Source organism: Urocampus carinirostris, chromosome 13, assembly GCF_059441175.1.
Source record: "Urocampus carinirostris isolate Australia breed hairy pipefish chromosome 13, RoL_Ucar_1.0, whole genome shotgun sequence".
In the NCBI taxonomy this organism is placed as follows: domain Eukaryota; kingdom Metazoa; phylum Chordata; class Actinopteri; order Syngnathiformes; family Syngnathidae; genus Urocampus; species Urocampus carinirostris.
In genome coordinates, this window is record NC_142361.1 from 38129899 (window position 1) to 38273112 (window position 143214).

Genomic DNA, 143214 nt, shown 5'->3' on the forward strand with positions numbered 1-143214 from the left:
CTTTGTCTCTTTGTCTCTCATCTTTGTCTCTGTCTCTCTCTCTTTCTCTCTCTCTCTATTTATCTCTCTTTCTCTCTCATCTTTGTCTCTCTCTCTCTCTCATCTTTGTCTCTCTCTCTCTCATCTTTGTCTCTCTCTCTTTCATCTTTGTCTCTCTCTCTCTCATCTTTGTCTCTCTCATCTTTGTCTCTCTCTCTCTCTCATCTTTGTCTCTTTGTCTCTCTCTCTCTCTCATCTTTGTCTCTTTGTCTCTCTCTCTCTCTCTCTCATCTTTGTCTCCCTCTCTCTCTCATCTTTGTCTCTTTGTCTCTCTCTCTCTCTCTCTCTCTCATCTTTGTCTCTCTCTCTCTCTCTTTCTCATCTTTGTCTCTCTCTCTCATCTTTGTCTCTTTGTCTCTCATCTTTGTCTCCGTCTCTCTCTCTCTCTTTGTCTCTTCTATATATCTCTCTTTCTCTCTCTCTCTCTCCCTTTTTTCCTTTTGTCTCTTTTCTCTTTCTCTCCTCATACCCTTTGCGCTTTTTCTCTTTTCTCTCCTTCCGTCTTTCTATTTTTCTTTGGATTTCTTTCTTCCTCTCCCTTTCTTTTCCCCCTCTCTCACGACTTATTATCTTTTATTTCTCATGCTCTCTCCCTCTCTCTCTTTTTCATTCTTTGTCCCGCCCTCTCTCCTTTTCCCTCCCTCTTTCTCTTATTCCTTTATCTGTTTTTCTTTCTCTTGAATCTAGTAGTCCGACCCCCGACAGAATGTTTGTTCTATGGTGTGGCCCCCGAGTTCAAATGAGTTGGACACCCCTGCCTTAAAGGAACGGTGGCGCTCTCGGGTACCGTGAAGAACATTGAAATTCCGCAACATCTGGCTGCGATTCCCGTCCAAGAGCCGAGACGCAGCAGCAGGATGTCTCGGAAGGGGAAGGGGAAGGGGAAGGGGAAGGGGAAGGGGGGCCCGCTTTGAATTTTGCGGCTAGCTTACCGAGCTCACTTGAGGAACCGCACCGTTCCGTCCCTGCTTGCCTGGAAAAAATGGACTCCGTTCCAGGGAAGAAAAAAAAAGAAAAAGTTGCTGCAAGAAATGAAGGACAGCGCGCTCCGCAAGTGTGGACCTGTTGCCGTCGTGCACAAAAGATCTGCCGGTCTGGTTTTTGCTCAGGGGCCACATATGTTAAAGAAAAAAAGAAGAAAAAAAATAGAGAAAAGTATGGGTAACAAAAAAGAAAAAGAAAAAGTAGAGAAAAGTAGAGAAAAGTAGGGGTAATTTAAAAAAAATGGAAAAAAACTGTAAAATAGAGAAATTTAGGGGGAAGAAAAAAGAGAAAAAAAGAAAGAAAGTTGAGAAAAGTAGGGGTAACGAAAAAAAAGACAAAAAGATAGATAAAGTAGAGAAAAGTAGGGATAACTAGAAATATAGAAAAAGATAAAGTAGAGAAAAGTAGGGGTAGTTTAAAAAAAATAGAACAAAAGATAAAGTAGAGAAAAAAAGGGGTAATGTAAAAAAGACACAAAAAAAAGAAAAAGTAGAAAAAAGTAGGGATAACTAAAAATAAAGAAAAAAAGATAAAGTAGAGAAAAGTAGGGGTAATTTAAAAAAAAATGGAAAAAAACTGTAAAATAGAGAAAATTAGGGGAAAGAAAAAAGAGAAAAAAAGAAAGAAAGTTGAGAAAAGTAGGGGTAACGAAAAAAAAGACAAAAAGAAAAATAAAGTAGAGAAAAGTAGGGATAACTAGAAATATAGAAAAAAGATAAAGTAGAGAAAAGTAGGGGTAATTTAAAAAAAATAGAACAAAAGATAAAGTAGAGAAAAAAAGGGGTAACGTAAAAAAGACAAAAAAAAAAGAAAAAGTAGAGGAAAAGTAGGGATAACTAAAAATATAGAAAAAAAGATAAAGTAGAGAAAAAAAGGGGTAACGTAAAAAAGACAAAAAAAAAGAAAAAGTAGAAAAAAGTAGGGATAACTGGAAGTGAAGATGACGGAGAAAAAGAAGAAAGAACTTGAATACATTTTTTTGCAACCGCAACAAGAAAGCTGCTCAGACGCGGGGCCCCAAAGTCCGTTTACTTAGCGGTGCAATGTTTATACTCTCGAAGTTGCCCCTTATCTGGGGCCCCGTGTCCCCCCCCCACTCGGCCCCCGGCCCGTCTGCTATCCTGCTAACAGGCCTGGCGCACACGTAAAAGGTAAGGCGCTAAAGAGAGAAGCAAATAAAGAAGTCCCGTGCCTGGGGGTCTCGGAAACACTCCGTCAAAAAGGGTAGGGGGGATAATGGAGGGCGAGGGTTAAAAGTCTGTCATGGTACCCCGGGGAGAAGTTGGCTTTGGCTTCGGAACGCCGGAATAAAAGCAGACTCCGGACCCTGCGGACACGCGGGGATCGAGCGGCTAATGCGCGGCTAGCTTAAAAGACTGAAGGGGGTCCGGGTTCCTGGAAAAACCAAAGACCGGATTTGATATCAGGAGGATCGAACGTGACCGTGGTTATTTCAAAGAGTTCCTGGTACCTAAGACAAATCCCATCCAGTTTTTGTGTTATCCTCCATTTTTGTAGTTCTATAGTCCGATATGGTTTACTTAAACCAACTCAATTGAAAAATGTGAGAACTCCTGTTTTCGACCCAGCTGGACAAACTAGTGTTATGGTAATAGCCAATCACTCAGCCTTCCACTTTCGTGTGATCTTTCTGCTCTCTCCATCACAAACACAAGCACTTGATGGATGAATGTTATGATAAGAGCTCATTTATCAGTCTCCACCTGAACGTACCTTTCTACAACTACACTTTTTTATCACGAACAAGTATGTTGGGGCATATTAAGGAGGAGAGGAGTAGGTGCAAGACAGAGAGAGTCTCGGCTGCATGGGACTTCATAATTGTCCACGGCGGAGAAGGCTGTCCAGAGTTGCGTCCTCGTTAGACCCGTGCGCTTAAGGCAGGGGTGATAAAGAAATAAGAGAAAGAGGGAGGGAAAGGAGAGAGAGCGGGACAAAGAAAGAAAAAGAGGGAGGGGGAGAGAGAGGGAGAAACAAAAGATAAAAAGTCGTGATGGAGGGGAAAAGAAAGGGAGAGGAAGAAAGAAATCCAAAGAGAAATAGAAAGACAGAAGGGGAGAAAAGAGAAAAAGCGCAAAGGGTATGATGAGAGAAAGAGAAAAGAGAGAGAAGGAAAAAAGGAAGTTAGAGCAAAAGAGGTTAAAAGACACAGAGAGAGAAAAAGACAAAGAGCAGAGGAACAAAGGAAGAGAAAATGAGAGACACAGAGAGTGAAAAGAGGCAGAGTGGGAGAAAAGGGGTGGAAAAGAAAAAAAGAGAGAGAGAGAGAGAGAGAGAGAGAGAGAGAGAGAGAGAGAGAGAGAGAGAGAGAGAGAGAAACTAATGCAAGTACAGTGTCTTTGTGAGAGGCACCTGGCTTCGGCAACATCAAGTTGACATATTTCAACCTGCAGCTTGTTTTTCTCTTGCGCTTCTCTGGTTGTTGTCTCGTGGGCCGGATTCAATCCCTTAGCGGGCCTGATCTGGCCCGCGGGCCGCCTGTTTGATCTCTCTTTCTCTCTCTCTCTCTCTCTTCCTCCATTTTTCCCTTGCTCTATCTCCCTCTTTCTCTCTCTGTCTCTTTCTCTTTCTTTGTTCCTTTTTGTCTCTTTCTGTCTTTTTACCTTCTTTTGCTCTCTCTTCATTATTTTCTTTTACTCTCTTTCTCTCTCTCTCTTGCTTTCCCCTTCTGTCTTTCCCCTTTCTCTCTCTCTCTCTCTCTTCTCTTTTTCTCTGTTTCTATTTCTCTTTGGATTTCATTCTTTCTCTTTCTTTGCCCCTCTCTCACTATTTCTGTTTTATCTCTCTCTCTCTCTCTCTCTCTCTCTCTCTCTCTCTCTCTCTCTTTTTCTCTGTTTCTATTTCTCTTTGGATTTCATTCTTTCTCTTTCTTCCCCCCTCTCTCACTATTTGTGTTTTTATCTCTCTCTCTCTCTCTCTCTCTCTCTCTCTCTCTCTCTCCTCTTTTTCTCTGTTTCTATTTCTCTTTGGATTTCATTCTTTCTCTTTCTTTCCCCCCCTCTCACTATTTCTGTTTTATCTCTCTCTCTCTCTCTCTCTCTCTCTCCTCTTTTTCTGTTTCTATTTCTCTTTGGATTTCATTCTTTCTCTTTCTTTCCCCCCCTCTCACTATTTCTGTTTTATCTCTCTCTCTCTCTCTCTCTCTCTCTCTCCTCTTTTTCTGTTTCTATTTCTCTTTGGATTTCATTCTTTCTCTTTCTTTCCCCCTCTCTCACTATTTCTGTTTTTATCTCTTGTTTCTCTCTCTCTCTCTCTCCCTCTCTCTCTCTCTCTTTTGTCCCACCCTCTCTACCTTTCTCTCCCTATCTTTCTCTCTCTTTTTTCCCCTTTAATCTACTAGTCCGGCCCCCAAGAGAATGTTTGTTCTATTGTGTGGCCCCCGAGCTTAAATGAGTTTGACACCCCTGATCTAGATCTATCTATCTAGATCTATCTATCTATCTAGATCTATCTATCAACCTAGTTCAAGAAATCAATATCAATCAATCCAGTTCTGGAACAGATTCCGGATCCAAAACAAAACTCAATATTTCCCCAGCACGATTAGCTTTGGCAACTTCAGGGAAAATCTTCCTCCAAAGCCGATTATTGCTCCAGCATCCGCAGGTCTCGGTTCCAACCCACAAAGACTTAAGACTTCCCCCCACGGTGACTCCGGTTTTCCCTGGAAAACCGAAATCAAAACAGGACGAAACCATAGAACGGAAACACGGACGGATTCATTGCTCGGTGTGGTCCCAAACGTCAAGAAGTTTGTTACATTTACGGTTGATGTGCCAGCAGGAAACAAGCGCATCCAGGTTTTGTTGCCATTCGACGTTTCAGGAGATATTCTCCCTGACATTGAGAGTCACTGACTGCTAGCCTGGAAGGATTTAAAAACAAAAAGTCTCTACACAAACATTTCAAATACTGAACCCCAAAGTAATCAGATTGGTTCATTCTGGACAGCAGTCAAGGGAGACAGGTCATCTAGTGTTTTTTAACCACTGTACCAAGGCACACTTGTGTCATGGGAACGGAAATTATCAAATGTGTATGCCTGTGGGGTCTAGCGCCTGACCGAGTAATCACGTAGCACTCTTCCATACCAGCCTCTGGCTCTCCTATCTGTGGGGTTGAAGTCACTGAGGTGGTCAAAGAGCTCCTCCGTGGCAAGGCTTCAGGGGGTTAGGAGATCCGTCTGGTGTTCATCAAGGCCCTGGATGTCTGCAACATCGCCTAGATACCGAGGTCAGTACCTCTGGACTGACAGACTAGGGTGGTGGTTCCCCTTTTCAAGATTGGAGGGTGTGTTCCTACCACAGGGGAACACACTTCTCAGACTCCCAGGTAAGGTCTATTTGGGGGTGTGGTTTTGGTCTGGGCCATGGAACAGCGGACCAGCTCTGCACATTATGTCCACAAGGGTGCAGGGGAGTTTGCCTATCCGGTCTATATGTGTTTTTGTGAACTTGGAGAAGGCATTCGATCGTCTTTCTCAGGGAGTTCTGCGGGGGGTGGTTCAGGAGTATTGGGTACCGCTGTGCGGTCCTTGTATGTCCTGTGCCAGTTTGGTCAGCATTGCCGGCAGTCAGTCAGACTCTTCCATACCAGCCTCTGAAGTTGGCTCTCCTATCTGTGGGGTTGAAGTCACTGAGGTGGTCAAAAAGCTCCTCCTTGGCAAGGCTCCAGGGGGTTAGGAGATCCGTCTGGTGTTCATTAAGGCCCTGGATGTCTGTAACATCGCCTGGACACCGAGGTCAGTACCTCTGGACCGACAGACTGGGGTGGTGGTTCCCCTTTTCAAGATTGGAGGGTGTGTTCCTACCACAGGGGAACACACCTCTCAGACTCCCAGGTAAGGTCTATTTGGGGGGTGGTTTTGGTCTGGGCCATGGAACAGCGGACCAGCTCTGCACACTATGTCCACAAGGGTGCAGGGGAGTTTGCCTATCCGGTCTATCTGTGTTTTGTGAACTTAGAGAAGGCATTCGATCGTCTTTCTCAGGGAGCCCTGTGGGGGGTGATTCGGGAGTATTGGGTACTGTGCGGTCCTTGTATGTCCTGTGCCAGTTTGGTCAGCATTGCCGGCAGTCAGTCCGATTCCTTTCCAGTTGGACTTCGCCAAGGCTGCCCTTTGTCACCGATTCTGTTCATAACTTTTATGGAAAGAATCTGTAGGCACAAACTTGGCAGGTTAGTGGTTCTGGTTTGGAAGCTTTAGCATTGCAACTCTGATTTTTGCAGATAATGTAGTGCTGTTCCTAACGCCGTAATCATTGCAGCATCTGCCGTCAAGCGGACCCTGTACCACTCCGTCATAGAGAAGAACGTGCTGAGCCAAAAGGCAAAGCTCTCAATTTACCGGTCTATGGACGTTCCAACCTTCACCAATGAGTCATGACCAAAAGAACAGGATCCCAGATACAAGCAGCTCAAAATGAGGTTCCTCCGCAGGGTGTCTGGGTTCTCCCGTAGAGATAAGGTGAGAAGCTCAGTCATCCGGAAGGGACTCAGTGTAGAACCGCTGCCCTTCTGCATTGAGAGAGTCAGTTGAGGTGGCTCAGGCATCTGATAAGGATGTCTTCTGGAGGTGTTCTGGGCATGTCCCACCAGCAGGATGCCCAGGACATGCTAGAGAGACCACGTCTCCATGTTGGCCAGGGAATGCCTCAGGATCCCGTCGGATGATCAGGATAAAGTGGCTGGGGATAGGGAGGTCTGGGCTTCCCTGCTGAGGCTGCTGCCCCTGCGACCTGACCCCGTGTAAGTGAAAGAAAGTTGATGGATGGTTCTTCCACACCATAAGCGAGGCGGCAGCAGCAGGTAGCCTTGTGTTGGAGACAAGAGAATCACATGGGTGAAGCCACAGGAGGATAGCAGTACGACGGTGAAAGTGATGGATCCGTTTTTAAAGAGAGACATTGGTGACTCTGAACTGGACCTTGGACCAAATATGGAGCCAGATGAAGGCTAAGAGGAAGTCATAAGAAAGCAAAGACGTCTGGCGTGAGGCAATACAAAGCGAGAGTGGTGATTTTTTTTGTTCTCCAACCATCTAAGTCTACCTATCTAGACGTATCTATCTGTTATCCCACTGTTTCTAGACCTATCTGGATCTATCAATCAAGATCTATCTATCTGTTATCCCATTGTTTCTAGACCTATCTGGATCTATATAGATCTATCAATCAATCAAGATCTATCTATCCGTTATCCCATTGTTTCTAGACCTATCTGGATCTATCTCTCAAGATCTATCTATCTGTTATCCCATTGTTTCTAGACCTATCTGGATCTATATAGATCTATCTATCAAGATCTCTCTATCTGTTATCCCATTGTTTCTAGACCTATATATTTTTCATCTTCAATGTGACCAGCATTTTTAGCAGGCAGGTTATCCTAGATGTGAAAAGTACAGAAAAAAGCTAACTCTGCACTCTAGTTTTGTTGACTCCGTATTGTTCCCCAGAAAGCATTCAGCTCTCCCAGGCTAGAACCAAATTTGAATATCAAAACCATCTTTTACAGGCGGTCAGGTAGGTTAGCCCAGAAGTGAAAACGTTGGGAAATTCACAGTTCCAGCAATATCCTTTTGTTGTTTATTAACAGATTAAAAGGATGGCCTCGGGGTGCTGTGTTTGTAGTTTAGCAACAGCGGAGTGGATGACGTCACACGCTAGGCCAAAAGTTTGACGTCCCTGCAGCAGATGGAAATCTTTGTGTCCAGGGTTACACCACCTCGTGTTCACATAGATAGCGAGTCCGCCTCTCCTCCGCTTCCTGCAGGCTTTTTTGTCTCTGTCTGACCTAACAGCACTGAAGCCGGTAGCCGGGTAGCTCCACGTTAGCGTCCAGGATGCTAGACGTGAGCCACGTTTCCGTAAAACACAGTGTTGTGAAGTCGGACACATTTGTTTAAAACAGGAAATTCCAGGCTTGTTTCTCCCGAGTTTAAATGCCAGTGAGTGTTATTAAACTGCACTCCCTGTACGCTTTGATGTTTTTCACCAGCACAGCCAGTTGCTGACTGCAATTTTGAAAGACATTCAACTCTCCCAGACCAAAAAAGGTTTAGTCTGAACTCAGTCTTACTCTTTGGGTTTTCCATTCTCGTGTGCCAATGAACATACAGAAGAGGGAAATACCACCCAATAATGCTTTAGCGTCTCAACTTAGGTGATGTTCCAGTGCTACAGTTTAAATTTCACGTTCTTGCTCTGATCACCAAATGATGAATAAGATCAAGTTTGTTTATTTGTTGATCTGACTGTGCCTCATGAGACACCGACCTCACTATAATATGACCGACATGGGAAAACAAAGGTCCGCTACACCAGTTAGCTAGGCTAAAGGTGACAGTAGCCCGCCAGAGCACCTGGAACTCTGCGAACTGCTATTGTTCTACCCAGAAAACACAGGACAGACGTCAAAAAAATCAAAATATTTCATGCTCACATTTGAGCCCTTCGGTAGTGGTGACACGATAATGGCGCTAACCGATCTGTGAAGTGGAGTCGAATGGGCGAATCTTCTCCCGAAGACGCTTTTGCCAAAAACCACGGCGAAAAAACACGACGGGAGCGGGAAAGTTCACAAGAAAGCGAGAGCGGAGCCCCTAAAGACTTTCAGATGGACGGAGCCGTGGTGTTTGATTTTTAGCGGTTGCGGTGCGGTTTTGGCTGCTTACCAGGCGTTTTCTCGGGTAGGCAAAAAATTGTGGGAAAAACTACAAAATCGGTCAAACATATGGAAGTCATTGTGACCGTCACATTTTTTTACTTATTGATCCGTATTTTCACTTTAAACTGGTATAACATGGTATGCTTTGGGCAGCAGACGAGAGAACCGTACAGAGGGTCATCGATACAGCCCAAAAAAATCATGGGCTGCTCTCTGCCTAGTCATGGCCAGCTGACGCTACCGCAGGCTAACATCCATCCATTATCTGTACCGCTTATGCTCAGTAGGGACCAGAAGTGGCAGAGGGACCTCCTCCTCACTGCCAGGAAACAGACCTGAATTAGCCGAGGGACCATTTCCCTTTTGGAAGAAGAACAGAACCAGCCAAGGGACCTCCTCTTCACTGCCAGGAAAGGGACCAGAAGTGGCAGAGGGACCTTCTCCTCACTGCCAGGAAAGGGACCTGAATTTGCGGAGGGACCATTGAACAGAACCAGCCAGGGGACCTTCTCCTTGCCGCAGTGAAAGGGAACAAAAGCAGCCAAAGGACCACCTCCTCAATCTGAACAGGGATAGCTGAGGCACCAGAAGCCACCGAGGGACCTTCTCCTCATTGCCACAAAAGGGACCATTTCCTTGCCGGAACAAGAACGGAACTAGATGAGGAACATTCTCCTCACTGCGGTACAGGGACAGAAGTGACCGAGGTATCTTCACCTCGCAGCTTGGACGAGGACGTTCTCCTTGCCGCAGTGAAAGGGAACAAAAGCAGCCAAAAGATCACCTCTTCAATCTGAACAGGGACAGCTGAGGCACCAGAAGCCACCGAGGGACCTTCTCCTCATTGCCACAAAAGGGACCACTTCCTTGCCGGAACAAGAACGGAACTAGATGAGGGACATTCTCCTCACTGCGGTACAGGGACAGAAGCGACCGAGGTACCTTCACCTCGCCGCTTGGACAAAGACGTTCTTCTAGCCGCAGTGAAAGGGAACAAAAGCAGCCAAAGGACCACCTCCTCAATCTGAACAGGGATAGCTGAGGCACCAGAAGCCACCGAGGGACCTTCTCCTCATTGCCACAAAAGGGACCACTTCCTTGCCGGAACAAGAACGGAACTAGATGAGGGACATTCTCCTCACTGCGGTACAGGGACAGAAGCGACTGAGGTACCTTCACCTCGCCGCTTGGACAAGGACGTTCTTCTAGCCGCAGTGAAAGGGAACAAAAGCAGCCAAAAGACCACCTCCTAATCCGAACAGGGATAGCTGAGGCACCAGAAGCCACCGAGGGACCTTCTCCTCATTGCCACAAAAGGGACCATTTCCTTGCGGGAACAAGAACGGAACTAGATGAGGGACATTCTCCTCACTGCGGTATAGGGACAGAAGCGACTGAGGTACCTTCACCTCGCTGCTTGGACAAGGACGTTCTTCTAGCCGCAGTGAAAGGGAACAAAAGCAGCCAAAGGACCACTTCCTAATCCGAACAGGGATAGCTGAGGCACCAGAAGCCACTGAGGGACCTTCTCCTCATTGCCACGAAAGGGACCATTTCCTTGCCGGAACAAGAACGGAACTAGATGAGGGACATTCTCCTCACTGCGGTACAGGGAAAGAAGCGACTGAGGTACCTTCATCTCGCTGCTTGGACAAGGACGTTCTTCTAGCCGCAGTGAAAGGGAACAAAAGCAGCCAAAAGATCATCTCTTCAATCTGAACAGGGATAGCTGAGGCACCAGAAGCCACCGAGGGACCTTCTCCTCATTGCCACAAAAGGGACCATTTCCTTGCGGGAACAAGAACGGAACTAGATGAGGGACATTCTCCTCACTGCGGTACAGGGACAGAAGTGACTGCGGTACCTTCACCTCGCCGCTTGAACAAGGATTTTCTCTATTCCTGCTCCCCTGCACTTGGGTCCACCAGCAAAATGTAAGCAAAGACAATTCTATTCAATTCAATGGACCATGGCAAAAATCTGCACTTAATAGCGTTTACCTAGGGCGTTCCAGGAGGGCCTCCTGAGCTCGCCCACCTGTTCACTGTTTGAATAGCGCCATCACGACACGGTCACGGGATCCGAGTATCGCCGAGGATCCGGAGAGCGATCCCGAGTTCCGATTGGCCGACGCCAGCGATTAAAAACGCGGCGTCCTGTCTGGACGCCGGACGGCTGCTGTAGTTCCTGGAAGGAGATGAATCCGACTTTTTAAGCAAACATGGCGGGACGTAAATCGGCCCGTAAAGACGTGTTTACTCAACGGGGGAGAAGGGCGTCGGTGAGCATCTCGTCAAATCCGCCCAGTGAAATGAAGAATTTCACGCATGGTTCGTCAGAGTCCCGGGTGAAAGGGTTCGTTCTCTCTTTACCATCAGAATCCCGGAATTAAAAAGCTGATTTCCACGATCTGGCGTTTCCTGTTTGCATTTTCCTTCAAAGTAAAAGCTGAAAAGATTTTAAGAAAAGACGATCGAAAGTGTGACCAAAACATTAGATACTTTGAGACAGTTCCACAGAAAAAGCCGGAGTTGGAGCGGGGGTCTCAAACTTGTGGCCTGCGGGGACAAAGGTTTTAGACCCCACCTTAATATGAAGGTTTAAAGCAGGGGTGTCAAACTCATTTGAACTCGGGGGCCACACCATAGAACAAACATTCTGTCGGGGGCCGGACTTGTAGATTCAAGAGAAAGAAAAAGAGAGATAAAGAAATAAGAGAAAGAGGGAAGGAAAAGGAGAGAGGGTTGGACAAAGAAAGAAAAAGAGAGAGAGAGAGGGAGAGAGCGTGAGAAACAAAAGATAAAAAGTCGTGAGAGAGGGGGAAAAGAAAGGGAGAGGAGGAAAGATATCCAAGGAGAAATAGAAAGACAGAAGGGGAGAAAAGAGAAAAGAAAGCGCAAAGCGTAGGAAGGGAGAAAGAGAAAAGAGACAAAAGGAAAAAAGGAAGTTAGAGCAGAAGAGGTTAAAAGACACAGAGAGAGAAAGAGACAAAGAGCAACAAAGGAGGAGAAAAAGAGGGACAGAGAGTGAAAGAGACGGAGAGTGGGAAAAAAGGGGTGGAAAAGAGAGAGAGAGAGAGAGAGAGAGAGAGAAATAAAAGTACAGTGTCTTTGTTCGAGGCACCTGGCTTTGGCAACATCAAGTTGACATATTTCAACCTGCAGCTTGTTTTTCTCTTGCGCTTCTCTGGTTGTTGTCTCGCGGGCCGGATTCAATCCCTTAGCGGGCCTGATCTGGCCCGCAGGCCGCCTCTTTGACACCTGTGATTTAAAGGGACAGTGTTTTCTATTTGACGACATGTTTGTTTCAATGTGAATTGTGAAACAAATCAAACTTTTTTTTCTTTTTTAACAAACATCACAAAGTGGAAAAATCACCTGAAAAGGAAATGACGGCCAAGTTGAGCTACTCTCTGGTGCCTTGTACTCATTATCAAGAGGTAGAGAGGAGACACAACCAAGTTGTTCTACTACTTCTATTGAAAGTATAAACATTCTTAAAAAATAGACAATCACAGCTGCTTGTATACAGTACATCTTGAGCCATGTGACTAATTATGGCCAAGCTCTCCAGTGCCTCGCTCACATTATAATGCGGTAGAGAGGAGACACAACCAAGATGTACTCCTTTTCAATGCCTTGAGCACATTATGAAGAGGTATAGGATAACACACGGCCAAGTTGAGCTACTCTCTGGTACCTTGTACTCATTATAAAGAGGTAGAGAGGAGACACAACCAAGTTGTTCTACTACTTTTATGGAAAATATAAACATTTTAACAAAATTAGACAATCACAGCTGCCCATATACAGCACATCTTGAGTCATGTGACTGATGATGGCCAAGCTCTCCGGTGCCTCGCTCACATTGTAAAGCGGTAGAGAGGAGACACGACCAAGTTGAGCTACTCTGCAGCACTTTGCACATATTATGAAAATGTAGAGAGGAGACACAACCAAGTTGTGTTACTCTCTGTCGCCTTGTACTCTTTATGAAGAGGTAGAGAGGAGACACAACCAAGTTGTTCTACTACTTCTATTGAAAGTATAAACATTCTTAAAAAATAGACAATCACAGCTGCTTGTATACAGTACATCTTGAGCCATGTGACTAATTATGGCCAAGCTCTCCGGTGCCTCGCTCACATTATAAAGCGGTAGAGAGGAGACACGACCAAAATGTGCTACTCTTCAATGCCTTGAGCACAGTATAAGGAGGTAGAGACAAGACCGGACCAAGTTGAGCTACTCTGTAGCACTTCGCACACATTATGAAGAGGTAGAGAGGAGACACAACCAAGTTGTTCTGATACTTTTATGGAAAAAATATAAATATTTTAAAAATGTGACGGACACAACGGCCTGTATACATCTTGAGCCATGTGACCGATTATGGCCAAGCTCTCCAGTGCCTCGCTCACATTATAAAGCGGTAGAGAGGAGACACGACCAAGATGTGCTACTCTGCAGCACTTCACCACACATTATGAAAATGTAGAGAGGAGACACAACCAAGTTGAGCTACCACTTCTATTTAAAGTATAAATATTCTTAAAAATGTGCATCTTGAGCCATGTGACTGATTATGACCAAGCTCTCCGGTGCCACGCTCACAATATAAAGCGGTAGAGAGGAGACACGACCAAAATGTGCTACTCTTCAATGCCTTGAGCACATTATAAGGAGGTAGAGACGAGACCGGACCAAGTTGAGCTACTCTGCAGCACTTCGCACACATTATGAAGAGGTCGAGAGGAGACACAACCAAGTTGTGCTACTCTCTGTTGCCTTGTACTCATTATAGAGGTAGAGAGGAGTAGTGTAGTGTTCTGCTACTTTTATGGAAAAAAATATAAATATTTTAAAAATGTGACAGACACAACAGCCTGTATACATCTTGAGCCATGTGACCGATGATGGCCAAGCTCTCCAGTGCCTCGCTCACATTATAAAGCGGTAAAGAGGAGAAACGACCAAGATGTGCTACCCTTCAATGCTTTAAGCACATTATGAAGAGGTATAGGACGAGACAGGACCAAGTTGAGCTACTGTGCAGCACTTAGCACACATTATGAAGAGGTAGGGAGGAGACACAACCAAGTTGTGCTACTCTCTAGTGCCTTGTACTCATTATAAAGAGGCAGAGAGGAGAAACGACCAAGATGTGCTACTCTCCAATGCCTTGAGCACATAATGAAGAGGTTGAGACGATACAGGACCAAGTTGTGCTACTCTCTAGTGCCTTGTACTTATTATAAAGAGGCAGAGAGGAGAAACGACCAAGTTGTGCTACTCTCTGTTGCCTTGTACTTATTATAAAGAGGCAGAGAGGAGAAACGACCAAGTTGTGCTACTCCCCAATGCCTAGAGCACATTATGAAGAGGTTGAGACGATACAGGACCAAGTTGTGCCACTCTCTGTTGCCTTGTACTTATTACAAAGACGCAGAGAGGAGACACGACCAAGTTATGCTACTCCCCAATGCCTTGAGCACATTATGAAGAGGTTGAGACGATACAGGAGAAAGTTGAGCTACTTTCTGGTGCCTTGTACTTATTATCAAGAGATAGAGAGGAGACACAACCAAGTTGTGCTACTCTCTGTTGCCTTGTACTTATTATAAAGAGGCAGAGAGGAGAAACGACCAAGTTGAACTACTCTCTGGTGCCTTATACTCATTATCAAGAGATAGAGAGGAGACACAACCAAGTTGTGCTACTCTCTGTTGCCTTGTACTTATTATAAAGAGGCAGAGAGGAGACACAACCAAGCTGTGCTACTCCCCAATGCCTTGAGCACATTATGAAGAGGTTGAGAGAATACAGGACCAAGTTGAGCTACTCTCTGGTGCCTTGTACTCATTAATAAGAGGTGGAGAGGAGACACGACCAAGTTGTGCTACTCTCTGTTGCCTTGAGCACATTATCAAGAGGTAGAGAGGAGTCACAACCAAGTTGTTCTTCCACTTAAATCTAGGTGCATAAAAACTACAATGTTTTCCCACAAGCTAAACTTTCCAGAATCAGAATTCGGTCTAATGAGGAACATAAATACTTGAAATCTTTACAACAAATCAGGGTCTCCGGTGCCTCGCTTACATTATGAGGTAGAGACGCCGGTAATTGTTTTTGGGTTACGACGACTTAAATCGTTCCACTTATCGTGAGATTTGATGAATCGGCGTCTATCGTTAAAAGTCGATTACCGCTTTAGGGACAAAGGACTTTTCTCCAGGAGCAGCGAAAAGGTTTTCTTTAGGTAAGTGGAGGAAAAGGGGGAGGAATAAGTCAAGGAAAGGGGGGAGCTGAAAGCGTGCGGAGACGGAATATTTAACTGCCGTTAATAAAAGTCTTCAGGCGGCGGTGTCAAACGTGCGCCCCGTGGGTCGGATTTGGCCCGCCAAGGGATCCAATCTGGCTCGTGAGACGATGAGAGAAGCGCAAGAGGAAAACGAGCTGCAGTTTGAGATAGGTCCACTCGTTGTCCCCAAAGCTGACTCGCAAAACAACTGTGGCAGGATTTCTTTCTCTCTGTTTTGATACTTTATTCCTCTCTCTTTGTGTCTCTCTTTTGCTTAAAATGTTCTCTCTTTATCATTTTCTCTTGATTTTCTTTTCACTGCTTTTCTTTTTTTTCTCTGTCCCTCACTCCTTTCTCCCTTTTTTTCACTGTCTGTCTCTTTGTCTATCTCTCTTTTGCTTAAAATGTTCTCTATCATTTTCTCTTGATTTTTTTTCTTTTGTCTCTCATTCTCTTCACTCCTCTCTCTTTTCTTCTCTTTTTCTCTGTCCCTCACTCCTTTCTCCCTTCTTTTTTTCCACAGTCTGTCTCTTTGTCTATCTCTCTTTTGCTTTAAATGTTCTCTATTATTTTCTCTTTTTTTTCTTTTGTCTCTCATTCTCTCCACTCCTTCTCTCTCTTTTCTTGTCTTTTTCTCTGTCCCTCACTCCTTTCTCCCTTCTTTTTTTCACTGTCTGTCTCTTTGTCTATTTTGGTTAAAATGTTCTCGCTCTATCACTTTCTCTTGATTTTTTTCTTTTGTCTCATTCTCTTCACTCCTTCTCTCTTTCCTTCTCTCATTTTCTCTGTCCCCCACTCTTTTCTCCCTTCTTTTTCTCACTGTGTCTTGTTTTCTCTCTGTTTCTCATCTTTCTTTTCTCTTTTTACCCTCTCTTTCCCTCTCTTCTTTTTCTCAGACACCCTTTTATCTTCTCTCTTTTATTCCCTTTCTCTCCTCTCTTTATCTTTCTCTTTTTTCTCTACTCTTTTTCTTGTTCTCTTTCTTGTCTCCATTTTCTTTCCATCTCACTATGCCTTTCTCTTTCTATCACTATTTTTCTATGTCATTCTCCCCATCTCCCTTTCACTTTATTCTCTCTTATCTCTCTTTTTTACCTCTCCCTTTCTCTTTCTCTTTCACTTCACTCTCTTGCTTTTTTTCTCTTTCGCCCCCTCATTTTCCTCTTTCTGTCCTGTTTCCCCTCTCACCCTCTCTTCTTTTTCTCAGACACCCTTTTATCTTCTCTCTTTTTATTCCTTTTCTCTCCTCTCTTTATCTTTCTCTTCTTTCTCTTTTCTCTCTCTGATCTCTATTTTCTTTCCATCTCACTATGTCTTTTCTTTCTATCACTATTTTTCTCTCATTCTCCCCATCCCTCTTTCACTTCGTGCTCTTCTCTCTCACTTCACTCTTACTCTCTTGTTTTTTTTCTCTTTCTTTCCCTTTATTCTCCTCTTTCTCTCCTCTCTTTCTAAATGACCACTCCGGCCCCCTCGATAGTTTTTTCCCCCTACCCTGTGGCCCCCGTGCTCAAATGAGTGTGACCCCCCCGTCCTAAACGATCGGGATCATTCGAGTCCTTGGAATTTTGTGTACGGGACCATATAAAATCCCGTCTACCGCAAAAACTCATTCCCGGTTACGTTGCACTTTTCGAGATGGAGCGCGTGGAACTTCTAAATTTTGGAGGTCTTTGAGGAAGTCATCCGTGAGGTTGGCAGCAGCTGCAAAATTCCAAATAACAAAGGCGCTAAACGACTTGGAGAAACTCTCGACCTACCTCGGCCATTTTAGTTTATAGGCGCCGCTCGGAACTCTCGATTTACTTTTTTCCTACATTTCTTTCTTTTCTTTTTTTCCGGCTTTTTTCTGAATTTTTCCTTCTTTTTTTCTCTTCCTTTTGTTTCTTTTTTCTCAGCTTTTCACTCCTTTTTCATTTTGGTATTTTTTTTCTTTTTTGTTCTATTCCCCCTTCCTTTAAGTCATTTTGTGCATCATTTTCCATCATATTTGGTCATTTTGGGATTAAAGAAGAAACACAACCTGAAGAGCCGTTTAGGACCCGAAAGAGCCGGTTCCTTTTAGTGAGCCGAGCCGAAGAAGCCGGTTCTCGAAAAACTCTACTGACTTGACTCAACTTCGTTCTCCTTCGACTCGACTTCAAAACACCGCATTTACAAAACGTCAAGGGAACCCGTGTATTTTGACCTTCATGCACTGTAACTTTGACTTAATTAGCTTCTTAATTAGCAATTTTGAGCCCTGATTTTTGTGAGCTGGCTAGATTTTCTTGTGCGCAGAAAAGCTCTGGGTAGTGCGCAATTGCGCACACACGCAGCTTAGAGGGAACATTGCCGGTAGGTGTGTATAGTTCAGGGGTACTCAGGAATCTATTCCAGGTCAATCTTCTTTCATTTTTTTACATGTATAGCTTGCAGTGGTTGGCCATCAGGGTCTGCAGGGCCTTCTCTGCTGGCCTAAAAAATATCGGAATCACGTGATGTTAATGTTAGATGATTAAAATGTGTTGTCGCTGTTGCATAAGCATAATTATTTTATCCGTCCATCCATCCATTATCTGCACCGCTTATCCTCAGCAGGGTCACGGGGGTGCTGGAGCCCATCCCAGCCATCTTCGGGCAGTGGGCAGGGGACACAGAGACGGACAACTCACTCACCCGTAGGGACAATTTGGAGAGTCCAATTAACCTGACATGCATGTTTTTGGAATGCAGGAGGAAACCAAGGAGAACATGCAAACTCTACACAGGAAGGTTGGTAGCTGGATTTGAACCCAAGACCTCAAAACTGTCGCACACGCGCTAACCACTGTGCCGCCGTGCTGCCCATATTATTTAATCCTTACATCAATATTTTGATAATTATTCATTTACTTGTTATAAATGCACATTGTATGAAGTATTTGCTAGCTGTATTCCTTTTATTCAGTACTTTCGAAACAAGGTTTTTAAGTGGTGTTCTGATGAGTCTGCCCTAATCTTGCTTGTCTGAGGAGGACTTTGTCCTGATACCCTGAGCCCAGAATATTCGGTTTATTTTGTTTTTTTTGTAATAAAAATCCTAAACTGAACTACTCTCTTCAGCGTTCGTTTTTGGGGTCAAATACTTAGTCGGAATCCCGGAACTGAAACGACAACATTTATTATATTCATTCCATAAATACTTAAATAATTCCAGATTGTCAGCAGAAGCAAAAGGACTTTAAATACCAGATCTACCCGCATATAAGCCTACATTGTATAAAGGGACCCCGTAATACTGCTTTAAATTAGACATGTACCAAAATAATTTCAAAATATCAATAAAGAGTATATAAACATCTTCTTTGGGACACAAATCATGTGAAAAAGGAAAGAAAACAGACAAAAACACAATAAAATGAGATGTGGTCCCTCTCAAACGCGTCGATTGAATGCATTATTTTGTCGAGGAAATGACCCGCCACTCACTAGAACGGGTCTGCGACCCACTTTTGGGTCCTGAACCACCGGTTGAGAAACACCGGGCCAGGGGACGGTAATCCACAAATTCGATCGCGCCAATAACCGTACAACTTGAAGAGAACGAGCAGCACTAGAAAAGGCTCTGTTTCAAGAAAATCTCCACATCGTTGAGAAAGGTCAGTAAATGGCCTTTTGTTTGCCACTTTCAGCCTAGAGCTAAGATTTTAAGCGACCTGAGCATTAAATGTCAATCATTATGTTCGGGTTGGGCCGATTCTCAAAAAATCTTTGTTCTTCTTCCGTTGCCAGGCTTTACGTTGGCATCTTCGAGATGTAACTTTCCATAAAAATCGGATTCTAGACCCTCGAGTGAGTCCCTGCATCCCGGGGGTCTATTCTCCAAGTTTCCCTTTTGAAAATATTCGAAGGAGGATAAAAGAAAACACGGCAGGAAATGCCTGACACGAATGCAAATAACGTTGATGTTTTCCTCTCTCCTATATTTCTTTTCCGCCTGGCTTCGCTCGTGGAATATCAAATATTTATCCGTCTTTTCTCACCGGTGTGGCTTTCCAAAGCACGCCATCTCGACAAGTTTATTTCTAACAAAACATTTTGAAGGGAGGATGTAGGGAGGGGGAATTATTACAAAAACACATTCGTCTTTGTATGTCAGCGCAGGCTTGACACGATGGGGATTTTCAAATGGCACAAAGCCTTAGGGTTTAAAACATATATACAACGTCTATAGACATCTATGGCAGCCTAGCTAAAATCAGTCTTTGTCGTCTATGGCGGCTTAGCTAAAATTAATCTTTGGCGAGTATTGCCATCTATGGCACCCTAACTAAAATAAATATTTGACATCGATGGCCGTCTTTGGCAGCCTAGCCAAAATGGATAGTTGATGTCTGTCGCTGTCTATGGCAGCCTAGCTAAAATGAGTCTGTCGTCTATGGCGACTTAGCTAAAATGAATCTTTGGTGAGTATTGTCATCTATGGCACCCTAACTAAAATAAATATTTGACATCGATAGCCGTCTTTGGCAGCCTAGCCAAAATGGATAGTTGATATCCGTCGCTGTCTATGGCAGCCTAGCTAAAATGAGTCTTTGTCGTCTATGGCGACTTAGCTAAAATTAATCTTTGGTGAGTATTGCCATCTATGGCACCTTAACTAAAATAAATATTTGACATCGATAGCCGTCTTTGGCAGCCTAGCCAAAATGGATAGTTGATGTCTGTCGCTGTCTATGGCAGCCTAGCTAAAATGAGTCTGTCGTCTATGGCGACTTAGCTAAAATGAATCTTTGGTGAGTATTGTCATCTATGGCACCTTAACTAAAATAAATACTTCACATCTATAGTAGTCTTTGGCAGCCTAGCCAAAATGGATACTTGATATCTGTCGCTGTCTATGGCAGCCAAGCTAAAATTGCTCTTTTTCGTCCATGGCAGCAGAGCTAAAATGGATCTTTGTCGTCTATGTCGGCCCAGTTCAAATGGATATTCAATGTCTTTAGCCGTCCACGACAGCCAAGCTAAAATGGATCTTTGTCATCCATGGCAGCCTAGCTCAAATAGATCTTTGTTATCTATGACTGCCTAGCTAAAATCAGTCTTTGTCGTCTATGGCGGCTTAGCTAAAATGAATCTTTGGCGAGTATAGTCATCTATGACACCCTAACTAAAATAAATATTTGACATCGATAGCCGTCTTTGGCAGCCTAGCCAAAATGGATAGTTGATGTCTGTCGCTGTCTATGGCAGCTTAGCTAAAATGAGTCTGTCGTCTATGGCGACTTAGCTAAAATGAATCTTTGGTGAGTATTGTCATCTATGGCACCCTAACTAAAATAAATATTTGACATCTATAGCCGTCTTTGGCAGCCTAGCCAAAATGGATAGTTGATGTCTGTCGCTGTCTATGGCAGCCAAGCTAAAATTGCTCTTTTTCGTCCATGGCAGCAGAGCTAAAATGGATGTTTGTCGTCTATGTTGGCCTAGTTCAAATGGATATTCAATGTCTTTAGCCGTCCACGACAGCCAAGCTAAAATGGATCTTTGTAGTCCATGGCAGGCTAGCTCAAATAGATCTTTGTTATCTATGACTTCCTAGCTAAAATGAATATTCAATGTCTGTAGCCATCAATGGTAGTCATCCTAAAATGGTTCTTCAACATCTGTAGCTGTCTATGGCAGCCAAGCTAAAAATGTATTTTGGTTGTCAATGACAGCTTAGCTAAAATTATTCTTTGTTGTCTATGGCAGACTAGCTAAAATGCATCTTTGACATTGTCGTTGGCAGCCTCACAAAAATTGATATTCAATGTCTGTAGCCGTCAATGGCAGCTTTGCTAAAATTTATCTTTATCTGCTATGGCGGCCTAGCTAAAATGAATCTTTGATGCGTGTTGCCATCTATGGCAGACATGCTAAAATAGATATTTGTTGTCTATGGCAGCCTAACTAAAATGCATCTTTGACATTGTCGTTGGCAGCCTCACAAAAATGGATATTCAATGTCTGTAGCCGTCTATGGCAGCCTAGCTAAAATGTATATTCGTCGTATATGGCAGCCAGGCAAAAAAATGGATCTTCAAAATATGTAATAGTCTATAGCAGCCTAGCTAAAATGGATCTTCAACATATATAATGATCTATAGTAGTCTATCTAAAATGTATATTTGTCGTATATGGCAGCCAAGCTAAAATGGATCTTCAACATATATTATAGTCTATAGTAGTCTAGCTAAAATGTATATTTGTCGTATATGGCAGCCAAGCTAAAATGAATCTTCAACATATATAATAGTCTAAAGTAGTCTAGCTAAAATGTATATTCGTCGCATATGGCAGCCAAGCTAAAATGGATCATCAACATATATGTATAATAGTCTATAGTAGTCTAGCTAAAATGTATATTCGTCGTATATGGCAGCCAAGCTAAAATGGATCTTCAACATATATAATAGTCTATAGTAGTCTAGCTAAAATGTATATTTGTCGTATACGGCAGCCAAGCTAAAATGGATCTTCAACATATATAATAGTCTATAGTAGTCTAGCTAAAATGTATATTTGTCGTATTTGGCAGCCAAGATAAAATAGGTCTTCAACATATATAATAGTCTATAGTAGTCTAGCTAAAATGTATATTCGTCGTATATGGCAGCCGAGCTAAAATGGATCTTCAACATATATAATAGTCTATGGTATCCAAGCTAAAATGTATATTCGTGGTATATGGCAGCCAGGCAAAAATGGATCTTCAAAATATGTAATAGTCTATGGCTAGTCTAGCTAAAATGTATATTTGTCGTATATGGCAGCCAAGCTAAAATGAATCTTCAACATATATAATAGTCTATAGTAGTCTAGCTATAATGTATATTTGTCGTATATGGCAGCCAAGCTAAAATGGATCTTCAACATATATAATAGTCTATAGTAGTCTAGCTAAAATGTATATTTGTCGTATATGGCAGCCGAGCTAAAATGGATCTTCAACATATATAATAGTCTATTGTAGTCTAGCTAAAATGTATATTCGTCGTATATGGCAGCCAAGCTAAAATTGGTCTTCAACATACATAATAGTCTATAGTAGTCTAGCTAAAATGTATATTCGTCGTATATGGCAGCCAAGCTAGAATGGATCTTCAACATATATAATAGTCTATAGTAGTCTAGCTAAAACGTATATTCGTCGTATATGGCAGCCAAGCTAGAATGGATCTTTGTCGTATATGATGGCCTAGCCAAAATGGATCTTGATGTGTGAGGCCATCTATGGCAGCCTAACTAAAATGGGTATTTGTTGTTTGTCAGCTTCGTTAAAATGATCTACAGTAAAATAAAAATTCGACGTCTATAACCGGCAGCCTAGCTAAACTTGATGTTTGAAGTGGAAAATGTAAAACATTTAAAGTCACAGAACAGTGAAAATAGGTTGATTAAGCATCTGAGAGCTGTTCAAAAATAATGAATTGGTTTAATTTGTTAGTTAATTTAATTATTACTATAATGATGATTGCTGGGATGGGCTCCAGCCCCCCGCGACCCTACTGAGGATAAGCGGTACGGCTAATGAGATGATTACATTATAACTTCCGTTTTCTCTTCCTTTGTTTTTGGTGAATGTAGCTTCTTCATTTTTTTCATTTTTACTTGTTTTTGTTTCGAGAAATTGTTTGACAACAATCAGGAAGTACTTATGATGCATATTTACAATAATAGTGTTAGTTTTTTTTAATTTGACTGTATTTTTTTAATTTTTATGGACATTTGAATACTTGAAGTCTCGCTCAAGCTGAATGAACACGAATCCTACTTATTTCCGGTATTCGAATGACTCAAAATGGTCTTTTTTTAAAATGTGATATTTTTAAAACAAATATTATTCAAACGTTTTTACACATTTCCTGAAGAAAAAAACTCTTCCGAAAAAATGTATTTTCGATTTCTTATTTCATTTTTAGACTACAGGAAGTTAAACGAACGTTTACGCTAGAAGACAATATTTTTTTTTCGACCACACTCCATTATCCCCTAAAACACTTTTAAGCTATTCTCCCCACAATTTAAACTTCCAGTATTTAACTTTACTCACCGAATAAATTGTTTTTCTCATTTATTGATAAAAAAAAAGTTAATTTGTTTCTCTTTGATTAATGGTCGCAACGGGGCGATAAATAGCTCAAGCGCGCCGCTTAGCGGTCACGCTTACAAGTACAACAACGAAGACGAAATGCAGCACGGGTAATATTCATTTTAATCGAATTCACGTCCTTTGTCTCTTAAAAGTTGTTTGATGTCACCATCCACAACAATAAACCACAAAAAAATCTCGTTTACTTCATAAAAACATCTCATGTATTATTTAAGAACAAAAGTTGTGATTGTACTCTTCTTCCACGTGACAAAATACATCGACGGTAATTGGACCAATTTAAGACTTGAAGCCATTTACATAGGCAACGACACACTTTGGAGATTTTTTTCCTAGACATTTGTTTGTGGGTTGTATTTCACACCATGACACGAGGGGAAATAACAAAAAACTTTTTTAAATGACAAAACTACAATTTTACAACAACTATCCATCTGCACCGCTTCTCCTCAGTAGGGTCCCGGGGGTGCCGGAGCTCATCCCAGCTATCTTCGGGCAGTGGGCAAGGGGACACCGATCGGACAAGTCACTCGTTTATTCCAACCTAGGGACAATTTGACATGATGTTTTTGGAACGTGGAAGGAAACCTACACTGGCACAGGGAGAACATGCAAACTCCACAAGGGGAGGCTGGACTTGAACCCTGAACCTCTGCACCACGGGGCTGCGGACTAACCACCCGGTCGACTTGCCGGGAGAGAGAGAGAGAGAGAGAGAGAGAAGGAGAGAGAAAGAGAGAGAAAAAAAGAGCGAAAGAGAAAGAAAAAAGAAAAAGAGAGAGAGAAATAGAGAAAGAAAGAAAGAGAGAGAAAGAAAGAGAACGAAATAAAGAAAGAGAGAAAAAGAGAAAGAAAGAGAAAAAAATAGAAAGAAAGAAAAAGAAAGAAATAGAAAGAAAGAAAGAGAAAGAAAGAAAAAAAGAAAGAGGAAGAAAGAAAGAAATAAGGAGGAAGAAAGAAAGAAAGACAGAGAAAGAAAGAGAGAGAAAGAAAGAGAGAAAGAAAGAAAGAAAGAGAGAGAAAGATATGTCTAGATAGATAGATCGATCGATACTTTATTCATCCCCAGCAGTATCCTTTGTGTTGAAAACAAAATAATAAAATAAAGATATAGAATACAAAAGTACCCAAAATAACTTTTTGCTATAGAGTATTTCAATAGTGCTACGGAAAATACACACTCTAAAAAAAATAAGGTAATAAGCAAATGTGGGGGTGGGGTTCAATATGGGCTTCTACTTCCCCCAGGTGGGGTTAAAGAGCCTCATGGCATGAGGAAGAAAAGATCTCCTCAGTCTGTCCGTGGAACAAGACTGTCACAGCAGTCTGTCGCTGAAGCTAACTTGTTTTCATGACCTTAAAATTAAACTAACATTTTTTTCCCATTTTTTGGGGAGGAATAGGAAAAACTGATCATTGAACTAAAGGTTCCCATTTTTTTGAAACAAATTAAAAGGGTTCATCCCAAAAAATGTGCGGCACAGTTCTGAGGTCAAGGGATCGAATCTTCCTGTGCGGAGGGAGTTTGCATGTTCTCCCTGTGGCTGTATGGGTTTCCTCCGGGCACTCTGGTTTCCTCCCACATTCTAAAAACAGGCATGCCTGGTTGATTGGCCGGTCCAAATTGTCCCTAGGTGTGAATGAGCGAGGGAGTTGTCTGAGATCGAACCTCCTGTGTGGAGTTTGCATGTTCTCCCTGTGGCTGTATGGGTTTCCTCCGGGCACTCTGGCTTTCTCCCACATTCTAAAAACAGGCATGTCTGGTTGATTGGCCGGTCAAAATTGTCCCTAGGTGTGAATGAGCGAGGGAGTTGTCTGAGATCGAAGCTCCTGTGTGGAGTTTGCATGTTCTCCCTGTGGCTGTATGGGTTTCCTCCGGGCACTCAGGTTTCCTCCCACATTCTAAAAACATGCATGTCAGGTTGATTGGCTGGTCCAAATTGTCCCTAGGTTTGAATGAGCGAGGGAGTTGTCCGAGATCGGACCTCCTGTGTGGAGTTTGCATGTTCTCCCCGTGCTTACGTGGGTTTCCTCCGGGCACTCTTGTTTCCTCCCCCATTCTAAAAACATGTGTGCCAGGTTGATTGGCTGGTCCAAATTGTCCCTAGGTGTGAATTAGCGAGCGAATTGTCCGTGTGTGTCCCCTGCCCACTGCCCGAAGATAGCTGGGATGGGCTCCGACACCCCCGAGACCCTACTGTGGATAAGCGGTGCAGGTTACGGATGGATGGATGAATGTTTCATTTCGGATGATGAAGGTCCTTTTAATAGACAAGACCAATCTTTAAATAAAAGGATACAAAGAAGGTTTTTCCTTTTCATTGGTTACTCAAACGTCTGCTCTACTAAAGAATGTTTCAAAAATATTTCTTAAAGTGACAGCGTGTCATAATTCACCACTAAAGGTCGATATAGCTTAGAATAGAGCCGAAGCAAGCGGATTTAGGGAAGATGCATTATGGAAGCCTGAAGAAGACCGCTCAGAAAAAATTAAGAAGCATGCTTCGATTTTCATAATTTCAGCCCGCTGAAAACACCCGAAGCAGCTGAAAAGAGCTAATGGTTGGAGTTGGTCGGAGCTGCTGGAAGTGGCTAACTTTAGCGCCTACCGAGAGTAGCTACTTAAGAGGCTGGTAAAAGATTGCATGCTTCATTTACAGGGAGCAGCTAACAATAGCGGCGAGCCTTTGCCAGCACCCGAGTGGCTAACGTGAGTGGCTAGAGAAAGAAACCGTGGAAGGAAAAAAAAAAATAGAAAATGCCTGAATCATGAGACACGGTGAGGTACGCTTCCGTGATAAGTTGTGAAAGGCGAGTGACGCTAAAGAACAAAGCAGGAGCAGTTGACAATAACGGCGAGTCGCACTTTGAGTGGCTAGAGAAGAAAACAGTGGAGAAAGAAGTTGAAGATGCCCTAAAAATGAAAAGTGAAGACCGTCTCAGGAATTTGAACCTGAAGCCATTTTTATTCTATATTTAACAATGAGCAGTAAATATTTTCTTCTTTTTTTTTTGGGAGTAAACCTTTGATTTTTCAACTTCTATTTTTGACATTTTCAGCATATATTTTTACATTTTATAAACTAGTCTTTTTAACATGAATCCAGTTCATTTTATTTCTTAGTGAATCTATATATATATATATATATATATCTTTATAAATGAACAAGCCTTTTATTTTTCAATTTCAAACCTCTTTTTTGTAATGGTGCAGTCCTTTGAGACTATTTGTGATTTGGGGCTTTACAAATAAACATGACTTAATATAATTACACATTTCTAAAGCTAGAATCATGTTTATGAGTTTGTGTGTGTGTGTTTTTGCTTACTATTTGAATCAATAGTCTTATTTAAATCAGGGATGTCCAAAGTTTGGCCCCGGGGCCCATGATCAAATTTCTACTGGCCCGCGGTCAGTGTCCTAATATTAAGATGTGACCTGTTTTAATTGTTGATTGCAGTATGAATTAAATATGCACAATTTCACCAGACGTTAGCAGTAGCCCTTTGGCCACCTTGCTCTTGGATTTCAGTGAGAATTCAGTAAGAAAAAAAGGAAAGTTGACTGTGAGGGCCGCCGCTTCCAGGACAAGTGGAAATTGGAGTATTTTTTCACCCCAGTCCGAAACAACTACATCTGCACAATTTTCCAATAGACTGTGGCTCTTTTCAGAAAGACGAAACATGCCGACTACAAAAGCTAAGCGGGAATAAACGCTGTGAAAAGGTAAAGCGACTGGAAGCTGTTTTCACGGCAAAGCAGCATTTTTTCACGAGACTCATTTGAAAATGCTACAAAGGCGAGCTATGAGGCTGCGACTTCAACCTTTTTTTTTAAGGAGCAGGCTGAATAGTTGGCCCTCACACATTTTCAGCTAACCAAATCTGGCCCCCTTTCTGAAATATTTGGACACCCCTGATTTAAACGGAGGTAGTATTATTACACCTCTAGGGGGCGCTACACAATACAAACTGGGGACTACAGGGCAAACGAAAAGTGCAAGAATTTGGAATTGGGTGACGGGAAAGCGTACAAAATAAACATAGCGACATCTAGCATAGCCACAACAAACAAACAAAATACATTTACCTTCAATGTATTCAAAAACCAGGGTTGGGTAGGGTTACTTTAACAGGATTACTTTCAATGACTTTTGGATTACTCCAATAGCAAATATGCTCATAAAAGACAAAAGAAGGGCAGCACGGCGGCGCAGTTCTAAGGTCTCGGGAACCTCCTGCGTGGGTTCAAATCCCGCTCCAGACTTCCTGTGCGGAGTTTGTATGTTCTCCCCGTGCTTGCGTGGGTTTCCTCCCACATTCCAAAGACATGCATTTCAGGTGGATTGGCCGGTCCAAATTGTCCCTAGGTGTGAATGAGCGAGTGAATAGTTGTCTGTCCCTGTGTGCCCTGCGATTGGCTGGCAAGCAGTCCAGGGTGTCCCCTGCCCACTGCCCGATGATTGCTGGGATGGGCTCCAGCACCCCCGCGATCCTACTGAGGATAAGCGGTGCAGCTGATGATGATGATGATGATGACAAAAGAAACTAAATAGGAATCAAATGATGACTCACAACACGTGGTAAGCTTTCTCTGCTGGCTTTGATCTCTTTGATCTCCGGCAAAACGAACATAAAATGCCACAGAAACAAAATGAAAATAAATCCACAGCTTTTTGCCGTTCCATGTATTCCGTTACTCCCCAAGCAACAACAAAATTGAGTCATTTCATTCATAATTAGTTTCTTTTGTCTTTTATTAGCATATTTGGTATTGGAGTAATCCAAAAGTAATTGAAAGTAATCCAGTTAAAGTAACCCTACCCAACTCTGTCAAAGACACACGAACGCACCGTCATATAAAAAAAAACAATTCAATCGACAACAACGTCAACATGCGATCACAGCCGTCACCATGACAACAAAAACACCACAACAACAGTCTCTCAAGTCCCTGCAAACGAGCGCCAGTCAACTCAAAGTTTCTCCCGTTTATCTAGCGCCCCCTTCAGTTCGTCTTCACGCGTCTGCCTGGCCGCCCTCCCCCTTGAACAGGTCCTCCATCAGAGCATGTCCTGCGGCACCGGCTCGTGACGCCCACAGGGCGGCGCCCTCGCGCAGGCCGAGCGAGCGCAGAAGACGGGCGTAGTCGGCAAAGGCCGTCTCTACCAGTGGATGTGGGCGGGGTTAAGGGAAACCGGATCCAGGAGAAATCGTGCAGTTACACTCCGGGCCACAGGGGGCAGTCACGAGTTGAAAGATTGCAACAGATACTGTTCGGTGACATGTACAGTGGAACCTCGGTTTTCGAACGCCTCTCGGTTCGAACAAATCAAAGTCCTTCGCTGTTCGGTCAAAAAATCTGAGTTCGAACGCCGGTAATGCGTGAGTGCGTACACTAGGGTGCGATGCTGAGCGGCGTACGGGTGTTTTAGCCCCTTATTATGCCTTCGAAGAAAGTCAGTGCAAGCAGCAAAGTTGCTACAGGTGAAAAAAGAAAAGTAGTGCGTACAACTATTGCATTTAAGAAAGAAATAATAGCAAAATATGAAGAAGGTGTGCGAGTGTCTGATCTTGCCTGCGCCTTCTGCTGACCACCACAAAGGTAAGAAATCCTATTCATAATTCTTTTCTTTATCCTTTTTTTTTTATTTTTACACTTTAATGTTAGCGTAATCTTTCGTACAGAAGATTAGGATAACGCGGACGTACGATTAGCCTGGGTTAGCTTTAGGTTTCTGTTAAACATTCAAGGTAAACATTCAGGGTGTTGGAACGGATTAAAACGATTTACATTATTTCTAAAGGGAAGAATGATTTCGGTGATCAAACAAATCGGTTTTCGAACAGGGTTCTGGAACGGATTATGGTCGAGAACCGAGGTTCCACTGTACAGCGTGATTTGAACGAGGCTGGCCATGATGAATAAATCGATTCGAAGAATTTGCTGTTTTAAAAATGAAGAATTTTCATGTTCTGTACCCTTTGCATTTTCAAGTTTTGTGTTTTGGTGCTTTCAGTGGAAATTTGCAAATATGACTCCTGTTAGCATTCCATCTACATTTGTGCTGCGTTGTCTTCCTTTCATGTTCTGTCTTTTTTCTATGTTTTTGTTCAGTTTAATATTTTATGTTCCCTCATGTCCTGTCTTGTTTTTATGTTTTGTTATGTTAGTTAATGCACCGAGACATTCCGCATGGTCTTTCTTTCATGTATTCTTCGGTTGGCGGTCAGTTAGCATTCCAACATATAGGGCGTCTTTACGTTCATGTTTTTATTCAGTTACAGTTTGGTTCCCAACGTATTCTATGCTTTTAATTTCATGTTTTGTTCAGTTAGTTAGTGTTTCAACACATTCTATAGTGTCCTTCCTTTTTGTTCAGTTAGTGTTTTCTTCCTTTCATTTTTTCTCCATATTCTGCTCTGTCCGTCCTGTGTTTTTGTTTAGTTGAACAATTCTTGTTCCCGCGTATCCTGTGATGTCTTTCTTTTATGTTTATTTCAGTTAGAGTAAGCCACAACACATTCTTCATTGTCTCTTTCATGCTTTTTGTTCGGTTGAGAAATAGCATGCCGGCAAATGAGGCATTTTCCTTTCATGTTTTTGTTGAGGAACAGTAAGTCTCCCTACATTTCGTCTTTCGAGTTTTTGTTTAGTCGAGACGAAACAGAATACATTGGGAGACTTTCTTCTGTTTTTGTTCAGTTACAGTTAGGTTCCCAACATATTCTATGCTTTTAATTTCAGGTTTTTGTTCAGTTAGTGTTTCAACACATTCTACATTGTCCTTCATTTTTTGTTCAGTTAGTGTTTCTTTCCTTTCATGTTTTATTTAGCTTCTGCGCTGTCCGTCCTATTTTTGTTCAGTTGAATCGTTCTTGTTTCCACGTAACCTGTGATGTCTTCCTTTTATGTTTATTTCAGTTAGAGTAAGATAATGTCCCAACACATTATTCATTGTCCCTTTCAGGTTTTATGAAATAGTTAGCGTTGCAACATATGAGGCATTTTCCTTACTGTTCCTCAACAAAAACATGAAAGTCTCCTACATTTTGCGTGTCGTCTTTCGAGTTTTTGTTTCGTCGAGACAAAACAGAATACATCTGGAGGCCTTCTTCCATGTTTTGTTCAGTTAGAGTTCCAACATATACAGCATTGTCATCCTTTCATGTTTTTGTTTAGTTATAATTAGTGTCTGCACTGACTTTTATGTTATTGTCCAGCTCGAGTTTTTTTCTCGACATATTCTGCATCGTCTTCCTTTCATGTTATTGTTCGTTCAATGTCCCAAAATACACCGTCTTTCCTTTATTTCTTGTTTGTGTTCTGTTAGAGCATGTTGGACATTCTGTGCTTGTTCTATCCACGTGCGAGTATATTCCTTGCGTCTACTCTCTTTTATGTTTTGTTCAGTTAGAAACATTATGTATCAAACTACATGCTGCGTACTCTTCCTTTCATGTTTGTTTCTTTAGATCTAGTTGTCATTCAGCATTAGAGTAGCTTTGATGCCTTTTGAAACCTGAAGATCCTAATAAACTTCATTGTTCTTTTTCTTAACATGATGTGATGCCCAAATCAAGTGAAGGTATTTATGAGTTGAATTTGAATCACCCAAACCTGGTGTTGATGGCTTAACTCTTGTTACTAACCAGCAAGGATATTGGACGAGTCGTTGGCCTCCATCACCCCATATTTCAGGCAGGCTTCGATGAAGAGCGCAGCCAGGTCAAAGTGCCTCATGCTGACAGCGCCCCCAAGTGGACGGAGGACCAGATAGATGTTAACTCGTGTGACCATCGAGGAAATGAATTTAGAAGAAAAATACCTGTGAAGCATCTCTCCCACTTTGTGAAAGCAGCCCAGGGAAAGCAGCACCAGGATGGCTTTGGATTTCTGGTTGACCTGCGGAGAACACAGATGCTCCGCCCATCTCTTCAACACGTCCGAACTCTCTGCTGGGCTGAGGCGCACCTGACCCATGACATGAAACAAAACGTGCAGAATCTCATATTTAACAAAGACCTTATGAGACAAATTCAATTTGTAAGAAAATAAAAAAAGGAGCATCTGAAAACAACTAGTGGCTGTTCTTGCATGTGTTGGCCACTTGGGGCAGTTGTGTGCCAACAAAAGAAAGTCACTTGTCTCATCTCATCTCATTAGCTGCACCGCTTATCCTCAGTAGGGTCACGGGGGTGCTGGAGCCCATCCCAGCCATCATCGGGCAGTGGGCAGGGGACACCCTGAACTGGTTGCCAGCCAATTGCAGGGCACACGGGGACAGACAACTCACTCGCTCATTCGCACCTAGGGACAATTTGGACCGGCCAATTCACCTGAAATGCATGTTTTTGGAATGTGGGAGGAAACCGGAGTGCCCGGAGGAAACCTACGCAAGCACGGGGAGAGCATACAAACTCCGCACAGGAAGTCTGGAGCTGGATTTGAACCCACGCAGGAGGTTCCCAAGATATGAACTGTGCCGCACATGCGCTAACCACTGCGCCGCCGTGCAGCCCATACTTGTGTTCTGTTATTTTTTGCAGGAATTGTAAATAGCTTGTTGCTTTGAGTACTGCTTTTATTGCTTTTCGCATAAATTTCTCTGAGAATATTAGTCACTCGGAGGAATAACATTTTTGAAGTAGATGCTAATTACCTGCTAGCATTTGTGTTTGAGCATTTTTGTCAAGCTAGCTGTGATCATGTCATCAACTCATTCATGCTATTGACAGCTCTGACGTCAAGGATCCTTAACTTGTTAACTGCCAATGAAGACTAAAGACGTTAATGAACCTCATCTCATATAATGCTGCTGGGTCGTACACTGCCGTCGAGGGATATATACAGTGTTCATTTGACCTGTGAAAAGTGATGGGTCCCGGGGACTCGCATGCTCAAAAATCTATGGGTCCCAACAGAGATCTATGGGTTGCCCAAATTTTGTGTGCTCCATGCCCTTACAAACTGTCGTATTTTCCCTTACAAAATACAAAAAAAATCTTTTTTTATGTAGTTTAACATGTTATATTGTACATGTGTTTCCTTATATCATATATATTGTTAATTAATATTTTGTTCTGAGATAATGAGTTGCTCGACATGAATGAGGTTTATTATAAAGAAAGTTCAAAAATGAAGTCGCTTGGACGTTCACTGTAGAAAGAAAATACATGCGAATATAATTAAGTAGGATAATACATTTTCTTATTCAAAGTATGAATTCATTTTCTGCATTCAATTATTTTTGGTAATATACTGATTAAAAGGGATCACCACAAACCTGTCTTTTTTCATTTTCTCCTTTTATACTTCCTTTTTTTCTTAACTTCTTTATACAACATCATCATTCGTAATATAATGCATCAAAGCAAGTGAGCCGTTCCAGAGCCGGCTCTCTTTAATGAGTTGAGCCGAAAAAGCCGGTTCTCTAAAAAGAAACGGACTTTCACTACACAACTCGAACTGGAGATCGGCGTGCAGACGAGAACTCGAACCGCGAGACCAAAACAACAATGGCGGATCTGCCTCACGAAAAGTTTGGAGTGCGGTAAATCTTTGTTAAAAATTGATCATGACAATTTCGTGTCAAAAAAGTTGCGTCCCGGGGACGCACGTTGATTTGATTCGATGGGTCCCCAGCAAAAATAATGCATCTAGGACGCAGGAAAACAAGAACACTGTATATACGTTGACGATTAATTTTACTTGCGCGGGCATCGAATAAGCTATAGAGTTTAAAGGAGGCAGTGAATGTGCCGTTAAGATGCTGTAGCATCCAGTAGCTTTTTTCCTTTTTTTTCCTCTTGCTTGCAGGAGGCCTGCAGGTTTTTAGCTAGTGATTCCCATTTCAATTCCAGGTTAGCACTTAACCTAACGTAGCATGATCCAGGATCTTTTTTTATTTTAAGTCAGGTTGTCATTTTTGCCTGCCTCCATCTAGCATCCATCACAAGCTCCCAATCATGATTCCTGAGACACCACAAGCTTTAATTATAATTTCTCCAGGCTTCATTTTTCCTACCGTCACCTTCGGGCGAAATTTACCTTGGCAAGCCAGGCGGCTCGGTTCCACTTGCCATAGGTCTGCAGGTAGCGACAGGCGTCGGCCGCCTTGTCAATCAAACACAGCAGCTGCACGCCCTCTGGTGGCCCACATCCTCATCGTCGTCATCATCATCATAATAATAATAATAGATGGCAGATGTGAAAAGAACAAATGACTTTACCTGCTAACTTGCCGTTAGCGATCATGTTGGTGGCCACCAGCTTGATGGTGGACTGGGAGGGGCCCGAGGAGGTGATGGTGGTCACTAGACAAGCCTTGAGGGAATCACAGTAGTAGCTGGGATTGTCGGCGCTGGTCTCTAGCAGCAATTGGACGGCGCGGTCCGTCTGAAAGCGAATAAAAGTGGGGACAAGACAGCAGATTAAAATCAAAACTGATTTAAAAACTTCCACTAGTAAAGATTGTCATGTCCTTAGAAGATTTCCTTAGTTGAACTGCCTCCTTTTTTTTTCAATAATTATTTTGATCGTTGACTGGTTTTTGCTTCTCCCATTAGCATCACTCCAAGTCTGGGCACCTTTAGCTAATACATACATTACAAAAATACAGTATTGTACAATAACTTGAAAAGTCTTTACCAAGCAGACGAGATTCTGAACCGAATTAAGAGAAAGACATGGTGGGAGGGAGTTTAGCTATTCGCATTTGGGCATATTCGATGAGGGTCCCCTCTTTGTATGTCTTGATAATCGCAAACTTTATTTCCCAAGGTGTTTATCTTCTCTTTCTAGCATCACTACAAGTCTTGGGACCCATCGCTAAGCAAATTCAAGTTTGTTACACGAGATTTCGGAACTGAATAAAGAGAGGTTATGCAAACAGATAGCATACTAACATCTTGTATGACGTCGAGCAGCAGCAGAAAAGCATTTTTGAGAGGCAACTCGTCAAATGTGTGAACACCGTTAGGTTTGAATTGTATACCGTAAATTCCGGACTGTAAACCGCTACTTTTTTCCCAGATGTTCAGCCCTGCGGCTTATCCAGTGAAGCGGCCAATTTATGTCATTTTTTCTAGCGGCCTCTTATGATTTAGACCGGTGGAACACGTGCGTCGAGGACTTCAACTTCTTAGTTTATGCAAAAACTGTCTATATGACCAAGGTTCTTTCAGGTGGCGAGAAGACGCCTCTTATAGCGACAGTTATTGAGAGGAAGATGAGGACGGTATACCGTGAATTTAACAATTACGGTATGCTTATTTAACAAATATGTTTAATGCGTTGCGAGCGTATTTATAGTAGCGTGTTGGTACCTTTCAAAGGCACGGTTTGGGATGAAAGTTATATTATTATTATTAAAGCTTTGAAAACTCTCTCGGTGTACCGTCTTTCTTTGTAAATATGTGTAACCATGTATAATATATATTTGCAACTGTATATTTTTGTAATGTATTTATTTGAGACACATGCTGATTTTCACGGGCGAATAAGAAAGAAGGGGCGGAGCAAATGCGGGCTGATGGGAACTGGGGACGTGTTTGTGAACGCGGGAGACCATAGTGGATATATATTTTTCCCACCCTTACCTTTGGAAATATACACTTTTTTTTCCGTGGATTACTTTCAACGGGTACCCCGATTCTGCAGGTCTGCATCAAATGATAACTAGCTTGCTCTGTTCACTCCAAGTATCGGCCCGGAATTGCAGTACCTCCAGAAACGGTGCAATTACACTCATAGATTCTTGGCGCTTTGGCTAGGACCTTGACTTAGTTCCCTGGCTAGGAGCAAGTATCTTGGCCTATTGGTTTTGAAATGTATCATGAATCGACTGATAACAGATAATGGATAATTGCTTAAAAGTGTAGAATAATAAACCTATGCAAAATCCCCTTGTCAATAAAATGGTTCAATCAAAATAAACCCATTATTTAATGTGGAGGCATGCGGCTAATATACCGGTGCGGCTTGTGTATGTACAAAATCGGTTTTCCTCCCGAAATGCGGTGGGTGCGGCTTATAATCAGGTGCGCCTTATAGTCCGGAATTTACGGTATGTTTTGGGCACGCAAAATAATTTGTTGTTGATGTTGTATAGTAGGGAAAATGTCGTGAAAACATCTTTCTCCACACCATAAAGTGTAAACGTCATAAGGTGAAGATGCCGTCTCCCAGGGATCTACTGTATTTTGTGTAACCTTTCGAAATGGTTTTGAAGTCCTCAAAATACGGATTGGTGGAAGGGTGGCGACTTACCTGACCCAAAAGGAGAAGCTGGTCAGCACATTTCTTGGTGTGCTCGTAACTGGAACGCTTGGCTTCTTGCAGGTGAACGCGATCCAATTGGAATTTCTGCAGAGAAACCAAAGTCAGAAGGACGAATCCAGAGGAATCTGTGGCCTCGCCCCTTTCAAAAGAGCTTCTTCGCCAACCTGGAAGTAGAAGCTCTCACACAGCATGTCGTGACAGATGTCCAGGTGATGCTGAGAAGCCTGTTGAACCGATTGGCTTTGACGCCGCCCTTCCGTCGCCGCCACGCCGAGCTGACGGGATTGGGCGAACGACTGCAGGTAATGCGAGGCCACCGTCCAAAAGTGAAGGTCCGACTCGTCTCCGAACAGCCTGTGGGTTGCCACGACAATTCAGGTTTTTTGTCGTTGCGGCTTCACCTAGGCCACTATAGACATTGAAGATCCATTCCACCTAAGCTGCCATAGACGACTATTGATGACAAGGAACCATTTTCGCAAGACTATCATAGACGTCTGGCTATATACGTCAAAGATCAATTTCTCCAAGGTTATCATACACTGCCGTATTTAGGTCAGTAAAATTCCTTCTTGTGCCTTGAAAGAATTCATTTGAAAAGGAAATACAGTGGGACCTCAGTTATTGTGGTTAATGGGGACCAAAAACATTTTATTATTATTATTTTTTAGACACGGTTAATGGGGACCCAAACCACCCGCGAAATGTGAAAATCTGCGAAGTAGCGACACCCCTTCAAAAATGCTTAATTTAAAAAAAATTTTTTTTTTAAATTATTTTATTCTATTATTATTATTTTTTAGACCTGCGAAGCTCTGAACCTGCGAACGTGGAACCACGAAGTTGAGACGCCCCTTCAAAAAATGCTTTTTATTTATTATTATTATTTTTTAATTATTTTATTATTATTATTTTTTAGGCCCGCGAAGCTCTGAACCCGCGAACGTCGAAGCGCGAAGTAGCGAGGTCCCACTGTATGCTGTAATTGTGAAGAAAAAAAAACGAATCGAGGGCTTTTTCTAAGGAGAAACAGCTCAGAATATCAAATTCTTTTCATACAATATTTTTTGCACTGTGCAAAAATGTTATGATGTTTATTGATCTTTTTACAGTCATACAAACAAATATCAACTATCAACACAGTTAGAGCCTGTGAAAATGTTCTATCTATCCATCTACCCTGGTCATATCCCTCAAGATGGGTGACCGACAGCATGACAAAAACATACAAAGACAAGGAAAATTAAAAAAAGGGAAAAGGTAGCAAAAAAACAAACATAACATTTTTTTAGACCATGGCCAACCCAAATGCCCAAACAACCAAACAAGTTAAGCACCTCGGCACCCAAGTCGGTCATGCTTTCGTCCCTCCAGATGAAATGGGACACAAGAAAGCGGCCATGACACAACACTGTTCAACAGCAGGGCCCGACAGCTTTCACTGGTTTACCCCTGTCGCATCATACAGGTGTCCTGCCCATCCCTTGGAACGCGTCCAAACATCCAACTATCCTTTTACAACACCTTTCCACTCATTTCTATCACCAACAATAGCTCTAGCTTCCACTACATTTAGACCTCTTTCCTGCAGTGCACTCATAACACCATCCATCCACGTCAATCGCGGCATTCCTTTTGGTCTCCTACCATTTACTTCTGCTCTGTAGATCCTCTTCAACATTCGCTCCTCATCCATGCTCTCCATGTGTCCAAACCAACCGAGTACTCTCTTATCCACACGTTTGCTCAGTTCCACTACTACTCCAGTTCTGTCCCTCACAATTTCTCAATCTATCCAATCTTGTCACTCCTAACATACTCCTCAAACACTTCATCTCAAAAACATTTAAAAAAATATTATAGGGTCTGCGAAAATGTAAATAATAAAAAACCTGATAATAGCATTTGAAAAGCACATAGTGTAGAGAGATGCTTGATTTCAGGTGGAATATAAAAACGTTTGAAAGTGAAATACAATTTCCATACAGAAATTTGGAATAAACACCTGGTACAATAATGGAGAGGTTTAGTTTTGTTTTTGTTTTTTACAATGTTCCACATGTGCAGCTTTTTTTTATTTAGGCACAGCACACAAAAAAATCCAAAATCAACCACTAATTCACAAAGTATTTTCACAGAAAACATCCTACAACACAACAATAAAAAAGAAATAATGTGGGACGGTGTTTACTAGCTATCTAACCAATTAAATGAATAAAAACATGAATAAAAAAATCCAATTAGTGTTTAAGACTCACCGTGAAACCAGAAGGCAGCGCTGCAGCAGGCTGAGCTCAGGATCCTGCAGCACCATCTTCATGTCACTGGGGAGGAAAATGTGGGTGCTATGGTCAACATCATGCACAGATGATCCTCAAAACTGTGCAAATTGGAAACTTACTTTGACAGAGAATTGAGCTGCTCCTGGATAAGACCTTTGATCTCGTCTTTCTCGTTGTAGTCCCTGGAAATGCGAAAAACACAAACAGTATTAGAAATAACTAACTATTATGAATATCTGTTATTTGGGTGTCCAGATCAGATATTGGTATTAGATATAAGTCCATCCATCCATCAATTATCTGCACCGCTTATCCTCAGTAGGGCCGCGTGGGTGCTGGAGCCCATCCCAGCTATGGGGAGGGGACACCCTGAACTGGTTGCCAGCCAGTCCCAGGGCACCCAGGGACAGACAATTTGCTCGCTCATTCACACCTAGGGACAATTTGGACCGGCCAATTAACCTGAGATGGATGTTTTTGGAATGTGGGAGGAGACCTACACAAGCACGGGGAGAACATGCAAACTCCACACAAGAGGTTCCATCTCATGACCTCAGAACTGTGCTGCACACGCGCTAACCAAATCTGATTCTGGCCAGCAAATTAGGTCATCTTAGATGTTCATATTAAGATCAGTTTACAGTCCCAGACTTAAAACAGGGGGTCACAACCCTTTTAGAAGCTGAGAGCAACTATTTTTTTGTTGCTGATTAGAGCAAAGTGCTACCAGTTTGATATGTATTTCTAAAACCTCACGTTATCATGCTATTACTATGTTGTAACTATGTTATTACCAGGTGTTAATCATTATTATAAATTGTATAACAATTTTAAAAACAATTTTGTAAGAATGCATCCTGTACTTAAAAACACTTTCGTGGGAACACATTTCCACGATTTCTCATGCCAATTAGAAATCAAAATTCCAAGAAAAGACACAATATTTGTGAGCTATTTTCAGCGCCATTCAGGTCCTCCCAAGAGGTTCTTTGTGCTTCATAGGCACCACGTTGGTGATATCAGTTTATGTAAAATTAGACTATAATTTGTTTTGGCACCCCATCAAGACCAATGCATCAATTTTGTCATTTGGTTGTCTTCTGATCATATTCTATCACATGTCAACTGATGAAGCTTACTTACACTTGCGTAATGTCCATGGTGAAGGTACCAGACCAGGGCTGCAGAAGAAGGAAATTCTTGAGTGTGAGAGCCGCCCGAGGGAGCAGCAGGTACGGGCACCACACCGAATCTGGTTTAAAGAGCAGATGAGGGTCACAGGAATTCTCTCTTGATTTTCTGCGAGGGGTTCACCGGTGAGATCTTGCTCGTCCATGCGGTAGCTGGCCGACTTCATGGCCATCTCCAGCACTCGGACGCAGCCGTCGTCCGAAGCGAGCACCACTTTGTCCGACGTGCACCAGTCGATATCCAAGACGCGGTAGTTGACGTTGCGGCCCATGCGCGTGCTGCTCACCATCTGGACCTATAAGAGAATTAAGAGATTGTGCAATTTATTTATTTCATGTACCAATTTTGCTTCCAATGCATTGGATATTATAATTTCCATATGTAAATCCTGCAGTGCCCTTATCCAAAGCAGATGGTTGACTGGGTCTATTTTAACTATACCTCTAAAAATAACAACCCCTTTGCAGCGCCATAAGATTTTTGGGTCCCTATCACACCAGTTGTACCTCTTTAGTGTCCCAAACTTCTGCTCCGTCAGTGTACATAACCAAAAGTTTCTGGTTGCCTTTCCCCGGTGCAAAGCGAATTTTCTTCACCCAGCCACGATGTGTCGGTATTCCCCTAAAAAAAAAAACGTGGCACCAAACATATTTTTCTCAATTCGTGCAATCAAATAAAAACTTTATAATTTGAGTGCACAGCCCATCCCAGAAAACTAAAAAGAGAATTTGAAAAAAACATTACCTGGACAAACGTGCTTTAAGGTCCCAGAAGTTGAGATTTCCATCCACATCGCCGAGCACTAAGGTGTCGCCTTTCCATGCAATGCAGGCGATGCTTCCCATACTGCCCTGTAAAATATTGCATCACAAGGAAATATATACCCGTAATACATACAAATATTCAATTCCACATTCCAATCCTGCTCCAAAATATATATTCTTATAATTGAAAGGAAAGAAATGATCTGCATTTATATAGCGCTTTTCAAGTCAATGAAGACTTCCCAAAGCGCTTTACAATGTGCTTCACATTTCCCAATAGCGGCCGTGCAGCCATGTAAAGCGCTAACCTGCTTATTGGGGGCATTAGAGTTCAGTGTCTTACCCAAGGACACTTCGACATGTAAAACGAAGGAGCCGGGATTCGAACTGTGATCTCTTGATACCAAGACGAGCTACCTCCTACCTCCTGAGCTACTGCCGCCCCAATAATTGGAATCATCTTTTGGAACTTTTAGTGCCAAAAGCACTTGATTTTAGTCAATTGAATACTTATCCTGTTATCGCACTAAAACTAAATATTCAAAAATTAATCATTTTCAATGAACTGATTTAAAATTAAATTCCCAAAAAACATCACTAGCAAAAATATGACTATAATAGTGGATCCATTTTGCAAATTACGTCAGGATCTGGCACACCAAGTGGTCGCCAACTTGGAGGGAGTGGCTAGAGAGAGCCCACATGTGCTTAATTTGTCCAGCTCTTTATATTGACTGCACCCGACAATATAGGTTGTCGGGTCTTCATCACGGCAGGTTTCTGTCTCGTTTCCGGACACTTTTTTTTGGATACCACGAGTTTGTTTCTGTAATTTGTTACTTTGTTCCCGGGTTTTCTCATTAAACAATCCTTATAGAGCACGCCTGCTTTCCCGCGTTTAGGGTCCACCCACAAAACATAACAAATTCACAAGTCTGTCATAGCTGTTCAAATGGATCTTTATGAAATCCACGTCAGAAAATATATCCATGAAACGACTGCGGTAGAACTCTTTTGAGTTAAGATGTGTGGACTTACATCAGGAGGGATCCTGGCCCCGTCTTTGACAGTGTTGCCCTCCACCGTGATATGGTAAACCTGCCCGTCGGTGTCAGTAAAGACAAAATGCTCCCTGGCGGATATGGCCTGGCTGCTCTCTGACTTGCTCTCAGCATCCTGCAGCAAGCTGATGAAGCCGGTCGAGAAAGTTCAGATGGGCCTTCGTGCAACACACAAAAAAAGATCTCGAGAATCTCAAAGCGCTGACCTGATAACCGACGACTCGACCGTATTTTGCTCGGGGTCAGATACGGTCTGACGAGCGATTGCCTCCCTGGCTGCCATCTGCTTCTTCTTCAGACTCTTCAAGTTGTGCGAAGGGGACCACTCCTTTACAAATAAAAATCAATTTAATGGTATTTATTCTCATTGATTACAACCTGATGTACCGTTTGTTTACAACGAGATTAGACGGCAAAATCTTCCAGACTGGGCAGAAAGCTGCCCATGATTTACTGGGCTGTGTTGATGACTCTAAGGCTCTTCTGTTTGCTGCTGTGCCCAGCATACCACACAGTGATGGTTTATATATAATCAAGAGAACTTGGATTGCGATTACGGAAAATGCCTCAACTTAAATAATGCAGAAGATGAACACTTTGGAGTGTTACTTTAATTTCGTACCAGTGCTGTTACAGTAGGGAAGTTCTTCGCCATCTCTCGGAGAAGCGTCCCCGTTCTGATGTCCCACAACTCCAACGGTTTGTCTCGGAACACAACCACAAGGTACTGCCTGAAGCCCGCACAAGAAACATCAATTAAAATCACATCAAACGTGGCTTTTGAGCAGCTTTAAGTGTTTACATTGCAGTATGTGTCAAGATTAGGCACGCCAGTCTCCCAAGGGATGCAAACCGGGAGGAGTGGCTGAACTATGCACAAGTGCGTCCAAATCTCACCACATGAGACTCTCATCATCCCTAACCTTTACACTGGCTGCTCCGGCAGTTGGATTACTGTCATTTTTGTGGTTACAGCAGGTTTGTATTCAATTCCTGTTTTCTTGGGACATTTTGTTGCTTTGTTATTGTATTTATTAAACATGTTTTTTGGGGTACACTGGAACTAATTTCCGGCTTCCCTGCGTATGGGTCCACATCTCGATTATTAGAGTATCTGATGAATCTAAGAGCAGCATAGTGAACTACAAAATGTACCAAGCAAATCATCTACAATCAATTGCTCCAAGCTCACTTAGGTTTTGGAAAAAAACGTGCAAATATTTTCATAAAATTAGATGTGAAAATGGAAATTGGTCCCAGGTTTTTACGAGCTGCATTGTCTTATGTGTTTCCGTAGTGCAGTGGATAGCACATTCGCCTAGCATGCGAACGTTCCTCGGTTTGAGACCGGGTGGAACAATTTGTTGGCCTGGAGACACACCACAAGGAAATGTGTCCCCTACGACCCTGGAGGTTAATGGATACAAGCATAAGAACATTCAGACCCCTTGAATTCTAGGAAAGGATGCTCAAATATTTTCTGATAACTACATATGAAAAACGTGCCTTTTTCTCCTAGGTTTTATGGACTGTTTTTGCAACATGCCTTAAAAGAGATTTAAAGAATATACAAACACAAGGAAGAAGAGTGCCTCGAAATTCCAGAATTTGTAACAATTTAAAGGTGACAGCGAATGTAGAAATCATTAAAATGGCAAAATTTATCTCTGGTAAGCACAATCAATTAATTTAGAAGGTCATTTAAAAGCTGGCAACTCACTTGAGATGTGAAACTTTAATCATCTCAATGGGGGGCTCATCATTTCCTCGCTCGCCCCTGAATGCAAAACATCGTCCTGGAATAAAAAATTACATGCAAGGACAAACCAAGTGAAAACGTTAGCTCATTGGTGCCAAAAAACAGGGCCAAACCTTGCTCAAACCCTTTCCTTCTAGTGTTTCTTACCGGTTCGCATGTCGACATGCTGCAGCTCGTTCCGGACCAGCCCCATGTTGTTAGGGGACGACGTGGCAAAGGACAAAAAGCTGCTGAGACTCACCCACTCGATCCCTCTGAAAACACAAAGAGCAAAGAACTGATGCAAAGGGAAAGTACCACTGAAATCTCCCAGTGCCGCGGTCTGACAAGTGCAACCTTCACTCAATCAGTGTCCTCTCCATGCCCATACGCACATCTTACCTGACTTCGCAAGAATGAACACTGAGCTCTTTGTGCAGAAGACCACTGGTGAGGTTGTAGACCAGTACTGACCCATTACTGGTCCCTGGCAAGTGAAAATAGTTCAGTATTAATGTAATTATCCATACATACATCCATTATCTGCACCGCTTATCCTCAGTAGGGACGCGGGGGTGCTGCAGCCGATCCCAGCTATCTTCGGGTAGTGGGCAGATGACACCCTGAACTGGTTGCCACACAGTCACAGGGCACACAGAGACAGACAACCATTCACTCGCATTAACACCTAGGGACAATTTGGACCAGCCATCCATCCATTATCTGCACCGCTTATCTTTAGTAGGGTCACGGGGTGCTGGAGCCCATCCCAGCTATCTTCGGGCAGTGGGCAGGGGACACCCTTAACTGGTTGCCAGCCAGTCACAGAGCACACGGAAACAGACAACTCATTCTCTCATTCACACCTAGGGACAATTTGGACCGGCCAATGAACCTGACATGCATGTTTTTGGAATGTGGGAGGAAACCGGAGTGCCCGGAGGAAACCCACAGGGAGAACATGCAAACTCCACAAAGGAGGTTCGATCTCATGACCTCAGAACTGTGCCGCACAGGCGCTAACCACTGCCCCACCATGCTGCAAATGTAATTATTATTATTATATTTGAAAGAACCTCGGGAATATGAGGAAAAAAAGATATTGTGACACACAAAAGGACACTAGGTCCAAAACAACAACAAAATTGCATTAGCAGTACTTTAGCTGCTGCCCCTATCTTTATATTATCACCATTTTCGTTTTGCAGGACAGATTCAAAAAAACTTAGATATGTCGCCTGCAGGTTGTAGTTTTCCTAGTGGACAATAGAGTAGGAAATGAAATGAAGCTTGTTGGCATGCAATGGGACTTACCAACAGCCAGCATGGGCTGGTAGTGGTTAATGTTTTTGGTGGTCAGCGGCGGACACATGCGGATGGCGAAAGGCGGCAGGGGCAAACCCGACAGCAGCCCGGTCAACAGGAACTTCAGCTGGACTTCTTGCCCGTTGGAGGATGGGAGAGGGCTCTCGCCAGCTATTAAACTTTGACCTGGACAGAAAAATAGACAGCCTAGATTTGAATTTCAAGTATTGGTCAGAATCCTAGTCGTAAGCTAACGTAGGCCAATGTTTGGCACTGCAAAAAACAAAAATTAAAAAAAATCTGAATAGAAGCAAAAATAGAAAATGATGACAAAGGAAAATGCAAGACAGAGGGATTAGGAGAGTGAGAGTGAGGAAAACGAAAGGGCAAAGGAAATAGCATAAGGCGAAAAAAGGGGAGAAAAGGACAGAAAGGAAGGGACAGAAAAGAAGAAAAAAAAGGAAGAACAATGAGGAGGAGAAGATGATTGAGAGGGAAAAGCCGAGGGGCAGGGATAGGGATGAGCAAGTTACGAAGGATAAGGAGGAGAAAGAGAAGAAGAAGAAGGACTAAGAGGAAGGTATTGTGCTTTTAGCTGGAAGACACAATTATTAAGGAAGAGGGGTAGGACCAAATAAGCATATGCGTCTTCCGATTCCTTTTTGGACACGTTTCGTTCACATTGTTTTGTTTTCCAAACTTGTTGTTTTATTTTTGTTTTAACATGCTTGAAATACTTTCATTCATTCGAGGTGGGAGAGAGGGAGGAAGAGATAAGGGAGAAGGAGAAAATAACAAGAAAGCACAAGGACAAAGATTATAAGAAGGAATAGGGGGAGAAAAAATATAAGGAAAATAATAAGGTGAGAAGGTGGAGAAGTTGAAGGAAGATAAAAAAGAAGTGAATTACAAGGAGGAAATTAAGTAGAACAGGAAAAAGAGAAAAGAAAAAGAGGGTGATCAAGAGGGAGGAAGCGGGGGAGACGGTAAGGGAGGAGAGATGAAGGTAAAGGAGAAAAAGAAGAAGCAGTAGAACTAAAAATTTAGCAGGCCGATCAATCAGACTGAATGTCTCACACAAAATACGCAGTTGCTAGGTAAACTGCTGAACTTTAGTAACAGTGTCATTTTCGGCGCATCCCTAAATAATCCATCCATCCATCCATCCATTATCAGCACCACTTATCCTCAGTAGGGTGGCGGGGGTGCTGGAGCCCATCCCAGCCATCATCGGGCAGTGGGCAGGGGACACCCTGAACTGGTTGCCAGCCAATCTCAGGGCACACAGGGACAGACAATTCGCTCGCTCAGTCACACCTAGGGACAATTTAGGCCAGCCAATCCACCTGAAATGCATGTTATTGGAATGTGGGAGGAAACCGGAGTGCCCGGAGGAAACCCACGCAAGCACGGGGAGAACATACAAACTCCGCACAGGAACGTTGGTAGCTGGATTTGAACCCATGACCTCAGAACTGTGCCGCACACGAGCTAACCACTGCGCCGCCGTGCTGCCCCTATCCCTAAAAAATCTCATCTCTTCTCATCTCATTAGCTGCACCGCTTATCCTCAGTAGGGTCGCGGGGGTGCTGGAGCCCATCCCAGCAATCATCGGGCAGTGGGCAGGGGACACCCTGAACTGGTTGCCAGCCAATCGCAATACAACCCAAAAATGCACTAAACAGTGCCTTACCGATCATGCTGTTAAGCGAGAGGTTTTGGATATGTTTCTGGTTGGGAGCAAGCGGAGCGCCGCAGAAAGACACCGGAGAGTAGAGCGGGGACAGCCCGGAACTGCAACATAATATGGTTTTTTTTTCAGGTTTGGCCTGCAAATGAGTGCACACATATATAGCATCGCGTTTGTACCTTTGATTTGCAGTGTTTTTCCCCGTGACGGCTTTAAGCTCCCAAAGCATGACTCGACCGTCACTGACCATAAGAGCGGCGTTATTTTCGTTGACGGGGCAGATAACCATGCGATACGGCCGCACCGTCTTGGTGACGCGGATGGCGTCGCACTGAGAGCGGAGGTCGTAAACCAGCTCCTGGCTGCTCTGCTCGGAGTCTGAGACGTGAATTGGATTTTTTGGAAGACAATGGCAGGACGAGATGAGAAATCATAGAAATAAGTGAGGATTCGGGAAGGAGGCCGACCTGTTGCCGTTGACCCGTCTTCCGCGGCTGCGGTAGAACGGCACACGCGTAGAGTGATGCAGCCGTTCTCGTGAAGGCAGTAAAGGGCGTCCCTCTGGGCGCAGGCCGTCACCTGGTACAGGTACATACAGTGGAACCTCGGTTTTGGAACGCCTCTGAGTTCGAACAAATCGGTGTCCGACCAAAAATTTCGAGAAATTCTTGCTTCGCTGTTCGGTCATAAAAATAAATGTATAGTGTTTATAAATGTATAAAATTATAATAATTAAGATTATTTTTAAACAATAATTACAATAGATTCATTAAAACTAATAAATAAAATTAACATTATGTATGCATGTAATATTTACATATAAAATATACCTATAATATATATATATAAAATAAGTTTAAAATACGTACTTTACAAAAGAGAAAATGCGTTCTTACAGGTCACAGGTCGGAAATATTTAATATTGACATCGTAAAATACACACAGAAAAGTATATTTATATATCTATTTAATATGTATTACTATTATTTTTGATTATTATTAACAATTAAATTCATTATTTTATAGATTTAAATGTACAGTGGAACCTCGGTTTTCGAACGCCTCTCAGTTCGAACAAATCGGAGTCCGACCAAAGATTTTGAGAAATTCTTGCTTCGCTGTTCGGTCAAAAAAATCGGAGTTCGAACGCCGGTAATGCGCGAGTGCGTACGCTAGGGTGCGATGCTGAGCGGCGTACGGGTGTTTTAGCCCCTTATTATGCCTCCGAAGAAAGTCAGTGCAAACAGCAAAGTTGCTATGGGTGAAAAAAGAAAAGTAGTGCGTACAACTATTGCATTTAAGAAAGAAATAATAGCAAAATATGAAGGAGGTGTGCGAGTGTCTGATCTTGCCTGCGCCTTCTGCTGACCACCACAAAGGTAAGAAATCCTATTCATAATTCTTTTCTTTATCCTTTTTTATTTTTACACGTTCATGTTAGCGTAATCTTTCGTACGGAATATTACGATAACGCGAACGTACGATTAGCCTGGGTTAGCTTTATGTTGACGTTAAACATTCAAGGTAAACATTCAGGGTGTTGGAACGGATTAAAACGATTTACATTATTTTTAATGGGAAAAATGATTTCGGTGATCGAACAAATCGGTTTTCGAACAGGGTTCTGGAACGGATTATGGTCGAGAACCGAGGTTCCACTGTACCATATAAATCAGGGATGCTCGATTGCAAAGGTATCACTGGTTGATCCCGGGAAAAAGGATTAAATTAGAACCATACACAGGGTAGGATATCGAGATCAAACTCATATTTTATTCCTGCAGTCCAAATTATTAAAATCGGATGATTTAGTAAATGTTTTCACTGCACAACTGCTATTTAAGGTCAACAAAAACATGCCAGAAAACATCCAAAAATGATTCATTCGGACAGAGGGAAATTATAACTTAAGGGGCTGTAGTCAATTCATAATCCCAAAGGTGAGAACAACCAGGAAAGGTATGTGTGTGTCTGTGTGTGGAGTCAAACTTTAGAACAATTTACAAGACGAGATCAAATAGCGTCCAACTATTTACAAGTTAAAATTTAAATACAAAAAAAAACATTACTGGCGGAATACAGAGATGAAGAAAATGGGGTATGAGTGATACGAGAGTAATACTGCGTTTACAACTATAGTTAACCTTGTTGTTATTGTTACTATTATCATATCCCAACTGTTATTATTGCAATTGTTGTTATTATCATCGGTGTCTTAAAGATATTTAGTGACTAGTAGCATTATAACCTGAATAGATAGGTACTACAACGATTAGTATATAACATGTTTTCCTTCGGAGGGTTGTTTATTTGGGAGTCAAAAAGACATCGGTGATTGAATTTTAAAAATGTTTGTAGAAAATGCCGACAGTATGTCAAATCCCCTGAGCTAACTCAACAGATTTCAAAACTTGGAAATTGAAGTATATCAAAGTGCTTTTAATGTTTGGACTAAATATGATTTACGTACGCAGTGGTTAGCCCGTGTGCGACACAGTTCTGAGGTCATGAGATCGAACCTCCTGTGTGGAGTTTGCATGTTCTCCCCGTGCTTGCGTAGGTTTCCTCCGGGCACTTCGTTTTCCCTCCCACATTCCAAAAATGTGCATGTCAGGTGAATTGGCTGGTCCAAATTGTCCCTAGGTGTGAATGAGCGAGCGAATTGTCCGTCCCTGTGTGCCCTGCGACTGGCTGGCAACCAGTTCAGGGTGTCCCCTGCCCACTTCCCGAAGATAGCTGGGATGGGCTCCAGCACCCCCGCGACCCTACTGAGGATAAGCGGTGCAGATAATGGATGGATGGATGAATTACGTATGAAATATATTATTGTGAAAACGAAGTCAGGCCGACCTGAACGAAGGGCACTCCGGACCGCTCGATGGCCACCACTCCCACAGTTTGGCTGAGTTCCAAATCCAGGACGAGGATCTCTCGCGGATAAAGAAGCAACATGTGGTTCCTCTTGGATGGCAGGTAAGAGAGCTGCAGGCAGTCATTTAACGTCACTGCCTCCGTGCTGTCGACAAAGAATAAGGAAAAAAAAAAAACGGATTTTTTTTTTTTTTTTTTTTTTTAAAAGAGTCAGTGCTAGTCAAACGTATGGAGTACAGTAGACCCCTGGGGTACCACAGTTTGTCAAGTCACATTTATTTGTATAGCCCTTAATCACAAAATGTCTCAAAGGACTGCACAGGTCACAATGACACCATCCCCTGATCTTAAACCAACATGCGGGCAAGGAAAAACTCAAAACCTCAGGGTGAGGAAAAAAGAAACCTTGAGAAGGGGCCTCACAAGATAGATCGATAGATAGATAGATAGATAGAGATAGATAGGTACTTTATTCATCCCCGCAGTGAAATTCACACCAAGTGGGATATCTATCCATCTACCCTGGTCATATTCCTCCAGAGGGGTGACCGACAGCAAGACAAACACATACAAAAACAAAAACAAAAACAAAAAACGGGAAAAAGTAGCAAAAAACACAAACAAACATTTTGGACCATGACCAACCCAAATGCCCAAACACCCAAACAAGTTAAGCACCTCGACACCCAAGTTGGTCATGCTTTCATCCCTCCAGATAAAACGGGACACGACAAAGCGGACATGTCATACGGGGCAGGGTGACACAACACACTCTTCAGTTCAACAGCAGGGCCCGACAGCTTTCGCTGGTTTACCCCTGCCGCATCATACAGGTGTCCTGCCCTTGGAACGCGTCCAAACATCCCACGATCCTTTTACAACACCTCTCCACTCATTCCTATCACCAACAAGAGCTCTAGCTTCCATTAGATTTAGTGCACTCAAAACACCATCCATCCACGTCAATCGCGGCCTTTCTCTTGGTCTCCTTCCATTTACTTCGGCTCTGTAGATCCTCTTCAACATTCGCTCCTCATCCATCCTCTCCATGTGTCCAAACCAACCGAGTACTCTCTTATCCACACGCTTGCTCAGTTCCACTACTACTCTAGGGCCCAATCCCATTTCTCTCACTCGGCCCCGAGAACCCTCCAGTGAGGTCCCTCGATAGAGGAGTGCCCTCATCGAGTGGAGTGCAAAGTGGAAAAGGTTTGGACAAGACTTGCAAGGTTCCACCCCTGTCCAGGAGATGGCGGTAATATTAATTGGCTGTAGACCTTAGTGACGTATAGGCCTACGTCACATGTAAACAACTCGAGTCTCAACGCAGTGTGTCAGTTGGAGAGTTCGTGCAACGTTAAAAATGCCCGCTACAGCTGTGTTATTACCGATTGCCTGAAAGCTCATCATCTTTTCCGTGTCTCCAATCAACGGAGGAGAAATGTGCTATACTGAAGACAGCTTTGGCGCTATGTAGTGCTGATTCATCTTTACAAGGTACGTACACTCATTAAAAAAAATGACCCGTTCGGTCAAATACAGTAAGAGTTAACATACAATGCACGTTCACATAATACCCTATGTTTGTGTAGACATAAATGGCAATCTACTTATTAGTATCTTAATGCCATTTTATGACATATAGTAGGGGTTTTGAATGTGTGACATGACGAAAAGTAAACAAACACAAGAACAGTCCACCTGACCCTTAAGCTGACATAATATCGTCACCAAACTTCCCTGTACGACCCAAAAACCTTAGTTCATAAGGAATTTAATTCAAAAGAGTTGTCATTGGATATAAAAAAGGTCATTTCAACATTTTTTCATGATGCTTACATCACAGTTAAAGCGGTCTTTTTCTTTTCTATGCCCACTTTTATGTCTAAATTGTTATCTATTGTGTTCCAGAGTGGCTGTCCCATAAGCGTGGACAGGTTGGACAGGAATGTTCCCATCCTGTGCTTATGGTTGGATGTGGAGTCAGAACTCATTCAGGACTTAAGGTTGAGCAAGAAGGTTAGGTTATGTGGGCCCTGCATGAGCTGCTAAAGAGGGAACAGGGCCGTGGCTGGAGGTCCTGATCTACGTGTACTGGCTGGCCCACGCTCTGTCCTACCGTGTGGTGTCACGGGTCTTCAGGGTTCCCAGGTCCACCGTACAAAGAATTGTCCACAGTTAATATGGAATAAATTGCCCAAAAGCCATATTTAGGCTCTTTAAGTCAGACCCACATTTGCATTATGTGCTTTTCTGCATTACTATTCAATAAACATCTTCATTTTGAGTAACACCTTGGTGGTTTATTTCATAATGATGTGAGATACTGTGTGTGAACTATGTGACTGTTGGAAAGAAAACAACTACAAATCACTCCAGCTTAAATAATAGTTTACTTTCAGAAAAACAAACTCACATTGGGCCAAAATACATAATAGTAAATAATGTGTCACAAATTTTAACAAAAATATACCAATACTTCCATGAAGCTGGAAAACACAAACTGGAACTTCATTGAGTTCTTAATAAAAAAAACAATATTATCCTTTTATAAAACAAAGGGAAACATTGCAGAGATGTCACTGTTCTGGAAATTTGTCCACGAGCTTCCCAAAAAGGACGGGAACCGCTCAGTTTTGGCCACAGTTTCTTCGAGCCTTTTCCTCACTCCGGCAGACTCCGCTTTCAAAAAGTCAAGGAGTGTATCGTGCTTCCTTTTTTTTCTGGGTGATTTGGGGTTTGGCGCCGGATTAGAAGGTGCCAACGACGTGCCCGGTGGTGTGGATGGCGTGGTAGCTGTGATGGTGACCAGCTCTTCCACGGGACGTTCTACAGTGGCCTTTAGGTTGGGTGGAAAAAACAAGAATTACTTAATGCTGATGTATTGTACAAAAACAACTGAGTATAGGATGCTCAGCAAGTTGATGTGAGACAGGAAATTATAGGATGTGTTCTGGATAATTATTTGATAGTGAATAGATACACAAAATTGACATGTTATTCTTATGGCTGTATGAGCCTTCTATTGGCCAGCATCACATATGCTTTAGAATTGTCTCCACATTTGGACAACATTTTGAGAAGGTAATTAGTTTACTTAATATGTGTTTACAGAGAAGGCAGTGGACTATGTGATAGTAGTTTGTTTCAACTGTATTTCCACGTGAAATTCGGAGACATTACTCATAATGCATGATGAAAACTAATGCATTCTGATCTCACATGAAAGAATCATATTGTAAATAAAACACGACACCCGAAATTGTGTGCAGTAAACAAGCGCTTATGTTCAGAACGGTATTCTGACTATGCTCCTTTAGCGACTGGCCATGTACAGTAGATGTAAAAGGACGACTCGTTTAAGATAAAAACAGGGATGGGCTGAACCGTGATTTTCTGCCCAGTTATCCTACTTTAAAGTTTGTAGCGTGAAGATTTTTTTTTTGCCAGCTCCCTTGGTAGATTAGTGCACTTCGTAAAGTAGCGATTTTGCAATGTTCGTGTTTTAACGCGAAAATACGATTTTCTATTGCATTTACGTCTAACTAAGATATCTCAATACATTTTGTTGCAAATACATGCGTGGTTGTGGAAAACTACTTACATTTGTGCGGTTCCTTTCCGGGCATGTTTGTTGATATTGAGAATTCGCAAAGCCTTCTGGGTAGTCACTTCGCCGCCAAGTGAGGTCGAGAGCCCCCTCGGTCTTGAAGTGGCTACGACATGGTTTGAGGGCACTTCTGCCTCGGTCTTGAGAGTATCGGGACACACCCCATTTTCACGTGAACGCGCAAACCGAGTGACTAGGGCACATAGCGAGTGAAAGTGCGAAGAATGGGACTCAGCCTAGTTCTGTCTCTCACAATTTCATTTCTCAATCTATCCAATCTTGTCACTCCTAACATACTCCTCAAACACTTCATCTCAAAAACATTTAATTTCCTTCTCAAATCTGCGTTCAGGCTCCAAGTTTCTGCACCATACAACACAGTCGGCACAATCCCACTCTCATACAGTCCCCTCTTAACATCCATACGCATACTCTTGTTGCTCATCACTCTCCCCAGAGCACCTAAAACCTTCCATTCTAACAACTGCAGACTCGCTCTCTTTCTTTCTTGGTCCTCTCTCCTTCTTTGTCTCTTCTTTTCTCTCTTCCCCCTTTACGCTATTGTCTCTCATTTTCTCTATCCCTCTCTTTCCTACTCTCTCCCCACCTCTCTCACTCTCTTTTCCCCTTTTTGCGTCTTTCTCTCTTTCTATCTGTCCCTCCCTTTCTCTCTCTTCTACTCTCCTCTCTCTGTTCTTCTTAGGGCGGGCGACATCGAGAGCAACCCTGGCCCCAGTCCAAATGCCAGTGGTGCTTTCGAACCGTTCGCTGCGACCACACCCCAATCACCTGTACTACCTGCCCACGGGGCTTCCGTAAATCATGCACCGGCCTGTCCGAACGTACTAAGGACTTCATAGGCTTCTAATGCTTGGTTTGCTTGGGTCACACCCGTCAGGCCGGGCGGCACAGGACAGTCGCAGCCCCCTCTCCATCGGAGAACTACAAAGCCCCCCACGAGCGAGTCTAGCGCTACTAACGATTACCTTAGGCGCCTTGAGTGACTCGACAACAACTGCAGCCACATCACAACCCAAGTACCTAAAGCTTTCAACTTCTTCCAGCACCTGTCCATGCAACCTTATTTCTAACGCCATGCCCACTCCATCACGTGAACACATTACCTTACTCTTCCCAACATTCACACACAAGTGGTAATCCCCCGAAACATTAGCTACACAATAACATAGGTTTCTATCCCCCAATATACAGCTGTTTCACTTTGCCATCTCCACCTCAGAACTGATTCGTATTGAGAGGGGTTACTGTCCGGCCAATCAGGGCTGGCGGTTTCTTACGTGGGCTTCTCATTGGTGATGAGAACTTTCACTTTGTTGAGAGCTTTTTTAGCCCCGGTCGGAGCCGGGACTGCTGCGGGCGCTGGTTTGGTGTGGGCGGGGCTGGCGTGAGGGCTGGCGATGTAAACCTTTTTCCCTGCGCTTCCTGGCGGCTTGGAGTGCGAAAAGTCCGTGATGAAGACTATCCCTTCGCTCGTCAGCACTGCCGGGAAAATATCACGAATACTTTTTCAGGTGAACGTGGGCTAACACGACGCCGCGGGGGTATGTACGTACGTGCCATGTTGGAGGGGTCGAACGGGTCGAAAGAAAAGGACAGGATGTTTTCGGCGTAGCTTTTCTTCCACAGCTTTGTTCCCGTGTCTCCGTTCCACAGGACGATGTAGTTGGGGGGATGCACGGCGAGCAGCAGGTCACGGGACACGTCCTGATTCCACAGCCATTCCAAATCTAAGGCCAGGAAGAAAAACCATCAATTCGGGTTGACGACAAAAAGGGGCAAAGGGAGGCGGGGTCTCACCCTGGATCGGCTTGGAGTGCTCTTGGATCTCGCAATGGGCGGTGCCACTGACCACGTCCCACACGATGATCTTTCCCGAGGCATCTCCGGAGGCCAGCCGCAAACAATAGGGTGAGCTCAAATTGTGGTAGTAGTTTTCTCTTGACCATTTCACCTGAAGGAAAAAAGAAAAAAGCATTTTTACAAGAGTCAAGAAATATATGACAAATTGCGGTTCTTGCAGGACACATCTGTACCCAATACTAGATCATAAAGGATCCAAACAAGATCACCATCTCTAAAAATTCAAAGCTCATTAAATGGTTTCTGGGTACTTATCCAATCTGTTTCAGCCATCCCTGGCCTAGATTTAGAACCTATTCCCACTAACGCAGCCACTGGTTATACAATCAAATAGAATAGAATAGACTTTTATTGTCATTGTTACAAAATGGGTTGAACATATTGTGACAACGAAATTGGGCATGGCACTCCAGTTTCACATTTAACAGTGAGGATGAAAGAAAACAAGAAGATAAAGGAACAAAGAAGATAAGGTTATAGTTATAATTTACACAATATTTACACAAGAAATGTGGGCATGTAGGATGCTACATACAGTTACATACAAATAGCATCACTTTAGCATTTACAGTGGAACCTTGCTAATTCGCGGTTCCATTTTTGCGGGTTCAGAGCTTCGCGGGTCTAAAAAAATATACCTTACCTTCTCAATAAAAGCATTTATTGACTTGACGCCATTGAGCGCGAGGTTATGTCAACTGAGGACACAGTGTGGACACTTTTATTGCGAAGGGGAGGGGGAGGCCCTGACACAATACTTAGTCATGGTGAGTTACCGCTTCACTCACCCCCCCCTCCTTCTACTCCTCCCACCTCACCCCCTTCTTATGTGGCGCTCAGTTTATCATGTAGGAACTCGGGGTATACTGTATACCTGTGTACGTTTTTTTAAAGCATTTTAGAAGGGGCGCCGCTACTTCGCGGATTTTCAGTTTTCGCGGGTGGTCTCGGTCCCCATTAACCGCGATAACCGAGGGATTACTGTAATCCTAAATATTTAAGAGGCTGATGCCAGTTTCACAGACTTAAACTTCTAATGTTTTTGGACTATATTACAGGCTTGAGGCGTCGTTGCTGCCGTGCACTTTCAGGAGAAATTTCAAGATATTACATATTGTATTCTTTTAGTGATGTTCACTATTTTTTGTGTACTGCTACCCACTGTTAAATCTATTGCACCCTGGTCATCCTGGAAGGGGAATACCGCTCGTGAGGCCACTTCTCATGGTTTCTTTTTTCCTCACGCTGAGGTTTGGATTTTTTCCTTGCCCTCATGTCGGTTTAAGATCAGGGGATGGTGTCATTGTACTCCCGTGCAGTCCTTTAAGACATCTTGTGATTGAAGGCTATACAAATAAGTCTGACTTGACTTGTCATGGTAGTGCTAGCCTTGCGAACACGGCCGTGAGGCACTAATTCTAGTGTCTTTGCACTAATGTGTTAAAACATGCACTATTAAGATTAAACACTACATATTGCACACTCTTTGGTAAAAAAAAAAAAAAAAACCTTTCAGTGTTCTGGTTTGCCCGCGTCCCTGCGTCCTAGACGCATCATTTTTGCTGGGGACGCATAGTCTCAAATCAACGTGCGTCCCCGAGACGCAACTTTTTTGACACAAAATTGTCATTTTTACCAGATTACATTTTTTTTAAACAAAGATTTACCGCACTCCAAACTTTTCGTCAGGCAGATCCGCCATTGTTGTTTTGGTCTCGCGGTTTGACTTTTCGTCTGCACGCCCATCTCGAGTTGTGTGGTGAAAAGTCCGTCTCTTTTTAGAGAACCGGCTTTTTCGGCTCAAGTCATTCAAGAGAGCCGGCTCTCCAACGGCTCACTTGCTTTGATGCATTATATTTGGAATTATGATGTTGTATAAAGAAGTTAAGAAAAAAAGGAAGTATAAAAGGAGAAAATGAAAAAAAGACAGGTTTGTGGTTATCCCTTTAATCGGTATATTACCAACAATAATTTGATGCGGAAAATGAATTAATAATTTGATGATTAAAACTGAATGAATACCGTAAATTCCGGACTATAGAGCGCACCTGATTATAAGCCGCACCCCCCGCATTTCGGGAGGAAAACCGATTTTGTACATACACATGCCGCACCTGTACATTAGCCGCATACGCACACATTGCAAAATGCAAAACAAACACAAAATTAACCCATAACCGACACGGTCTAAAAATTACAGCCGGCAAAATGAACGGAAAAATGATACCGGTACTTACGATTTGATGCAGACCTGCAGAGTCCGGGTGCCCGTTGAAAGTAATCCAAGGAAAAAAGTGTATAATTCCAAAGGTAAGGGTGGGAAAAATATATATCCACTATTGTCGGCCGCGTCCACAAACACGTCTCACCTTTACTCCACTTCCCGTCAGCCCGCGTTTGCCCCGCCCCTTCTTTCTCATTTGCTCGATGCAAAACATATAAGAATAAGTTTCTAAAATAAATACATTAAAAATATACAGTTGCAAATACATATTATACATCGGTTACACATATTTACAAAGAAAGACGGTACTCCGAGAGAGTTTTCAAAGCTTTAATTATAATATTATAACATCCCAAACCATGCCGTTGATGGGTAGCAAAACGCTACTAGCAACACGCTCGCAACACAGCAGGCGGGTCTGTTAAAAAAAACATACCGTACTTGTAGAAATCACGGTAAACTGTCCTCATCTTCCTCTTTCTAACTGATGTCATCAAGGTCGTCTTCCCCAGTATGGGAGAGAGACTATGTCATATGGACGTCGTCCCACGCTCCCTTATTCAAAAACACGCTCGCAAAGTGAAGATTACGTGCAGTAGCTCTGTTACCTTCTTTATCGGACTGCTCGTGTGCTTTTCGCTTGAAAGCCACGTCAAAAGTGCCTTTCTTTTTGCAATTTGCATGATGAGGATATGACTACGCTAATTTAATTTGTGCACAAGCTAAGAAGTTGCAGTCTTCCTCGGCGCATATATTCCACCGGTCTAAATCTTACCTTTTGTACTTGAGCGCCGCTGGCGGCCGTTAGAAGAATGACATCAATTGGCCGCATCACTGAATAAGCCGCAGGGTTGAAGGTTTGGGAAAAAAGTAGCGGCTTATAGTCCGGAATTTACGGTATATAGATTAATATTAAATATTTGTCACCAATTTACAATTTCAACCTGGATAAGACTAAATTTTGGGGAGCCATAGATCTCTGTTGGGACCCATAGATTTTTCAGCATGCGAGTCCCCGGGACCCATCTCTTTTCACAGCTCAAATGAACACTGCCCTTTATAGACCAAACAAGTAACATTTTTTGACAAGAAGCTCTTACCTTGACCACATTGGCTTTGTGCTTTTCCAGCACTTGGATTGTCTGTGATGTCTTTGGGTCGATAATGAGAATACTGGAGTGACATCCTTGAGCTATCAGCCCCTGCCAGCCCCTACAAAAACATTAAAAAGGACAATGGTGAATGCAAGGGCAGCACGGCGGCGCAGTGGTTAGCGCATGTGCGGCACAGTTCATGTCTTGGGAACCTCCTGCGTGGGTTCAAATCCAGCTCCAGACTTCCTGTGCGGAGTTTGTATGTTCTCCCCGTGCTTGCGTGGGTTTCCTCCGGGCACTCCGGTTTCCTCCCACATTCCAAAGACATGCATTTCAGGTGAGTTGGCCGGTCCAAATTGTCCCTAGGTGTGACTGAGCGAGTGAGTTGTCTGTCCCCGTGTGCCCTGCGATTGGCTGGCAACCAGTTCAGGGTGTCCCCTGCCCACTGATTGCTGGGATGGGCTCCAGCACCCCCGTGACCCTACTGAGGATAAGCGATGTAGCTAATGGGAGATGGTGAATTCAATGTTTAAAAGAAATTATGAGCTATTATGTCTTTCACATCATTGAAAACAACAAGGTAAAACATTGTATGCAACGAAAGTAGACAAGCAAATTCAGGGTCTTATAAATAAAATGAAAGACTGTCAATATAAATAGACAAAAATATTTACATCGTAGTGCTTAGAGTGTGACCTAAATTATAATAAAAACAACCAAAAAGACAAAGGGTAGGTTGAGAGTATCAAACTAGGACAAAAAAAATTGAGGGTGCTGGTTTACCAAAAAAGCATTTTCGATCACCAGTCACAACACAAACTATTATTCTTGATCTTTGTCCGAAGATTACTGCATAATTATTAGGGGTCTATTATTTATAAATCAATCTGGCGATAATGCTAACAACAGAGCAATGTTCCCTGTCATTTTCCTCACAAAGTCGGTGAGCAACGCTTGAAACAACAGTGAGCAACCATAATCCCAAGTGTGGCAACTAAATCATTACCAAACATGTCCAAAACTTGACATCACGTTACATTTTGCTGAGTTTCCGGCAATGCAAAATTATTTTTCTCCTTTGAATGAATTGACTCATGTACGATTGCCTACAAACGTCATTTGTTTTTACAATTCTTTCACAAGATATCCATTTCTTTTTTTTCCTGATATATTTTGTCGCATAATATTAACATTTTTGGGGGCTTATTGAGTCGGTTGCAAGATACAGAACTGTACTTAATCACATTTTTGAGTGGAAGTACAATGTAGGCAACAAGATTCACTTGATATCATTGGAAATTATTTGAATGCAACACAAACTTTTTCTTGTTTTTTTCTACTTTTTTTTAAATTCCTTTTTTTAAAATCTCATTGTTTATTTTTTCAGAGCTGTTACTTTTTTTGTTCTCCGTTTACTTTTTTCCAACATTTCTTTCTTTTCTTTTTTTCTGGCTTTTTTCTAAATTTTTCCTTCTTTTTTTGTCTTTTGTTTCTTTTTTTTCTCAGCTTTTCACTACTTTTTAAATTTTGGTATTTTTTTCTTTTTTGTTCTATTCCTCCTTCCTTTAAGTCATTTTGTGCATAATTTTACATAATATTTGGTCATATAGGGATGAAAGAAGCAAAAACAACCCGAAGAGCCGTTGAGGACCCGAAAGAGCCGGTTGCTTTAAGTGAGCCGAGCCGAAGAGGCCCGTTCTCGAAAAACTCTACTGACTTTACTCAACTTCGTTCTACTTCGACCTTGACTTCCAAATACCGCATTTAAAACACAGCGTCAGTGGAACCCGTGTATTTTGACCTTCATGCACTGTAACTTTGACTTAATTCGCTTCTGATTTGCAAATTTGAGCCCTCATTTTTGTGAGCTGGCTAGATTTTCTTGTGCGCTGGGAATGTGCGGGCAGTGCGCGATTGCGCACGCGCCTAGCTTAGAGGGAACATTGGTACAGAGTCATCATCATAGCCTGAAATACCATGGGCTGCTCTGTGCCCAGTCTGGGGGACATTGCTTTCGTTACCACAGCAGAGCAGGAAACATTTACAGACTCCTCTTACCCCAGATGGTCCAAAAAATGCATTTTCATGTTCTATCTCTTTATTTTTGCACAATGTTGCTGCTGATGTCATTGCACTATTTCCTAGTGCACTTAAAACTTGGTATACAGTATACCCCGAGTTCCTACATGATAAACTGAGCGCCACATAAGAAGGGGTTGTGGTGGGAGGAGTAGAAGGAGGGGGGCGGGGGGTGAGTGAAGCGGTAACTCACCATGACTAAGTATTGTGTCAGGGCCTCCCCCTCCCCTTCGCAATAAAAGTGTCCACACTGTGTCCTCAGTCAAAAAACACGACCTGGCATTATGATGTAGGTACCCTAACATTCCCTTTTTTTCTCAATTTTCCTTATCCTTTCTTTAACCACATTTATCATGGAGTGTCATGTCTAATCTCGAGAATAAAGAAAATTATGTTCTATTTACGTAGAAAAAAAAACCATTAGAACTACACTGCAATTAATGAATATAGACGTTGTTGGGAATTAATTATTAAAATGTACCGTTTACCAAATTGTTCGAATTAGTTGTCTGATTCCATTAACCAAACACAACCTACATTCACCCAACAGTTTATGCACGCTCGTTTCTTGAGAGAAAAATGAACAGGAAGGTCGACATTTGCACAGGGGGGCAGATTTATTTTCCTAACAATTTAAGTGTACTTCATCGAAGACGGCCGAAGTGACATTGGCGTCCCTGGGAAGCCTTCTTCTGAAGTCATTTAGCTTTTTCTTATTGGCCATCTTCTCCCCGCATAATGGTGTGCCGGCTCCGCCCATGGGCATGCCAAGGAAGCCCCCTGGGCTTCACAATCTCATAAACGAGCGCCTTGATGTCTGACTTCCTCAAAACAACACCGGGCCTTTCTGCGTCAACAGCGTCTGGGTGAGCTGATTGTGTTATCAGCAGGGTTGGGTAGGGTTACTTTAACTTGATTACTTTCAATGACTTTTGGATTACTCCCATACCAAATATGCTAATAAAAGACAAAATAAACTAAATATGAATAAATTATGACTCACAACACGTGGTAAGCTTTCTCTCTTGGCTTTGATCTCTTTGATCTCCAGCAAAACTAACAAAATGCGACAGAAACAAAATGAAAAGAAATCCAAACAGCTTGCCAACATCATTTTTGCCGTTCCATGTATTCTGTACTCCCCAAGCCTGCAAAAAATTTAGTAATTGTATTCATATTTAGTTTCTTTTATCTTCTATTAGTATATTTGGTATTGGAGTAATTCAAAAGTCATTGAAAGTAATCCAGTTAAAGTAACCCTACCCAACCCTGGTTATCAGGTACGTCCCATTCCTGTAAACAACCTCTTCCACCACTTATGCCTGCCCTGAACTTTCACTGCTCATTGAATAAAGGCACAGTCAGTAAATAACTATAGCATTAAACTCAATAAATGTAACTTGTATTCAATCGTATAAAACCCTTTATAGTCAAATGTATAAAATACTTTAACGTGAGGGCAGCACGGCGGAGCAGTGGTTAGCGCGTGTGCGGCACAGTTCTAAGGTCTTGGGAACCTTCTGTGTGGGTTCAAGTCCAGCTACCGGACTTCCTGCGCGGAGTTTGTATGTTCTCCCCGTGCTTGCGTGGGTTTCCTCCGGGCACTCCGGTTTCCTCCCACATTCCAAAGACATGCATTTCAGGTGGATTGGCCGGTCCAAATTGTCCCTAGGTGTGAATGAGCGAGCGAGTTGTCTGTCCCTGTGTGCCCTGCGATTGGCTGGCGACCAGTTGAGGGTGTCCCCTGCCCACTGCCCGATGATTGCTGGGATGGGCTCCAGCACCCCCGCGACCCTACTGAGGATAAGCGGTGCAGCTAATGAGATGAGATGAGACTTCAAGGTGAAACATTCCGAATTAATGAGTTAAGTGAGTTTATAGTTCCAATTTGTATTCGTTTAAGATGTATCTATGAATGGCGATTGTTACCATAGTATTGTAAGACAAGCAAAAATAGTTTTTTTTTGACTGGAGGGGAGAAAAGGTCTTGTCACTTATTAAATTTATCAACAAGGAAGTCTTGTTCAATCCATTAGGCCAGGAAGATGCTTGTCACATCACATGACACCATCGAGATGCACTCCAGCCTAAAACTTATATTAAACACTTGTAAATACACAAATGGAACAACAATTAATAAACATGCAAGCAGACAGAAAAGTCAATTCATTCAAATGTTACATTTAGCAAAACGATGTAGAGAAAGATGTAAACACAGTTAGCCATGCACTGTTAGCAATACAATCAGCAGGACTTACCAATCTACTGCGGTCTTATTCTGCAAATTAAGAGTGCCAGTCAACGTCCGAGCCGCAAGTTTGATGTTAACAGTGTATGGAATCATAATGAATGACCACTACTGGCACGTCATTTACGGTTGCGGGTTCGAAAGCCGTGACAGTGGCGAAGATTCCGGGCTGGGAAATGTTTTGGATGAGAACCGGAAGTGAGGAAAAAACACCGTGTGGGGGAAAAAAAAATCCACGTTTTAAACATTCCTCATGACAAATTCGAACTCATTTTATCCGTCCAAAAGAAAATATTGATTCTTATTGTCGAAATTATATTTTGTGGAATTAGAATTAATCTTCATTGCTTGGTTATGTTTAAGACGAGAAGCGGAAGTAGGAGTGTGGTTGAAAATGGCGCCGTGGGGGAACAAATCTCCTCTTTGCAAAGGTTCCTTGTGACCAATTCAAACTCATGCAGCCTGCCCGTATGATGGAGGAGCAATTTTGTGAAATTTAATTTTTTAAAATTCGATTTTATAAAAATACTATTAATGTTCACTGCCTGCACAAAAAAATGCTGACTGGTAAACGTTTTAAATGAGAACAAGAGGAGGAGCATCTTCAAAAATAGCGCTGTCCGGTCAATTCTCAAACGTTCCTCAATACGTTTTAGAACAGGGGTGTCAAACTCATTTGAACTCGGGGGCCACACGATAAAACAAACATTCTGTCAGGGGCCGGACTAGTAGATAAAAGAGAAAGAAAAAGAGATAAAGAAATAAGAGAAAGAGGGTGAGAAAGGAGAGAGGGTGGGACAAAGAAGGAAAAAGAGAGAGGGAGAAACAAAGGAGATAAAAAGTCGTGAGAGGAAGAAAGAAATCCAAAGAGAAATAGAAAGACAGAAGGAGAGAAAAGAGAAAAGAAAGCACAAAGGGTAGGAAGAGAGAAAGAGAAAAGAGAGAAAAGGAAAAAAATAAGTTAAAAAAACACAGAGAGAGAGAGACAAAGAACAACAAAGGAAGAGAAAAAGAGACACAGAGAGTGAAAGAGACAGAGACAGACAGTGGGAGAAAAGGGGTGGAAAAGAGAGAGAGAGAGAGAGAAATAAATACAAGTACAGTGTCTTTGTTCGAGGCACCTGGCTTTGGCAACATAAGGTTGACATATTTCAACCTGCAGCTTGTTTTTCTCTTGCGCTTCTCTGAGTGTTGTCTCGCGGGCCGGATTCAATCCCCTAGCGGGCCAGATGTGGCCCGCGGGCCGCCTCTTTGACACCTGTGTTTTAGAACCTGCCCTACTGCTTTGGAGGGGAAAAACAGATTTCAATGACGTAATTCATGAACTCTGTATTAATCCGAATTTTGTGTGTTGATTAACACTGAAACATTTAACATATTTTTGTAAACAAACAGCATTTATTGGGACATGATAATCAAAAAGACACTAAAACATATTGATCGTGTAATGTAAAAAAAATAAAAATCCTCTTTGTGACATGGCAAAAGTAGTCTAGCGTCTATGCACGTAGCGCAGCCGGGACGACTTCGGCAAGTAGCCGGTTGAGGGCGCCGACCTTCTCTTGCAGCAGCGTTTTATCCTGGCGAGTCTGCTCCAGCGTCTTCAGCAGTTGCGTGTTTTCTACGTAGAGCTCCTTCAGCACGCCGCCCGACTGGACGTTCTTGGTCACCTGCGGGCGCCATTGGACAATTTCAGCCACCCGGCGCTAGTTTTGGTATCGGCTTTTCAAAAACCGTGCCACTGACCTGCTGTCGGAGCTGCTGAATCTTCTGGTGCAGGACGGCGCGTGATGCCTTCAGCTTGACTTCTAGCTCTTGCACTTTCTGGTCTGCTGCTGCTGTCGCCTTTTCGTGCTGCTCCTGAACATAAAAGAACAAGGTCAGGGAGCTCTGACCAGTGTTCCCTCTAAGCTGCGCGCGTGCGTAATTGCGCACTGCTCGCACAAGAAAATCTAGCCAGCGCACAAAAATGAGGGCTCAAAATTACAAATTAAGAAGCGACTTACGTCAAAGTTACATTGCATGAAGGTAAAAATACACGGGTTCCCCTGACGTTGTGTCCCAAATGCGGTATTTTGAAGTCAAGTCGAAGTAGCACAAAGTTGAGCAAAGTTAGTAGAGTTTGTCGAGAACCGGCTTCTTCGGCCCGGCTCACTAAAAGGAACCGGCTCTTTCGGGTCCTAAACGGCTCTTCAGGTTTTTTTTGCTTCTCTAATCCCAACATGACCAAATATGATGTCAAATGATGCACAAAATGACTTAAAGGAAGAGGGGAATAGAACAAAAAAGAAAAAAATACCAAAATGAAAAAGTAGTTAAAAGCTGAGGAAAAAAAGAACATTGGCTCTGATCATCACGTGTGACACGATTTGCATCATGCAAAATGGAATACTCAAGCCCTGGCATATGACATGAATCCATTCAAAGGTGTGGATTGCAAAGTGAAATTTCTGTAGAGCAAGATATAGTTTTACTTCTCCCTTTAGCATTGTTGCATTGTTTGGAACTCACAGCAAGTGAACACTGTACAAAAAATACAGTGTATTGTCACAGGCTAGCTAGTCTATAAGAAGATCATAATTTTTAATGATGAGAAAGGCATTGTGGGATGGAGTTCATCAATAGCATTTCATTTTTTTCATATACTGTGACAAAAACTAATAGCAGACCAGTATTTTGTATGGTGTCAACCAATGGCAAACAGGCATTGATAAATTCATTATGTTAATATGGAAAAAATTCAAAGGAGATTACATAGGATGCCAGTTCCTTACTTTGACTAATATTGTGCATTGTTGTTTGTCGTTTTAACGATTAAATAATTGTCATAATCGACCAATCATGTTTTTGATCCTTGATTCCAACACCAAGTAGGGCTGATTTGTTTTTTGTAACCCTGTAGATTAATAAAACGAAGCGGCTCGCGGGAGGGTTTTAGGACAGGATGGAATTCTCTTATCTGAAGGCCCCTCTCTTGGTCCTCTGTACAAGTTCAAAATCTATTGACGTCTTCTCTCCTTATTTTGAGCGTCTACTAAAGTTTAAACTCTCTGTCCCTGTGTACCCTGCGACTGGCTGGCAACCAGTTCAGGGTGTCCCCTGCCCACTGACCAAAGATAGCTGGGATGGGCTCCAGCACCCCCGTGACCCTACTGGGGATAAGCGGTGCAGATAATGGAATACCGGCTCATCTCTGAAAAGCCGGAGGACAATTCACACCAAAAAAACAATGGCAACCAAATTGTGAAGTTGCTGTATCTGAGTCCGGTGGCCTCTCCTGCTACTGGTAACCAAACAAACCAGTACAATTTGTTTCATGTAGGGAAGGAAGCCCCAACCAAACAAACAGGCTGCAGAGGAATGGGTGCCACCAGGTTGATCTTGCTCAAGACCAATGTTCCCTCTAATTTTCCTTACGGGTCTGAGCGTTCACACAAAGTCGGTGAGCAACGCTTGAAACAACAGTGAGCAACAGCAATCCCGAGTGTGGCAACTAAGTCATTATCAAACATGTCGAAAACTTGACATCACGTTACATTTTGCTGAGTTTCCGGCAATTCAAAATTATTTTTCTCTTTTGAATGAATTGACTCATGTACTATTGCAAAGGTTGCAAGGCCTACAAACGTCAATTGTTTTTACAATTCTTTCACAAGATTTCTTTTATTCCTGGTATCTTTTGTCACATAATACTAACATTTTTGGGGGCTTATTGAGTCGGTTTGACGATACACAACTGTATTTAATCCCATTTTTTAGTGGAAGTACAATGTTGGCATCAAGATTGACTTGGTATAATTGGAAATTATTTGAATGCAACACAAACTTTTTCTCCTTTTTCCCTGTTTTTTTCTTCTTTTTTTTAATCCTTTTAAAAAATCTCATTGTGTTTATTTTTCACTGGCTGTTACTTTTTTCTTTTTGTTCTCTATTTACTTTTTTCCCTTTGTTTCATTCTTTCTGGCTTTTTTCTGAATTTTTCCTTCACTTTTCTCTTCCTTTTGTCTCTTTTTTTCTCAGCTTTTCACAATTTTTTTATTTTGGTATTTTTTTTCTTTTTTGTTCTATTACCTCCTTCCTTTAAGTCATTTTGTGCACAATCTTACTTAATATTTGATCATATAGGGATGAAAGAAGCAAAAACTACCTGAAGAGCCGTTTAGGATCCGAAAGAGTCAGTTCCTTTTAGTGAGCCGAGCCGAAGAAGCCGGTTCTCGAAAAATTCGTCTCACTTTACTCAACTTCGTTCTACTTCAACCTTGACTTCCAAATACCACATTTAGAACACAACGTCAGGCGAACCCTTGTATTTTTACCTTCATGCACTGTAACTTTGACTTAATTCGCTTAATAAGCAATTTCGAGCCCTGATTTTTGTGAGCTGGCTAGATTTTCTAGTGCGCTGAGAATGTGCGGGCAGTGCACGATTGCGCACGCGCGCAGCTTAGAGGGAACATTGGTCGTAAAGAGGGGGGCGCCGTATCCCAGGGTCTTCTATACAACTCACCTCTTTGAGGCTCATGTGGGCAGAGCTCTGTCGAGCGAAAAGCTGTAACTCCTCCTCCAGCTGCCGACTCCGCCTCTGCTCTTCCTGCAGCTGTGCCAGCAGCTGCTCCGCCTTCTCTCGGAACCCCGCCCCTTCCTGCCGAACCGACGCTGAATTAGCTGGCGTCAGAGAGTTGTTACCGTGGCGACGACAACCACAACAATGGTGGTCCTACCAGCTCAAGTTGCTGCCGGGTTAGCTGCTCTCCCTCCTGGATGTCCTTTATTAATTTCATGTTATTTGACTCGGCCTCTTCTGCCTGGTGCAAAACGGGGAAAGGCATTAACAAACGACATCCAAACGGCGGCGCAGTGGTTAGCGCGTGTGCGGCACAGTTCTAAGGTCTTGGGAACCTCCTGTGTGGGTTCAAATCCAGCTACCTGACTTCCTGTGCGGAGTTTGTATGTTCTCCCCGTGCTTGCGTGGGTTTTCCTCCGGGCACTCCGGTTTCCTCCCACATTCCAAAAAACATGCATTTCAGGTGAATTGGCCGGTCCAAATTGTCCCTAGGTGTGAATGAGCGAGCGAGTTGTCTGTCCCTGTGTCTCTGTGATTGGCTGGCAACCAGTTCAGGGTGTCCCCTGCCTACTGGCCGATGATTGCTGGGATGGGCTCCAGCACCCTGCGACCCTATTGAGGATAAGCGGTGCAGCTAATGAGATGAGATCCAAATATTATCGTTTTTGTGTGACGTTACACGCATACCCGGAAATAGACAGTCACCCTGGTTGGGTCCCACAGCCTCTGGTTGATGTTATCACAAGTCTAAACTGATTTTGTCCAAATACGAGGAATAAGAGGAATGTTTAAGGCGTTGTTTTATTAATGACTTAAAAGTTTATTTCTAAGTACTGTTATGTGGTGAGCGAGGCCAGAACGAGAACTTGAAATGCAGCCTTTGAAGATTGTGGGCTGAAGGATTTTATACATTTGACTATAAAAGATTTTATACGATTGAATACAAGTTACATTTATTGAGTTTAATGCAAGATATTCACTGACTGGGCTGTAGTTCAATGGTTGGTCACGCTGTTCCAAATGTAGATTATTTTGATAACAGGACTCTGACAGAGGACAGCAGGCGATGTTTTGAGAACAAGGCCCTGATGACGTAGAAACGCTCAGTGTTGTTTTGAAATTTCCAGACATTGCGGCGAGGTGGTGGAGCCCACGTGGGGCTTCCCTGGCATGCCCATGGGAGGAGCCGGCACAGCATCTTGTGGAAAGACGTGGGACGAGGAGAGAAGGCTCAAGGACTGGGGAAGGCTCCCCAAAAACTCCGACGACACTAATTCGACTAATTCGGCCATTTTTGATGGAGTACACTTAGTTAAATTGTCAAAGAAATTAAATCTGCCCCCGTGTGAAAATGTCAGCTTTTCTTGTTCATCTTTTCCATCAAGAAACAAGCGCGCATTGTTGGGTGAATGTAGGTTGCGTTAATGGAGTCAGATAACTAATTCGAACAATTTGGTAAACGGTACATTTTAATATTTAATTCCCAACAGCGCCATAAACCCTGGGTGAATAGATTTCTCTGTTTTTTGACCGAAACAAGCTCCAAAAAAAGCCCAGATTGCCCTGAAGGCCTGGCTGAAAAGTGTGCACCCTTATCCGTGAGCAGAGGGCAGAGATAGGCTCCAAACTGACACAATGCAACCCTGGCTCGGGCACCCTGGTTGCCTGGATGTTGATTAGGTGATAGTAGCTATCAATACTCACCCAGACCATAGCTATGTATATTCCAGTGTTCATTTTAGCTGTGAAAAGTGACGGGTCCCAGGGAATCGCATGCTCAAAAATCTATGGGTCCCACCAGAGATCTATGGCTCCCCAAAATTTAGTGTTATCGAAATTGTAAATCGGCGACAAATATATAATATAAATCTATATATTCATTCAGTTTTAATCATCACAGTTAATTGGTAATACAAAGCAGTTATCACTTCAGATTTTTCAGTTCACAATATTGTAAATTATACAAAATAATATTGCTGAAATTTTGGTCTATATATATTCATGCAGTTTTAATCACCACAGTGAATTGGTAATACCAAGCAGTTATCACTTCAAATTTTTCAGTTCATATATTCTTCGTGGTTTGCTTCATTGCTAGTATTATTTTGTTTATTTTCTTTCGTTGAATCATTCGCTTTAACACACGTGTTTTCCTTGCCTTCGCGGTCTTCCGAAGAATTTCTCCGCCGTTTTTTCGCGCCGGAATTATTGCCGTTGTTACCACTTTCTGTGTTATGTTTTGACTTATTACCGACACTGAAGAAATGACCAATTTTGTGTTGATTTGCACCTCATACCAACTGTTTTTTCGGAGGCATACTTCTTTTTCACTCGACAACCGCCACAACAATGACGTCATCTCCAAGCAACGAGATCACGTTTGCCGGGATCGGCGTGAGACCAAAACAACAATCTGCCTGACGAAAAGTTTGGAGTGCGGTAAATCTTTGTTTAAAAAAAAGTAATCGGGTAATAATAACAATTTGGTGTCAAAAACGTTGCGTCCCAGGGACGCACGTTGATTTGACCGAATTCGTCCCCAGTAAAAATGATGCGTCTAGGACGCAGGCAAACGAGAACGCTGATATTCCCATGTAGATTAAGTTTGAGATCCCTGTTGTAAACATACAGGTGTACTAATGTTAGTATAGGAAGCTACCCATCCAGCATGGCCGCCACTATCTAGGTTGCCCAGATGAAAAGGAACTATCTATTGCCTTCTCACCTTCCTTTGCCACTCGTGCAGCTGCCCGTGCAGGTGTGCCACTTCCTGGGCGTGGCTGAGTTTGTCGGCGTCCCTCTGCAAAAGCCCCGCCCACATCATGAGAACACAGTAGGGGTGGCATTTCAATTCCATGTGATGCGACTCACCTTGTTGTAAGTTGGTACAGCGTTTCTCCTTAGCTCCGCCTCCATTGCCTGCTTACTGGCCACTGCCGCACTCAGCTCCGCCTCCGTCTCACTCAGCTGCGGAGCACAACCACATTTGATGTGGAGCTCACTAAAAATCTTCGTGCAAGCGTCCTTTCAGTTACTTTACCACTGTATTTGGTAATTATGAGTGTTTTTGTGAAATAATTCGGCATTTTGTCTGTATTAACTTGCTTTTCCTATTTTGAAGTGCAGTCAGGGTTCACCATTCATTATATTTTCTTTTTTGCATAACAGGGACGTCAAATTCACAGCGCCAAATAAAATTTTTGACTACAAGCCAAGAGCCAGACTGATGAAATGTTTTTAAAATGGCGCGAATCGAACCTACTGAAAATCAGACAAATATATAACAATGATTAGATAATGAAAACTATGTTTTCTTAGACCTCCGTCACTCATCTTGAATTTCAAGATAAGAGAGAAATCTTATATGAAATGAATATTAAATAAAAGACATCTTTTTCTTTAAGCACAATCAGTAGCATATAGTCTCTATTTTAGCAAAAACTGAGTGAAAAACAAAAGAATAATGTACATTTTCCATCATTCACTCATCCATCCATGATCTGCACCGCTTATCGTCAGTAGGGTCACGGGGGTGCTGGAGCCCATCCCAGCTATCTTTGGGCAGTGGGCAGGGGACACCCTGAACTGGTTGACAGCCAATCGCAGGGCACACAGAGACAGACAATTCGCTCACTCATTCACACCTAGGGACAATTCGGACCAGCCGATTAACCTGAGATCCATGTTTTTGGAATGTGGGAGAAAACCGGAGTGCCCAGAGGAAACTCACGCAAGCACGGGGAGAACATGCAAACTTTACATAGGAAAGTTTGATCTCATGACTGTGCCGCACACCCGTTAACCACTGTGCCGCCGTGCTGCACCATCATTCACTCATATATTTAAAAAAAGAAAAGAAATACAATTAAATAGATTGTGCAAATGATGTTAATGATTCCTGGTGTATTAAACAATAATAGTTCAAAATAATCTCAGTGCTATAGAAAACCTTCTTGTGGGCCGCATGAAGCCCTCTGGCCTTGACTTTCATACTTCTGTTGTACACGAAGTAGAATAACAGGGTTTAAGGAGAAATACATTGGCGGCCGATGATCAAGACTGAGGTTAGAAGAACTTGAAAAGCAACCAGAATTTAAGATATTCTCTACATCAGGGGTCGGCAACCTATGACACACGTGCCAGCAGTGGGACGCGAGGGGTTAACCAGTGGCACGCGAGCGCAAGGCAAAATAATAATGATCTTTTTTTTTAATGCGCATTTTTACCTATAATTGATTCATTTTCGCGCTGTGTTGTCTAAAGGCTCTACAGTAGCGCCCCTCTTCCTCTGCTCTGTCGGTGAGTGTGTGTATACGCGGCGCCAAGGAGAGGAGGAGATCCGTGTTTTAACCCTGCCACAGAAACACCGGCGCGCGATAAACGAATGAATCATCACTGCTCCTCTGGCGAAAAAATCTCGTCTTTTCCAGCCAGTGTGGACAGACGAATGGGGCTTTGTGCAAAAAATGACCGTGCTGTTTGTGCATTATGCCTCTAGAGGGTTGTACATCGCACAGCAAGTGTTAAACGTCGTTAGTAGACGAAACACGAACATGAATTCAAGGCACAGACATTAAAACACACTGTGTCCAGGTATGGCAGACAAACACAGACCCTGAAAACCTATGTCACTGCTAAAAACACAAGCTATCACATTGCTCACTGCATAGCAAGCACGGGAAAACATTTATTGATGGCGAATATATTAAAGAAGCATTTGTGTGTGCTTACAGATGAAAGCAGTTTTTGCTACTGGATGGAATGAAACCCCTACCCTCGGACCTTCTGAATCAATTAGGATGCCCCGACATACGAGCCGAGTTCGTGTAGCGACCATGCTCCAATCTTCGCATCGTTAGATTTTTTTTTTTGCAACGTTAGCAATCGACAGATGTTAGCATTAGCGGCAATTTAGCCTCCACTTGAGCATGGAAAGGATGAGAGGACAGAAAAAAAGCCAGTGGCAATCAAACCTTGCGCCGACAGTGGGCGAGCTCCTCGTCCAGCTGCAGCCTCTGCTCCCTCTGTCGCTCTGCTTCCTCTCGCATTTGTCGCACCTGAAGGCAGCAGAAGAAGCCATGGCTTTTATCCTCCCAGATGATTCTTTTCCAGAAATGTGTAATGTATTTTGGGACTGTAAGGCATACCGGATTATAAGTCCTCTGTGAACAATTTATTTCATATATAAGGCGCACCAGACTATAAGGCATGTTAAACTCCATCCATCCATTATCTGTACCTCTTATTCTCAGTAGGGTCGCGGGGGTGCTGGAGCCCATCCCAGCCATCTTTGGGTAGTGGGCAGGGGACACCCTGAGCTAGTTGCCAGCCAGTCGCAGGGCACGCAGGGACAGACAATTCGCTCACTCATTCACACTTAGAGACAATTTGGACCTGACATGCATGTTTTTGGAATGTGGGAGGAAACCGGAGTGCCCGGAGGAAACCCACGCAAGCACGGGGAGAACATGCAAACTCCGCACAGGAAGGTTGGTAGCTGGATTGGAACCCATGACCTCAGAACTGTGCCGCACACGCGCTATGCACCGCGCCGCCGTGCTGCCCCACATTAAACTCAAAGTATAAAAAGAGCCAAGGTTGCATTAAAAAAATCTGATAATGTTGCAGGAAAAAACAAATTCATAGAAGGTAAATGTGATGAAATCTGGTTTTAAAACAAAAATAACTTGATTCGTAGTCACGGTTGCCATGGCGCCCAATTGGCCGCGCCCATGTAGCACCGGCTGCAGCTTGTTGACGGATTGGCTTCCCCACTATATCCTGTCCTGTCAGTCCCCTTTTGTCAGTCCGTCTGCGAACCTCTGCAAGCCTTTTTCCACCCCGAATCCCACCTGTTTTTTGCTCCTGTCTGTTCCCCGGCTTTCGACCTCTTTTGTCCCCGACCACGTCTACTCTCCTTTCCTGGATTACGACTCGCTTCCGACCCCAACCACGTTTTTGCTCTCCTGGCCCGGCTGCTGACCCGTTTTTCCGTTCCCGACACCACCATCGCTCGCCACAGAAGATCCACTTCCGCGAAACTAAATATGAATAAAATGACTCCATTTTGGGCAGGCTTGGGGAGTAACGGAACACACGGAACGGCAAAAATGATGTTGGCAAGCTGTTTGGATTTATTTTCATTTTGTTTCTGTCGCATTTTATGTTGGTTTTGCCGGAGATCAAAGAGATCAAAGCCAGGAGAGAAAGCTTACCACGTGTTGTGAGTCATCATTTTATTCAAATTTAGTTTATTTTGTCTTTTATCAGCATATTTGGTATTGGAGTCATCCAAAAGTCATTGAAAGTAATCCAGTTAAAGTAACCCTACCCAACCCTGGCGGGGGATAGAAACATACGAAAATGAGTCCCTAACTCTCCATCTATTACGTTTCTTCTCACCTGCACCTGGTTTTCATCCTGCCACTCTTGCAGTCGGGCGCTGAGCTCCGCGTTATCGGTGCTCAGATGGGCGTTCCTGCCGCTCAGGCTTACAACTTCCTCTCGGTACGCCGCCATCTTCAGATTCAGATATACTTTATCGTCATTCTTGTACACGTGTATACAGAACGAAATGTCGATACATCTGACCCGTACAGTTTCCTTGAATGTAGATATAAACTAAATGTTGTATTGAGTTGGAGTATTGAAGTACTAATAATATACTAATAATTATAGCTATGAGTATTATACAGTAGTGCAAAGAGTGCAAGAGGAGCAGCTAACCAGATGTGCAAAATGGGCAGTCAGGTAAACAAGTCACTATACAATAACAATAACACTGGCGTACGATAGTGCAGAGGAGGACAGATGTGCAAAGGAGTGGCTAGATGCTTTTCTTGACATGAAAAGCTACTTCAGAGTTGGCAAAAAGGGCGTGGCTGCGTTCTCACCTCTTGTTGCAACCGCTCAACGGCCTGCCTGCCACCATCGCCATGCTGCTCCATCTCCTCCAAGGTCCTCCTGGTAGGAGGAGGACGAATACCTTCATAAGACAAAACAGGCCCATCGAAACTGAGTGTTACTAAAAGTCACAGACCTACTGTGGGACAGCTGATTCTCCAGCTTCTCGACTTCCTGCTGCAGGACGCAAAGACGCCCCTGCATGGCGGCATTGTCCGAGTGCGCCTCCTCCAGGTGGCTCCTGCTGGCACACAAAAGCAAATGAGCTGATATACAGCACCTACGGAGAAGGTCCATGCTGGTGATCGGGTTAGTTATGATGCTGCTGCGTTAGATGCGGCCGGCGAGATCACGCGATCATGGAGGTGACGGGCGGAGGGCGCGGCTTCATGCCCCACCAACCTCGAAGGAGCCTTCTGGTCCCGGTCCAGTTCCTGGAGAAGAAGAACCAGGTTCTCCATCTCCTCAAGTTGTTTGGTCATCACCTGCTTGTCCTGGCTGCTTTCGTGCAGGCCTTCCATCTCTTCTTGCAACTCCACAATCTGCGCCGAAAGCTGGTCAGCCATGGTCATATAGCCGTGTTTCTCCTGGTTCAGACGGATTACATGCTCCTTCTGACGTTCTAGACTGCGGCGCAGTCGGCGGATAACACCCCGTTCCTGTTTTAGAGCCTCCCGCAGAAGCTCCACCTGAAGTTTGTCAGCTGGGACAGTGGTCCAATCTTCAGACATCCTGGCTTCGGTCTTGTCCTTGGTGGGCTCCTCGAGTAAGTGAAACCTCTGGTCTGAGACCTCGAGGAGGACCTGGGTGTCCTGCTGCTCCTTGAGGACACGGATCTCCTCTTCCAGCCTCCTCTTTTCTTCCTGCATACGGTTCTGCTCCTCTCGCAGCTTCTTCATGTCATCCTCCATCTTGCTCTTTTCCCGTAGGAAGTTTTGCTTCTCTTCCAGTGTGCGTCTGTCTTCTTGCTCCATCTTCTTTTTGACCTCCTCCAGCCTCCTTCTTTCTATTTCTTCATCCATTTTCCTCCTCTTCTCATGCATTGTCGCCTTGCGCCGTTCCAGCCACTGTTGCTGGTGTTGAAGGTGGATTTGGTGCAGTAGGCGGCGCTGGCCTTCAGCGTGATGCAGCTTCATGTGGGCAAGCTGGCGGGCCGCCTCGTCCCTGCTCACAACGCCACAATATGACCTCACAGGAAGTTCTCGACATCATCTGGGATCATGAGGATGTTTAGCTTGCGTTTACAAAAGAGTATTCATTAGATTTGAAGAAAAACGAACATGCCCTAGCCCTCCTTGCCTTTGTAGAGAAGGAAAGAACCAGGAAAAATGTGACATTTCTACTTAGGCTGAATTCTCCCTCTAAAACAGGGACGTCAAACTCAATTAGATAAGGGCCCAAAATTCAAAACACACTTAAGGTCGCGAGCCAACCAGGATAAACATTTATTGAACACACTTAAACTGAACGTTTTTGGTACATAAATAGGAATAAAAACAGACAAGAATATTCAATTTAAACCTTAAATCACTTATACAGTATTTATTATTTTGCACTAAATAGAAATAGCTTGTTAAATTATGCAACTTAGAACTTAACTTAAACAACTTAACATTAAAAAAACATTCAAATTCCTTTGCCGTATATATTAAAAAAACTTAAATATCCCAAAAGATTTTGCTCGCCTTAATATATCTCCGGTCAAAATTAGAAATATGAAAATGCTACAAAACCTGGAAATATACATAAAACATGTATTTTTCAGAAATAACAATTCTAATCATTACGTTTTCTTTGCTCTCACGACTCAAAAGCTTAGTCTTCAGCACATTTATTTTTGATGATTTGATAAAAATTACGAAAAGAGAATAAAGCCAGAGCCCGTGTCCCAAAATCAACAAACATACCACTTTAAACTTGTCTCTTTCTTGCAATGAGTCAAGATCGGTTAAACTCATTTTGACCCTTTTTTTCATACATATTGGTTTCAAAACCAGATGCAAGCATTCATTTTGTAAAAACGTCCCAACATTCTAAAAACAGGGAGCCTGATGCGCTTACCTTTGGCGCAGACGGCGTAGGGCGAGAGACGGGAGGGAGTGCTTGCACTTTTTGCATAGCTCCGCCCATCCCTCCCACTCACCCAATCAAATCACTTTAAGTTCTCTTCCGGTGTTTTAGCGTATTTACAATTTGTTCCGTGGATTCATCAAAAAGTATCTGAACACTGAACACAGATTATATAGTCAGCTTTTATATAAAGGATTCTTTAGCGTTGTACAGCCAAAACAAGTTTTTTTTTGTGTGGCACCCTGACTGTAAATTGTAGTGAAAACGTGCCCTATATATTCTGAAAAGTACTGCTTTATAATTCAGTTTTGGTTTGGCTTTGTGTGCAACTGAACAGGATTAATAGTTCAAATTTTGAACGAGATGGAGAACGGGCCATTAATAACTATAATGTAAAATGGTCTTGCAGGCCGGATATGATCACACGGCGGGCCGGATGTGGCCGGCGGGCCGGGAGTTTGACACATATGCTCTAAAATGATAGCAAAGACGAGAAGTCTAGCTTAAGTTATTTTTTTTCTCTTTAAGCTCATCCATTTTTTGGGGGGTAATACAGTAAAACCGGGCCCGGCCTACAAAACTACACAGGGGACAACGACGCGTGTGCCATCTTCTAATTTCTAGATAATTGCATGCTTCCGTTTCATGGTTGTCATGTTTTTGCTTCTCTGTTTAGCATCACAGCAAGCCTTCGGACCCATAGCGAATAAATACCCAACAAAAAATACAGTATTGCATCGCCGACTTGCAAAGTCTTTACGAAGCATACAAGATTCCAAATTAAGTGAAGAGGGAGAAAAGTATTCTGGGAGGGAAATTTAGTCAAGTCAAATCATGTTTATTTGTGACGCCCTTAATCACAAAGAGTCTCAAAGGGCTGCACAGACCACAGATTATTGCAAACCACAGACTATTATAACACCATCCCCTGATCTAAAACCTACATGAGGGCAAGGAAAAACTCAAAAACCAAAAGGAATTTGATCAAATGCTTTAGCAACAGGTAGAGTTTTTGCTGCCTTATTACTCATTGATAACCGTGTAGATCACTTTTTATGATGTCACGATGCAAATCGAAGGCAGGCCATCATTTTATATGATGTCCACTAATAGCGGACAGACAACTTTAAGACGTAACTCGTCACTGCAAAGTTTTGGACATGCAAAATAATGTTGATGTCATATAGTGGGTAAAATGCCATTAGGAGGGGTCAAAAATGTCTTATTCCACACCATAAAGTTTGTTTGGGATGTATTGTATTCCCCAAAAATTTGATTTTGGGACATTTCTTTCTCAGAATGCTTCTCATTGGTTGGCTGAACAAAAAGAAACAAATACAAAACCAAAAGGACGCTCACCGCACCACAAGGCGGGACCAAACAGTCGACCGCTAAAAGGAAGGAAAAAACAAAACACACCTGACTATCATGACCTCCTGGTCCATCTTGAGCTTAAGCTCCGCCTCTAGCTGGTCCTTCTCAGCACTCAGCCTCTGGACCAGGTTTCCGATCTCTCTGGCGAAGTTCTGCTCAGAGTCTGCTCGCTCCCTTTGTATCCTGACGAAGCCGAAATAAAGTCAAGCTGCTTGCTGCCTGACTGACCTCGCTCTTATCTCACCTGCGTTCCAACTCAGAAGTCCAACCATCTCGCTGGAGACGATTGTGAACTTTGTCCAGCTCCTCCTTCAAGTTCTTGGCCTGACGTTCTGCCTCGGTTTTCTGATCCTCCAGCTCACTGATTTCAAGCTGGAAGATTAAAAAGAAGCATTTTAGAAAAGTAATCACACTTTCGCCAGCTCAGTGGCCTTGGGGGTATGGCGCCCGCCCCGAGACTGGGAGGTTGTGGTTCAAGCCTCGGGCGAGTCATACCTAAGACTTAAACATTGGTACCCGTTGCCTCCCTGCTTGGTGTTCAGCATTAGGAGTTGGAATTGGGGGGTTTGCTCACCTAATGACTACCAACACCTCAGTTGGGTTGAGCGAGGGGGCTGGGAATCCCCTCCTCTGTATCAATCTCCCAAAAAGAGTCAGAAATGACTCTAGCCACCTCCCACTAAGGGGGATATGGCTGTGATTATATATATATATATATATATATATATATATATATATATAATCACACTTTCGCAGTTTTCACGGGGCGGAGCCTGACAATATTTTTGTGCATTGTTTATTTGACCTTGAAGGCCTGCGCAATATCCTTGCGCTCCACCTCCATGCTGTGCCTCATCCTATCCAGGCTACGCTCGTAGTAGTTGACCTGAGGGCAAAGAAGAGGAGGTCAGTGATAAGGAAGCATAGAATTAAATTGTGTTTTTTTGGTCATAATTACAACATAGTGTTTGAATGAATGAAAACTTTATTTCGAAACATCTAGTTGGATCCGCCCATCTCTGTCTGTCCCTCACCCCCTCCGGAGGAAAACAAAGCCTATACAACAAAGACAGTTAAAACATCTTCTTTGTTCCTTTATCTCTTTGTTTTCCTTATCCCCACTGTAAAATGTGGACCAGGAGTGCCACGTCCAATTTCGTTGTCACAATATATCCCATGTTGTAACAATGACAATAAAGGTATATTCTATTCTATTCTAAAATAAAAAACAGAAAGGTAAGAAGCAGATGTTTATTTTCCCTACCCTTTATCTTCCCTATTAAATACATTTTACAAATCCTCTTCTCCTCTTGTGTCTAATACAACAAAATCTCATGGATATACTTATTACATAGGTCAGATATCAATCATTATAATAATTACAATAATCACATATTTTATACACTAATTTTCGTAATACCCATCCCTCATCGTCATCATGCGCCTAGTTACCAAATGTCACTGCTGCACCAATGATAATAACAACAATAAAAATATTTATGATTCAGATTCAGATTCAGATTCAGATCTACTTTATTGTCATTCTAGTACACGTGTATACAGAACGAAATGTCGATGGATCTGACTCCCACAGTTTCCCTCAGTGTCCTTCAGTGTACAGATACAGTACTGATATAATAATAGCAAAAAATAACAACAAGCTAACCATAGTTTTAAACGCAGTATTTCCAATCTCACTCATATCCCATTTTCTTCATCCCTGTATTTCGCCAGTAATGTTTTTTTGTATTGACTCCACACACAGACACACACATACTTTTCCTGGTGGTTCTCACCTTTGAGATTTTGTATTTACTAATTTTTGGATGTTTTCTGGCACCATGTTTTTGTTGACTTTAAATAACAGTTGTGAAGTGAAACATTTTATTAAATCGTCCAAATTATTAAAATTGGATGATAATTTTGACTGCATGAATAAAATATAGAGTATGATCCCTATATCCTACCCTGTGTACGGTTCTTATTGCATGTTTTTAAAGGATAAAAAGGGGCTGTAGTGAACTTTTGCAATGATTGCCCCAGACTTCTGCACAATACACAGTTTCTTCCCCAGAGCCATTACCACCCTAAATACACACCGCACAAAAAACTGAAAAAACACTACCTCATACGAACGTAAATGGTACTCATGTCTATGTTTCTTGCACTATGTTTACTGCTCACCTTGCACAATGTTGACTATCTTTTTTTGCACTATGATGACTATTTTTGCACCAAATGCATAATTGCACAAACCCTACGATACCAAACTGTACGTAACATCCTAAATGCCGACATTTCTTGGGTAAATTTTGTGTAAATCATAACTATAACCTTCTCCTCCTTGTTTTATAACCTTATCTTCTCTGTTCCTTTATCTTCTTGGCTTTTTTACCTCACTGTGAATGTGTGAACCTGGAGTGTCATGCCCAATTTCGTTGTCACAATATGTTAACCCATTTTGTAACAATGACAATAAAGGTATATTCTATTCTATTCTAATATGTTAAGTATGGCAGAACTAGAGAACAATATAATAAGCAATGCATTATAGTTTAAAAGGAATTTGGCTTTATTCATTATTGATAATGTTGATAGTGTTTATGGTGTTTATCGTGTACAGCACAATAAGACGTGCCGCCCCCGATCTACCTGCGTCTCCATTTGGATGCTGAGCTCCTCCATCTCCTGCTTATGTTTGGCCTTCAGCTTCTCCACCTCCAATTCCGTCTGGATGCTGGCGACTGCCGGCGCTGGCGCTGTCGAGCATACCAGACAAAGTCAAGAGCAACATTTTCAAAATATGACGGCAATGGGCGACAAAACCGACTAGCAGCGGGGCGAGGATCGCACAAAAGCTTCTTATCGGTTTCCATCGACCAGCAATGAAAATAATTGCTTACGAGCTTGCTAACAGAAACTCTCCACGCCTGCACCTCATCCGACTGGCTGAGCAAGATACACAATCCGGTTTGAACTTTGTGGTGTTTCAAGTAGAACTATGTTTTTATTTTTTCAAGGGGCCGCTTCTACTACTGCACCAAGACGTCCACATCTTGGAATGGAAAGCGTCATGGGTGACGAGCTTTCCCCCAAATGAATTGGCCGCAGAGAACAAATTGCCCTGCCTTACAATGGTAGAAACAATTAATACCATGCCTTCCAAGCAGTGTTCCCTCTAAGCTGCGCGCGTGCGCAATTGCGCACTGCTCGCACATTCTCGGCGCACAAGAAAATCTAGCCAGCGCACAAAAATGAGGGCTCAAAATTACTAATTAAGAAACGACTCACGTCAAAGTTACAGTGCATGAAGGTAAAACGCACGGGTTCCCCTGACGTTGTGTCCTAAATCCGGTATTTTGAAGTCGAGTCGAAGGAGAACGAAGTTGAGTAAAGTTAGTAGAGTTTGTCGAGAACCGGCTTCTTCGGCTCGGCTCACTAAAAGAAACCGGCTCTTTCGGGTCCTAAACGGCTCGGGTTGTTTTTGCTTCGTTAATCCCAACATGACCAAATATGATGTAAAATTATGCACAACATGACTTAAAGGAAGGAGGGAATAGAACAAAAAAGAAAATACCAAAATGAAATAGTGAAAAGCTGAGAAGAGAAAAAAAGAAAAAAGCCAGAAAAAAGCCAGAAAAAAAGAAAAGAAAGAAATGTAGGAAAAAAGTAAATATAAACAAAAAGAAAAAAGTAACAGCTCGGAAAAAGTAAGCACAATGAGATTTTTTTTAAAGGAATTTAAAAAAAAACTAGAAAAAAAACATGGAAAAAAAGAAGAAAAAGTTTGTGTTGCATTCAAATAATTTCCAAGGATATCAAGTGAATCTTGTTGCCAACATTGTACTTCCACTAAAAAATGGGATTAAGTACAGTTCTGTATCTTACAACAGACTAAATAAGCCCCCCAAAATGTTAATATTATGCGACAAAATATATTTAGGAAATAAACAGAAATGGATATCTTGTGAAAGAATTGTAAGACGACATAGGCCGTACAAGCTTTGCAATAGTACATGAGTCAATTCATTCAAAAGAGAAAAATAAGTTTGCATTGCCGGAAACTCAGCAAAATGTAACTTGATGTCAACTTTTGGCGAGTTAGATAATGAATTATCTTGCCACATTTGGGATTATGGTTGCTCACTGTTGTTTCAAGCGCTGCTCACCGACTTTGTGTGAACGCTCAGACCCGTAAGGAAAATTACAGGGAACATTGCTTCCAAGTAATGCATTTAAGGCAGTGATGGTAAAAAAAATCTTGAGATCTTTTGTTTGTTTTAAAAAACATCATGTCAATTGTGTAATGCTCTGCCCTCTGAGATTTGATCTGCAACCTCAGTGGAACTGTTTCAATCTATGCTTAAGACACACTTTTGTTCTATGGCCCTCATGTAGGGGATGGTGTCATAATAGGACGGACTGCACGTGAACCAGGGTTGGGTAGGGTTACTTTAACTGGATTACTTTCAATGACTTTTGGATGACTCCAATACCAAATATGCTAATAAAAGACAAAAGAAACTCAATAGGAATAAAATGACTACATTTTGTGCAGGCTTGGGGAGTAACGGAATACATGGAACGGCAAAAATGATGTTGGCAAGCTGTTTGGATTTATTTTCATTTTGTTTCTGTTTTGCCGGAGATCAAAGAGATCAAAGCCAGGAGAGAAAGCTTACCACGTGTTGTGATTCATCATTTTATTCATATTTAGTTTCTTTCGTCTTTTATTAGCATATTTGGTATTGGAGTCATCCAAAAAGTAATCCAGTTAAAGTAACCCTACCCAACCCTGCCAATAATACATTTTATTCCACACCATATAGAGAAAATGCGTAAGGTGCAGTCACTGTATCCTAGGGGTCTGCTTTACTTGACAAAGCTGACTTCTGTGAATTTTCCAGTCAGACCGAAAGTGAGCTCACCAGAGTGGGAATCCCTTGCAGACGGCTCTTCAGACCAGCTGAGTGCAGCAACGGCCTCAGTGGTTTTCCTTTGGCTCCTCTTCAGCAAGTCCAGCTCAGCGGTCAGCACATCATTTTGGTCCCTGAGCTCCTGATCACAGGAAGCGGACATCGGTGCCGGCTGCTGGGCAGTGATGGTGTTCGACATGAGCCTAAGTATCACTCACTCTGCACTGCCGCTCGCAGTCTTCCAGGAGGTGAGCCAATCGGGCTTCAGGGTCCAGCGCCGCAACATCCAGGCCGCTAAACTGTCGGGCAAAGCAGAGGTGGTCATGCATCCCAGCACTGAAACAGTTTTTGTTTTAAGATGTGATTTTTAAGGTTCTGTTGGTATTATGCAAAATCATGCATGGACTTGCTGCCTCATATTTTTCAGATTTAATTTCCCCCTATGTTCTAGTCCAGAGCCTTTGCTCTGAAAAGTTTGGTCTACTAGTGATCCCAAGAGCCAAGAAGAAATCCGCAGATTCGAGAGCATTCTCCATCCGGGCCCCGGTGCCGTGGAATGCTCTTCCCCCTGGGACTCAATCTGCAACCTCAGTGGAAATGTTTAAATCTAAACTTAAAACACACTTCTATTCTATAGCATATGAATGACCTATATTTTATGTTGACAATATCTGTCATAATTGCCCTATTGGCACCAACAGCCCGGACAAGCTGATTGGTGGCCACACCCTTCTTAAACCCCCGACTTCAGATCAAACTTTGTCAGATCGTTGCGAGCTGTTGTGTTTCACTCAGTGAGCGTTCCCGTCCGACTCCGTACCTGTTAAAACCTGTTTCCTGCCTGATTCCCAGTTTTTCGACCCGTTTCCGAACCTGACAACGCCTGTTTTGCCTGCCGCCTGCCTACGACCACTATTACAAACTTCACATAGCCTCTGATCTCCAGCCCTGGTCAAACGACTTGCCATTCCCGCCTGTCTTCTTCCGACACGGAAGTGTCACTCCCGCCTTGTTCGTTCCTGCTCTCCGCCAGTCCTCGGATCAAGCAATCAAGCAAACCTTACTCTCACTCTCTTTCAATAAAATCTGAGAAACGCATGCAATTGAGTCCTGTGTCCGTTCTGGTCTGTGAGAATATCTGTGTATTATTTGTGATTGCAATGTCCATTTTGGCCTTGTCATCCTGGAATGGGGATGAATGGGTTCCTTTTCAAGGTTTCTTCATTTTGCTCATGTTGAGGTTTTTGAGTTTTTCCTTGCCCTCATGTAGGTTTTAGATCAGGGTGTCATAATAGTCTGGAGTTTGCAATAGTCTGTGGTCTGTGCAGCCCTTTGAGACATATACACTTCAGAGGATCATCAACACAGCCCAGAAAATCGTTGGTTGCTTTCTACCCAGTCTGGAGGACATTGCCTGCTCTCGCTACCTCTTTGACCTGCTGCCTTCCGGCAAGCGCTACAGGTCACACAAAACAAAAACAAACAGACTCAGAGACAGTTTCTTCCCCAGAGCCATTACCACCCTTAACACACACCGCACAAAAAACTGAAACTCTTGCAAACACACGACCTCATACAGATGTAAAATGGTATTCATGCCTATGCTCACTTTGCACAATGTTGCCTATTTTGCATTACCGCATATTGTACTAATACGATCCCAAAACTGTTTGTAACATCCTACATTCCCACACTTTCTTGTGTAAATTATAACCTTATCTTCTTTGTTCCTTTATCTTCTTTGTTTGAAAATTGAAATAAAACTTATTAGAATATTTTTAACCTAATCAACATTTTTTTATTTCGCAACCCTTTAGATGAATGAAAAAGTATCTATGTAGTCCGCTGTTGCTAGACTACAACACAGCACCCCGAGGCCATCCTATTAATCTGTTAATAAACAACAAAAGGATACTGCTGGAAGTGTGAATTTCCCTACGGGGATGAATCAAGTATCTATCATGTGTCGGTGAAGCTATATCTTTTCAGTGCACCTGAAATATTTGTAACTTATATATATATATATATATATATATATATATATATTATATGTATATAAGGCAGCACGGCGGCGCAGTGGTTAGCGCATGTGCGGCACAGTTCTGAGGTCGTGAGTTCGAACCCCCCAGTGTGGAGTTTGCATGTTCTCCCCGTGCTTGCGTGGGTTTCCTCCGGGCACTCCGGTTTCCTCCCACATTCCAAAAACATGCAGGTCAGGTGAATTGGCCGGTCCAAATTGTCCTTAGGTGCGAATGAGCGAGTGACTTGTCTGTACCCAGTACCCTGCGACTGACTGGCAACCAGTTCAGGGTGTCCCCTGCCCACTGTCCACGGATAGCTGGGATGGGCTCCAGCACCCCCGCGACCCTACTGAGGATAAGCGGTGCAGATAATGGATGGATAAATATATAAATATATTTAGAGTTATTTTACATGATGGAGTAGGTGAATGTATATGTTCCATCAGGCACTTTGAGGACAGCCCTTTATATTCTTGGTTCCTTTATATTGTGTAAAATATAACCTTATCTTCTTTGTTCCTTTATCTTCTTTGTTTACTTTATCCTCACCCGATAAATGTGAACTGGAGTGCCACGCCCAATTTCGTTGTCACAATATGTTCAACTCATTTTGTAACAATGACAATAAAGGTGGCAACACGGCGGCGCAGTGGTTAGCGCGTGTGCTGCACAGTTCTAAGGTCTTGGGAACCTCCTGTGTGGGTTCAAATCCAGCTCCTGGACTTCCTGTGCGGAGTTTGTATGTTCTCCCAGTGCTTGCGTGGGTTTCCTCCGGGCACTCCGGTTTCCTCCCACATTCCAAAGACATGCATTTCAGGTGGATTGAGCGGTCCAAATTGTCCCTAGGTGCGAATGAGCGAGCGAGTTGTCTGTCCCTGTGTGCCCTGGGATTCGCTGGGAACCAGTTCAGGGTGTCCCCTGCCCACTGCCCGATGATTGCTGGGATGGGCTCGAGCACCCCCGCGACCCTACTGAGGATAAGCGGTGCAGCTAATGAGATGAGATGAGACAATAAAGGTATATTCTATTCTATTCTATACAAATGAACATGTCTTCTTTTATCAAGACAACTGTCAGTTGCTATCTCATAACTGAGACCAGATCTAATAGCTCCACTCACTTCCTGCTGCATCAGCTGCTTCAAGTCCGCATGCAGACGCCGGGCGCCGTTTTCCGCCTCGCTCAGTTTGCGCTTGACATCGACGAGTTCCTCCTCCAGATGGACTTTCTCCTGCAAACCGGCACAACTTCATTTATCAGAGTTTGCAGTGCAAACATTGCACATTAAGTATGAAAATGCATAAAAACAAAATCCTGATTTGCAGAACATTTTGCTCAATTTATTACAATGTTCATTCTTTTAAGATACTTGATCCTATTAAGTACCGTAAATTCCGGACTATAGAACGCACCTGATTATAAGCCGCACCCACCACATTTTTAGAGGATAACCGCTTTTGTACGTACACAAGCCGCACCTGTATATAAGTCGCATGCGCCCACATTAAAACATGAAGCACAATCACAAAATTAACCCAAACCCGACTTTGAGTCTCGCGATTGTAACTGAATATAAAGTACACAGTCCAATAACCACAGCCGGCAAACTGGACGGAAAATGATACCGGTACTTAAGGTTTGATGCAGACCTGCAGAGTCCGGGTGCCCGTTGAACGTAATCCAAGGAAAAAAAGTCTATATTTCCAAAGGTAAGGGTGGAAAAAATATATATCCACTATTGTCCGCTGCGACATCAAACAGGTCTCACTCACCTTTACCCCACTTCCCGTCAGTCCGCGTTTGTTACGGTAAATTAGGAAACCCATGCTTAAAATAATCATAAAAAACCATTAAGAGAACATGTTCCTCATTATAATTGTTCTTGTTTTAAGATACACTGTATGTTTCTTAACTAAAATAAGGAAACTCAACTAGCAGAGGGTATATAATGTTTCTTGTTTGAAGAAATATTCTCTACCAAGATTTTTAAAATATATACTTTAAGTGTAAAAAGAGGTAGAAAATGTCGCTATTTTTTCCTATTTTAAGATATTTGTTTCTTCAGTAGAAGGCAATTTTGCATGTTTTAAGATGCATTATTTATCAAAATATGACAAAGAATACTTGAAATGTTATATGAGACAGAGAATTCATTTTTTTTACGAAAGAAACAAATATCTTAAAAGTAGGGAAACTCATCCTCACATTGAGTAAAATTATCTCAGCTAGAAAATTGGAAAATATGAAATATTCTCTACTAAGATTAGTAAAACAAATACTAAAAATAAATGTTATATAAGTAGAAGAAAAAAATATTTATATTTTATAATCATAAACACTACACTTGAAATAAGTCAATTTTTGTACAAGTGGGAATCATGTCAAGGTATGTTAACAAAGAAGAAAATACAGGACTGTCTTAGTAAATGTTTGTATTGTGATAAGTTATTTATTTTCTGTAATGCGATTAAAAAACGAAAATGTCATACATGCTGGATTTATGACATATCAACTGAAACATTGCAAACTTTTTATTGTTTCTGTCACGGTTGCCATGGCGCCCAATTGGGCCCGCCCGTGTGGCACCAGCTTGTTGATGGATTGGCTTTCCGTCTATTTAAGCTCAGTGTTCTCACTCTTCCTTTGTCAGTCTGCCAATGAACCTCTGCCCCGCAAGACGTGGGTTCTGACTCGGTCCTGTTTCCTGTTGGTATTTCCTGTCCGGTATTGTTCCTGTTTATTTTGTCCGGTTTAAAATCGATTATTAGTTTCGTTCCTGTCTATTTTTGTCCTGGTATTTATTCTCTCCAGTTTTTGTCCCCGTCTAGTTTGTCCTGTTTAATTTTGATATCCTGTTTCAATATCAATCCTGTCCGACCTGTTCTGTCCGGTATCGACCCCATCTGTCCGATATCAACTCGGGCAACTGGTATCGATTTCGTCGGCCTCTGGCTTCCTATCATTCCACGCCAGACCGCTGCCTAACGTGCATGACTCCCCATTTCCCGTAAAATAAAAGGCTTGTGTGAGAAACGTCACCCGTTTGGGTCCTGATCCTGTTCCGGTTCTTGACAGTTTCAACACTGCAGATTAGTTGAATAGCCTAACAATAAACCTTTTTATGTTATTCTAATATTTTAAGTTAGGATGTTTGAGTTTCCGCCATCATCAGCCAGATCAAAACAATGAGAGGCTCGCGATATTTTTGTCGATTTTCAATTCCTCCAGGATGTATGACTTATTTATTGCATTAAAAAAATAACTTTCTAATGAACTAACAAATGATTGTTATAATGACATAAGACGTGAGTTGGTTGATAGAAGAAGCGTCCAAAGTTATTTAGGGGAGATAGATGTCTAGATAGATAGATGTCAAGATAAATAGATGTCTAGATAGATGTCTAGATAGATAGATTTCTAGATAAATAGATAGATAGGTGTCTAGATAGATGTCTAGATAGGTACATAGATAGATGTCTAGATAGATGTCTAGTTAGATAGATGTCTAAATGGGTAGATGTCTAGATGGATAGATGTCTAGATAGATGTCTAGATAGTTAGATAGATAGATGTCTAGATAGATGTCTAGATAAATAGATAGATAAATGTCTAGATAGATAGATAGATAGATGTCTAGATAGATATCTAGATAGATAGATGTCTAGATAGATGTCTAGATAGATGTCTAGATAGATAGATGTCTAGATAGATAGATGTCTAGATAGTTAGATGTCTAGATGGGTAGATGTCTAGATAGTTAGATGTCTAGATAGATGTCTAGATAGATAGATGTCTAGATGGGTAGATGTCTAGATGGATAGATGTCTAGATAGATGTCTAGATAGTTAGATAGATAGATGTCTAGATAGATAGATGGATGGATGTCTAGATAAATAGATAGATAAATGTCTAGATAGATAGATAGATGTGTAGATAGATCGATAGATGTCTAGATAGATAGATAGATGTCTAGATAGATAGATGTCTTCCTCAGAGGGCTGGCCTCCTTCAAAATCTGCAAAAAGCTCCTGAAAATATTCTATGAGACAGTTGTGGCAAGCGCCCTCTTCTATGCGGCAGCGTGTTGGGGAGGCAGTGTCAAGAAGAAGAATGCCTCTCGTCTCAATAAACTGGCTAGGAAAGCAAGCTCTGTTGTGGGCAAAGAGCTGGACAGCCTAACAACAGTAGCTGAGAGACGGGCACTGGAAAAGCTGCGGGCAATCATGGACAATCCATCGCATCCACTACACAGCATTATCTCCAGACAGAAGAGCAGTTTCAGCGACAGACTGCTGTGACAGTCTTGTACCACGGACAGACTGAAGAGATCTTTTCTTCCTCATGCCATGAGGCTCTTTAACTCTACCCGGCAGAGTAAAAGCCCACATTAAACCACCCCACCTACATTGCATATTACCGAATTTCATTGCAATATGTATTCTGTGTAGCACTATTTAGATATTCTATATAACACGCTACAGTGGGCATTTGCACGTCACACTGGGTATTTGTGTATTGTATTCTTTTTGCTTTATTATTATATTGTTCTCAGCTCAGGGATGCTGCTGGAAATGTGAATTTCCCTTCGGGGATGAATAAAGTATCTATCTATCTAGATAGCAGTATCCTTGTGTTGAAAAATAAAATAATAAAATAAAAGTTTAAAAAAAAGTACCATACAAACTATATGACAATATTCGAATTTTCTGAGACAGTCCTGTATATCTAGCAAGGAATGAGAAATTGAGCAGCTTAAGTGCATACTGAACCGATCCTTGAGAACTAGCAGTTCAAAACATGAAGTAACACACCAGTGCAGCGGAGGCCAGTTCTTCCCTCAGCTCCGATTCCCTCGCCTCCAGCAAAGTGAGTTGCCGGCGCAACCGTCGGTGCTCTTGCTCCATCTGCTGCGCTGCGGAGTCGCTTTCCTGCTCCGCTCGGCTGCGCTGCGCCGCCAAACGCTGGCGGAATCCCTGCTCCAGCTCTCTGAAGTTCATAGGGGGCGCGGTTTAAGCAAAGCAGATGTGGAATTTCGGCTTGGGTCAAGCCCAAAATATCATATCTTACGTTTCGGTCAAGCCGGGTTTCTCTCTCGCTGACTTTTTTCAAAATATATATAATGTTGCTATATTTATATACAGACGCTCCCCCACTTACGCCAGGGGTGTCAAACTCATTTTAACTCAGGGACCACACGATAGAACAAACACTCTGTCAGGGGCCGGACTAGCAGATTAAAGAGAAAGAAAAAGAGAGATAAAGAAATAAGAGAAAGAGGGAGGGAAAAGAAGAGAGGGCGGGATAAATAAAGAAAAAGAGAGAGAGAGGGAGAGAGCGTGAGAAACAAAAGATAAAAAGTCGTGAGAGAGGAAGAAAGAAATCCAAAGAGAAATGGAAAGACAGAAGGAGAGAAAAGAGAAAAGAAAGCGCAAAGGGTAGGAGGAGAGAAAGAGAAAGGAGAAAAGGAAAAAGGAAGTTAGAGCAAAATAAGTTAAAAAGACACAGAGAGAGAAAGAGACAAAGAGCAACAAAGGAAGAGAAAAAGAGAGACACAGAGAGTGAAAGAGAGAGAGACAGAGTGGGAGAAAAGGGGTGGAAAGGAAAGAGAGAGAGAGAGAAAGAAATACAAGTACAGTGTCTTTGTTCGAGGCACCTGGCTTTGGCAACATCAAGTTGACATATTTCAACCTGCAGCTTGTTTTTCTCTTGCTCTTCTCTGAGTCTTCTGGCCCGCGGGCCGCCTGCTTGACACCTGTGACTTACGCAAAACGGTAGATACGAACATTTTTTGGGGGTTGTCGAAAAATATCCGGACATTGCTGTAAGTTAGATTTTGTATTGTGCGCACCTTTTTCCGAGTACAGGACAGTACTGTAGTGCTTCTTTTCGCCACTACCGGCGTGTGGCGCTGTGAGAGGTCACCCAGCATCCACCCGGAAGAAGAAATCCGCTTCATCTTTCTAGTTCGTGTGTAAACATTCTATACTGTATCTCCAGCGCGCTAAGAACTTTGACGAGTTTATTGTCTAATACTTCGTGCATCCAGTCAATATGATTGGTGTAAAGTTTAAAGAGCCGTTTCATTTGAAGTGAAAGTGCAACAAGAAAGCTTGATGCGGTTGAGAAAACGGTCGGATCGCTTTTTTTCGGCCACTCTCTAACACGGAGGAGGACCTCTTGACGCTTGTTTTCCAAAAGTAAAGTAAGTTACACTTAACTTTATTGATCTTTATAGAGCATTCTTTTTTGAAATGTTTAATTTTTAGTACAAAACAATACAGGTTACTTATACAAACCTTAAACATACAAAATATAGCGCTAAAGCAACTTAGCAACAAATTCAACTTACGAACAATCGTCTAGTTTGTAAGTTGGGCAGGGTCTGTACTTAAATAATGTGTTGATTCTAAACTCATAAAAAAGGCATTTATTGAAAAAGGAAAAATTCTGTTTAAAAATATTCCATGCTTTGGCTTTTACAAACCATACATTGTTCTCCTTTCTCTCTCGGCAGTTGATTCGGATGTAAAACTGCATTTACTCAACGACTAGAATAAAACACTATTCACTTTCAAACATGAACATGTTTTTTTCCTACTGTTTGTGAAAAAATATGTTATGCTTAGAAAAGATCCCTTGTCATCCATGATTATATTGGGGCGGCAGTAGCTCAGGAGGTAGAGCGCTCGTCTTGGGATCAAGGGATCCCAGTTCGAACCCATGTTACATGTCGAAGTGTCCTTGGGTAAGACACTGAACCCCTAATACCCCCAATATGCAGGTTAGCGTCTTACGTGGCTGCAATACAAGGCCGCTATTGGGAAACGTGAAGCACACTGTAAAGCGCTTTGGGAAGTCATTGACTTGAAAAGCGCTATAGAAAGGCAGATTAATTCATTTCATTTACGGTAGGCTTTTAAAGCAGCATGATAAAGCATAATACTGAAAAATGACGGTAAGCTCTTTGAGTCAAAAAGGTTCCCGACCCCTGCCTTAGACGGCCTGATCTGGCCCGTGGGCCGCCTGTTTGGCACCCATGGGCTATAATATCTGCTGGCCTGTTTTTTTTTTCCAGTCTCGATCTTACCTCGAACGGCCCAGTTCTCACCTGATAGTGGTTCGCTCCAGTGCCTCGGCGCCGGCCAGCCGCTCCTCCGCCTCCCGTAACAATTGCGAGTTCCTACGTTCGGCGTTCTCCAGATCGGCCTTGGCTTTGTCACGCTCTCCGCACGCCTGCTCGGCCCGAGACCTGCAGGAACGGTGCACCGCCGTCACCCAGGCGACGGGAAAACCCCGTTCCCTCGGTCCGGCGAGCCAACTTACAGCAGGTGTTGGATTTCATCCTTGTAGCAGATGAGCGCCACCCGGTGGATCGGGTTGCCGCTAGTTAGGAGTTCGTTGTCCAGGGCCTGGGTTAGCTCGCACAGATTCACATGCTCTTCAATGCTAAAGTCCAGGGTCTGTAAAAAAAATGAGAGAAAAAAACCTCAACGACTCGTGCAAACTACTCAAGGAAATGCCACAGTCGACTTTGAAGCCTTCTCAAGTTCCCTCCGATCCACATTTAGGATCGTTTTTCCTGTTAAAATTGTTTTTCAGCCACACTCACAACCAATGTTCCCTCTAAGCTGCGTGCGTGCGCAATCGCGCACTGCCTGCACATTCTCAGCGCACAAGTAAATTTAGCCAGCTGACAAAAATCAGGGCTCCAAATTGCTAAGCCGGGATGGGAGATCAGACGTGGTCAGGAGCGAAACAGGTCGCAGACGGGAGCTAAAACGTGACAGGTGGGAGTCAGGGTCGAAAAAGACTTGCCTAGTATACACTGAGGTTCGCAGACGGACTGACAACAGGGGACATACAGGACTAGTTCAAGACAGGGAGCGAATCAGAACCCGCGTCAGTTAGCGCCAAATGAGCGGGCACAGCTAAGTCACATCAGTAATCATGACAGTCTCAGAATTAGAATTGTCTTATTGTCATTGATATCAATGTTGTGTAACATTCAGGGTTGGGTAGGGTTACTTTAACTGGATTACTTTCAATTACTTTTGGATTACTCCAATAGCAAATATGCTAATAAAAGACAAAAGAAACTAAATATGAATCAAATGATGACTCACAACACGTGGTAAGCTTTCTCTCCTGGCTTTGATCTCTTTGATCTCCGGCAAAACGAACATAAAATGCCACAGAAACAAAATGAAAATAAATCCAAACAGCTTTTTGCCCTTCCGTGTGTTCCGTTACTCCCCAAGCCTGCACAAAATTGAGTCATTTTATTTATATTTAGTTTCTTTTGTCTTTTATTAGCATATTTGGTATTGGAGTAATCCAAAAGTCATTGAAAGTAATCTAGTTAAAGTAACCCTACCCAACCCTGGTAACATTGTATGTTAAGAGACTAAACATGGCACTCGAGGGTAAAACATGTAAGAGAAAGAGACAAGACTACCAGAATGAATCGGCCCAATAAAAAATTACAACAGAGTGCTTAGAAAACTGGCCTAAGTCATAATAATAATGTAATGGAAATTGAAATATTGCTTATTTTGTGTAAAAATTCATACATTCTGGAGTGTCTACAATTTTAACATATATATTGTAAGCCTTTTATATCTTATAGCTCACTAATACACTTTGTAATGATATTCTAATATTTGGAGTAGAAATATTTTCGCCATAATCAGCAATATTGAAACAATAATAGGCGTGCAATTACTGATAATAATTGATGATAATGGATCCAGAATCAGTGTTCATTTGAGCTGTGAAAAGTGATGGGTCCCGGGGACTCGCATGCTCAAAAATCTATGAGTCCCGAAAGAGATCTATGGGTTCCCAAAATTTAGTGTGCTCCATGCCCTTACAAACCCTCGTATTTTCCCTTACAAAATACAAAAAAATATTTTTTTTTCAAACATGTTTATTTATGTAGTTTAACATGTTATATTGTAGATGTGTTTCCTTATATCATATATATTGTTAATGAACGTTTTGTTGTGAGACACTGAGTTGCTCGACATGAATGAGGTTTGTTATAAAAAAGTTCAAAAATGAAGTCGCTTGGACGTTCACTGGAGAAGGAAAAAATACATGCAAATAGAATTAAGTAGAATAATACATTTTCTTATTCAAATTATGAATTCATTTTCTGCATTCAATTATTGTTGGTAATATACTGATTAAAAGGGATCACTGCAACCTGTCTTTTTTCATGTTCTCCTTTTATACTTCCTTTTCCTTAACTTCTTTATACAACATAATCATTCGTACTATAATGCATCAAAGCAAGTGAGCCGTTGGAGAGCCGGCTCTCTTTAATGAGTTGAGCCGAAAAAGCCGGTTCTCTAAAAAGAAACGGACTTTCACTACACAACTCGAACTGGAGATCCACGTGCAGACGAACACTCGAACCGCGAGACCAAAACAACAATGGCGGATCTGCCTGACGAAAAGTTTGGAGTGCGGTAAATCTTAAAAATGATAATGACAATTTTGTGTCAAAAAAGTTGCGTCCCGGGGACGCACGTTGATTTGACACGATGCGTCCCCAGCAAAAATAATGTGTCTAGGATGCAGAGACGCGGGCAAACGAGAACACTGCAGAATGTATGACATTTTGGTTTTCGTTAAATGCATGACATAAAAATAAGAACGATATTCTAATTTTCTGAGGCAGTCCTGAATACAGTGGAACCTCGGTTCTCAAACATAGTCCATTCTAGAACCCTGTTCGAAAACCGATTTGTTCGATCACCAAAATCATTTTTCCCATTAAAAATAATGTAAATCGTTTTAATCCGTTCAAACACCCTGAATGTTTACCTTGAATGTTTAACGTAAACATAAAGCTGACCCAGGCTAATCATACGTTCGCGTTATCGTAATCTTCCGTACGAAAGATTACGCTAACATGAAGGTGTAAAAATAAAAAAATCAGGTCGTTTACAAGTCATTTAGCACCCGGGTCTCCACAACAAGTGGTGAGCGGTTCATTGGAAAGGGGGCTCCGTTCCAACACCCTGAATGTTAAACGTAAACTTAAAGCTAACCCAGGCTAATCGTACGTTCGCGTTATCGTAATCTTCCGTACGAAAAATTACGCTAACATGACCGTGTGAAAATTAAAAAAAAGGATAAAGAAAAGAATTATGAATAGGATTTCTTACCTATGTGGTGGTCAGCAGAAGGCGCAGGCAAGATCAGACACTCGCACACCTCCTTTATATTTTTCTATTATTTCTTTCTTAAATGCAATAGTTGTACGCACTACTTTTCTTTTTTCACCTGTAGCAACTTTGCTGCTTGCACTGACTTTCTTCGGAGGCATAATTAGGAGCTAAAACACTTCGTACACTTATATTAAAAGCGAAAGCAAAAAGAAGCACGTCCGCACGCCATAACAGTCGGTCAGGAAAAGAGCCATCTACACCCGTACGCCGCTCAGCATGGCACCCTAGCGTACGCACTCACGCATTACCGGTGTTCGAACTCCGATTTTTTGACCGAACAGCGAAGCAAGAATTTCTCGAAATTTTTGGTCGGACTCCGATTTGTTCGAACTGAGAGGCGTTCGAAAACCCAGGTTCCACTGTATCACATTTGAGGGAGGTTCATTTCATCTACAGTGACAAATGTTCTTCTCCAGGATAAATATTCTTCCACAATCGGCGCTCGGAAAATCCACCAACTCGTGTCTGTAAATATGTTGACTATCTTTTTTTTGCACTATGATGACTATTTTTGCACCAAATCCTTACGATACCAAACTGTATGTAACATCCTACATGCCGACATTTCTTGCGTAAATTTTGTGTAAATTATAACTATAACCTTATCCTCCTTGTTTCATAACTTTATCTTCTCTGTTCCTTTATCTTCTTGGCTTTTTTACCTCACTGTGAATGTGTGAAACTGGAGTGTCATGCCCAATTTCGTTGTCACAATATTGATAGGTTGGTCGTTTTTGGTTGTAACATTTCTCAGAATTTACTGTGTGAATATAACTTGTTTTTATGTTCCTAAATATAAAAACAATCTTTCACACACACACACACACACATGAAGTAACGGTTCAATAATCAGTCTAATTGCATCTCTTGTACGTTTATCAGTTTTGTACTCTTATTTTGAAGTTGCATTTCCGGTGTATTTATCTGTTTCCTGTGTGACTAAAGTTAACTAGACACACGGGGGCGCGCAGTGTGGGTCACCGGACAGAGCTAATAAATTTATTTACCTTAATGCTTGTTTTTATTTGTTTAATTCTGCCAACATAGAGTTTATATAAGTTTTAACTTTATCAAATATGTTAACCCATTTTGTAACAATGACAATAAAGGTATATTCTATTCTATTCTATAAAACTAATGAGAGGGGGCGGGGCCACCTACCTGCAGGACCTCCCGAGGGTCACAGACACCCTCGTCCGTCCAGAGGGCGAGGACCTCCTCGGGGTTCGCGCTTCCCGAACCGCCATCCAGCCGGCTAAGGACCTGAAGATCCGGCGCGACCGTCGCTGGGGAAGCGCGGCACGGCAGCCCGTCTTCCATCTGTACGTGAAACACCTCGGTCAAAAAAAAAAACACCAATGGCGCTTGTTTCACTTCACAGCGGTGCCTGGTTGAAGATTAAGCACTTGTGACCCGGATTAGGAAGGTAGGCTGGCCGCCAGCTGGGCTTACACAAGAGCAAGAGGTTCTGGTTTATTCAGGTGAAGCAAAAAAAAAAAAATGTTTGAGAGCGTGTGACTGCTAGTTCCGCCTCCTAAATGTTGCAGTCAATTCTTTAAAAGAATTGCAATCCAGCCAAAACTGCTTCAAAAATGCCAACTTTCTTTCTCAAGAGGTTGAGAAGAAACACAACAAGGACTGTTATTGGTCTCAATTACATCCACTGTCATGATTGCTGATTCGGGGCACCTGATTGTCACTGATTGGCTCCCTGATTCTTTTAAACCCCCTGTCGTCCAAGAGGAAGCCGTCAGACCGTCTGCAAACCTATGCTTTCAGCTAGGCGAGCTCTGTACTATCCGACATTCTCCCGCCTTGTTTTCTCCTGCCGGACTTGCAGATTAAAGAGAAAGAAAAAGAGAGATAAAGAAATAAGAGAAAGAGGGAGGGAAAAAGAGAGAAAAAGAAAAAAGAAAAAGAGAGAGAGGGAGAGAACGTGAGGAACAAAAGATGAAAAGTCGTGAGCGAGGGGGAAAAGAAAGGGAGAGGAAGAAAGAAATCCAAAGAGAAATAGAAAGACAGAAGGAGAGAAAAGAGAAAAGAAAGCGCGGAGGGTAAGAAGAGAAAAAGAGAAAAGAGAGAAAAGGAAAAAAGGAAGTTAGAGCAAAAGAGGTTAAAAGACACAGAGAGAGAAAGAGACAAAGAGCAACAAAGGAAGAGCAAAAGAGAGACACAGAGAGTGAAAGAGACAGAGACAGAGAGTGGGAGAAAATGGGTGGAAAAGAAAGAGAGAGAAAGAAAATAAATACAAGTACAGTGTCTTTGTTCGAGGCACCTGGCTTTGGCAACATCAAGTGGACATATTTCAACCTGCAGCTTGTTTTTCTCTTGCGCTTCTCTGAGTGTTGTCTCGCCGGCCGGATTCAATCCCTTAGCGGGCCTGATCTGGCCCGCGGGCCGCCTGTCTGAAATCTGTGCCCAAATGCCTCGCATGGCTGGCTATTGGTGTGTGAGTGTGTGTGTGAATAGGTAAAGTGTGAAGTGTATTGTAAAGCGCTTTGGAGGTCCTGAGTGACTGGTAAAGCCTATATAAATACCATTTTTTATGTCTTTGTCTACCGACTTTTTGGCGCCCCCTCCCGCCACTGTCAACAACTGCTTGCTTACACTCAGTTTGAGTTGAAGGTATCTGACCTTGCGTGGTGTAGAGCTGTAGATGGGGGCAGAGCCACATAGAAGTTTCTGGAAGCTGGCAAGTGTGAGTGGCGCCGACTCGCCACGGTCCTGCAGGGCCAAAATTTAGCGTCTTGTAAGCCAAATGAAGAAAGCGCTGATCCAAATAGCGGGAATTGCTCCACCTGCACGGAGGGGTGTTGAACCATCGACTCGTCTTCTTCAGCGACCGTACCACTGGGCCGAACATCAGCAGGGTTCTCCTCCTCATCCCACTTCAAGCTCTGCGGAAAAAACTGAGATCTTGAGAAGCAAGCAATAATCTGATGAATTCATTCATTCATCTGATCTAATCAGGAACCCAGGAGTAAAGGACTATGCCTGCAGCAAAAGCTGTTGGATCTTTGTTGGCCATTAATGTTCTTGATCACCTGCATGAGTATACCTGTTGTCGACATATTTTGGACTTCCTGTTTGCCAGCCGTGGGTATTTTCGGGACAGTGTTTTTCACTCCTGCCATGTGCAGAGCACTTTTTATTAATTCGCTTTACCCCGAAATAAACTCGCCCTTTAGCTCGTGTGTCTGATCTCGGAATTATTTAATATAACGGCAATGGCTGTGTTAGTATCGTGGAGCAGCCCGAGCAAATATGTCCCAAAATATGTAAAAAACAAGATGGAGTCTTGGCGCGAAAGGGAGAGCTCATTTAAATATCTTCATCAGCATACAAAACAAAGGTCTCGAAGTCTTGTTCGTCTTCAGAGACAATTGGCTTTTTATATCCTAATACAACATCTCGTAATAATTTCGCCCGTCCCCCTGGCACGTGTTTATCCCAAAATACACGCTACCAGACAGAATGTTTTGTTCCTTTTCGATTCCCAATTTCCAAGAACTGTTGGAGTCGGCTCGACCGCATGTTCCCCTCCAAGAAGACTTGGCAACGAAGAACGCCATTCTTTGGCGATCATTAATAACATTCGCTGACATTTACATTGGGATAAACAAGCCGGGAATCCACAACATTAGTCTTTCATTTCCGATTACTCGTGAATGCGCAGGCATCCGAGTGATCCAATTGCTTGGGCTCACACAGTTTCCCCTCATCTGGGGTAGTGTAAAGCCGCAAAGCACTGTGGGACTTGTAGTACAGGGATGCATGCTACAAGCAAACTCCGGCTTACTCACTAAAAAGCCTCATGGGTATTTTTTGATTGCTGTGGGATATTTTGGTGTTATTTTCTTCCTCAAGAATGAAAATGCTACAATTGTAACATCAGTGTTGAAGGATTTTATACATTTTACTATAAAGGATTTTATACAAGTTACATTTATTGAATGCAATGAAGATTTTCACTGAGAAGGCTTAAGTTCAATGACAGGTCACGCCGTTCCGAATGCGAATGTTGAGTTTAGTTCTGTTGATAACAAGACTCTGACAGAGAAGGCCAGTCCAAAGTCCGGTTTGGGTTAATTTTGTGTGCGGCTTATATACAGGTGTGGCAAGTACAAAATCGGTTTTCCTCTTAAAATGTGGTGGGTGCGGCTCAGTAGCCTAGATGGTAAGGCGCCCGCTTTGAGACTGGGAGGTCGGTGGTTCGCGCCCCGGCTGAGTCATTCCTAAGACTTAAAAAGTGGTCGGCGGCGCCCTCTGTTGGCTGCGGCTGCATCGGCTCGCTACAACGGGTCAGGTGCAATCGACATTTCGTTCTGTGTACATTGTTACACAGAATGACAATACAAGGAAATTATTATTATTATTATTATTATAATCAGGTGCGCTCTATAGTCCGGAATTTAAGGTATATAATAGTCACCGATTTACAATTCCAACCGCGATAACACTAAATTTTGGGGACCCACAGATCTCTGTTGGGACCCATAGATTTTTCAGCATGCGAGTCCCCGGGACCCATCACTTTTCACAGATCAAATGAACACTGCATGACCTCACCTCCACACTGTCCAGAGAGGCGGCTCGGCAAACGTCGGGCCTCCTGGAGTCGACGGCTGCCGGCGTGGTGAAATCCGGACGCGACCGGCGGCCATATTGTTTGTCACCCATGACAAATTTAGGTTGAACTTCGCCGAGAACTGGACACAAACGAAAAGATTCATGAAAGGTTCCCGTCACAAACGTCCGACACCCCGGCATTCAGACTACTCACCTGGCTGCAGGTAGCTGCTGTCCTCCTCCGATACCTCATCCTGCAAACGAGACAAGACCTCCACAAAGTTGTCCTTGAAGGCCTCAAAGTCCACCTGAAAGGGAGAAAATGGTCAAATATACTTGGTCGAACCAGACCACCCAGTTTCTGTCAGGACCGGAACGGAAACAGGACCCACTCGCGTAACGTTTCTCACAAGTTTTATTAGAAGAAACGAAAGGGGTTGCGCCCACGATCCAGGGATTGCTGGACGCAGGTCGGTCTGAACGCGGACTTCCGTGGCGAGCGATGGCGGTGTCGGGAACAGAAAAAAACGGGTCAGTAGCCGGAATAGGAGAGCAAAAACGAGGTTGTGATCGGAAACGGGAGCCAGGAGAGGAGAGTACATGGGGGCGGCAGTGGCTCAGGAGGTAGAGCACTCGTCTTGGGATCAAGAGATCGCAGTTCGGATCCCGGCTCGTCCGTGTTACATGTCGAAGTGTCCTTGGGTAAGACACTGAACCCCTAATACCCCCAATAAGCAGGTTAGCGCCTTCCATGGCTGCACGGCCGCGATTGGGAAATGTGAAGCACATTGTAAAGCGCTTTGGGAAGTCTTCATTGACTTGAAAAGCGCTATACAAATGCAGATTTTTACATGATCATTACATGAGGTCGAGATCAAAAATGGATCGTTATTCCGGACGGGAGAACAGACGTGGTCGAGATCAAAACGGGGCGTCATTCGGGACGGGAATCAGAAGAGGAGAGAGTCAGGGTCGAAAAGCTTGCCTAGCGTAGCTGAGGTTCGCAGACGGACTGACAAACGGTGACAAGAGGACAGGGGTACAAAAAGAGACAGGGAGCCAATCAGCGTCCGAGGCAATTGGCGCCAAAGGAGCAGGCTCAGGTGAATTGAATTTTTTTTTTTACTTCTTTTAGTTTGAATTTATACTTTGGCAAACCTTATACATAGAAAACAATCTTTCAAAAGGGAATATTTTGAAGGTGCGCCGAATAATCGCATTACAGTCCGGAAAATACGGTAAATAAAGCACATTATGGCTTTTCTCCAACGTTACAAACCTAAGCGATTGTGAAGTTTCAGCATCAGTTTGTCATGTTTTTGGAGGGAAGGGTTGAACACTTCTGAAACGATTTTGATTGGATTTATGGAGGATCATCAACACAGCCTAAAAACTCATCAGCTGCTCTCTGCCCAGTCCGAAAACATTGCAGGTTCGTGCTACCAAAGCAGAGCCGACAACCTTTTTAAGGACCGGACCGCGACTCACCTTGCTTTAATCCCCTCCCACTTGACTCACCTTGGCATAGGCTCCTCCTCCTCCCAGCAGTGAGTCCAGCAGGAGCGGCATGCGGTCGTCCAGATGCAACTTCCTGCACAGCGCCGCCACTTCCTGCGGGCCCAGGAAGCCCGAGCAGGCCGTGTCGCAGCTGTCGAACTCCGCCTTCAGCAGGGCCACGTAGCCGCTTTGCTCCGCCTCCTCCATGCCTCCGCATCACGCTAGCAACACAAAAAAGGTCATATCTATCTATCTATGCCAGGGTTGCCACGGCGCCCAATTGGCCCCGCCCGTGTGGCGCCAGCTGCGGCTCGTTGACAGGTTGGCTTTCCGTCTGTTTAAGCTGAGCGCTCTTACTCTTCCTTTGTCAGCACGTCAACGAACAGCTACCCCGCAAGACGTGAGCTGAGGTTCGCAGACGGTCTGACAACCGGTAACAGAAAGTCGGGGGTTTAAAAAGTGGCAGGAAGCCAATCAGCGTCCGGGGCTGTTGGCGCCAAAGGAGCAGGCACAGGAGCCTCGCATCAGTAATCATGACAATAGATGTCAAATATCTGTTTTAGATAGATTGCCTTTGACGGCATATCCAAGTAAAATCCACTCTGGTTATTTTTGACGGGCTATTGACACCAAAAATCCATTCTTGCTAGGCTACCATTTACAGCTATAGTTGTGAACAATTCATTTACCGTAAATTCCGGACTATAAGCCGCTACTTTTTTCCCCAAACGTTCAACCCTGCGGCTTATTCAGTGATGCGGCCAAATTATGTCATTTTTCTAACAGCCGCCAGCGGCGCTCGAGTACAAAAGGTAAGATTTAGACCGGTGGAATATATGCGCAGAGGAAGACTGCAACTTCTTGGCTTGTGCATGAATTAAATTAGCGTAAACATACCCTCATCATGCAAAATGCAAAAAGAAAGGCACATGACGCAGCACATGAGGAAGATGAGGACGGTTTACCGTGATTTTTACAAGTACAGTATGTTTTTTTAACAGACCCGTTTACTGTGTTGCGAGCGTGTTGCTAGCGTGTTGCTACCATTAACTGCCCTGTCACAGGCACCGTTTGTTATTATTATTTTTATTAAAGCTTTGAAAACTCTCTCGGTGTACCGTCTTTCTTTGTAAATATGTGTAACCCATGTATAATATGTATTTGCAACTGTATATTTTTGTAATGTATTTATTTGTATTTATTTTAGACACTTATTCTGATATGTTTTGCACGGGCGAATGAAAAAGGAGGGGCGGAAAAAACGGGGGGTGACGGGAAGTGGCGTAAAGGTGAGGAACAGACAGACCTGTTTGTGGATGCGGCAGACAATAGTGGATGTATATTTTTCCCACCCTTACCTTTGGAAATATACACTTTTTTCCTTGGATTACTTTCAATGGGACCCGGACTTTGCAGGTCTGCATCAAAGCTTAAGTACCGGTATCATTTTCCATTCATTTTGCCGGTCGTGATTTTTGGACTGTGTACTTTAATGAAAGACATTTAGTTTCAATCGCGGGACTTAAAGTCGGGTTTGGGTTCGCATGCAGCTTATATACAGGTGCGGCTTGTGTTGGTACAAAATCGTTTTTCCTCTTAAAATGTGGTGGGTGCGGCTTATAATCAGGTGCACTCTATAGTCCGGAATTTACGGGGGTGCTATGGACGTCAAAATCTGTTCTAGTTAGGCCACCAATGCAGTTATAGACTTGAAATATTCATTTGAAATAAGCTTCCATTGACAGTTATAGTGTCAGGGGGCGCTAACCGGGTGTGGAACTGGACATAGAATAGAATAGAATAGAATAGAATAGAATAGAATAGAATAGAATAGAATAGAAGACATGTGCCCATTCTCCGTACACCTGTTCCAAATCATTACAAGACTTTATAATGACTGCTCGAACAGCACACTGCGTCGGGTCACTGCCATTGTCATCTTGGTTGGCGTTTCCATGCCACTTTCATCCTATCTTCTGTTATCGTGTCAGGTTTGTTTTTTGTTCACAGTTTGGACACTTTGCTCGTTGTTTTAAGTCCTGGTTTGGATTTGTTGGTTGTTTCTGCTGGTAAATACCTCTGTCCCTGTCCCGGCTTCCCTGTATTTGGTTCCACCTCCGCAATGTAACATAGAGACGTCAAAGATCCGTTTTAGCTGTTTATTATTCTTTACACATCATGTTGAACAACCTGTCCTTTATTTTTCCGTTTATACTCCGTATTATACTCGCCTGTTTCTTAGGCTGTCGAACCTTTTACTGAAAACCATACCTGTCAACTTGTATGTTTTTGCCGTGCAAAGTACGTTTATTATGCATTTTAAGACGTGTACGACGTACAAGAAAATCTGTATGGAAAAACGCAAATTTGTCAATTATGGGTACCATCCAGTATACACCGACTATCGCGAAACGGCAAATCAATCAAGTCAAACGAGTTCGCCGCGGTTGCCTCTATCTCGGTATTGTTTTTTTTCCATTGCAAACGAAGCGAGTGGTTTGATGCTACTGTGCGCATGCGTCTGCCACCTGGGGATTTCCCATCATGCATCATTCCGTGGTAGTTGTGTAGTGAAAGGAAGTCCGTCTCTTTTTAGAGAACCGGCTTTTTCGGCTCAACTCATTAAAGAGAGCCGGCTCTCAAACGGCTCACTTGCTTTGATGCATTATATTACGAATTATGATTTTTTATAAAGAAGTTAGGAAAAAAAGGAAGTATAAAAGGAGAAAATGAAAAAAAGAGTTGTGGTTATCCCTTTAATCAGTACCAACAATAATTGAATGCAGAAAATGAATTCGTAATTTGAATAAGAAAATGTATTATTCTACTTAATTCTATTTGCATGTTTTTTTTCCTTCTACAGTGAACGTCCAAGCCACTTCATTTTTGAACTTTTTTTATAATAAACCTCATTTATGTCGAGCAACTCAGTATCTCAAACGTTGATTGGGGCGGCAGTAACTCAGGAGGTAGAGCGCTCGTCTTGGGATCAAGGGATCCCAGTTTGAATCCCAGCTCATCCGTGTTACATGTCGAAGTGTCCTTGGGTAAGACACTGAACCCCTAATACCCCCAATAAGCAGGTTAGCGTCTTACATGGCTGCAAGGCCGCTATTGGAAAATGTGGAGCACATTGTAAAGCGCTTTGGGAAGTCATTGACTTGAAAAGCGCTATATAAATGCAAATCATTTCATTTCATTTCATTAACAGTATATATGATATAACGAAACACAGGTACAATATAACATGTTAAACTACATCAATAAACACGTTTGAAAAAAAATATATGGTGTTATTTTATATGTAAAATTATTTTGTAAGGGAAAATACGACATTTTGTAAGGGCATGGAGCTTGACAGGTATGGAAAACTACAAATTATTCCAAAAAGAATTGGCAAAATAAAATCATCAGTCTGCGATTGGCTGGCACCCAGTTCAGGGTGTCCCCTGCCCACTGCCCGATGATTGCTGGGATGGGCTCCAGCACCCCCGCGACCCTAATAAGGATAAGCGGTTCAGCTAATGAGAGATGAGAGAGATTTCATCAGCGTGAATGAACAAAAATTCATGACTTTAATAAATGATTCACAATTTTTTTCGTTTTCCTCCCCCCAAATAGGACCCCAGCCATTTGTGATGGTTAGGGGGCTTGAAAAAACATGAGGCCAGCCAAACTGTAATAGGGGAGGAGGGAGAGGGGCGTCTCCATGGTAACGAGGCGCGAGGGGAAGACAAAAGAAAATCTCAAAAGTGAATGAAAAATAAAACTAAGGGAGGAAAAAAAAGAAAGAAAAACAAGTTTGAAAGTTTAACCGTTAGACTGATGAAAGGAATTGTCGCCTTTCGCTGGAGTTGGACCTCGACGAGTTGAAATTCATTAACAGGTTACTTATAAACGAGTGAGTTACTGAGGTAGGTCAAATGAAAGTTTGTGATTCTTATCGAAGTTAAATGGACTTACTTATCATCCTTTTTTTCGCCTCCATGCTTCTTCTCCGGTTTCGTCTCGTGTAGTTCACCGGTGGAGAGTGAAGGGGAGATGCTACTTCCGGTCAACTTCCACAACAAAAGTCAGGGGGCGGGCAGAGGAGGTGGTACTCACCACCACGAGGCAGAAATAACACAACATATTAACCTCCCTATCGATTCTAAATATGTTTTTATAGTCATTTTCGATTGTTATGTTGACCTAACAAAACTCCTTTTCATCTCCAAAGTAACTTCCGGTCGCAGTGTCAGTTAGCGGTGCCACGCAACCGCGAAAAAATGAAGACACGGGATTGGTGGAGGGATCGTGACGTCATAACAATAACACTGAAAATTGCGAGCAGATGGTAAATTAGAGCTATTTTGCAACTTCTGTAAAAAAATAGTTGAAGGTATGTATTGCATTTAATTTTATTTTCATGATTAATTCTTATTTTTTAACAATATTGCTGCTAATGTCATTGTCTTTTTCATGGCATTCATTTTTTGATGCACTTCAAACCGCCAGGTCTACAACTACAGTAATCCCTCGGTTAACGCGGTTAATGGGGACCAAAACCATCCGCGAAAAGTGTAAATCCGCGAAGTAGCGACGCCCCTTCAAAAAAATTTTTTGTTTTTGATTATTGTTATTGATTTTTTTTTTTAGACCTGCAAAGCTCTGAACCCGCGAACGTGGAACCATGAAGTAGCGACGCCCCTTCAAAAATGCTTTTAAAAAAATGTAATATATATATATATATATATATATATATATATTTATTTATTTTTATTTTTTTAAATTATTATTATTCTTTAGACCTGGAAAGCTCTGAACCTGCGGAAGTAGCGAAGTCCCACTGTACTACCTTGTTAATTTTGCCTATCTATTTTTGTATTTTTTTTTTAATTTATTTATTGTATTTTTGTCTTTTATTACAATATTTATCACGGAGTGCCACGTCTAATCTCAGTGTAAACAGTGTAACCTATGTTAAAATCAATGACAATAAATTATTCTATTCTAAAATCTCCATTAGCATTACTGCTTTGCTTTTTTATTTCTAATTCTATTCTCAAAAAGATTGTCTGGATCTTCAGATTAAATGCCATTTTGTTACACTTGCATAATGAAAATAAAGGCCGTTAATTCATTCATATTAATTCAGTCATTCATTTACTAATATGTTGTTCAATCATTTTTTCCCTATATAAGGATGTATTCACCCATGAAACATTCTTGTGTAAAAACATATCAAAAGAATATATCAAACATTTGCAACATACCAAAAAAAAGAAACAATCAGCCACCAAAGCTATTTTTTAGAAAGGACCAGAACGGAAACAGGACCCACTCGCGTAACGTTTCTCACAAGTTTTATTAGAAGAAAGGGAGGAGGTTCCGCCCACGATCCGGGGATTGCTGGACGCAGGAAGCAGGTCGCTCTGAACGCGGAAGTGGCACTTCTGTGGCGAGCGATGGCGGTGTCGGGAACGGAAAAACTGGTTCAGATCGGAAACAAGTCGAAAGCCAGGAGATTCGGGAGTAGACATGGTCGAGATCAAAAATGGATCGTTATTCGGGACGGGAGAACAAACGTGGTCGAGATCAAAACAGGTCGAAATTCGGGGCGGGAGAGCAGACGTGGTCGAGAGCAAAACAGATCGTAGCGGGAGAGAAACAGGACCAAAAAAAACGGGATGGGCGGAAAAGGGCTTGCCATGTAAAAACAGAGATTCGCAGACGGACTGACAAAAGGGGACTGAAAGGAAAAGAGTTTAAATGCTGACAGGGAGCCAATCCGTCAACAAACTGCAGCTAGCGCCACACGGGCGGGGCTAATGGGGCGCCATGGCAACCGTGACAATTTTTCTTTTGTATATTTGACAGTTCCGGCTGTTCTTTGAAAAGTCCATCGTTGAACAACTTTGCATTTATTCATGATATAGTCTGATTACAGGATCAAATCTAAATAATGCCTTTTCAAATGTCATCTGTTTCACTGGTGGTGTAGTAGTTAAGTGTCAGCGCTTTCATCACCGCAACCCTGGTTCGGTTTCCATTGCATACGTGTTGGTCAGCTATGTGTTTCGAGTATTGCACAACTGTAGCAGTAGCGGTAAAACCACGCATGAATACTGTATCGATGACAAATATTATCCACCATATTATAAATATATATATATATATAATATATATAAAAGGAACACTTTCAAATTTCTGGAACTTTTAGGTTTTTTAGGTGCATATTATAGTCCAGAAAGTACGGTAATTACATTCAGCCCTATAGTTGATTACATGTTTGCATACAGGAAAGAGGAAGTCATTTTAACTGTTCTGAACTTTGTGCATACAAATCATCCATCCATTATCCTCAGTAGGGTCGCGGGTGTGCCGGAGCCCATCCCAACTATTCTCGGGCAGTGGGCAGGGAACACCCTGAACTGGTTGCCAGCCAGTTGCAGGGCACACAGAGACAGACAACTCACTCACTCATTCACAACTAGGGACAATTTCGACCGACATGTATGTCTTTGGAATGTGGGAGGAGGCACGGGGAGAGCATGCAAACTCCATGCGGGGAGGCTGCGGTAATTAGATTTGAGCCCTGAACCTCTGCACTCTGCGCACTAATCACCCAGCCGCAGTTCCGCCCCTTATATAAAACATCCATCCATTAGCTGCACTGCTTATCCTCAGTAGGGTCACGGGGGTGCTGGAGCACATCCCAGCCATCTCCGGGCAGCGGGCAGGGGACACCATGAACTGGTTGCCAGCCAGTCGCATGGCACATGTATGCCTCTGGAATGTGGGAGGCACGGCGAGAGCATGCAAACTCCACGCGGGGAGGCTGCGGTAGTTGGATTTGAGCCCTGAACCTCTGCACTGTGGGGCTGCGCACTAACCACCCAGCCACCGTTCCACCCCATATATAAAACATCCATCCATTAGCTGCACCATTTATCCTCAGTAAGGTCACGGGGGTGCTGGAGCCCATCCCAGCAATCATTGGGCAGTGGGTAGGGGACACCCTGAACTGGTTGCCAGCCAATCCCAGGGCACACAGGGACAGACAATTCCCTCGCTCATTCACACCTTGGCCACTGAACCTGACATGCATGTTTTTGGAATGTGGGAGGAAACCGGAGTGCCCGGAGGAAACCCACGCAAGCACGGGGAGAACATGCAAACTCCGCACAGGAAAGTTGGTAGCTGGATTTGAACCCATGACCTCAGAACTGTGCCGCACACACGCTAACCACTGCCATATATAAAACATTTGGTATGAAATAATTCGGAATAGGGGAAAAAAATTCACAATAATTCAAACATATGCAACGGAACCAGAAAAAGGAAACTTTCAGCCACCAAAGCTTTCTTTTTGTGTATTTGAAAGTTCCAACCGCGCATGTTCTTTGAACGCACCATGAGTCCAGCGTAGAATGTTATTTGTTTATTTGCCTGGGGGAGGACAGAACTTGTTTACAAGACAAGGCATCGCAATTGGGTCAAAGAGAAGATATACTGTATTCAGGGTTGGGTAGGGTTACTTTAACTGGATTACTTTCAATTACTTTTGGATTACTCCAATACCAAATATGCTAATTAAAGACAAAAGAAACTAAATAGGAATAAAATGACTCAATTTTGTGCAGGCTTGGGGAGTAACGGAACACATGGAACGGCAAAAATGATGTTGGCAAGCTGTTTGGATTTATTTCATTTTGTTTCTGTCGCATTTTATGTTAGTTTTGCCGGAGATCAAAGCCAGGAGACTAAGCTTACCACGTGTTGTGAGCAGGGTTGGGTAGGGTTACTTTAACTGGATTACTTTCAATGACTTTTGGATGACTCCAATACCAAATATGCTAATAAAAGACAAAAGACACTAAATATGAATAAAATGATGACTCACAACATGTGGTAAGCTTTCTCTCCTGGCTTTGATCTCTTTGATCTCCGGCAAAACGAACATCAAATGCGACAGAAACAAAATGAAAATAAACCCCAACATCATTTTTGCCGTTCCATTTATTTCGTTACTCCCCAAGCCTGCACAAAATGTATTAATTGTATTCATATTTAGTTTCTTATGTCTTTTATTAGCATATTTGCTATTGGAGTCATCCAAAAGTATTCGAAAGTAATCCAGTTAAAGTAACCCTACCCAACCCTGGTCATAATTGTATTCATATTTAGTTTCTTTTCTCTTTTATGAGCATATTTAGTATTGGAGTAATCCAAAAGTCATTGAAAGTAATCGAGTTAAAGTAACCTTACCCAACGTATTTTCCGCACTATAAGGTGCACAGGATTACAAGACACAGCACCAAAAATAGTATTTTGTCTTAGGTAAATTGTACATGCACTGAACTATAAGGGTATAGATATAAAACTAAAGGGGGCGCAGTGGTTAGCGCATGTGCGGCACAGTTCATGTCTTGGGAACCTCCTGCGTGGGTTCAAATCCAGCTCCAGACTTCCTGTGCGGAGTTTGTATGTTCTCCCCGTGCTTGCAAGTGCAGAGGTCCGGTTTCCTCCCACATTCCAAAAACATGCATTTCAGGTTAATTGGCTGGTCCAAATTGTCCCTAGGTGTGAATAAGCGAGTGAGTTGTCTGTCCCCGTGTGCCCTGCGACTGGCTGGCAACCAGTTCGGGGTGTCCCCTGCCCACTGCCCGATGGTTGCTGGGATGGGCTCCAGCACCCCTGCGACCCTACTGAGGATAAGCGGTGCAGCTGATGAGATGAGAAATAAAACTAAACCAAGAGCTCCTGAATTGTATTCCCATAAAGCCATTTTTTATACTTACGGTATATATTAGTGCCCTTATTAATCAGTTGAATTATGTCAATGACCAAAACCACAAATTATACGATGGGAATCGAACCCGGGTTGCTGCGTTAAGAGTGTAGAACTCCTATCACTGGACTACCAGTGTACAGATGATGATGAAGAGGCATTTGATTGTATCTCTTTATCACACTATTTTTACTTATGGTGCCAGAAACAAACGTTAGACAATGGAGAAAACAGAAAGTTGTCCTAAAAAAAACATGGCAAGAGAAACAACTCTTCTGATGATGAATCAGACTTTGCATTTATTTATATATTTCAGGATGATTTTTGGATTTCCACTTTCTCTAACATAAGATAAGATAATATAATCCTTTATTCGTCCCACAATGGGGAAATGTCTTTTGTTACAGCAGTAAGATAATGAATGACAGCTAAGAATATGAACAGTATGAACAAGTATTTAGAAATATTAAAAAAAAAAAAAAAAAAAAACATTAAATAGTGTGATAATAGTGGCAGCGCAGCGGCGCGGTGGTTAGCGCTTGTGCGGCACAGTTCTGAGGTCATGGGTTCAAATCCAGCTACCAACCTTCGTGTGCGGAGTTTGCATGTTCTCCCCGTGCTTGCGTGGGTTTCCTCCCACATTCCAAAAACATGCATGTCAGGTTAATTGGCCGGTCCAAATTGTCCCTAGGTTTGAATGGGCGAGCGAATTGTCTGTCTCTGTGTGCCCTGCGATTGGCTGGCAACCAGTTCAGGGTGTCCCCTGCCCACTGCCCGAAGATAGCTGGGATGGGCTCCAGCACCCCAGTGACCCTACAGAGGATAAGCGGTGCAGATAATAGATGGAATGGATAGTGTGATAATAATATGAAATGGAACGCCTTTTCATACGTCATCTGTATTTCTCGTGGTCTAAGGATAACCACCAGGACCTGGGTTGGATTCACAGTGTAATTGCCATTATGGTTAGTGACATTTTACAATGGATCAATGATTGCACAAATACGGTAGTATACCGTAAAATTTTGTGTACTCTAAGTATAAATACTGTATGAATTACCACTATTTTCCACGAAATTATGCAGTATTTAAGGTGTATCAGGTTCAGGGTTGGGTAGGGTTACTTTAACTGGATTACTTTCAATGACTTTTGGATTACTTCAATACCAAATATGCTAATAAAAGACAAAATAAACTAAATAGGAATCAAAAGACTCCATTTTGTGCAGGCTTAAGGAGTAACGGAATATATGGAACGGAAAAATGATGTTGGCAAGCTGTTTGGATTGATTTTCATTTTGTTTCTGTCGCATTTGATGTTCGTTTTGCCGGAGATCAAAGCCAGGAGAGAAAGCTTACCACGTGTTGTGAGTCATCATTTTATTCATATTGAGTTTCTTTTGTCTTTTATTAGCATATTAGGTATTGGAGTCATCCAAAAGTCATGGAAAGTAATCCAGTTAAGGTAACCCTACCCAACCGTGATCAGGTTATAGGGTGCAATTTCAAATTTCTCACCAGTTTGGAGTTTTTAGCTGCGCCTAATAGTCCGGAAAATACGGTAATGACATCAAGGCCTATACTTGATTGAGAAAGCGCTCATAATCACAAGATATATCTCCTTTAAAATGGACAAATAAGCTTTCTGGCTAGAGTTAGCATTGAGCTAGCTGACCCAACAGCACGGTGACGGAAAAATACCACGGCTACTCGGCCTTGGGGCGAATTTGAGGGCGTGGCCGCAGGTAAGTGCAGTAGAAAAAGTGCGAGAAGAGAAACAGGTAGCTTAAGTACATGAGCGCCCCCCACGCCAGGTGATGTTGGCTCGCCGGGCAGTCTCCGCCGGGTCTCCATCGGTAAACCAGGGCGCTAACGGCCAAACCGGCCGCCATTTGCGCTAGCTGGGTCGCGGTTATCAGCGCCGCTAACGTCTTCGGCGCCTGCAGACCGGCGGCACGCCAGGCGTAGTAAGCGTACATGGGGGCATGGACGCCGTAGTTCATGGTCATAAACCAGCCGCCTCCTGCCGCCATTTCCTTGTACGAGTACCATGAGTACAGCAGTACCGTCAGGTGGTGGTACCAGTGCAGGAAGATCAGTGGGCGTTTGCGTAGCACGATGAATGCCGTGTCGCCTGCAGGAGACACTGTTAGATCAGGTGGAAAAATTAGGGACTGAACCATTGGAGAGGTAAGATCTTAAACCCGAGCTTTTTCTTGCTTTTTTTTATTATCTCTGCCTCTCTCTCTCTTGAAGTGCTGCGCTAGATTCTTAAGGACGTACTGCTGCCATGGTTTACAGACCAATTTTCAACCCGTCAGAATGATAGACGTCTTGTAGGGTTTTAACATTTATTATACTCAAATCTGACTCCAAAGACACTCCCTTACAGTTGGAGCATGACCAGAAGCCGGAGAAGTTATAGAGCCGAGTATAGTCCACATATTGATTTATTTATTTTAGTTATACACATCGGATCTTTCTTCCTTGCCAATTACAATCCTGTGCAGAAGACGACAGGGGCTTCTTGGGTTGCCGAAATTTTATGACACATGGCGATGAAATGTTCACGCCCCATGACCAAGCCTCTGGCTGATTGGTCCGCGCCGTCGTCGATGCAAATTTCCCAAACATGATTGAAGAATGGGAGGAGGGGTGATAGGACGTGCCAGGCACATACTCCCCCACTCCAGGCGATGTGATAAGTCATTGTTATCTGCACGGAATGGAAGCAATGGCACATTCCAAGGCAAAGTGCGGTTCACGACAAACCTTCTCTCATAGTTTGCCCTCAAACACTGCAGTCAGATTTTAGAACAAGTATATTTGACTTTAAGTAAGATAAAACTGTGTATAAAATAGTATATAACTACAGTCCTTAAATGTTCCTGTCAATTATGGAAAATTGTAGGTTAATGTAACTTCTGCAAACACTTTAATATATGAGGTAAATGTTCATAAAGTCTTGATGATTAAGATTTCGTTACAAAAGACAGACTTTAATTTGTTAGCATAAATAACCTTTCCTCCTCCAGAGTCCTCACAATTAAAATATGAAATTTAGGGTTTGCTTCGGAGTCGGTCCTGCAAATCCAGTTAATCGGTCGGGCTTGGGCTGGGTTTGGCTTTAATGCCCCCAGGCCTGGGTCAGGTCGGGCTGAATTTTTTAGGGCCTGATCTTACCTCTAAACCAGTGTCTAGAATTGTACTCACCCAACTCAGGGACCTTACTGACGGCAAAGGCGAAGGCCCAGAATTTGACGGGCCCGTCGTAGAAACCCAGGTGGCAAACTGACGCTTGAAGGCCGCCGTCGGCTAGCACTGCTAGCATATAGCGGCCTGTGCGCACGGCTCCCGCCGTGCTGCCCCCCAAAAAATACAATATAATTTGTCTTTATTCTCGTTGATAATAACATAGTCAGCATTGTTCAAAAGATTAGTGTATAGCAGTGCTTCTCAGTTGTTTTTCTTTCATGATCCCCTAGGACAATAATAACGGTACTTCTTATTGTAGTTGTAATTTCATGTGCCTTTGTGGGGTCTAAATCAACCTCTTACATGTTGTGGGAGAGCTATCTACAAGTTGCTGACACTAGAAAAGATACATTAAACATTCGACTTTTTTACAACTGGCAGTTGGAGAGGGGGAAGGGCGCACGAGTACAAAAGGTAAGATTTAGACCGGTGGAATATATGCGCCGAGGAAGACTGCAACTTCTTACCTTGTGCACAAATTAAATAAGCGTAGACATATCCTCATCATGTAAATTGCAAAAAGAAAGGCATATGACGCAGCTTTCAAGCTCAAAGCAATCGAGCAGTCCGATAAAGAAGGAAACAGAGCTACTGCACGTAAACTTTACTTTGCGAGTGTATTGCTAGCGTGTTTTTGAATCAGGGAGCGTGGGACGACGTCTATATGACACAGTCTCTTCCCCATACTGGGGAAGACGACTTTGATGAAGTCAGTTATATGGAGGAAGATGAAGACAGTTTACCGTATATTTTTTTAGACAGACCCGTTTACTGTGTTGCGCGCGTGTTCCTAGTAGCGTTTTGCTACCCTTCACAGGCAAGGTTTGGGATGAAAGTTATAATATTATTATTAAAGCTTTAAAACTCTCTCGATGTACCGTCTTTCTTTGTAAATATGTGTAACCATGTATAATATTTATTTGCAACTGTATATTTTTGTAATGTATTTATTTCAGAGACTTATTCTGATATGTTTTCCGCGGGCGAATCAAAAAGAAGGGGCGAAAAAAACGGGGGCTGACGGGAAGTGGAGTAAAGGTGAGACGTGTTTGTGGACGCAGCGGACAATAGTGGATATATATTTTTCCCACCCTTACCTTTGGAAATATACATTTTTTTTCCTTGGATTATTTTCATCGGGACCTGGACTCTGCAGGTCTGCATCAAACCTTAATTATCGGTATCGTTTTCCGTTCATTTTGCCGGCTGTGGTTTTTGGACTGTGTACTTTATAATCAGTTACAATTGCGGGACTCAAAGCCGGATTTGGGTTAATTTTGTGATTGTGTTACATGTTTTCATGTGGGCGCATGCGGCTTATATACAAGTGCGGCTTGTGTAAGTACAAAAGCGGTTTTCCTCCTAAAATGTGGTGGGTGCGGCTTATAATCAGGTGCGCTCTATAGTCCGGAATTTACGCTACACACTTTTTGGGGAAGTACCCTAAGCCCACCTTACAGCTTTATACGGTTTATTAAAAATACACAAATATATAAAACCTGGTGCGCCTTATAGTGCGGAAAATACTGAAGTATAATTTGTCTATAAAACTGTTTTGAATGCACCTCCTTATTACATGGAAGAGAATGATTTTTTATGTGTTTGTCACGTTTCCGAAAAGCAATAATCGTTCATTTATGTATTTATCTCACGATTGCTGATTCGGGGCACCTGCCAATGCCCCGTTGGCGCCAACAGCCCTGAGCGCTGATTGGCTCGTTGACTCGTTTTAAACCCCCGGCTTCCAAGACGAAGCCGTCAGACCGTCTTGCGAACCTATGCTCCCAGCTAGGCAAGCTCCATACCTTCTGACATTTTCCCGCCCTGTTTTCTCCTGCCTGATACCTGTTGCCGACCTGTTTCTGCCCTGCTCTTCCATCCCGACCATCGACCTGTTTTGCCCCGTTTCCTGCCTGATACCTGTTGCCGACCTCTTTTCTGGACTCGATACCGCCCTTGCTCTCCCGTCCCGGCTATCGACCAGTATCCCTGGTGCCCAGGATTATCCTTGCTTGACACGGAAGTGCCACTTCCGCATTCCTGCCACCTGCTACCCGTGTCCGCCGATCATCGGATCGTGGAAGCAAGCACTGCGCTCTCTCTTTATCAATAAAACCGAGTAAACGAACGCTACTGGGTCCTGTCTCCAGTTCTGGCTTGGGACGATTGACCTAAAACCTGTCGTTTGCCAATTTCACAGAGGTCAAAAAAAGGCAGAAGACAACTAAAAGCGGAGAAAATGTGGCCAATCTGCTTATGAATTGTTTCTCAATGCCAGTTGGATGGGTTGCTAGTGCTAAAGCTGTGATCAATACTCCCTGTAATTTTCCTTACGAGTCTGAGCGTTCACACAAAGTCGGTGAGCAACGCTTGAAACAGCAGTGAGCAACGGCAATCCCAAGTGTGGCAAGATAATTCATTATCAAACATGTCCAAAACTTGACATCAAGTTACATTTTGCTGAGTTTCCGGCAATGCAAAATTATTTTTCTCTTTTGAATAAATTGACTCATGTACTATTGCAAAGGTTGTACGGCCTACTAACGTTGTTTTTCTTACAAAGATATCCATTTCTTATTATTTCCTGATATATTTTGTCGCATAATATTAACATTTTTGGGGGCTTATTTAGTCGGTTGTAAGATACAGAACTGTACTTAATCACATTTTTGAGTGGAAGTACAATGTTGGCAACAAGATTCACTTGATATCATTGGAAATTATTTGAATGCAACACAAAGTTTTTCTTCTTTTTTCCGTGTTTTTTTCTACTTTTTTTTAAATTCCTTTAAAAAAAAAAAAAATCTCATTTTATTTTTTCCGAGCTGTTACTTTTTTCTTTTTGTTCTCCATTTACTTTTTTCCTACATTTCTCTTTTCTTTTTTCTGGCTTTTTTCTTTTTTTCTCTTCTCAGCTTTTCACTACTTTTTCATTTTGGTATTTTTTTCTTTTTTGTTCTATTCCTCCATTCCTTTAAGTCATTTTGTGCATAATTTTACACAATATTTGGTCATGTTGGGATTAAAGAAGCAAAAACAACCTGAAGAGCCGTTTAGGACCCGAAAGAGCCGGTTCCTTTTAGTGAGCCGAGCCAAAGAAGCCGGTTCTCGACAAACTCTACTGACTTTACTTTTCAACTTCGTTCGACATTGACTTCAAAATACCGCATTTAGGACACAACGTCAGGGTAACCCGTATATTTTGACCTTCATGCACTGTAACTTTGACTTAAGTCGCTTCTTAATTAGTAATTTTGAGCCCTGTGCGCTGGCTAGATTTTTTTGTGCGCCGAGATTGTGCGAGCAGTGCGCAATTGCGCACGCTTAGCTTAGTGGGAACACTGGCTGTGATGTGTGTCTTTGACCTTTTTTTGTTGGCATTTCATTTTTTTCGGCCTCCTGTCACACAAAAAGCTTACAATCAATAAAGAATAAATAAATCACAAATTAACAAATAATCGAGGGACTCGTAGCGTCTGCCAGCAGGCCAGGAAGGTCAATAATGTCGCCAAAGTCCTACAGACCGAGCAGAGACCAACCCATGATTCCCTGGCCTGCATTGATGACTCTCTGTTACCAGGGACACAAAAATCACATTTATTACCTGAACAGGGCAAGCGCCAACGACCACCAGAACATAGGACGGCGCAGATCCATCTTGGGTCGGGACCTCATGTAACGCTGACCTCCCAACACCAGGGCGGCGTACACAGCCCCGAAGGCAAACGACACGCCCCTAAAAGAACCAGAGCTGGTGTCACTAAGTCAACACATCAGGTGAGCACATTCCTGGAGTGATATTATCAACTTTTGTTCAACTTTGCACCAATTCGGACCGGCGTTGGACTTCTTGTCCTCGACACACAAGACTTGCACGGAACACGTGACGGATCAAAGTCCAACTGTAAAACTGAGTCATAAAATACTGGATCTTCCACATTTGGACAGAAATGCTTTTCAGTAAGAAAATAATTGTTTTTGTTGTTGTTGAAAACAATGTGGTAAACATTGTTTACAATGATATTGGGTTAAAACATGGAGAAAAAGACTTCATAATAGTGGGATGGATAGGGATTTTTTACAAGGTGATGCTTGAAGACTGGACTAAGTTGAAAGTGCATCAGAAAATAGTGCAATTGCCTGTAGCAGGAAACATTGTCAAGTCAAGTTTATTTGCCCCCCCCCTAAACACAAGAAGTATCAAAGAGCTGCACAGACAATAAACATACATCATCAACATGAAATATATGTTATAGCAGAATGTCCGGTTGACAGTTTCCTGAGTTCAACATCATTCATAAGCAGGGTTGGGTAGGGTTACTTTAACTTGATTACTTTCAATTACTTTTGGATTACTCCAATGGCAAATATGCTAATAAAAGACAAAATAAACTAAATATGAATAAAATGATGACTCACAACACGTGGTAAGCTTTCTCTCCTGGCTTTGATCTCTTTGATCGCTGGCAAAACTAACATAAAATGCAGGCTTGGGTAGGGTTACTTTAACTGGATTACTTTCAATTACTTTTGGATTACTGCAATACCAAATATGCTAATAAAAGACAAAAGAAACTAAATATGAATAAAATGATGACTCACAACACGTGGTAAGCTTTCTCTCCTGGCTTTGATCTCTTTGATCTCCGGCAAAACGGACATAAAATGCGACAGAAACAAAATGAAAATAAATCCAACATCATTTTTGCCGTTCCGTATATTCCGTTACTCCCCAAGCCTGCACAAAATGTAGTCATTTTATCCATATTTAGTTTCTTTTGTCTTTTATTAGCATATTTGGTATTGGAGTAATCCAAAAGGAATTTAAAGTAATCAAATTAAAGTAACCCTACCCAACTGTCACAATCACCCGGATCAGGAACACCTGTGTTCAGGATTTGGCGCCAACAGCCAGGACAGCTGATTGGCGCACCCTGTACATTTAAATCCCTAGCTTCCGGTAACACTTTGTCCGATTGTACTATGCGATCTGTTGCCATCTGCTCAGAAAGCCCGTACCTCCGACTCTTTGCCTGCCTCCTGTTTTTCTCCCTGATCTCCGTTGCCGACCCGTTTCCGAATTTGCCTACGACCTGCCCTGCCCGCCTGACTCCTGATCTCTCTTCCGAACACAACGACGCCCTTCTTCTCCAGCCCCAACCAACAACACGACGACTACGCCTGTCCGCGACCATTCCCGCCAAGCCTTCACCCGTCTGTCAAGTCTCGACAATCCGTCAAACAACGGATCGAAGATTCACGTCTTGTCATTCCTTCCTTCCAATAAAAACCAAGAAACGAGTGCAAGTGATCTCAGTTTTCCTTCCGTCCTGCCTGACACCCAACCCTGTTCATAAGACATTAAATGTCGTGTGTTTTAAGCCTAGATTTAAACACTGAGGATGCAGATGGAATCTCAGAGGGCAGAACATTCCACAGCACTGGGGCCAAAATGAAGAATGCTCTCGAACCTGCGAATTTCTTCTTGGATCTTGGTCGAGATTGAGAGTCGAAATTAAATGCTGGAAAGATGATGAGACCGGTAATCACATTAACCAGAAATTGTCAATTGCCAGCCGCTGCGGGCTACCTGATTGGTTCCCTGTCCCTTTTTAAGCCCAGTCCTGCCACGCTTCGGGTGTCAGACCGTCAGCGAACATCTGTAGTTACAAGGCAAGCATTTTGACCCTGACTCCCACCTGCCCCATTTTTGCACCCGTTTTCCCACCCGTCTGTTCCTGATCTCCCCCTTTGTCTCCGGCTTCCACCTGTTTTTTTATTCCGGACACGTCTGCTCTCCCGTCCCGGCTTACAACCCGTTTTTGATCCCGACCACGTTTTTGCTCTCCTGTCGGCTCTGGACCTGTTTTTCCGTACTTGTCACTGCCATCTCCAGCTACAGAAGATCCATTTCTGTATTCGGCGCTGCCCTTCCTGTTTCTATCAATAAACTTGTGGTTAACGCTACTCAGTTGGGTCCTGATTACGTTCCTTGTCGTGACAGAAATGGGGAATGTGCGGTTTTATTTTCTAAATCAGTCTCCATAGTAGTGCCTGCAGGGCATATGTTCTAAAAATAGTTTACGAGTGATGGGTCATTGTGATTCTCCAGGAAATTTGAATTTTTAGTGGTTGACTATGCTGGTTGACTTAAAACTCAATTTATGATAACAGCATAGTAATAGCATAAGTTGTCATTTTAGAAATGCATATCAAACTGATAGACCTTTGTGCTAATCAGCAAGAAAATGTAGCTCTCATCTTAAAAAAGGTTGATGGCCCCTCTTCTAAATAAATCAGATTACATGTTCACTTTGGATGTCATGGTAGTTAGCTGCAAAGGGGATTCGGTGGTCTGTGAACCCCTTTGAGACTTTTTGTGACTAAAGGTTTTACAAATAAACTTGACTTGATTAGCTTATAGCAAAATCTGTTTTGTGGAATACAAGAATAAAAAGTAAGCTAGTCAGTCGTCCGCGTGCGCGTTTGTGCAAATCGTGGTTGTTCTCACCAGTAGTCCTTCATCCATCGATGAGCTCCCGTCTGGTCGAAACGTTTTTCAAAGTCAAACTCAGCGATGGTCAGCGAGTTTCCGGACATTTCTGCAAGACGTCCGCACACAAGAAAACCTGCGTTTCTGCTGTGCGTGCACAAGCGCGTGAGTATGTTTCAAAGTAAAGTGCATACCTTGTCTTTGATGAGATGTCAAGGAGGAAACGGGGACCGTTGAAGTGACGCGTTAAGGAGGGTTGATCAAATAAAACATTCAAAAAATAGGATAGTAATAAATACAAAGATGAAAATCACTTTGTCTTGGATTTATATACGATTTACGTGTTTTAATGGTAGTCTTCTGTCTCCGAAAAAAAAGTCTTCTTGGACACAGTGACGTCACGGACGAACGCGGAAGTGGGAGTCTCCATGAAGAAGGCGGCATGAATCGTCACATTGTGAGTTGCGACCAGGCTGAGACGATAAAAGCTGCCACAATAACGCTCTTCCGACTCCCTTCACATTCACCTTCTCTTCTCCCTCTTTTGACTTTTTCTTTTCTCTTCTCCCTATTAGTCCTCTCTCATGTCTTCTCTTCCCTCCTGTCCTACGTTCTATTTTATTTTCTTCTTCTCTATCCTCTTCCCTTTCGCCCCCTCCTTTTTCTCTTCTGTTTTCTTCTATTCTTTCATTGAATCTTTCCTCTTTTACTTCCTCTCTTCATTTCTCACCTCACCTCTTTTCTTTACTCATGTGTTCTCATCTCATCAGCCGTACCGCTTATCCACATTAGGGTCACGGGGGGCTGGAGCCCATCCCAGCCATCTCCTGGCAGTGGGCAGGGGACACCCTGAACTGGTTGCCAGCCAATAGCAGGGCACACAGGGACAGACAACTCATTCGCTCATTCACACCTAGGGACAATTTGGACCGGCCAATTCACCTGAAATGCATGTTTTTGGAACGTGGGAGGAAACCGGAGTGCCCGGAGGAAACCCACGCAAGCACGGGGAGAACATACAAACTCCGCACAGGAAGTCTGGAGCTGGATTTGAACCCACGACAGGTTCCCATGACATGAACTGTGCCGCACAAGCGCTAACCACTGCGCTGCCATGCTGCTCTTTACACATCTGTTCTTTTCTTTTTATATTTCTTCTATTCTCTTCTTTTCTTTCACCCCCTTTCCTTCCCTCATCGTGTTCTACTTTTGTCCTTTCCCCTCCTCTCTCTTCTCTATTCTATTTTCCTCGCTTATTGTCTCCTGACTCTTTCATCCCCTTTGCTCCTTCACTCTTTTTCCTCTTTCCTTTCAACCCTCTTTTGTCATCATCTCCCACTTTTTTCTCTCCACTATCTTTTCTTGATTTCCCTTCTCTTCTCCCCTCTTTTCTGATATTCTTCCCATTCCTTTCTTTTTTCCTTTACTCTTTAGGACTCCCACCCATTTCCTCACATCTACCTTTTTTCATTTATGTCTCTCCCCTTTCCTCACTTTCTTTTACCCCTCCATTTTAGCGCTTCCTTTCCTCTCTTTTCTCATCCCCCTTCTCTTTTGTCTCTTTTCTCCACTATACTCCCCCAAAGTCTCTCTTTCCTCTCCCCCTGTTCCCCCTTCCTCTTTTGACTGTTTTCTCCTCTCCATGACCCTATCTTCATTTATCTTCTCATTCCTTTCTGTTCCTCCCTTTCTTTTCTCCCTCCCTTTTAGAGAATGAAGGGGAAAGCCTGTATTCTCTTCTCCCCTTTTCCACCCCTCTCCCTTTGCTCCATTTTTTCTCATCTCCTCTCCCCTTCTCCTTTTCTCTCCACTACCCATTCTCATTTCTTTTCTCTCTTCTCATTCCTCACTCGTTCCTCCCTTTTTCTATCTTCTCACCCCTTCACTTCAATCACTTAATTCCTCTTCTCTCCTTTATCCTTTCCTCCCTCTTCTCTCATCTCTCTTTCATTTTCAGTTTTACCTTCTTCCCATTCCTCTTATTTTTTCTAGTCTCTCATCTCTTTTCTTATTCTCACTTTATTTTTCTCCCCTCCATTTACCTTTCTTTTCATCTAGTCAGTTGCACTTTTTGCACCTTGCCTTTGGACAAGATGACGGAGGTCATAGGTTCCAAACCCAAGTTAGACCAGTTGTGGTCAGTTTTTTGTGTTTAGTTTGTGCAGCTAGTGAAGAACTGCCGCATGAAAGGAATGGTGATGTTTGTCCTAGTATGTCTTATCTCACGCGTTTCATTTATTATTCATTTTGTTTTAGAAATTCAAGTTTTGTAAGTCGATGGCGAGAATAGGGAAGCCAGGAAGCAAGCGCTTGCATTTGCCGGTCAGTATGTAGGACTGAACTCATTCAGGTCAGGTGTGCACAAATTAGCCACTCCCCCCAGATTGAAGCCGTCCAAGTAGAGATGGCGTGCCAGATCCTGATAGTGCGGAATAATTATTCCGTTGAATCAGACGGAGAGGCAGAACATATACTGAACAAGTTATCAGTCAATTAACAAGTGACAGGTCACAGTCCCGGCAGCACGGCGGCGCAGTGGTTAGCGCTTGTGCGGCACAGTTCATGTCATGGGAACCTGTCGTGGGTCCAAATCCAGCTCCAGACTTCCTGTGCGGAGTTTGTATGTTCTCCCCGTGCTTGCGTGGGTTTCCTCCGGGCACTCCGGTTTCCTCCCACGTTCCAAAAACATCCATTTCAGGTGAATTGGCCGGTCCAAATTGTCCCTAGGTGTGAATGAGCGAATGAGTTGTCTGTCCCTGTGTGCCCTGCAATTGGCTGGCAACAAGTTCAGGGTGTCCCTGCCCACTGCCTGGAGATGGCTGGGATGGGCTCCAGCCCCCCCGCGACCCTAATGAGGATAAGCAGTACGGCTAATGAGATGAGATGAGGTCACGGTCCCATCACAGGAACTAAGAACCTGTTGAATAGACGAGCTGGCAAACAACATTTTTGGGGATGTGTGAAGAAGAGACGGGACGAGGACAATTAACATGTTCTTCAGGGTTGGTTACTTTAACTGGATTACTTTCAATGACTTTTGGATGACTCCAATACCAAATATGCTAATAAAAGACAAAAGAAACTAAATATGAATAAAATTATAACTCACAAAACGTGTTAAGCTTTCTCTCCTGGCTTTGATCTCTCTTTTAAAACTAACATAAAATGCGACGGAAACAAAATGAAAATAAATCCAAACAGCTTGCCAACATCATTTTTGCCGTTCCATGTATTCCGTTACTCCCTAAGCCTGCACAAAATGGAGTTATTTTATTCATATTTAGTTTCTTTTGTCTTTTATTAGCATACTTGCTATTGGGGTCATCCAAAAGTCATTGAAAGTAATCCAGTTAAAGTAACCCTACCCAACCCTGATGTTCTTCAAGTCAAGTCATGTGTATTTGCACAGGTTGTAATCACCAAAAAAGTTCTCAAAGGACTGCACAGGCCACAATGACACCCTCCCCTGATCTGAAACCGGCATTCGGGCAAGGAAAACATTCACACCAGATTACCCAGTAGCGGCCTTGCAGCCATGTAAGGCGCTAACCTGCTTATTGGGGGTATCAGGGATTCAGTGTCTTACCTAAGGACACTTCGACATGTAACACAGACGAGCCGGGATTCGAACTGAGATCCCTTGATCCCAAGACGAGCGCTCTACCTCCTGAGCTACTGCCGCCCCTTAAGTCTAATCATGTTTATTTGTGACAACCTTCATCATAAGAAGTCTCATAGGGCTGTACAGACTACAAATACATCATTCCCTGATCAAAATGTTCAGACTAATGGCCAATTCCTGCAGTCCTGGAACGCCTCAATTTCCTGCATTGCTATTTAGTAAAGGTATAAGATGACGGCCTTGTGAAAGGGCGTGGCTGAGTGCGTTCACCTACAGGTGAACCTAAAGGTATGAACTTCTTTCCTCCCCCTACGTCATCCGTCGTGGCCCTTTCCTTTATCCGGCAACGCCTCCCATTGGTTGGCACATGGCCCGGTCCCTAAGAGGCGGGGTCAGGCTGATTGCTAGAGGAGGAAAAGGCGGAGCCTGGCTGCCCTACAACAAGTGAGAGCAGAGGAAGGGACTGCACGTTGCCACGGCAACCCAGGGGACATAAGAGTGGAGGACATGCAGGTAAGCTAACATCTTGCAGTGGCAATAGAAGTACTTGCTCAAATGCCCGTTTGTGTGTAAATTAATGTCTGCGTGCACACGCTTTCGTGTACTGTGAGTGAGAAAACTTGTAAGTGGGAATCCTATTAGTCTTCTATTTGTGTTCTTGAAAAGTCCCACTAAGCTTCTCCTAATCTGTTTGTGTGTGTGTTTGTGTGTGTGCACACTTTGTGAGGCAGTTGTCCATGTATTTATTATTTTTACTAAAACTAAATATGAATAAAATGATGACTCACAACACGTGGTAAGCTTTCTCTCCTGGCTTTGATCCCTTTGATCTTCGGCAAAATGAACATCAAATGCGACAGAAACAAAATGAAAATAAATCCAAACAGCTTTTTGCCATTCCATGTATTCCGTTACTCCCCAAGCCCGCACAAAATTTAGTAATTTTATTCACATTTAGTTTCTTTTGTCTTTTATTAGCATATTTGGTATTGGAGTCATCCAAAAGTAATCAAGTTAAAGTAACCCTACCCAACCCTGCCCACTTGTCATTGCACATGTGTCTATGTGTGTAAGTATGTGTAAAAAGTAAGATTTCATTCATTTTAGCCAGTATGTTTGACTACTATTGTATTTCTATTGAATCTAATCAAATCACATAGACTGAAAACTCTTGTGTCGGTAACCTGGTGCATGCTGGGTAGCTTTGACTTGATTTGACAATCAGTGTTCTAGACCAGAGGCCACAAGGGAAACCACCTTTGTCACATTGCAATGTGGTCTTCTGCTATCTAAAGAAAACATTTCTTCTTCCGCAGCGTGTCAAAATGACTGGGAACAATCCAAGCCATGAACATTTACTAGGGGCCTCTTAAGTCTAGGGAACTCGGCAACAAACTTGAGGAGCTCTGGAATAGAAGTTGTCAACATGTCCCAGTCAGGAAAAGTGCTGCACTTGTACGTGGAGGTGCGATCAGCAGGTGAGGAAGAAAGAGCTCAGAGGATGGGAGGTGAAGGAAGGACTCACCTGGTCCTCCCATGTCCTGACCTTCTGCCTCACTCTCAAAGAAGCTCAATACTCTCCAGTCCCGACCCTAGTTCGGAGCATTCCTTATGCAACCAGCGTAGGATGCAAGGTGGGTGGCATGGCTCTCCCCCTTCCAGCTCTTGCTCCGGGAACTCGGGCAGCCTTATCGGCCGACACCCAGAAGGCTTGGGTTCATCTGCCAACTTCCACCAGGACCATATGTCAGCCAACGCCTTCGAGGACTTACTCCAGGTGCTTACTGAAGCCAGTCAAGGACATCAGTACTCGGCCGTTGCGCCGTCGTCAGATGCGTATCCCTATCAGAGGCCGACGCCTACATGTAGTAATCCGTCTTCACGGTTTGGTGGCCTGTCTGCACCTTATACACCCGCTTGCCCTCACCGCCCATGCCAAGTTGAAAGTTCTGGCGGTCAGGAGAGGAAGACATCTGTTGTGACTTACGGCTATATCGAGAAAGCCAATGTTCGCAGAGCAGGTGACCGTCAACCTTTTCTGCGCCAAAACGAGCCTGGCAAGGAGGGGCCCTTTCCTCCCGCCTACCGTAGAAAACGACTGAGTGACCCATTGGCATCTGGCAGTCGTGTTGGACATACCAGTCCCTGCCCCGTTCACCATCGCACTACAACCTGCCCCGGTTCTCCTTTCCCTCACAGAAACGAGGTCGCTCGAGATGCCACCTTCCGAGCTTTGGAGGAGTTTGGATCTCCGGAATTGAGGCGACGCTTTGCTGGTCGCAGCAATGAGAATTACGACCCGGCTGTGCCTAGATACCGCGGGTCGTCTGGCTGCCGCTCGTGGGCAGGGTCCCCCATCCTCCCACATTGTACCCTCACTTTGCCAGCCAACACTCATCTCCAAGATCAAGACAGACAAGTCTCTTTTAATGCTGCAAAGGGAATGGGCAGACTACCTGCGTCCAGGGCCCATTCCGAGTTTTCGGCCAACGAGCGTAACTCTCATAGCCCTGTCCATCCACCCTCCATCCAGGAGTCAACCTGGTCGGAGGACAACAGTTCCAGACTTTCCTGCTCATTTCAACCACCCTTACAAGATGGACGGCCCAAAGATATACAGCATGAAATGAGTGGCACCATTGGTGGTGCGAGAAGCTCCTCCCCTTTTTCCGACACAGACATTTTTCCCGGACTACTGACTCCCTCTCCAATGCCTTCCCCAAGTGAATCTGTGATGACACTCAGCCCAATTATTGGAGAGTCCCAAGCGCATTCCGGTCTTTGTGAAGACCCTACGGCTGAACCCCCTCACCAGAACCAACCAAACCCAAGATGGAAGCAAGACAAATCCAAATTTCAACACACAACTGCGACCAGCTCACCTGTCTTGACAAGGAAAGGACAGGGTTCCCCTTCGACTTCTCGTCTTACAGTAACCCCGCTCAATGAACACCAGCCGGCACTCTCGGTTGGTGACCGCCAGGTGTTACGACGAGAGACTCAGCAGCGCCATTCCTCAAAGTGCATCGAACCCGGGGGGAGACTCCTCCCTTGCCAAGCAGCTGAACCTTTACCATCCCCAAAGAGAGAACTCCGAAGCACTGGTCCCATCCAAGACTGTAAACACAAGTCCACAAACTCTGTAGCAAGGCCTCTTAAAGAGCGTTTCAAAAAGGAGACAGAAGACAAGGCAGGACCAGATCAGCGCAGACAGGTCAGCAGTTTGTCTGGAGCTCGACCAGAGATTCCTCGAAACATGGACACGGTCGTCGGGGCATCCTCACAGAGCTACAGCGGTTTGACGAGAAACGCGTCTCCTGAAACTGTTAACCAGCCCGGCTGCGATACAGGCACTAGTATAACCCTGAGTCCATCATCGAGGTCACAAAAAATTGCCCAAGCCAAGTGGAACTTCCTGTTTGGGGCGCAGAGCCGGGAAGACGGTATGTGAAGACGAGTTGCTGTATTAAATGATTGAGTAGAAGTCACTTATGTTGTCTTTAGGCCTTCCTGGTCCCAACTTGCTTAGCCCCTCCTCAGTTGAGTCGAACGACGGGAGGCGCCGGAGGTCGTCTCGCCGCCGCCAGGTCCATCAAGTGAAGGTCGAGCTGCTGTCCAGCCGGAACGGAGGCGCCGGTCCTGAGACGGGTGTGCTGCGGCGCAGCGTCAAATACTCCGAGACGGATCTGGACCACGTGCCGCTGCGCTGCTACCGAGAGACTGACCTTGATGAGGTGATGCGCCTCGACTTGAACCTTTCATTCATATTTGATCAGGAGAGGTTTTGTGTGAATGATTAGATAGATACTCTGATGATTTGGTTATGACAGGGCTGATCTGGCGGACTGTTCTCCACACAGGTGATGCGGGCGGAGGCAGCTGAGGAGAACGGTGGTGATGCTCAGCCGAGGTTAGGCCGGGGCGAGGAAGGTAAGACTGCAGACAAGGAGGAGGACAAAGAGAAAGACAACTCATCAGTCAAGAAGGGAGAGCACTCGAAGCAGAAGGCCACCTCAGACGGCCTTAGTCTGTTGCTGAAAGGGTGAGAAGTCATTTTAGGTAGGCTGTCGTGAAATATAACACTCTTTAAGATAAAATAGAAATGACGCCGCAAAAATCCTAACAAGCTTCTGGCGAGCTTGGTCATGAGAAGCTAAAGGTTCTTGGTATGTTCAGTGAGGTCGCCAGAGGCGTTTGTGAACACCTCTGTGTAGCCAATATGCCTTAGAGATGGGTTTCATGAAGACGACAGGAGGCAGCGCGTGACCTTGTCTTTCATTCCAGGATGCCAGAGGCTGAGGGCCATGCTCAAAGCAAGAATGGCAGTCCCTGTCGGCCCTCAGACAACCTTGATTCCTTCAGTCGCCATTTTGAAAGCATTTTGGAGGGCCAGCGGGCCAAAGGAACCTCCTACAGCAGCCTGGACAGCGTGGACCTGCTCACTTCAGGCTCGGCGCCTGTCTTTACCTTTGACCTGCCCACGCTGACTCCTGAGGTTCAGGTGGAGGAGCGCCCCGTAGCTAAGTTGTGACTATTGCTTCTATTCGTGTTTAAAACTTAGTTTCTTTGTCTCTCAGAGTCGAATCTGTGAAAGTGCCAAGAACATCATCGAGCTGAGTTTCGCCCCATTGTCCCAAACGGACGGTCAGCGTTCTCCCGGTTCCATCGCAGCTGGAAAAAAGCCCGTGCGGCGCTCCATCCTCAAAGCCGGATCAGCGCCGTCACTTCATAGTCCCGCCAGGTGAGTCTACATCCAGGGTTCGGACGGGTTCTTAAATCCTTGATAATGCTCTAATTTTAATGTTGTGTTTCAAGGATTGAAATATGCTTTCAGTTTGGGTGAAGAGCTTGTAAATGTTTGAAATTGTTGCCATGTTTCGTACCAAGTCTGCTTAAAAAACGATAGGTGCATGCTACACCTAAACAGGCCCCTACAAAGTATCAGTACAACAAGTACGTATCAATCATGGATATTAAAATTGAGGTACTGTTTCCCATGGGTAAATTGTAAAAGAAAGAAATTCCTGCAACTGAAAATTTAAGCTACTACATGCTAAAAGATCTAAATGATTTTATATCGGAGAGCAATCTTTTTGAATCAATGCAATCAGGATTCAGGGCTAACCACTCTACTGAGACAGCCCTGATTAAGGTAACCAATGATCTTCTCCTGGCAATGGACTCCCCGCTTCATCACTCTTGCTGCTGCTGGACCTTAGTGCTTCCTTTGACTTAATAAATCACACATGTAAATCAAAGATATGTTTGTGGTTCTGCAAAATACATTCCTACTGGATTTCTAATTTAAATGGTACTGGAGAAAATGGAAAATTTGCTTTAAAAGTCCTTAAAAAGTGCTTGAATTTGGCCGTGAAAAAGGTGTCTAAATCCTGTACATTGTGATCTGGATTTCACGACGATAGGAGCTGCCAATCTTGAAATTGACCATGGGTTGAGTTGATCTGCTCCACTCTGTGTTTGGGGACTGGCTGCCGCCTCTTGTGGGCAGGTCCCTGGTATGTTTTTGGGGACTGGCTGCCGCCTCCTGTGGGCCGGTCCCCGGCTTGTGTTTGGGGACTCGCTGTCGCCTCCTGTGGACCGGTCCCCGACTTGTGTTTGGGGACTGGCTGCCGCCTCCTGTGGGCCGGTCCCCGACTTGTGTTTGGGGACTGGCTGCCGCCTCTTGTGGGCAGGTCCCAGGTATGTTTTTGGGGACTGGCTGCCGCCTCCTGTGGGCTGGTCCCAGGTATGTGCATACTAGTACTAGTGAGTACTAGTACAGATCCTGGACTTAAAGAGCAAATGGACAGTCTGTCTCACCTCATCAGAGACACCTACACAAAATTAACTGTCCATCGCACAAAATCAATGTCATCAGATGCATGTTTCATCAGATCTTGCCACTCATTTGAAGTTTTTGTAGCGGCCATTTGTTTTCCACTGGATGGTGTGAGAGCTTTATGTATGGAGCCAAAAAATCTCTTTTTGAAGTTGCAACTTCAACTAAGTGGAGAAAGTGATAAGTAAGCTTCAGAGAGAGTAGTGGTCGCCACGGAGACGATTTCGGATCAAGGGAAGTTTGATCGAAACAAATAAATGTGACTTGATGTCACGTTTCAATTTTGCGACAGCGCTGAGACGACTCGGCCCAGTAAACTTCCTGCCGGCCGGCCTCTCTCTTTGTTGGCGCACGGAAATATTTGAGGGACAGGAAGCCTCGTCCGAGCTCAGGGAGACGACCCCCACAACTCTGGGTCTGAGAAAGACAGATTGACCGTCAAGCGGACCTTCTCTGACGGGAGACATTTGCACTGTGTTGCCATGGCAACTGGACAAAGACGCCAACACGTCCTCGAGAAAAATGTTAACAATTCTGCCAATGTATTCTCTTTGTCAGCCACGATTAATGAAGCTAACCCGCTTAGTTGGGAGAGGAAGCTGGATTCTACTAAAATTCTTCTTTTCAGGGAGCGTTCGCAGGCCGAAGACTGCGCAGAGCCCGATCCTAAGGCCGCCAAACGCCTGGCAGAGCGCCTCCACCGGCTGCAAGGTTTCCGCAAGTCGGAGGTTTCCTCGCATCTCGGGAAAAAGTCCGTAAAGATGCTCGCCCGTGTGCTCGTGCAGCCGCGTAACTTGTACACACGTGTCTTTTTGCAGCGACCGTTTCGGGAAGATGGTGGCGGAAGAATATCTCAGTCGCTTTGACTTCAACGGACTGACCATCGACCAAGCGCTCAGGTTGGTGGCACCCAGCACAGAGTTCAAAGGGCTCTGATCTTCGGCCCCAACTTGACTCCATCTCCTCTCGTAGAACCTTCCTGAGCAAGTTGACGCTGACTGGAGAAACTCAAGAGCGGGAACGCGTCCTCGCTCACTTTTCCAGAAGATACCTAGCCTGCAATCCACGCAGCCGTGCCAGCCAAGGTGCGCACCTCCACGCCAATGTTCCCTCTAAGCTGCGTGAGTGCGCAATTTCGCACTACCCAGAGCTTTTCTGCGCACAAGAAAATCTAGCCAGCTCACAAAAATCAGGGCTCAAAATTGCTAATTAAGAAGCGAATTAAGTCAAAGTTACAGTGCATGAAGGTAAAAAGACACGGGTTCCCCTGACGTTGTGTTCTAAATGCGGTATTTGGAAGTCTAGGTCGAAGTAGAACAAAGTTGAGTAGAGTCAGTAGAGTTTGTCGAGAACCGGCTTCTTCGGCTCGGCTCACTAAAAGGAACCGGCTCTTTCGGGTCCTCAACGGCTCTTCAGGTTGTTTTTGCTTCTTTCATCCCTATATGACCAAATATTAAGTAAAATTATGTACAAAATGACTTAAAGGAAGGGGGAATAGAACAAAAAAGAAAAAAATACCAAAATGAAAATGTAGTGAAAAGCTGAGAAAAAAAAGACACAAAAGGAAAAGAAAAAAGAAGGAAAAATTCAGAAAAAAATCCAGAAAAAAGAAAAGAAACAAAGGAAAAAAAAGTAAATAGCGAACAAAACGAAAAAAAGCAACAGCTAGGAAAAAATCAACACAATAAGATTAAAAAAAATAGAAAAAAACGGAAAAAGAGGAAAAATTTTGTGTTGCATTCAAATAATTTCCAATTATACCAAGTCAATCTTGTTGCCAACATTTTACTTCCACTAAAAAATTTGTGTATCGTGCAACCGACTAAATAAGCCCCCAAAAATGTTAGTATTATGCGACAAAAGATACCAGGTAAAAAAAAGAAATGAAAATCTTGTGAAAGAATTGTTCTAAAAACAAATGACGTTTGTAGGCCGTACAACCTTTGCAATAATACATGAGTCAATTCATTCAAAAGTGAAATTTTTTTTTGCACTGCCGGAAACTCAGCAAAATGTAACGTGATGTCAAGTTTTGGACATGTTTGATAATGATTTAGTTGCCACACTCGGTATTGCTGTTACTCACTGTTGTTTCAAGCGTTGCTTACCGACTTTGTGTTGAACGTTCAGACCCCTGGAAAATTACAGGGAACATTGCTCCACGCTCTAGTCAAGTCAAGTCATGTTTATTTGTGACGCCCTTAATCACAAAGAGTCTCCAAGGGCTGCACAGGTTATTGCAAACCACAGACTATTATTACAGACTATTATTACACCATCCCCTGGTCTAAAAGACCAAATTTTTGCTTTGCTGAATGGTTTAACTTAGCTGAAGTCTTTGTAGAGATCGTCACAAGATGTCGCCGTTCATTTTTACTCAGTTCTTATTAAGAAAGAGAGCAGTGCATGCTTCCACGATCCGAAGATCGTCGGACACGGGTAGCTGATGGCAGAAACGCGGAAGTGGCACTTCCGTGTTGAGCGAGGATAGTCGTAGGCGGCGGGAAAGCTGACCGATAGCCGGGACGGGGGAGCAAGGGCGGTATCGAGTCCAGAAAAAAGGTCGGCAACAGGTATCAGGCAGGAAACAGGGCAAAACAGGTCGATGGCCAGGACGGAAGAGCAGGGCAGAAACGGGTCCAGAAACAGGTCGGCAACAGGTATCAAGCAGGAAAAATCAGGGCAGGAGTGGTCGGAAGGTTCAGAGCTTGCCTAGCTGAAAGCGTAGGTTTGCAGGATGATTGGCTACCTGTTACTTTTCATCCCCTCTGTCTTCCTGTCACCGGTGGTCAGTCCGTCTGCAAACCTCAGCTTACGCTAGGCAAGCTCTTCGACCCTGACTCTCTCCTGTTCTGATACCTGTCTGTTTCCCGAACCCTTTTCTGATCCCGACTACGATTTTGCTCCCCCGTCCCGGCTACTGATCTGTTTTTTCCGCTCTCGACACCGCCATCGCTCGCCACGGAAATACCACTTCCGCGTCCGAGCAACCTGCTCCCCGCAACCAGCGATCTTCTTCCTAATAAAACTAATAGAAACGCACGCAAGTGGGTCCTGTCTCCGTTCTGGTCCTGACATTATTGATTATTAGAAGAATGCACTTCCCTTTGAAAATCCTTTAAAATGATAGTTTAGTACAGGGGTGTCAAAGTCATTTGAACTCGGGGGGCCACACGATAGAACAAACATTCCGTCGGGGGCCGGACTAGTAGATTAAAGAGAGATAAAGAAATACAATAATCCCTCGGTTATTGCGGTTAATGGGGACCACAACCACCCGCGAAAAGTGAAATTCCGCGAAGTAGGATTTTTTTTTTTTCTATTATTATTTTATTTTATTATTATTACTTTTTAGACCTGCGAAGCTCTGAACCCGCGAACGTGGAACCACGAAGTGGCGACGCCCCTTCAAAAATGCTTAAAAAATGATATATATAATTTTTTTTTTCCCCTTAAATTATTTTATTTTATTATTATTTTTTTTTTAGACCCGCGAAGCTCTGAATCCGCGAAGTAGCGAGTTCCCACTGTAAGAGAAAGAGGGTAAAGGAGAGAGGGTGTGACAAAGAAAGAAAAAGAGAGAGAGGGAGCGTGAGAAAAAAAGAGATAAAAAGAGAAGTCGTGAGAGAGGGGGAAAGAAAGGGAGCGGAAGAAAGAAATCCAAAGAGAAATAGAAAGACAGAAGAAGAGAAAAGAAAGCGCGAAGGGTAGGAAGAGAGAAGAGAAAATGAAAAAAGGAAGTTAGAGCAAAGGAAGTTAAAAAGACACAGAGAGAGAAAGAGACAAAGAGTAACAAAGGAAGAGAAAGAGACATAGAGAGTGAAAGCGACAGAGACAGAGAGTGGGGGAAAAGGGGTGCAAAAGAAAGAGAGAGAGAGAGAGAGAAATAAATACAAGTACAGTGTCTTTGGCAACATCAAGTTGACATATTTCAACCTGCAGCTTGTTTTTCTCTTGCGCTTCTCTGGTGGTTGTCTCGCGGGCCGGATTCAATCCCTTAGCGGGCCTTATCCGGCCCGCGGGCCCAACGTTTGACACCCGTGGTTTAGTACAAAGCATCCTAAAAATGGATCCATGTCTTGGATAACTCTATTTTGCACCCCATTTCCTCTTGCTTTTGACCCAAAGTGTTTTTGCGGTCTTCTCTCAGACAGCGTCCACACGCTGACTTGCGCCTTGATGCTGTTGAACGTGGATCTCCATGGAAACGTGAGTGTTAGCGACAATTCGCGCTCTCCGAGACTTGTTGGGAACAAGTTGCTAACCCACGCATTGCGTGCGTGCAGAATGTGGGCAAGAGGATGTCGTGCAGTCAGTTTATCTCCAACCTGGAAGGTCTCAACGAGGGCAAAGACTTTCCTAAAGAAATGCTGAAGGTAAAAGTTATCGTGAGAACATTTCATACAAGCAGGTACAGATTCCAGGAGTGAATTGTGAAAAGAATTGTTTTATAGCAGGGGTCAAGTCAAGTCATTTTTATTTGTTTGGCCCTTAATCACAAAGAGTCTCAAAGGGCTGCACAGACCACATATTATTGCAAACCACAGACTATTAAGACACCATCCCCTGATCTACAACCTACATGAGGGCAAGGAAAAACTCAAAAACCTCAACATGAGGACAGTCAAGTCATGTTTATTTGTGAGGCCCTTAATCACAAGGTACTCAAAGGGCTGCACAGACCACGTATTATTGCAGACTTCCGACTATTATGACCAGGGTTGGGTAGGGTTACTTTAACTGGATTACCGTATTTTCCGCACTATAAGGCGCACCGGGTTATAGGGCGCTACAATGGGAATGTCGACAAAACAGTCAGATAGTTCAGTCCAACTTCTTACCCCCTTAGCATTCCCAAAGCTTGCAAAGAAGCAAATACGTGTCGAGAACACGTGCGGATGCGGTGTCCGTACGATGTCACTCAAATGCATCGTTCCATCATTCGGAAGGTTAAAGTCTTGGGATTTAAGAAATGCCAACCATTCCTTAGTTTCTATTTTCTTTTTTGCTCGCAACTTTACTGTGCATATGACAATAAACACTTGGAATTGAGTTTGATTTAAAAATAGACACTCCATTCCATCCATTATCTGCACCGCTTATCACAGAAACATCGAGTTCAGTCTGAAACAAGATACAGGGAAAATATATAGCCGGAGTAGCTCACCGAAGTCAATGTGTTCAATAATGTGCAACCATGGTCCTCTTATATCCGTGAGTGTAGTAAATACAGGAGAATAAAATATTTACAAATACAGAATAGTAAAAAATGCTTTCTCTATGCCGTCAACCCAACGTGTGATTCACATTCATCTTTTTGGGTCAATTGCAGGCTTTTTTTTGCCGCTTTAGCCTATGCCAGCCTGTAAATGATAAAAAGGATCCGCCCCCTTTACCTCCGAATAACTTTAGCCAATAGTGATCGATTCAAATAGTGATTGACACATTGGTTAGCCAATGAAACGCCGGTAAATAAATCCCAGCATACACCGCGGACTACTTGGCGTTCGGGGGAAAATCTAGTCGGCGGCTGCTGCATTACTTGCAAGACTTTGCAACTTAATATTGATCCATAAATAAGGCGCACTGTATTATAAGGCGCATGGTCAGCTTTTGAAAAAAAATAAAGGCTTTTAGGTGCGCCTTATAGTGCGGAAAATACGGTACTTTCAATGACTTTTGGATTACTCCAATACCAAATATGCTAATAAAAGACAAAAGAAACTCAATATGAATGAAATGACTAAATTCTGTGCAGGCTTGGGGAGTAACGGAATACATGGAACGGCAAAAATGATGTTGGCAAGCTGTTTGGATTTATTTTCATTTTGTTTCTGTGGCATTTGATGTTCGTTTTGCCGGAGATCAAAGAGATCAAAGTCAGGAGAGAAAGCTTACCACGTCTTGTGAGTCATTATTTTATTCATATTGAGTTTATTTTGTCCTTTATGAGCATATTTGGTATTGGAGTCATCCAAAAGTCATTGAAAGTAATTTAATTAAAGTAACCCTACCCAACCCTGGTCATAAGGAGCACCATTACCTGTGGTGTGTCTTGGGCAGGTATACCCTGGTGGCGCCGATCCCTCTCCAGGCCAACCTAGCTTTCAAGAATAAAAATCAAGCCCATTGTAACCCTTTGATGCATTATATTACGAATTATTATTCGTAATAACCCTACCCAAACCTGCCCCTCAAATACTTCCAGCAACTTACTCATCACGTCCTAAATGATTGACAGCCGAGGAGGCGGACCACAACAGCCCTTCACGCGCCGTCATTGGCCGCAGCTGTCGAGGGAAAATGCGCAGTGAGAGAGAGTTGATCAGTGAGGAGGGCGAGCAAGGAGACAGAGCGAGAGAGAGCGAGGTAGAGAGCGAGCGTCTGCTGGTCACAGACGAAGAGGAGGAGGACGAGTGTTTTCACGCAGGAGGAAGGACGCATTTTCTCCCATTTTTCCATCAGACCAGATTTTTGGGGAACGGCGGCCATTTTAGCAGGGGACCGTCCTGCGTCACAGGGCGGACGGAAGCCAGAAGCTCCAACGTCTGGGCAGAACTTCGTAGACCCAAGTGACTCCTTCTGAGCTTTTTCGGGGAGATCCAAGACCTGGCGGTGTTGGACACCGGCCCGTGCCACCATGATCGGCGTCAACAGCATCCAATCGTCCGGCCGGCTGCGTTCCCGCTCCCTTGGTTCCGTGCGCAGTGGCGCTCGGGATTCCAGGGACCCGGAATCGTTCCGACGCTCCAGGACGCCCCGTTCGCGCTCGCTAAAACCCTTGGCGTTCCCCGATCTGCTGGGGCAAACGCGGGACGAGGCACCTAGGAACGCCAATAACAAGAGGAAGACCAAAACCAAGACCAAGACCAAGGCCAAGGTAGACCCACAGCCCATGGCGTTTGCCAGCCTGCACAATGTGGGCCACATTGGCAAAAGGAGCATGTTTAAAGGATAGCGGCGCCTGGTTCACCTTAGTACAGGTTCTTGGTCATTTCTATCAAAAGTTCTGATTTTTTTTTTACATAAAAGCAAACTAGATGCTCTCTCTGGCCGCTAGAGGGCAGTGTTGAGTTTCTATAGTGTGCTGAGTTGGTCTAGGTCAGGGGCTGTCCTCAAAGAGCCTGATGGAACATATACATTCACCTACTCCATCATGTAAAATAACTCGAAATATATTTATATATCCATCCATTATCTGCACCGCTTATCCCCAGTAGGGTCGCGGGGGTGCGGAGCCCATCCCAGCTATCCTCGGACAGTGGGCAGGGGACACCCTCAACTGGTTGCCAGCCATTCGCAGGGCACACAGGGACAGACAACTCACTCGCTCGTTCACACCTAGGGACGATCACTAACTCACTCATTCACACCCAGGGGCAATTTGGACAGGCCAATTAACCTGACATGCATGTTTTTGGAATGTGGGAGGAAACCAGAGTGCCCGGAGGAAACCCACGCAAGCACGGGGAGAACATGCAAACTCCACACTGGGGGGTTCGAACTCACGACCTCAGAACTGTGCCGCACATGCGCTAACCACTGCACCGCCGTGCTGCCTTATATATATATATATATATATATATATATATATATATGTGTGTGTATATATATGTGTATATATATGTGTATATATATGTGTATATGTATATATATGTGTATATATGTCTTATATATATATGAGTTACAAATATTTCAGGTGCACTGAAAAGATATAGCTTCACCAACACGTTGTAGATGTTTATTAACAGATTAACAGGATGGCCTCGGGGTGCTGTGTTGTAGTTTAGCAACAGCGGACTACATATACACTTTTTCATTAATCTAAGTTTTATTTCAATTTTCAAACTCTAATTTCTTCAAAATGGAATTTTCCAATCGACCCCAAACAAGGCAACATTTGGAAAGTGCCATAATGGACAAAAAAACAAAACGAACAAAAATAAGCTCTGTAGCCTTATAAAAACCTTACTTGAAAGTTCAGACACTGCATATACGTTTACCTCCCCGATCTTTTTCCATTTTCAAATATTTGAAAAATCTCTGGGCAGCGCAGTGGTTAGCGCGTGTGCGGCACAGTTCTGAGGGCACGAGATCGAACCTTCCTGTGTGGAGTTTGCATGTTCTCCCCGTGCTTGCGTGGGTTTCCTCGGGCACTCCGGTTTCCTCCCACATTCCAAAATCATGCCTGTTAGGTTAATTGGCGGTCCAAATTGTCCCTAGGTGTGAATGAGCGAATGAGTAATTGCCCCTGGGTTTGAATGAGCGAGTTGGTAATCGTCCCTAGTTGTCTGTCTCTGTAACTGGTCTGTAACCAGATCAGGGTGTCCCCTACCCACTGCCCGAAGATAACTGGGATGGGCTCCAGCACCCCCGCGACCCTACTGAGGATAAGCGGTGCAGATAATGGATGGATGGATGAGAAATCTCTTAGAAGCCACTATGGCAGGTTGCTGTGAAGTCTGAATGCTAATCCGAAGCTAACTTGTGTCCTATCCATTCCGTTGCAGTCTTTGTACGCATCCATCAAGAACGACAAACTCCAGTGGACCGCGTAAGTGTCCGAAAGCGGTCCCCGGTTGCCGTGGCAACAGGGGCCCAGCCCAGGTCTCTCCAAACTTTTTCCATTTTCCGTCTTTCCTTTTCCAGCGACGAGGATGAGTCTCGAACGTCCACGTGGGAATTAGCAGACGGGCGGACCGATGCGGCGTCCCGCACTCTGAAGAGAACGACGGCGGGCCGCAATCACCTGGCGGCGGCGGCCCAGCGGGCTGATGGCGAACTCTACAAAAGCGGTTTCCTGGTGCGGAAGGTCCACGCCGACGTAGATGGCAAAAAGAGTAAGACTGCGGGTTTTTAGTTTAAACTTTAGTAGACAGGAGGGAAGACATCAATGGATTTTAAATTCGCAAGGGGAGAGTTTTTAAATGAGAGTATTCCAGTCCCCGTTCCATGCATCCATTATCTGCACCGCTTATCCTCAGTAGGGTCGCGGGGGTGCTGGAGCCCATCCCAGCTATCTTCGGGCAGTGGGCAGGGGACACCCTGAACTAGTTGCCAGCCAGTTGCACCTAGGGACAATTTAGACCCTGTTTCTGACGCCCTCCCGTGAGCTTCCATCCATCCATTAGCTGCACAGCTTATCCTCAATAGGGTCGCAGGGGTGCTGGAGCCCATCCCAGCCATCTCCAGGCAGTGGGCAGAGGACACCCTGAACTGGTTGCCAGCCAATCGCAGGGCACACAGGGACAGACAACTTCCTTACTCATTCACACCTAGGGACAATTTGGACCGGCCAATGAACCTAACATGCATGTTTTTGGAATGTGGGAGGAAACCCATGCAGGTACGGGGAGAACATGCAAACTCCACACAGGAGGTTCGATCTCATGACCTCAGAACTGTGCCGCACACGCGCTAACCACTGAGCCGCCGTGCTGCCCCCGTGAGCTTCCTTTTTCATTAAATATTTACGGTTACAAAAACAGATCGGCCCTAAGAGGTGTGGGTATCAAAGAACAGAAACATAATTGTCCGATAGCGACAACAATGTAATACCCCAAGCCAGGGTTGTCAAACTCATTTTAACTCGGGGGCCACACTATAGAACAAACATTCTGTCGGAGGCCGGTCTAGTCGATTAAAGAGAAAGAAAAAGAGAGATAAAGAAATAAGAGAAAGAGGGAGGGAAAAGGAGAGAGGGTGGGACAAAAAAGAAAAAAAGGGAGAGAGAGGGAGAGAGCGTGAGAAACGAAAGAGATAAAAAGAGAAGTCGTGAGAGAGGGGGAAAGAAAGGGAGAGGAAAAAAGAAATCCAAAGAGAAATAGAAAGACAGAAGGAGAGAAAAGAGAAATGAAAGCGCGAAGGGTAGGAAGTGAGAAAGAGAAAAGAGAGAAAAGGAAAAAAGGAAGTTAGGGCGGGTTTATTCACAACAGCAGATGTAAGTGTGCCCTCCGGAGACGACGACTCCCACCCCGATGTTTCCAGGATCATTTATACATTTCAACAAACATATCAAAAGAAATCCCACCCTTCTCCAATTTGCTATGTGGGTCTGCAACTAGCTTTAGCTTTCTTCTTATTGGCCATCTTCTCTCCGCACAATGACGCGCCGGCTCCTCCCATGGGCGTGCCAGAGAACCCCCACGTGGGCTCCACCTCCTCGCCTCGATATCTGGAATGTTCAAAAGATCCCCGAGCGTTTCTACGTCATTAGGGCCCCTCTGCGTCGGGAAGTGCTATCATATCAGCCCTTCGTCCCAGTTCCCGCTGTTCCTGTAAACATCATTCTCCACTAGGTTGCTCTGACCTCGCCCCACAGCCCAGCCAGTGAATATCTTTTGCATTAAATGGAATTTGTATTTGATCGTACAAAATCCTTTGTAACCGGGGTGTACCCGTCCCACCAAAGATCCACATTCACGCTGGACTGGATGATGAGGTTTTTATTGTAGTTGCTGCAAATGAATGAGTCACAACACGTGGTAAGCTTCTCTGCTGGCTTTGATCTCGTTGGCAGCGCGCTGTTAGACTGCCCAAAACATATCAAAGAGCTTTCTTTTCAGTTTACATAACATATATTTTAGAATATCAACCATCACAATACATTTTTACATCCATTTTAACAAGATACTTTTAACAAGAGATCGTATAGTGTTTTTTTTTAACGTTTACAATGAATTCAACATATTTTTCTTTAAACTGAATTTTAACCAACATCATCCTTTTTTATATAAAAACAGGTACAATTTACCTGCAAATGAATGAGTCACAACACAACACGTGGTAAGCTTCTCCTGGCTTTGATCTCTATAAGGGGAATTGGCATTTTAGCACAACATGTAACGTCCGGCAAAACTAACATAAAAGCCGACAGAAACAAAACGAAAATAAATCGAAACAGCTTGACAACATCAAACACATTACTGTGCATGTTAAGAGATTTGTCAGCTGTGGTTTTAATGTTTGAAATAACTTTTTTGCAGAGCACCAAAAGATCGTTTCTTACCGTTGGCAGCTCGTTGTAAACTGCCAAAAACCCCCACCTTCCTGTCGCAAAGTCTGAAGCCAAACCAAACCTTACCCCATACCAGCAGGTGGCACTGTTGGACTCATCATTGCAGGACACTTATACAAAAACTATACAACATATTTCAGCAGGAATTTCAATAAAAGAAAAGTTATTAATACACCCCTTACACTTTATAGTCAAATGTATAAAATCCTTCAGTAGGAAGGGAGGCAAGCTCTTGAGCAGGCTTCCCAGCACCAAAACAAAGGCCATCTTGATAAATAGTGAGCAAACCTCAAGAGGGCAACAATTGTTTTGAGAATACGTGTTTTGAGTATGTCTCATTTCTGCTTTCCTTTTTGTGGCAGCGGCCCGAGGCAAGCGCGGGTGGAAGTCCTTCTACGCCATCTTGAAGGGACGTGTACTCTACCTGCAGAAGGTATAGATTTTTGATTCTACACAGGTTGCGAGTTGGAAACCTGCCTCCGGCATCGCCTGATTTACCGTAAATTCCGGACTATAGAGCGCACCTGATTATAAGCCGCACCCACCACATTTTAAGAGGAAAACCGATTTTGTACTTACACAAGCCGCACCTGTATATAAGCCAAAAGCGCACACATTAAAAAAATGTAACACAAAATTAACCCAGTCCCGCGATTGTAACAGAATATCCTTCCTTAAAGTACACAGTACAAAAATAACAGCCGGCAAAATGAACGGAAAGTGATACCGGTACTTAAGGTTTGATGCAGACCTGCAGAGTCCGGGTCCCGTTGAAAGTCATCCTAGGCTAAAAGTGTATATTTCCAAAGGTAAGGGTGGGAAAAATATATATCCACTATTGTCCGCCGCGTCCACAAACAAGTCTCGCCTTTACCCCACTTCCCGTCATTCCGCGTTTGTTTCGCCCCCTCTTTTTTATTCTCCCGTGCAAAACATATCAGAATAAGTGTCTGAAATAAATACATGACAAAAATATACAGTTGCAAATACATATTATACATGGCTAGACATATTTACAAAAAAAGACGGTACACCGAGAGAGTTTTCAAAGCTTTAATAGTAATAATAATATAACTTTCATCCCAAACGGTGCCTGTGACAGGTAGCAACATGCTCGCAACACAGTAAACCGGTCTGTTAAAAAAACATACCGTACTTGTAAAAATCAGGGTAAACCGTCCTCATCTTCCTCCTTGGAACTGAAGCCATCAAAGTCTTCTTCCTCAGTGTCGGACAGAAACTTTGTCATATAGACGTCGTCCCACGCTCCCTTATTCCAAAACAACTATGTGTAGCTGCTCGATTGCTTTTAGCTTGAAAGCTGCGTCATGTGCCTTTCTTTTTGCAATTTGCATGGTGAGGATATTTCTATGCTAATTTAATTTATGCACAAGCCAAGACGTTGCAGTCTTCCTCTGCGCATATATTCCAGCGGTCTAAATCTTACCTTTTGTACTCGAGCGCCTCTGGCGGCCGTTAGAAAAATTACATAAATTGGCCGCATCACTGAATAAGCCGCAGGGTTGAAGGTTTGGGAAAAAAGTAGCGGCTTATAGTCCGGAATTTACGGTAGTTGGAGATTATTCAACTTATAAAAACCAGCGGATAACGGCTCTGCCTAATTTCTCCGGCAGGAAGATTACGGCGTCGAGCGCGAGTTGACGCAAGAGGACGTGAAAAGGGGCGTGTCCCTGCATCACGCGCTCGCCATGAGGGCGACCGATTATGCCAAGCGGCCCAACGTTTTCTACCTGCGCACCGCCGACTGGAGAGTCTTCCTCATGCAGGCGCCGTAAGTCACGATTGCCTTCCCGTTGAGAAAATTGTCACCGTCTAAGACAGGGGTGTCAAACTGGTTTTAGCCGGGGGCCACAAATGCTATAAAAAATCTCACGGGGGCCGGACTAGGAAGTGTAAAAGAAAGAGAGAGGGAGAAAAAGACAGAGTAACAGTGAGAGAAAAAGAGAGAGCAGAATAGAGATATGAATGGAGAAGAAGGGGGAAATTAATAGGGAGAGGAAAAAAAGTGGAAAAAAGAGAAAGATAAAAAGAATAAGAGAAGTGAAACGACAGAAAGATAAGAGTCAGCAGTGTGTTCCTTTCTTTCTTTCTTTCTTTCTCTGTTCCTTTCTTTTGCTCTTTCTTTGTTTGTTCCTTTCTTTCTTTCTCATTCTTTCTTTATTCATTTCTTTCTTTCTTTCTTTCTCTCGTTCATTTCTTTCTCTGTTCCTTTCTTTCTTTCTCTCTCTTCCTTCATTTCTTTTTCTTTCTTTCTCTCTTCCTTTCTTTTTCTTTCTTTCTTGTTCCTTTGTCTTTTTCCCCTCTTTATTCCCCTCTTCATTCCTTCTTTATTCTTTTTCTCTTCCTTCTCTCTGTATTTCTCTCTTCCTTTCTCACGTCCATTTTTATTTCTCTGCCCTTTGAGACACCATGTGATTAAGGGTGTCACAAATAAACATGACTTGACTTTCCTCATGCTAGAGTTTTTGAGTTTTTCCTTGCCCTCATGTAGGTTTTAGATCAGGGGATGGTGTAATAATATTCTGTAGTTTGCAATAATCTGTGGTCTGTGCAGCCCTTTGAGAATCCTTGGGAGGAATTTCACACTGCGTTTCTCACCTTAGAAGGGATTCATGTAATATCCCTGGGGTCTACTGTATCCGGAATTAAACCTGGATTTGTTTTCCCAAATCACATTAAATCCGGTTGGCGGCTGACGGCTGAAATTGACCTTTGAGGCTTGCGCAAAGCTAGCAGCGAAACATAGCGACACATCAATCACCCATTTCTTTTTTTTCTCTGTTTCTTTCTTTCTTTCTTTCTCTGTTCCATTCTTCCATTCTTTCTCTTTTCCTTTCTTTCTTTGTTCCTTTCTTTCTTTCTTTGTTCCTTTCTTTCTCTCTTTGTACCTTTCTTTCTGTTCCTTTCTCTGTTCCTTTCTTTCTTTGTTCCTTTCTTTCTCTGTTCCTTTCACTCTCTCTCTCTTCCTTCCTTCTTTTCCCTGTTCCTTTCATTCTCTCTCTTTCTTTCTTTCTTTCTTTCTTTTTCCTTTGTCTTTTTATTCCCCTCTTTATTCCTTCTTTATTTCTTTTTCTCTTCCTTCTCTCTGTATTTCTCTCTTCCTTTGATCTTTCTCCTATCCAGTCTTACTTCTCACTTCCTTCCTTTCTTCTTTCTTTTTCTCTTCATTTTATCCCTTCTTTCTTTCTCTCTTCATTTTGTCCTTTCTTTCATTCTCTCTTCCTCCCATCCTGTCTTTATGTAGTTCTCTCTTGCTTCTCTCATTGTTGCTTCCATTTGATTAAGGGCTATACAAATAAACATGACTTGACTTGACTTTCCTCATGCTAAAGTTTTTGAGTTTTTCCTTGGCCTCATGTAGGTTTTAGATCAGTGTATTAATATTCTGTAGTTTGCAATAATCTGTGGTCTGTGCAGCCCTTTGAGACTCCTTGGGAGCAATTTAACACTGCGTTTCTCACCATAGAAGGGATTCATGTAATATCCCGGAGGTCTACTGTATCCGGAATTAAACCTGGATTCATTTTCCCAAATCACATTAAATCCGGTTGGCGGCTGACGGTTGAAATTGACCTTTGAGGCTTGCGCAAAGCTAGCAGCGACACATCAATCACCTGGGCGGCCATCTTTACCCCTTTACGCTTCAGGTCCAGCGAAGACATGCGGTCCTGGATCACTCGCATCAACGTGGTAGCGGCCATGTTCTCCGCTCCCCCCTTCCCGGCTGCCGTGGGATCGCAGAAGCGCTTCGCTCGCCCGCTGCTGCCCGGCTCGGCCACTAAACTCTCGCAGGTGCGCCCGCGCCCGCATCCCGTTCGGCTTAACCGCTCGACCGACGGCCTTTTCGTTTCGCAGCAGGAGCAGGCGGCGTCGCACGAGTCTCGTTTCCGGGCGGCGTCCTCGGAGCTGGAGAAACTGATCGGCGGCGCGCAGACGTGTAAAGTCAAGAATCGCGAGCAGGACGAGCAAAAAGCGCGACGGGAGTATCTGGAGTTTGAGGTAGGTCGAGAGGATTTCTTCCTACTTTTCCACATCTTAAAGGGACGGCGTGTATTGTTCTACCTCTAGATTTCTTTGGATTGTGTAGTGCCGGAGCAAAACTCCAGGTAGAAATCAAATTTTCATAATTACCCATCACTGATGCAGTGTTCATTTGAGCTGTGAAAAGTGATGGGTCCCGGGGACTCGCATGCTCAAAAATCTATGGGTCCCAAAAGAGATCTATGGCTCCCCAAAATTTTGTGTTATCGAGGTTGAAATTGTAAATCAGCGACAAATATATATTATAAATCTATATATTCATTCAGTTTTAATCATCACACTTGGTAATACAAAGCAGTTATCACTTCAGATTATACAAAATAATATAACTGAAATATTAGTCTATATATTCATGCAGTTTTAATCACTTCAGATTTTTCAGTTCATATATTCTTCGTGGTTTGCAGTCCCGCCACAGTTGTACCGCCTTTTCAAGCTCCAATTGCAGCAACGGAGTTTACATAGCTAATTTGTGGTTTTCATTGTCGTTGTGCCGATTTCCAATGTGCTTTTCTGTCAGTTCGTATTGGGAAATGATTTATGCGATCCAGTTT

At 43.3% G+C, this 143214-nt stretch overlaps 4 protein-coding genes and 2 long non-coding RNA genes across 8 annotated transcripts in view; 2 read left to right on the top strand and 4 right to left on the bottom strand.

Moving 5' to 3' along the window:
- Positions 1–23207: 23207 nt before the first annotated feature.
- On the bottom strand, positions 23208–61767 carry wdr11 (WD repeat domain 11). Its single transcript, XM_088351231.1, has 29 exons — positions 61461–61767; positions 57130–57241; positions 53743–53896; positions 53499–53672; positions 53223–53424; positions 48294–48459; positions 45911–46022; positions 45623–45821; positions 45447–45547; positions 43762–43938; positions 42850–42934; positions 42616–42722; positions 42430–42505; positions 41332–41440; positions 40916–41037; positions 40687–40834; positions 39629–39735; positions 39391–39505; positions 39008–39179; positions 38837–38945; positions 37813–37875; positions 37670–37735; positions 35576–35765; positions 35400–35495; positions 33362–33527; positions 33180–33277; positions 30958–31103; positions 30792–30873; positions 23208–28303 (listed from the first exon to the last, which is right to left on the bottom strand). Exons 1-29 carry the CDS (start codon positions 61544–61546, stop codon positions 28148–28150), a joined length of 3696 nt encoding a protein of 1231 aa, XP_088207357.1. The 5' UTR covers positions 61547–61767; the 3' UTR covers positions 23208–28147.
- LOC148354485 (uncharacterized) lies at positions 49433–50605 on the top strand. Its single transcript, XR_015852555.1, has 2 exons — positions 49433–49811; positions 50226–50605. It is a non-coding gene; the product is annotated as an uncharacterized LOC148354485 (long non-coding RNA).
- Positions 50689–52157, bottom strand: LOC148354486 (uncharacterized). The gene is made up of 2 exons (XR_015852556.1): positions 51919–52157; positions 50689–51153 (listed from the first exon to the last, which is right to left on the bottom strand). It is a non-coding gene; the product is annotated as an uncharacterized LOC148354486 (long non-coding RNA).
- Positions 61768–62828: 1061 nt separating the features above from the next.
- On the bottom strand, positions 62829–103720 carry ninl (ninein-like). The gene is made up of 28 exons (XM_088350802.1): positions 103563–103720; positions 99621–99820; positions 98317–98410; positions 98103–98242; positions 96332–96430; positions 96168–96257; positions 94695–94853; positions 90622–90758; positions 90407–90547; positions 88110–88284; positions 84419–84529; positions 81496–81576; positions 81290–81419; positions 79014–79120; positions 77167–77247; positions 76606–76733; positions 76407–76544; positions 73320–74081; positions 73054–73158; positions 72908–72977; positions 72417–72533; positions 70988–71071; positions 68886–68981; positions 68740–68814; positions 66172–66255; positions 65958–66092; positions 63197–63310; positions 62829–63120 (listed from the first exon to the last, which is right to left on the bottom strand). The coding sequence occupies exons 2-28, from the start codon at positions 99804–99806 to the stop codon at positions 62950–62952; spliced, it is 3810 nt and encodes a 1269-aa protein (XP_088206928.1). The 5' UTR covers positions 99807–99820; positions 103563–103720; the 3' UTR covers positions 62829–62949.
- A 4931-nt stretch (positions 103721–108651) lies between these two features.
- On the bottom strand, positions 108652–118881 carry LOC148354488 (very long chain fatty acid elongase 6-like). Of its 2 annotated transcripts, XM_088350801.1 has the most exons (5): positions 118315–118881; positions 118139–118229; positions 115232–115363; positions 111586–111734; positions 108652–110506 (listed from the first exon to the last, which is right to left on the bottom strand). In XM_088350801.1, the coding sequence occupies exons 2-5, from the start codon at positions 118225–118227 to the stop codon at positions 110079–110081; spliced, it is 798 nt and encodes a 265-aa protein (XP_088206927.1). In that variant the 5' UTR covers positions 118228–118229; positions 118315–118881; the 3' UTR covers positions 108652–110078. The 2 variants fall into 2 exon arrangements, with proteins under 2 accessions (XP_088206927.1, XP_088206926.1); XM_088350800.1 differs by lacking the exon at positions 118315–118881 and having other exon boundaries at positions 118139–118294.
- Positions 118882–121831: 2950 nt separating this feature from the next.
- Positions 121832–143214, top strand: part of psda (pleckstrin and Sec7 domain containing a) — a 26420-nt gene continuing 5037 nt past the window's right edge. Inside the window, exons 1-17 of one of the 2 annotated variants that reach the window (XM_088351934.1) lie at positions 121832–122255; positions 123059–125185; positions 125247–125476; positions 125603–125784; positions 126027–126243; positions 126320–126483; positions 128210–128332; positions 128400–128480; positions 128554–128666; positions 131732–131790; positions 131868–131957; positions 136092–136135; positions 136231–136421; positions 138961–139031; positions 140233–140390; positions 142267–142411; positions 142475–142618. In XM_088351934.1, the coding sequence (XP_088208060.1) occupies positions 123169–125185; positions 125247–125476; positions 125603–125784; positions 126027–126243; positions 126320–126483; positions 128210–128332; positions 128400–128480; positions 128554–128666; positions 131732–131790; positions 131868–131957; positions 136092–136135; positions 136231–136421; positions 138961–139031; positions 140233–140390; positions 142267–142411; positions 142475–142618 (4029 nt within the window). In that variant the 5' untranslated portion in view covers positions 121832–122255; positions 123059–123168. The remainder of the gene's footprint in view (positions 122256–123058; positions 125186–125246; positions 125477–125602; positions 125785–126026; positions 126244–126319; positions 126484–128209; positions 128333–128399; positions 128481–128553; positions 128667–131731; positions 131791–131867; positions 131958–136091; positions 136136–136230; positions 136422–138960; positions 139032–140232; positions 140391–142266; positions 142412–142474; positions 142619–143214) is intronic. The other variant, XM_088351936.1, reaches the window with a different exon arrangement.

Excerpts from the sequence above, each read along its gene's own strand:
- wdr11 (XM_088351231.1), bottom strand. The coding sequence starts at position 61,546 with ATGATTCCATACACTGTTAACATCAAACTTGCGGCTCGGACGTTGACT. Across the intron at positions 42,506-42,615 it reads GCATGTCGACATGCGAACCG|GACGATGTTTTGCATTCAGG; the intron begins GTAAGAAACACT and ends TTTTTATTCCAG. Across the intron at positions 35,766-37,669 it reads CGCTGCCTTCTGGTTTCACG|GCTGTTCGGAGACGAGTCGG; the intron begins GTGAGTCTTAAA and ends GGCAACCCACAG.
- ninl (XM_088350802.1), bottom strand. The coding sequence starts at position 99,806 with ATGGAGGAGGCGGAGCAAAGCGGCTACGTGGCCCTGCTGAAGGCGGAG. Across the intron at positions 98,411-99,620 it reads GAGGAGGAGCCTATGCCAAG|GTGGACTTTGAGGCCTTCAA; the intron begins GTGAGTCAAGTG and ends TCTCCCTTTCAG. Across the intron at positions 72,534-72,907 it reads TTGAGCGGTTGCAACAAGAG|ATGGCGGCGTACCGAGAGGA; the intron begins GTGAGAACGCAG and ends CTGAATCTGAAG.
- LOC148354488 (XM_088350801.1), bottom strand. The coding sequence starts at position 118,227 with ATGTCCGGAAACTCGCTGACCATCGCTGAGTTTGACTTTGAAAAACGT. Across the intron at positions 115,364-118,138 it reads CGATGGATGAAGGACTACTG|GGGCGTGTCGTTTGCCTTCG; the intron begins GTGAGAACAACC and ends TGGTTCTTTTAG. Across the intron at positions 110,507-111,585 it reads CAGTAAGGTCCCTGAGTTGG|GCGACACGGCATTCATCGTG; the intron begins GTGAGTACAATT and ends TGTCTCCTGCAG.